This window comes from Ursus arctos, unplaced genomic scaffold (genome assembly GCF_023065955.2).
Source record: "Ursus arctos isolate Adak ecotype North America unplaced genomic scaffold, UrsArc2.0 scaffold_2, whole genome shotgun sequence".
Taxonomy (NCBI): Eukaryota; Metazoa; Chordata; class Mammalia; order Carnivora; family Ursidae; genus Ursus; species Ursus arctos.
The window spans coordinates 31,435,096-31,575,988 of NW_026622874.1; the positions used below are offsets into that span (position 1 = coordinate 31,435,096).

The 140,893-nt window shown below is 48.9% G+C and overlaps 3 protein-coding genes and 1 long non-coding RNA gene across 18 annotated transcripts; 1 reads left to right on the forward strand and 3 right to left on the reverse strand.

Annotated features, from left to right (window-relative positions):
• Window positions 1-9,037: 9,037 nt before the first annotated feature.
• Window positions 9,038-31,870, reverse strand: LOC123001588 (uncharacterized). 2 transcript variants are annotated; one of them, XR_006410627.3, is made up of 3 exons: window positions 31,716-31,868; window positions 20,900-21,050; window positions 9,038-15,410 (listed from the first exon to the last, which is right to left on the reverse strand). It is a non-coding gene; the product is annotated as an uncharacterized LOC123001588 (long non-coding RNA). The 2 variants fall into 2 exon arrangements; XR_008960259.1 differs by lacking the exon at window positions 9,038-15,410 and adding an exon at window positions 17,765-17,865 and having other exon boundaries at window positions 31,716-31,870.
• LAMB3 (laminin subunit beta 3) lies at window positions 25,906-98,944 on the forward strand. Of its 14 annotated transcripts, none has more exons than XM_057314760.1 (27): window positions 38,927-38,988; window positions 51,738-52,056; window positions 53,269-53,370; window positions 55,216-55,397; window positions 58,096-61,426; window positions 62,789-62,853; window positions 63,661-63,815; window positions 74,402-74,516; window positions 75,051-75,124; window positions 78,927-79,118; window positions 80,499-80,562; window positions 80,994-81,187; window positions 83,210-83,330; window positions 84,060-84,248; window positions 85,419-85,574; window positions 85,919-86,115; window positions 86,442-86,553; window positions 87,379-87,757; window positions 88,972-89,132; window positions 89,258-89,478; window positions 89,759-89,956; window positions 90,302-90,446; window positions 93,635-93,842; window positions 94,279-94,420; window positions 94,824-95,000; window positions 95,742-95,895; window positions 98,407-98,944. In XM_057314760.1, exons 6-27 carry the CDS (start codon window positions 62,826-62,828, stop codon window positions 98,541-98,543), a joined length of 3,519 nt encoding a protein of 1,172 aa, XP_057170743.1. In that variant the 5' UTR covers window positions 38,927-38,988; window positions 51,738-52,056; window positions 53,269-53,370; window positions 55,216-55,397; window positions 58,096-61,426; window positions 62,789-62,825; the 3' UTR covers window positions 98,544-98,944. The 14 variants fall into 14 exon arrangements, with proteins under 14 accessions (XP_057170745.1, XP_057170744.1, XP_057170743.1 ...); XM_057314764.1 differs by lacking the exon at window positions 38,927-38,988 and adding an exon at window positions 44,062-50,932 and having other exon boundaries at window positions 55,216-61,064; window positions 61,148-61,426; XM_057314765.1 differs by lacking the exon at window positions 38,927-38,988 and adding an exon at window positions 44,062-50,932 and having other exon boundaries at window positions 55,216-60,745; window positions 60,990-61,426.
• G0S2 (G0/G1 switch 2) lies at window positions 37,702-38,710 on the reverse strand. Its single transcript, XM_026509072.4, has 2 exons — window positions 38,556-38,710; window positions 37,702-38,400 (listed from the first exon to the last, which is right to left on the reverse strand). The coding sequence occupies exon 2, from the start codon at window positions 38,380-38,382 to the stop codon at window positions 38,071-38,073; it is 312 nt and encodes a 103-aa protein (XP_026364857.1). The 5' UTR covers window positions 38,383-38,400; window positions 38,556-38,710; the 3' UTR covers window positions 37,702-38,070.
• A 1,158-nt stretch (window positions 98,945-100,102) lies between the features above and the next one.
• On the reverse strand, window positions 100,103-129,787 carry CAMK1G (calcium/calmodulin dependent protein kinase IG). The gene is made up of 13 exons (XM_026509052.3): window positions 129,615-129,787; window positions 118,983-119,103; window positions 113,901-114,029; window positions 110,636-110,710; window positions 108,036-108,174; window positions 107,258-107,381; window positions 105,837-105,912; window positions 104,668-104,780; window positions 103,827-103,905; window positions 102,403-102,490; window positions 101,742-102,166; window positions 101,102-101,224; window positions 100,103-100,980 (listed from the first exon to the last, which is right to left on the reverse strand). The coding sequence occupies exons 2-12, from the start codon at window positions 119,072-119,074 to the stop codon at window positions 101,134-101,136; spliced, it is 1,431 nt and encodes a 476-aa protein (XP_026364837.1). The 5' UTR covers window positions 119,075-119,103; window positions 129,615-129,787; the 3' UTR covers window positions 100,103-100,980; window positions 101,102-101,133.
• Window positions 129,788-140,893: the final 11,106 nt, after the last annotated feature.

The following is a 140,893-nucleotide window of genomic DNA, read 5'->3' on the forward strand; positions in this document are numbered from 1 at the left end:
AGCTGAAGGCAAATGCTTAACCACCCAGGTGCCCTGAAATGTACTTCTTAAGTAAAAACACTTGAAAGTCAAAATTAGTCCTTGATCCATGGACTGCAGAATGGATGTTGTATTAGCAAGCATGAAAATAACATTAATCTAATTACACTCTCCATAAGATCCCCTTTGGTGACCAGGTGCATTGTCAATCAATAGTAATATTTTGAAAAAACAATTTTTTTTCTGAGCAGTAGGTTTCAACAGTGGACTTAAAATATTCTGTAAATGGATGTGCTGTCATCCAGGCTTTGCTGTTCTATCGCTAGATCACAGGCAGAGTAGATTTAGCATAATTCTTAAGGACCCCAGGATTTTCAGAATGGTACATGAGTATTGGCTTCAACTTAAAGTCACCAGCTGCGTTAGGCCTTAACAAGAGAGTTAGCTTATCCTTTGAAGCTTTGAAGCCAGGCGTTGACTTTTCCTCTCTAGCTGTGAAAGTCCTAGATGGCATCTTCTTCCAAAAGCAAGCTGTTTTGTCTAAATAGAAAACCTGTTGTTTAGGGGCGCCTGGGTGGCTCAGTCATTAAGCATCTGCCTTCATCTCAGGGCGTGATCCCGGAGTTCCAGGATCGAGCCCCGCATCAGGCTCCTCCTCTGGGAGCCTGCTTCTTCCTCTCCCACTCCGCCTGCTTGTGTTCCCTCTCTCGCTGGCTGTCTCTCTGTCAAAAAAAAAAGAAGAAAAAGAAAGAAAGAAAGAAAGAAAGAAAGAAAGAAAGAAAGAAAGAAAGAAAAGAAAAGAAAGAAAAAGAGAAAGAAAAAGAGAAAGAGAAAGAGAAAGAGAAAGAGAAAGAGAAAGAGAAAGAAAAAGAAAAAGAAAAAGAAAAAGAAAAAGAAAAAGAAAAAGAAAAAGAAAAAGAAAAAGAAAAAGAAAAAGAAAATCTGTTTTTTAGTGTAGCCACCTTCGGTGATGATCTTAGCTCGATCTTCTGGATAACTTGCTGCTTCACCTTGCAGTTTTAGGTTATGGAGACGGCTTCTGTCCTTAAACTTTAGGAACCAACCTCTGCTCCTGCCGCTTACTCACCTCTCAGCCTTCATAGAATTGAAGAGACTTAGGGCCTTGCTCTAGATCAGGCTTTGGTTTAAGGGAAGGTCATGGCTATTTGAACTTCTATCCAGACCACTCAAGGGTTCTTCATATCAGTAATAAGGCCCTTTCACTTCCTTATCATTTGGGCGTTTGCTAAATCAGCATTGTTAATTTCCTTTGAGAACTTTTCCCTTGAACTCACAACTGGGCCAGCTGGCACAGGAGCACTAGCTTTCAGCCTAGCTCGGCTCTCGGCACGCCTTCTTCACTCAGGTTAATCATTTTATCTAGCTTATGATTTAAAGTGAGAGATGTGTGCCTCTTCCCTTCACTGGAGCGCTTAGAAGCTTATAGGGTGATTAGTTGGCCTAATTTCAATGTTGTTGTGTCTCAGGGAATAGGGAGGCCTGAGGGGGAGGAGAGAGATGAGGGAATGGCCAGTTGGTGAGGAGTTGGAACACTGTTTATTGATTAATTTTGCCATCTTACGTGGGCACAGTTTGTGGAGCCCCAAAACAATTACAATAGTAACGTCAAAGATCACTGATCACAGACCGTAACAAAGATAATAATGAAAAAGTTTGAAATATTGTGAGAATTATCCAAGTATAACACAGAGACAAAAAGTGAGCAATGTTGTTGATAGACTTGCTTGATACAGGGTTGCTGTAAACCTTCAACTTATAAAAAACACAATATTTGCAAAGCACAATAAAGCAAAATGCCATAAAATGAAGTGCGCCTATATGTGGCTTTAACTATTGATATTGATGTATTAGAAATTGAGACCGGGGGGCGGGGGGGATCCTGGCTGGCTCAGTTGGTGGAGCATGCAACTCTTGATCTTGGGGTTGTGAGTTCAAGCCCCATGTTGGGTGTAGAGACTACTGAAAATTTTTTTTGAAAAAAATAAGTGGAGGTTCCTTTACAAGAAATTAGGACTGAGAATTTTTTTGAAGTAAGTTCTACGCCTAACATGGGGCTTGAACTCACGACCCTGAGATCAAGTGTTCTGTGCTCTACGGACTGAGCCAGCCAGTCATCCAAGACTGAGAACTTTTTTTCAACTCAAGAATATGTAAGTATACATGTATTATGCTTTGTATTATCACACATCCTGTAGCTTCTAGAAAACCCGTGAAAGAATAAGAAAAAAGGCAAATAATGTCTTAATGTGATTATGAAAATAATGGACCTTTTTACCCCCAAGAGGATCTCGGGGGTGCCACTTTGACCAGATTATGTAATAAACATCGATCCACAGTACGTTCATATCTTCATGCCTGCTTTTCTCATTAGCCTGTAAGCTCCTGGAGTATGGGGACTGGATCTTTTTATCTTTGTCTCTCTCCATCTCCCCCTAGCCCTGCTCCAAAATAGGCAATCAGTGAACTTTGCTGTTTTAGTGTTTCTGAGGTGCTGCAGCAATGAGAAAATTGCTATCTTTCTGCAGCCTTCTTAAATCCAGGGACATCACTGGGATTCAGCATTCCGGTTAGAACCTTCAGCCCCACTCCCTACTCCTCTTCTAGTGGTTCTCAACATAGTAAAAAAAATAAATAAGAAAGACAAAAGGAAATATGAATCTTTCACCTAGCAATTGTTTTGAGTCATATTTTCACTATTCAAGTAAAGTTCCTTTCACTGCCATGGCAACAAAGCTAGCTGTTCCCTCCACTCCTTCATGCAGGCCCTCCTTTGTAATGCATCAACCATGCACACTTTAGAGCAGGCTTTCAGTGAAATACCTAAACACAACCTGGCAGTCTTAAAAAATTCAGAGTGGGTCCCTCTCAGCTGGAGGTACATGTCCCAGCCCAGCCAGAAATTCTGATTTGATCATTCTCACCTGAATAAGTGGGTCAAGAAGCAACGAGGTGAGAAAAGCAGGACGTTGAATGGGAAAGGGACTATGAGGGATGGGCCAGATCAGATAGGACAAACAGTGGGTGGCAAAACTGTGAGGAAAGGCAGCCAAAGAGGAATTTCCATGCATTTGGCATAAGATGTGGGTCATGAAAGGTGCACCTGTCATTTCTGTGGGGCTTTTCGGGACTGTTTAGTAGCTTTGTTAAGTGGTCTCTTCTTTTTGGAAACTAATCTTACCAGGGGAAGAGTGGGAAGACCTCAGAGTAAAAGGTGGGTGAACCCTTTTGTTTTGGAGATTCTCCCTTCCCTGGGAAAACACCGCCAACATGCTGAGACAGGAAAGGATCTTAGCATATTAGAATGCATAAAATTCTCCCTTTCTCTACTTTTCCCACCCATCCCAATCCAGTTTCTCAGGTCTGATTTTTGAGGAACTCAGTCTGCACCATGGCTGCCAAAATCTGTTCTAGGCTATGGACACAACCACTACTTTATTATCTAATAACACAGGTTCCTCCGAAGTCCCTCCTTTCTTTTTCCTCTCCTGTATACCTAATGAAGTATGGGGGAGAAGTTCTTCGTCAATCCTTCTGCATGACCCCACTCCTAATGGACAGATTTTGCTCATCTTCTCTAACTAGTGTAATCTCAAGATTGGGAAAATGAACTAGAGATGGGCTAAACTGTGCTGTGTATGCTGTCCTGTCCTCACCTGTCACATATGGTCTGTGGCTGGGAGACTGTTGGGGCAGACTACCTAGAATCCATTTGTGTGGGAGAGTCAAGAGCCTCTTGGGAAAGAAAAGGTACCTGATGAGGCCGGGAGTGTGGTCTGATCCCTACCCCTCAGTGGGAGTGGGGCAGAGACAATTCTAAACATGCTGTAGTTGCAGTTTTTCAGGTTTTTCCTTTGGCCTAACTCCCATGGATTTGCATCTGAGCATGGAGAAGAGATAGGGCCCACCTACAGTAAGTGAAAAAGTTACTCCCTGGCAACTTTGGTAAAACACTGGTAACATGAGAGGAGCAGTGGGAGAGGCCCACACAGCTGAGGTGGCTGACTCCAGCAAGGCCACCACATGGCTCACACATTTGGTCTTTGGCCGATCTTGTGTATTTTCTTGGTCATTCAGTCCAGCTTTCAGGAAGCACATCAAGGTGGCATGGCAGCTTCAGCTGGGTGTGTTTCTTTAGGGTGCCCGTGCCTTCAACATTAGAGAGAAACCACATCCCTTCGGTGAGAAGCAGGTTTGCCAGATTAGCAAATAGAAATACAGGACACCCAGTTAAATTTGAATTGCAGAATACGTTTTTTAAGATATATATAGTCAACAAATATATCTGAACCATGGATATATATATAAACAGCAAGTACATTTTGGGGCTATGTATAATCTCAACTATTGTGTTAGGGAGGAAAACTTTTCCTATGCCTTTTAAGGTTCTTCTAGCTGATCTAAGAATCAAATTGACATAAGCAAGATTAACAGGAGAAAGTAAATAAAAAAGTTAAATAACATGTATGCCTCCTATATACATGGGAGAGACCCAGGAAAACTAACTTCCTGAAAAGGCTGATGCTACCCCTGAAATACCATCTCCAGCTAAAGACAAAAAATGTGGGTAGGGAGTCAGCTATGGGAAGTTACCAGGAAAAGCACAGTACTCAAGTGTAAGGTTGTTATTCAGATTTAAGTCCCTGCTTTCTCCATTGATAACGTTTTCTAGGGAATTAGAGTCACCTCCTTCCTCCTGATACTGAGGGATACACCCTTACAAATGGAGATTTTCCCCTTATACATGTAAATGTCTCTTACAAAAAGGTAACTTCTACTTGGTTTTCAGAGCTTCTCTTTTGCCTTCAATTTATTAAAAATAACCAACTTAGAATAATCAATGTGCCAAAAAGACATATCTTGGGGTGGTAAAATTTCCTACAACTGAGTGGGATATACTTATACTAAAACAGTATTCCTTGTTTATCTGAAATTCGGGTTTAACTGGGCATTCTGTGTTTTATCTGGCAATCCCAGAAGTGGCACAGAGCTCTGGGAACACTGGGAAACTGGGCCTTAGGTATTCACAAAACATTCTTGACCATGGCCATTGATAGCAGAGGTCAGACTGCCTCATCCACCTTCACACAATGAAACCCAGCAGCCTGGCCACAGACAGCCCCCAAAAGGGCCTTAAGTAGGAAGGAGGAAAAGGGACATGAATGCCATATGGTGGCTGAGGTGAGATTTCACCTGCTAACATTTATTTAGTACTTACTATGGGTCAGGTCCTACAAATGTAAAGCAAATAAAATGCTTTCTATGTCCAGGAAGAAGACAGACCAGGAAGTAAACAAAATGTATAAAGAGCTACTAGTGATATGATCAAAGTCTATGGTGGAGGCTGTGGAGGGCAGGAAGAATTTCCTCTGCTCTTCAAATTTGTTCTAGCTGGACTAATCATCGAATTGAGAAAAGACAGATTAATGGGAGAAAATCATGTTTAGTTTTGTACATATGGAGAATCCACACAGACATGGAATTTCAAAGACATTGAGGCAACATGAGGCTTATATGAGCTAAGGAGAGGGGTTAGGGGTCTGAGGGTACAAGGGATGGGGGGAAGCATTAACAGGAGGGTGAAAGGAGGTGTTTGAAAAACAGAGATTGCCCTATCATGCAGATAAGTTTTTTAGGTACAGAGGAATCTCCTCTATAGCTCTCTTCCTGGTATAAGCAGGCAGCTGGGGGGAGATAAAGAGCTTTTCCTGAATCTGCTGGCTTTTGACTGCTTTTAACTCAAAATAATGTTCACGCCAAAGTGGCCCATCTTGGGGCAGTCTGTAGTTCCCTCCTCTGAAACTTCCCTGGCATTTCACACATTAAAAGTTGAGCTGGTAGATTGTCTCTGCTCATTGAACCAGTCCTGCCAATAGGTCAGTTTAGTTAAACTCATTCCAGGAGATGGTATTTCAGGTGTGTCCTCAAAGTTAGGTCTATGGTTCAAGCACTGAGGTATTAAATAAGAGGCATTTCTATGGAAACAAAAGAAAAACAATGGTTAATGATTGGCTCAAGTTATAAGCCAGTTTCTGAGCTCTGAAGGGTAGACAATAGAGAAAATTTCTAGATGTCCAGCTTGAAGCATCTTCAGATAGTGTGAAAGCAGCCAGTGACAGATTTTTCTGGTTTGTGGTTTGAATGTCTTTGATGATATTTTTGCCCATGAAGATTGCCTATATGTGAGCTGTCATGGTGATTTCTCTGAGGTTTACATCAAATTGTTCATACTTAGTTTGCAGGGCTTCAGGAAAAAGGGCATTTTAGTTCTCAAATGAATCCAACTCAGTAAGTGAGAGAAAAATAAAAAACATTAGTTTGGAGGGTTGTAGCCAGGCATTGGAGGACACTAGAAGAAATCAGGATCTAGTCTAGAATCTAATATTTACTCAGGTCTGTTGTCGAAACCTATTTTTTCTCTATAATCACCGTCATTTCTACCGATATAGCCAAATTAATAATTTGTTTGCAAAATAAGTCTGGTTTCAAAAACAAGCAAGCAAACAAACAAAAAATACTTGGCCTGATTATTTACATAAGTGCAACAAGAATAGCAGTTGGCCATAGAGGCTTTTTAAAAACCTGCTTTGGGGCACCTGGCTGGCTCAGTTGGAAGACTGTGCAACTCTTGATCTCAGGGTCATGGGTTCAAGTCCCATGTGGGGTGTAGAGATTACTTAAATAAATAAAAAAAAATTAAAAACCTGCTTTGCTAAAAGTTTTCATAAGGTATATCTAGATTGAATTCTTAATAAACAGTCTTTTGAGGCCAGAGGCCTAGTCAAATACTTGCCATGAGATTTTGCCTGCAATACCTGTGGATTTGGGTTACTCTCTTCTTGAGGTTCCCAAAATGTCCTGAGGTTCCTATACCTGCCACGAAATGATTTTACTCACCACATAGGCTGCTGGGAACTCTGAAAGCAAGGTACCAGGCTAATATATCCAAGGGACTTTGTTGGCTCCATAAAGTCAGCCTTAGTTCCTTAAAGCAGTCTGGTCATATCTGAGTCTATGTATGTCTCCTTAAAATATGAAATTCTAGTCAAAGTCTTGGTAATACAACCAATGTTTCCAATTATATCTTGTTATAAGGAGAACAGTTTCTTATTGAACTTATGCAAATAAATATATTGCCATGAAAATATAAGAATACTCACTGAGGGTTTTTAAATTCTGGAGGGACAAGGTAGGGAGGAAAAGATAAATGTTTCAATTCTGCTTACAAATGTATAATTTATCACATTGATATAAGTCAGTCAGCTGAAGAAAAAGTTTCCTGAAATCTGGAAAACCACAACATTTAAAAATATCAGCAATGTTTTAAACAAAAAGTCATAAAAATGATAATCATCCTCTTCATGCAGTCCCAAGTTGTTAATTCTTTGAATCCAGTTTTTCCACTGGTTTTAGAAATTCTTACCTAGTTCAATTTTGTGATCTTAAGATGATCAGAAACCTGTACTCAGAGTTTTTTTCTCAGTGTCACTTAAGATAAAACACATTTGTAACAGCACTGAAGTAAAACAGTAACTGTAAATGACAAGACTTACAAGTGACCACAGTTAAAGATCTGATTAGACCTCATTGCAATGCAATTGACAAAGAAACTTGGTTATTTGTGACACACAACACTCCAAGGTAAGAACATACCAGGACATCAGATTTCTAAGAGTGTCGTACAATTTTTAGAACACTTAGTTTAATAAAATATCTGCATAAATATAACCCAATAGGGTTTACTATCCCTTATTTGACAATACTTCCCATGTAATTTAACATGCCAAATAAGCCTACTTCATTTAATTTCTCACAAAATCTTTGAAATGTTCCAGGAGTGCTCTGGAACACGTCAGTTAGAGTGTGGTCAAAAGATATCATTTTAGAATTTCCTTTTGGGATCATAAATTATTATGAAACAATTTTTAATTATGTATTTAACCAAATAGACAATAAAAGATTTCAAAGGCAAATACAGAAGGTTAAATCGTTGTAAGCAATATTTAACCTTTTAAATATTAAAACTCCGTTTCCTTAAGTAATCGGACTTGATAAATGTAGGAAATTATTTTGGCAAAACACAGAGTGCTTGTTTTCCAGGTAGATAAATTTAAAGGTGAAGAAAAACTTTTGTTTGCAACTTCTTATTAAGAGCAGACCAATAGTTCAAGAAAACTTTGTCCTTTTACCAAAGAGAGAGACAAAATTTTAATTTTGCCTCAGTGTATTTTTAATATTAAAACTCATTTACTTGCTTAAATTGACTCTAATCTTAGCCAGTACTAACCACACATAAAATTCCTTTCCAGATTCCTTTTCCATAAACCTTCTGCAACATTTTTGCATTCGGATTTTGTCCTAAGTTTTCCCTCCTTAAATAACCAGCCTCTATTTAGGACAAAATTACTCTCTTTTCCCTCAACAAAAATGTGTTCCCATTCCTCATGCTTCTTCTTCTTCTTCTTTTTTTAATCCCCAGACACACATCTTACTTTCCTTGCATACAAAATTATTTTCTTTATTATTTTCAGTAGCCTTAATTACATTTATTAAAATTTTTCTCTTAGAAACCGTAATTTCTAATGAAAACTAAGTAGTAAGCAATTTGTGAACTGTTACACCAGTATTCTTTAGGTTGGCAAATTTATAAATACATTTTATAATTTCCAGAAATGTGTGCTTTTTCATAGTACAACCATTCAATAAAGCACAAATCATGTTTACTAGCAGACCTGAATTTATCGTTAGTTTCTCTGTAATTAAACAAAAGTAAATAAACCAATGTTCAGTACTTAATGTTTCATTGTTTTATCTTGTTTGGAAATGATCTAGATATTCAACAAATTTAACAATGTATCATTTAACTTAGCAAAACTTTATAAAGTTTCAGGTTATGAAAGATTTTGGAAGCTATTTAAAAGTTTACCTACAAAGCTTTTATCTTATTTACATCTATTTAATTTACTTGTTCTTAATAATTGTGTTTAGATTACCCACAAAGCATCATGAGGCATTAGATAAAGTCAATGATTATTTGAAATTTTTTTTCTTTTGGCGAATTTTGCAACGGAGATATAGCATGAACATACTTGACTTTCAGTAAATATAGGCAGAATAAAAGTTTTACATTTAATGCTGATAACTCTAAATATATGTCTATTTTAATTAAACTAACAACTTCTATTAGCTTTTTAATACTGAATATTTTCCCGGATCATGTAAACAAGAAAAACATTTGGGTTAGTTTCTCTTCCTGAGTTTTAGAATGCCCAAGTTTTACAAATGCTTGACTTCAAACCAACTAAAAGAGCTCTTTAGCAAATTAATTTAAGCAATACCACCTGGAAGTAGAGAAAATGCCTCATATTTACAACATATATGGTCACACACTCAGATAGAAACAAAATCTTAGAGCTTTTATTTTTGCTAATATTTGTGAAGAGGACAGAAAGACCCAATTTTTAAATACCTCCCTCGATTTTTTTTTTCCCTGATGAAAAACTCTCTTTAAATTTGTATTTCAAAGAATGGCCCTTAGGTCCTAAGGAAGATGGGGGAAGGAGATTTACATCACAAAAGCACAGAATAAGTGTCCAAGTTCTCTCGGAGGTGGAGATTGGGAGCATATCTGCTTATTATCAGAGGTGCTGGAGTCTGACCACGAGAGCCATTTTAGCCGTTTTTATTATAAAAAGCCTTCCTCCCTCCCTTCTTTCCTTCAGCCTCAGGTGATGGTGGGCTGTATTTACCTTTCAAAGACATGATAATATTTATAATTTCAAGGGACAGAGAAATAAAAATGTTTTTTCCCCTCAAATTTCAGGGTAATTGCTATCAAAAATTTACCTTTTTTTTTTTTTAAGTACAGGGAATTTTGTTCTGATATTGTATTTATATCTACCAACATATTGAGAGGAATAGGTGAGTTTTGGGGATTAGTAAAAATGGGTGGGCTTTGACTTTTATTTTTAGAGTTGCATTTCTGGTTTTGAGAGATTTGTAAGACAAAGACAGTTGTTTCTAATTCTCCCAAAGAACTGGATTACAGCCTGAATATCAAGGGACTGGCCTGCTTTTTAAACTAAATTTGCTTCTTTATATCAGGGGGATTTTTAAGTAAAATGAGAATCAAAAGACCTATGCCTTTGTAAAGTCTGTATAAAGCATTTCAACAAAAGCCTCTTTTCTGGGTACACAATTAAACCTTGCTTCTATTAGTCCTAGAATATTAGCCTTTTGAGATCATTTGTAGGAGGGCCTCAGAGAAATTTTGGTTCTGTTTCCTCTGGGAAGGGAGGTTATGAATAGTCATCAACTAATTCCTCTCTAAATTTGTTAGGATTTTCTGGAGGGAAAAAAAAAGCCTTTGTAATTTAAAAGGTCTGCTGCTGTCCAGGCGAAAGAATTTTTCTCCAGTGAGAGATCGAGGACATACCTGTAAAGGACATGGCACAGGAATGCCTAAAGCTGGCAGATCCTGATTATAGAGCCCCGGGAGGTAGAAACAAAGCCAGCCTCACTGCCAGTCTTGGGTGCTTTTATTAAGTTAATTTCCTGGCATTCAGCATTTACATAAGCAACTTGCATACTTTGAACCTAGAGAATAGGCTGGATGCTCCCTGTGCACTTTGTAGGGAAAGGGAAGTTGAAACAGGCAGATTTTAGGAAAATTTGCATTGGATGTGGACATTTATTTTTGTCTTAAATCTAATTTCTATTCTTTTATCAAAGGAATCCCTAAGGCCAGCTGTTACACTAATAAGACAATTGAGAATTCTATAAAGAATATTTTTCTTTTAAATATAGCCAATTTAAAGGATCTGTCATCTGGCCATTGAGGAGTAGGGTCTATTAATAGCAACTCAAAGCTATAAGCCTTTTAATGGCTTAACCAAAGACACAAGAGGCATTCAAAGAAGGCATAGATGATGCAGCCCCCGTATCCGAAAGTTTACTCCCAAGATTAGTCTAAGCAAGAAAAGGTCTTCACTGCACAGGCAGTAAGGATGGTGTACTGAAAATGGTGTCTCTGGTCTCCCATGAAATCATAAGACACCTCCAGTCACAGACCGCTAATCTGTCATAAGCAATGAAGGTTGAGAAGACAAAGGTTCCTATGGTCTAGAACTTCTCATGAGGAACACCACTGAGAGGTCGCCAGGCCTAGGATGAAAGGTGGGGGAGAGAGAGAGTCAGAGTTAGATTCCCCCAGTCTTTTCGACTGGCCACCAAGGTGTACCCTGGTAAGTACACCCTCCAGATGATGGAGACCAAAGAGAATATTCTCATTGGTCACAAAGCCAAGCTCTTAGGACATAGAACAAGACAAAAGGAAAAATCTTATATGCACCTTAACAGCTTTAGTTAAAGCTTTGGGTCTCTTGTGATATGGAAATATTGGGGTTCAAGCAAATGGTCAAGAAAGAATTCTTGAGAATATCTTCAGTGCGAAAAGGTGGTTTTATTAAAGCACAGGGACTGGACCCATGCACAGAAAGAGCTGCACTGGGGTGGTGAGAAGTGGCCAATTGTGTACTTTTAAAATGGGGGGCGGGGTTAGGGACAGCACGAACCTCCAAGGTATTCTGGAAACAAGGTTTCCAGAACCCTGAGTGAACTAGCTATTGTTGGAAAGGTCATTTATTACTGTTTAGTAAAAACTCAGTCACAAGACCCTTCAGATGTATTTGAGTGGGCCATATGCTTGGAGGATGATTGCTAACATATATCTTGGGGGGTAGAGATAAAGTTTCCAAAGGAATTTCTATATGTTTAAAGTAGACTCACAGGATCCTGGGGGGGGGGGGGGGGCGGTGTCGGGGTAAGATTTCCAAAGTGTCAACATTGAGGCAGCTGAGCTCCCAGAGGAAGGTCGTCACTCTGCCTGTTTCAAGGACTTGTCAATGGGCTGTAAGTAGTAAGGAAATTTAAATTTTCTTTTGCCTTTGTTTCCCACATCATCCCCCCCGGAATAATTTTGACCCTTAAATCTTTGAGGTTGCTAAGGGTGGAAGGTGTTATCTTCTATAACTTCTTCCTGATGAATAGGGGTGTGGAGATGTCCCTACCTGTGGGTCAACACTGGTCAGTTGGGGGCATAATGTATAGGAGTTATGAAAGGCAGAGGTAGCTGAATTCAAGGGAGACCACATGTATGGATCTTCCGAAGTGGAAAGGAGCATCTGTTAGCTTGAGGTTATGGCAGTAAAGGAGTCTTGGCACCAGGTGGAGAGACATGGGAGAAAACAGCAAAACATAATTAGAATAACAAAAAGAAAAAAGAAGCCCCAATAAAAGCCCTTTGGTAGTTGACAAAAATCCTCTTCAGTCCAGGAGTTCAACCAATCATTTAAGGAAAGAGTGGGGTCGTTTAAAGTGCCAATTTGAATATTCATGTCATTAGAAACCCAGAAATGTTTTTGTGATAATCTGGAATGTATACCCAGCATTCTCTTTTTATGATAGCACAACTTCCACCTTGTGCAGCAGTTAAAACATCTAATGCTATTCTAGTTTGTAAAACTGCTTTACGCATTTGTGTTACTTCAGTATTTAATAGGGAAATGCTATTCTGAGTGTCATTTAGGGCTTTGACTATGTACTTATTAAGAGCTTCTGTGTGCCAAACGACATTCTCCAGTACCAAATAGGGAACAAAGATGGATGCTAGGTGGTCATACCAATGAGACACAGAACATCTCTGCCGTTGTTTTAAATTTGGAAGGTTGGCTGAGTTCGTAATGGTTTTAATAATGTTCCTATGCATCCAGGCAAAACCCAAGAGTACAGTGGCCTATCCAGCCTGGAGGAAGCCATGGCCACGAGACAGAGCCATATAGCCATTGGGTCCCATTAGGAGCCAGCCATCTAATTCTGGACCTCCTTGAATGGCAATCAGGATATCAAAGGCTATTTGGTTTTGGAGGGCCACCTTTCCAAAAGATTGTGGATGCCAGGCCCAATGTAAATAGTAATTTTTAAGGCCTGAGCTATTTGCTGAGTTATTTGTGCAATAAAAGATGGTCCATTGTCACTTTACAGGGACCGAGGGAGTCCAAATCTATGGACAATTTCTCTTAGCAAAGTTTTTGTCACCTCAGTGGTCTTTTCTGTTTTATAAGGAAAGGTCTCTATCCATCCAGTAAAGGTGTTTACATAAACAAGTACTTATAGGCTTTCCAAGGTGGCATTTGCATAAAATCTACTTGCCAGTCCTCTCCAGGATATGTCCTCCGCCTTTGGACTGGCCCTAAAAGAGGGCCTGGGCCAGTCGCACCCTCTGGATTTGCTTGTGCACAGACAACACGTGATTGCAGACCTGTTTAATGGTAGTGGTTAAGCTAATTCCATCACAGGTGTTTTTAACCATTTGTTCCAGGGCCTTCTTACCCAAATGGGTAGCCTGTTGTAAACCCTGTATTACCTTCCATCGGTTATTTGTGGGTATAAAGGTTAAGAAGCCAGTCCTGTGCATTTTGTGAATATCCTCGTTTCTGAGCTATGTGAACTTCTTGGTCTGAATAGACAGGAGTTATGGACTTTATTGGAGTTAAGACTGGTATTAAGACTTAATATTTGTTTATTTTGTACTGCCTGCTTGGCTGCACGGCCTGCCAAATTGTTGCCTTTAGATTCTAAGGTCATATCCTTTTGATGTCCTTTGAGGGGAATTACAGCTACCTCCTTAGGTAGGTGTATAGCCTCAAGAAGAGTCATAATTTCAGGCCCATATTTGATTGGGAAATTATGGCTTGATAATAATTCCCCTTCCTTCCAAATTGCTCCATGGGCCTGTAGGACTAGGAAGGCATATTTAGAGTTAGTATTTTTTTTTAAGATTTTACTTATTTATGTGACAGAGAGACAGCCAGCGAGAGAGGGAACACAAGCAGGGGGAGTGGGAGAGGAAGAAGCAGGCTTCTAGCAGAGGAGCCTGATGTGGGGCTCGATCCCAGAATGCTGGGATCACGCCCTGAGCCAAAGGCAGACACTTAACGACTATGCCGCCCAGGCGCCCCTAGAGTTAGTATAGATATTAATTTCGAGGCCCTTTGCTAATCGTAAAGCATGAGCAAGCATTATTAACGCTGCTTTTTGGGCAGACACATGTGCTGGGAGGGCTTTGGCCTCCACGGTCTGAATTAGACTGACTTATAGCATACCCAGCTTTTCTTTTCCCCTTTTCCATGAAACCACTGCCATCAGTAAATCAACTGTCACCTGCATGTTCAATAGGGGAATCTTTTAAATTTGGTCTGCTAGAATAAACAAGATCAATAATCTCTGAGCAGTCATGTTCTAACACGGAAATACGATGGTTGGGCCTGGGCATAAGAGTAGCTGACATGTTTTAAGTATTATTTCAGGTGTATCTAAGAGCATAGCCTGGTATTTAATGAGTCAGCCTCCTGTCATCCATTGGTGGCTTTTGGTCTCTAAGACACTGTGGACCTGATGTGGAGTCATCACTGTCAGGGACTGTCCCATAATAAGTTTTGAGGCTTCTTCCACCAGGAGGGCTGTTGTATGCTTGGCTAAAGCCTCTATTTGCAGTTTTATATCAATAGAGGTAGTTCCTAGGACAAGTATGGCCAAGGGATAAAACCATCAAGAAGCCCTCTTTGAGGTCTAGCCTTAACAATATCCTAATTAAGACAAATCACTGGCAAGTGGGAGAAGACTTGTCTCAGGAGATAAGGGCATCCCCAAGTGCATCATCCAATCCAGTCATAAGGAAAGTGGCATCATCCATTATCTCCCCAAGTTCATAGTTAACCCCATGGTGTGGGGTACACTGTGGCTTTTAGGGAATGATATTGTCATTCCAGCCATACAGAATTGGTCAAGTTGCTAGTTGAGTCATACAATTGTTGGGAATCAATCCCATTTTCCAGCTGTTCAAATAATCATATGCCCCTGAGGTCTTGTCATTATCCCCACAGAATAACAAGCATGAAGATTGTCTATACATGAGCTATTGTGGCAATTTCTCTGAAGTTTACCTCAAGTTGTCTAGCTTAGGCAAATAGCAATCAAAGACAATCAGAACTTCAATTTAACATCCACAAAGGTGTGTTATTGAAACATAATTCTTTCTCTCTATAATCACCCCTAATTCCAGAGATAGCCAAATCAAGACTAATTCGTTTGAAAAACAAGACCAATTTTAACAGACATGACCTAATTATTTACATAACAAGACTATTTACATAGCAAGAATAGCAATTGGCCATATAGATCATTCAAAATCGTCTTTGCTGGAACTTTTCATAAGGAATCTAGATTGAACTTTTAGTAGCCTCTCAAGGCCAGAAGCCAAGCCAAATAGTTGCCATTAAACATGCCTGCAATACCTGTAGATTTGGGTGAATTCCTCTTCTGGAGGTCCCCAAAGTGTCCTGAGATTCCTGCACCTGCCAGGAAGTGACATTCTTTACTCACCTGGTAAGGCTGCTGGGAACTCTGTAAGCAAGGTATCAGGCCAACATTTCTAAGGGGCTTTATGGCTCCAGGTTTCATAAAGTCAACCTCAATTTTTTAAAGCTGTCTAGTCATATCTGCGTCTATGCATGTCTCTCTCAAATATGACATTCCAGTTAAAGCCTTGGTAATAACCAATGTTTCCAATGGTGTCTGGTTACAAGGAGAACAGATTCTTATTGAACTTATGCAAATGACTATGATTGCCATGGAAGAAAGAATACTTACTGAGACTTTTTGAATTTCAGAGGATTCGGGTAGAGAGAAAAGTTAAATTCCTCAATGTGTTCACAAAGGAATATTATATCATATTTTTCTAAGTCATAGATATCTTAAGAGAAAGTTTCCTTAATCTGGAAGAACATTAGAGAATCAGCAATATTTTAAACAAGAATCACAAAAACTATAACCATATTTCTCAATTCATTTAGTCCTATGTTACTAATTCTTATTTAGTTTGAATGCAGGTTTTAGTTCTGGAAATTCTTACCCATTTCAGTTTTATGATCTTAAAGATATCGAATACCTGTATTTGTCCTAAAAGTCCTTTTTATGAATCTCCTTGAAGATGAAACATGTTTTATAAGAACATCAGAACACTTATAAATGACAAAAACTCAGATATGGACATTGTTAATGATGTGATATGAGAGTTCATTCTGATGCAATTGACAAGCAAATACAGTTATTTCTGCGACACAGAAAACTTCAATAATCAGAATATTGAGTGATGACCTCTACCAGAATGTAACATACCAAATAAACAAGCCTAATTAGTCTGAGACTTCATTTATGATTTAAATCTTGGGGAAGTTTTTAAAACCTTAAAAGTTTTAAAGCACATGCCTAAATAGGATTATAGACCATCAAAGACCTGATAAAGACAAAACATAGAAACTGGTTTTTCTGGACAGAGAGAAAACAACTTTGTTTACATTTTCTTATCAAGAGCAGACAAACAATCCAAGAAAACTTGTCTTTTTAACAGAGAGAAAGCAGAATTTCAATCTTACACCAGTGTATTTTTTAAAAGGATTTTATTTATTTGTTTGTTTCAGAGACAGAGAGAGAGAGAGAGAGCAAGCTTGAGAGTGTGGGGGAGGGGAAGGAGGAAAAGAGAATCCCAAGCAGACTCCACCCCTAGTGTGGAGTCTGACAGGGAACTCAATCCCACCACCCCAAGACCATGACCTGAGCTTAAACCAAGAGTCAGACGCTTAACCAACTTAGCCAGCTAGGTGCAGCGCCAGTGTATTTTAAAAATCCATTCATTTCAACTTTAGTCTGTCCTGACCACACTTAAAATTCCTTCCTAAAGATTTCCCTTCACAAACGTTCTACAACTTTCCTTTGCATTCAGATTTGTCCCAAATAATTTCTCTTAAACCAGTCTCAGGACAAAATTACCTTCTTTTACCATCAAAAAAAAAAATGTATCCCCATTCCTTACATCGTTCTTATACACACAGAGTTGCTTCCCTTATTTCCATCAGTCTTAATTACATTGAGCAGAATTTTAACTGTTAAACCTTAGTAACTAATTGTGAACCATTACACCAGAATTCTTTAGAGGGCAAATTTACAGATACATTTAAGAACAAAGCGGGCTTTCCAACAGACCCAAATATCCTTAGCTTCTCTGCAATAAGAAGTCAAAAGCAGATAAACTTTATGTTTAGTAATCAATGCCTTAGCACTTTCTCCCATTTGGAAAAGACCTAGATGTCCAATGAATTCAATCCCAATTGAACAAACAAAACTCTAAAGCTTCAGGTTACCAAAGATTTTGAACACTATTTTAACAATTACCCATGAAAACTTTGAGACAGACGAAATGAGCTATCTATTGTCTTAAGTCATGTTTTTGCTAACATACTGCAACAGAGAAAACATGAGCTTATTTGGCCTTTAGTAAACCTTAGTAGAATAAAAGTTTTATTTTTTTATTTTTATTTTTTTTAAAGATTTTATTTATTTATTCGACAGAGATAGAGACAGCCAGAGAGAGAGGGAACACAAGCAGGGGGAGTGGCAGAGGAAGAAGCAGGCTCATAGCAGAGGAGCCTGATGTGGGGCTCGATCCCATAACGCCGGGATCATGCCCTGAGCCAAAGGCAGAAGCTTAACCGCCGTGCCACCCAGGCACCCCAATAAAAGTTTTATACTTAATGCTGAAGACCTATCTTAAACCAACAGACATAAATTAGTTTAAATACCAAATTCTGTTCCACCCGGGTCCACTTAAAAGTTAATCAATTTTATCCCCACTGTCAATTTTTACCTGGGACACTGGTGGGGAAATCTGAAGTGGGCGGTGTTAAGTCCAAGGGGGTGCTCTTCGCTCCTTGACAGCGAGGGGAGGAGGAGGAGCCAATGATGCCAGAGGCACTGAGGATGATATAGGAACCAGTTATACAGGCCGTACCCAAGGTGCTGCAGAAATAGGAGGAGGAGGGGGAGGCGGAAGATGCCAGACGCTGCCAGAAGGCAGAGAAAGATCGTTCCCAGCTCTAAGCCTCATTAGCTGACAGACGAGCAGATGTCATGTTTTTAGTTTTTTCTTCCCCCCACCAAAGTGGAAATATCCAGTCCTTGTTGGGCTGGAGAAGTCAGGGCATTTCCCTGAAACAAAGGGAGTTTTGGCAGCTGCTTGGGAATATTCCTTAAAGTCCTCATCCTGAGGTAGACTAACCACAGTTGGCTCCAACTATAGCCATTAGCCCAGGAAATGAATGAGGGAGAAACCCTCACATCTATTAGGAGGAGGAACAGTGAGAGATGGTCAGTGTCCCCTTCATCAGGGATGGCCTGTTTTCTCCAGCAACCTGGGTTCTATCAGGAGGAGGCCTATTTAGATAATTATCATCCAAGATATCAGAAGGGAGTTTACTGACTTGGTTACTGACTAAACATGTTCTGGAAGAGGCTATTAGGTCCAGGTCCTGATTTAGAGCCATCAAGGCTTGGACCTAAGTTACCTCTGTCCATTTCCCTGTTTCCTGCAGAAGAGATCTAACTGATTGATCCTACTGAGGCCATGCACTGTTACAGGACATCAGTCCTTTCTTAAATTTTATAATCCAAATAGTTTCCAGTGGGCTCAAAAGCATTCTGAGGGAGAGTCCTTGGGAACTGAAGAAGAGAAAAGGTCCATTACCAAGAAAATCCCCACCTCCAGCTGGTATCCCACACAGGATATGTCAGAGGGTCCTGGTATCAAAGTGACCTGAGGCGTCCCTCAAGTGAGATAGCTATGATCACTGCCTTGAAGGCCCTGTAGGAAGGATGCTAGTGTCCCCCTGCTTCCCCATTGCATTCTAGACTGCAAAATGGGTGCCAGTGTATGGACCAAGATACCGTGCCTTGCCTTGCCATGAAGAACCCACCATTTTTAACCCATGGAAAACATTAGAAAAGTTTTACAAGGGGAAACTACCCAAATTTGTAATTTAAGTAGTTATTAGAGGACATTGATGTAAACCAGTAAAGATAGAAATCCATCATGGTCTAAGCGACACTCCAACACATGTAGACTTTTCCAGCCAGTTTCCCTAGGAAATGGTCCCTGTTTGGGTTTTAATTCAATCAGTTGCTGATTTTGGACAGCTCTGAGTGGAAGTCTCACAGCCTGAAGTGACTAGACCAGAGATGTGAAGGGGATCACATTAGACCATTGAGAAGGAACATCAAATGGGAGTCTTAAAGATCGGCAGCCATCCTGGTGACTTAGTTGGCTGTCCTGTGCCCAACACACACACAGCTTTGTATAAGGACAGGAATAAAGAGAGGGCATCAAGTTTCTGGGGCTTATTACCATTCCGACCATGGTACTAACTTTCAGCCAAAAGGCAGTCTTTCTCCTCCCCATAGAGTAGCCACAGACTAGAGGATTGCAGCATGAACAACTGACATGAAAGTATTCCAATAAGACTGTACTCCTTAAAAAGCCCTTGAAATGAAAGTAAAGGAAAAGAAGAGAATGTACTCACCAAGTTTGCACCGAAGCTCGGAGTCCAGATGAGAAGACTCGAGCCACATGTTTGGGCACCAAAATGATGTGGAAGTGTTGGGGTTCAGAGCAAATGGTCAAGAAAGAATTCTTGAGAATATCTTCAGTGCGAAAAGGTGGTTTTATTAAAGCACAGGGACTGGACCCATGCACAGAAAGAGCTGCACTGGGGTGGTGAGAAGTGGCCAATCGTATACTTTTAAATTGGGAGGGGGTTAGGGACAGCACAAACCTCCAAGGTATTTTGGAAACAAGGTTTCCAGGACCCTGAGTGAACTAGCTATTGTTGGAAAGGTCATTTATTACTGTTTAGTAAAAACTCAGTCATAAGACCCTTCAGATGTATTTGAGTGGGCCATATGCTTGGAGGATGATGGCTAACATATATCTTGGGGGATAGAGATAAATTTTCCAAAGGAATTTCTATATGTTTAAAGTAGACTCACAGGATCCTGGGGGGTGGGGAGGGTGTCAGGCTAAGATTTCCAAAGTGTCAACACTGAGGCAGCTGAGCTCCCAGAGGAAGGTCACTCTGCCTGTTTCAAGGACTTGTCAATGGGCTGTAAGTAGTAAGGAAATTTAATTTTTCTTTTTTTTTTTTTTTAAGATTTTATTTATGTATTTGACAGAGAGAGAGACAGCCAGCGAGAGAGGGAACACAAACAGGGGGAGTGGGAGAGGAAGAAGCAGGCTCCCAGCGGAGGAACCTGATGTGGGCTCGATCCCAGAACGCCAGGATCACGCCCGGAGCCAAAGGCAGGTGCTTAATGACTGAGCCACCCAGGCGCCCCGGAAATTTAATTTTTCTTTTGCCTTTGTTTCCCTTTCTTTTTTTTTTTTTTTTAAGATTTTATTTATTTATTTGTCAGAGAGAGAGAGAGCAAAGGCAGGGGGAGTGGCAGGCAGAGGGAGAAGCAGGCTCCCCACTGAGCAAGGAGCCTGATGTGGGACTCTATCACAGGACCCTGCGATCAGGACCTGAGCCGAAGGCAGGCACTTAACTGACTGAGCCACCCAGGCATCCCTGGCCTTTGCTTCCTGCATCATTTTGGAGCCACACTAATACCTAGGAGGTATGTGCCACAGGTTTGGGGACTGTGTGCTGTTTTACTGTGTAGTACATTGCAGGGAAGTTGGTGGGCAACCTAGGCTCAACCTAACACATTCCATGACAAAAGACACAACGGACACAGACAAAGAAAAACAAAGACCATCTCTGGAAAGAAATGGATCAGTAACCAAAGAGTAATCTAGCATATTTACCAGAGTTGCTAGACCCAAGGAACTAGTTCCACAAATATTTTCTCCTGCTAATCTAAATTTAGAAAGAGGGAAAAAGGACTCTCACCACTCTCACTCCACTGGACTCTGTGGATAGAGATACTGGGAGACTGACATGGTAAGAAATCTTACCTTCTGCCAGCTGTATGTCAGATGTCCCAGGATCTTTGAGCAGCAGCCGTGTCTGGGGCAAGCGGTATCCAGTGAGTTAAAGTATCCTGTTGACTACGTCAACTGCTGGGGAGGGAGAATTTCCTCTGCACTTCAAGGTCCTTGTGCTGGACTAAGAATCAAATCAACATGGGACAGATTAACAGGAGAAAATCAAATTTACTTTCAGACATACAGTGAATCCACATAGACATGAAATTCCAAAGACAGTGAGGCAACATGAGGCTTATAAGCTAAGGAGATGGGCAGGGGTCTGAGGATACAAAGGGAGAAAGACCATTAGCAGGAAGGTGAAAGGAGATGTTTGGAAAACAAAGATTGCCCTGTTATGCAGATAAGGTAAAGAGGAATCTCCTTTATAGCTCTCATCCTGGTATAAGCAGGCAGTTGGGGGGGAGATAAAGAGCTTTTCCTGAATCTGCTGGGTTTGGATTGCTTTTAACTCAAAATAATATTCATGCCAAGGTGGCCTATCTTGGATGGCTGCCTTTGGCCTCCCCAGGATGTAAAGAAGGAAATAGGCTGTCCCATGTGGGGGACGGGCAAGTAGGCAAGGCCTTAGAGGCAAGGTTAACCTTGATCCATTTTGAAACAAGAACAGGAATACTCCAGGCAAATGAGGAAGGGTAAGTGTGAGTGCTGAGTTGGGTTCCAGGAGTGTGTGTGGGAGAGGGGAGGGCTGGTTTGTAGAACATTCCAAGCAGAGGAAGCTGTGGGAGAACATAAAAGGAGGTGTGAAAGAGAAAGGCATGTTTGGGAAACTGCAAACAATTCCATATGGCAGGATCACTAAATTTAAGGGGTGAGGTTACATGGTTAGAAATCTGCCTAGAGAAGTAAGCAGGAATCTCATCTTTGAGGGCCTTGAATATCTACGGCTGGAATCTGTAGTTGTGGCCATTCACTTCCAGACTTGGAACCTCTGCACCCTGGGGTCCCCACCCCTATTCCAGAACTCTGCCTGTTTACTGGCCTTTTGTCTTCCCTCTTGCCTTGTGTCAAAGATTCTGGGTCCCCTGCACTCCTTGGGCTCATCAATCCAGCCTCCCTTCTTCCATCAACATTTCGCTCCTTCTGCATGCTATGCCAGAGCCTCTGGAGGTTTCTGGCCTTCTGGAGCTATGCTCAACAATGTTACTGGGCTCCCCTAAACTGCTAGATTTTTCTACCTTGACTTCTACTGGTTGGTTCTGTTTATATTTACCTGACTTCTCAGTAGCCTCTCTTTCTTGCCCCAAAGCATCTTCCCTAGGATTCTGTCCATTTATATTCTCTGGGCTTTCTTCCTTCTTCTCTGACTGCTTCTTCTCAGTGTTCTTTATAGGCTTCCCTTCTCTTTTGGATTCCTTGAACGTTGGAGTTGGCCTTGATTCTTTTCTCACTCTTTCTTCTCTCTCTTCCCTATGGGGTTTCCCTCACTCCAATGGCCCCAATTATTATCTTTGTGTCAATGAAACTTAAAAATCTCTATCTCCTGTGCAACATTGTCTCCTGTGTCAGGTGGCGTAACCAACTGCTTACTCAACCTTGTTCCTTTTTAATGCCTCCTAAACACCTCAAATTCAACGGCCTAAAACTGACCTGATTTTTTAAAAACAGCTTTTTTGAAGTATAATTAATATACCAGAAAATTATCTTGTGGTAAGTGTACAATTCAGCAGTTTTTAATAAATTTGCAAAGTTGGGAAACCATCACCACAAGAGAATTTTAGGACATTTCCCTCACCCCAGAAAGATCCCTCTTACCCATTTACAATTATTCCCTGTTGCCATCCCCAGCCCCAGGCAGCCAATAATCCACTTTCTGTCTTGCATATTAGTGGAGTTACATAACATGATCTTTTGTGTCTGACTTCTTTGACTTTAGCATAATGTTTTTGAGCTTCACCCATATCGTAGCATGTATCCATACTTGTTCCTTTTCATTACCAAATCATATTTCATTGTATGGATATACCATATTTTGTTTAACCATTTACCAATACACAGACATTTGGAATTTCCACTTTTTGGCTATTACGAACAGTGTTGCTATAAACATTGGTGTGGAAGGCTTTGTCTAGACATGTTTTTGTTTCTCTTGGGTATATAACCAGGAGTGCTTTGCTGGGTCATATGGAACATATATGTTTCACTTTTTAAGAAACTGCTAAACTGTTCTCCAATGACCTTGCTATTTTTATTCATCATCTCCTAGGGATTTCTTTCTTTCTTTCTTTCTTTCTTTCTTTCTTTCTTTCTTTCTTTCTTTCTTTCTCTTTCTTTCTTTCTTTCTTTCTTTCTTTCTTTTCTTTCTTTTTTCCTTCCTTCCTTCCTTCCTTCCTTCCTTCCTTCCTTCCTTCCTTCCTTCCTTCCTTCCATCCATCCTTCCTTCCTTCCTCTTTCTTTCTTTCTTTCTTTCTTTCTTTCTTTCTTTCTTTTCTTTCTTTTTTCCTTCCTTCCTTCCTTCCTTCCTTCCTTCCTTCCTTCCTTCCTTCCTTCCTCTTTCTTTCTTTCTTTCTTTCTTTCTTTCTTTCTTTCTTTCTTTCTTTCTTCTTTCAAGATTTTATTTTATTTATTTGACAGAGAGAGACAGCAAGAGAGGGAACACAAGCAAGGGGAGTGTGAGAGGGGAAAGCAGGCTTCCTGCTGAGCAGGGAACCCAACGCAGGGCTCCACCCCAGGACCCTGGGATCATGACCCGGACTGAAGGCAGACACCTAACAGCTGAGCCGCCCAGGCGCCCCCTCCTAGGGATTTCTATTTCAATTAATGGCTACACCATTCACCCAATGAATACTCCAGAAACTTGGAACTCTTTTTCTACTCCTCCTTCTCCATATCCCATTACTCATCAAGTCTAGTCAATTCTACTTCCCAAGTATCTCTAGACCAGTCTCCCAATCTTGGCCTTCACTATGACTGTCCTAACTCAGGCCACTGTTATTTTCTGCTTTAGGAATCTCCTCATTCTTCTGCCTATCTCACCTTCTCTAATCCATTCATTCAAAAAAAAAAAAAGGTTGTGAAACATTTGATGTGTGCAAAAAATATATGAACCATAAATAAAGTATAATAATAGAGTGAAAGCCTTATGGGCCTACCATCCAACATAACCATTGCTGACACTTGACCATTGCCAACACTGCAGATATGCCCTGTGGGCTCTACTCCATCCAATTCTTCTTCAGTGGTTCCCTATTGTTCTTAGGATAAAGTCCAAACTCACTATTTTAGGTTTGTAAGTTCTTCGTAAGTTTTGAAATCCTTTCCCAGGGACTACTTACCCACCCACCCCCATTCTTTTCCTTCAGATTCTTCCGTTCAGAATCACCCTCCCTGCTCTTCCTTGGACCAGGTGACACTGGGCATTTCTCTTATCACAGCTCCCATCACTTGGTATTCACAGTTGTTCATTTGCTGGTTTTTCCCAACACCTAGCTCTGGGACAGCAGAGGCCTGGTCTGTCTCTCCAGTGTATCTCCAGTGTTTAGCATGGTGCTTGGTTCTCAGAAAGCATTTTTTGAGTATTTAAAGGAAAGTGATTTGCATACATCCAGATAAAGATGTCTGGTAGGTATCTGGAGCTCAAGAGAAAGGTCTAGGCTAAAGATACAGATTTGGGAAAATTAAATCTTGTCAGTTAAAATCGAAACTGTAGGAGTAAATGAGATAGGGACCAGGATGAAGGGTACAAGGGGGGGATAGGACACTAACATTTATGGGTCAGGCAGAAGAGGAGAACCAGTGAAGGAGGGCAAGAAGGAGCAGGAAGCAGGATGACCTGAGAAAACAGGGAACCCAGGGCGGAGGAGGGGGTGTTGTCTCAATGAGAAGGGAGAGGTTATGGCCTTGAAGCTTTGTGAGGTCAAGGAGGATGATAAAGTGACAGGAATACATTGGGTCTTGCGTATAGGAGTCCCTGGAGACTGTGTCAGAGGGTTCTGAGGAGCTAAAGCCAGAAGAGAGTAAAGGGACACGAAGAAATGCAATGCTTAGTGTGAGCCTGGGGATACTTTTGAGGAGTTTGCGAAGTATGCAGATCTGAAGGAAGGTTCCAGTTGTTAGGATAGCAATGAGTTAAGCTTTCATTCAAATGTTTTTGAGCATTTTTTTTTCTGTGCGGGACACTGTGTTAGGCTGAGCATATGTTCAGCTTGTGGGAAAGATCCAAGAGTCCACAGACAGGTATGATTTACACGACTCTGGAAAAGGGGACTCCAGGACGTACCCTGAGGGTGGATATTGAACCCTTGTCTTCCACTTGCAAATTCAGTGAGCTCCTCAGCCTAAGGTGTTTCTTTCCTTTGGGTTTTGGGAGGCAGATGGGTGTGGCAGTCCCGTTCATCCATGTCTCTTGGGGGAGCGGAAGGAAGAAGGTGGGGAGAAAAACTCCTTAAGGTCTCCTTTTCCTCAGGCTTGACTACAATATGTACCTCTCACTGTCATTTCTGCTTTGTCCTGCTCCCTCCTGATCTTTGTATAGTCACACATGGAAGGCAAGAAAGTCTTTCCTGGGTTGGTTGAATTTTCCATTCTCTATCTGACCCGGAGGGTTCGGGAAGTTCGAGGGCTTGGAAACCGCCCCGGGGGAAAATGACCTCATAGGAATGGAATGAGTTTTTAGGTTTAGGATGCTAAGCGTTTTAACAAGCTTCTGCCAGCAGAGGGAGCCCCAGGGTTGGGAGAGAAAGATCCGACCGCAGGTTTAAAATGCGAAGGGGACTCGGTTTCTGACAATATTTTTAGCCGTCCAGAGGTATTTATGGGTTAAGTTCAGATGACACAGGGGATGAAAGAGGGAGGGAGGGAGGAAGATAGACTCATAATACACTGACATATACCCAGAAACAGTTACACACACACACACACACACACACACACACACACACACACATCACATATCCCGCCCCCTCACCCCTCCCTAGACGCACTCACAATTTCGGCTCCAGTCCAGTAGTTCCTGAACCTTTGCTGTGCAACTGAATCATCTGGGGGAACTAAGGGCAGATTTCCAGGCCCCCTCAAGGCCGGTGGAATCCGAACCGGCAAGGGCAGGACCTAGGCATCTGTATTTTTACAAAGCTCCCCAGGCGATTCTGAAGTGAATGTGGACAGACTGGTGAGCTGCTCTGGGTAATTAGGTAAATACTTTAACTATAGCTTGTTCGAGACTTAATTTAATGGCTCCAGGCATCAACATGTTGACTGTTAGCTAGAATGTGTTCCGGGGGAGACGGCTGTTAGGACTGAGCCATTTCTTTCTTATTTTCCTTTTTAATAATTTTTATGCTTATTAATATAATACAAGAGGAAGGCTTAAAAAGTCACATGGCACCAAACGGGTTATAATGAATAACAGCAATCCTTGTTCCTCCCTTCCCCGTGCCCTAGTCTCATTCAAAGGCAATCACTGGTTTAAATCTTATTTTTTTCCCCTCTGGGAATCAACTCCATATTTTTAAATAATATCCTTTTATTGCTGTTTCTTGATTTTGCAATTTTAGAAATTATGTATTTGATTACCTACTAAGGAACATTAGGACTTTGCTTTTTCTTACAATGCTCCCAGACGCTCATTTCCTTCCTTTTAGTTTCCTAATACCTAGCACATTTTTAATTAAATCAATAGTCGGTGTTTATATTATTATGACCAATTGTTTACAGCACAGCAGGATAATGTACCGTGATTGCATTTCTTTTCTTCTGCTCTCCCCTTCCCTCCCGGGAGTTAATAATCGCCTCATTTTTGTTTGCTTACTGAGTCATCCATATTCTCCAATTCCTCTGACAAGAGCTATACGACGCAGATAAATTGGTCAATTTCATGGGAGAATCTGATGTTTTTCTTTGGAGACATCCCTCCTTGGAGCCCCAGGTCGTTCTTTTTCAGTCTGGACTGGGAGCTTGATAGACTGTTATCTGGGACATTCCCTTTGCCATCCACCTGGGAACTCTTGGCTCAATTCCTTACGAATGGGAGGGAAATGTTTTTGACACCTTGGAGGCAGGTGTGATATTTCACATTAAACATCTTTATGTAGCATGAATCCATCAGACCCTGGCCAGGTAAACCCCAGTGAGGCAGCTCTGTCTGCTTGTTTTTAATTTATATTCCCCTTGACTCAGTTTGTCTGGGGTAAGGATTTCTAGACTGAAGGTGATTTTCTCTTGGAATTGGAAGACTCGGTGGTACTGCCTTTCAGTTTCTAGCACCAGTGTTGTTACGGAGAAGTCCAGTTGCTCTCTGGATTTCTAAGCCTTGTGAACTGTTTTTCTCTCTTTAGAACTTTGGGGATCCCTTTATTCTAGAGTTGTAACATTTCTAATAACGTTCTTTGCAGAGAGGTTTTTTTTTTTTTCATTCATTGTTTTGAGCACCCAGTGGATCTTTTCAATGTAGAAATTCAAATCTTTCATCATGGGAAAATTTGGAGAAATTATCTTTTTGATTAATGTATTCCCCTCCACCTTCTCTTGTTCTCTTCTTGGAATTCTTATTAGACGAGGTCAGAGATCCTGGACTGATCCTGTAGGTTTCTTATTGTTTTTGTCCTGTCTTTCATCTCTTTCCCTTTTTGTCCTACTTTCTGGAAAATTCTGTCAATTTAACTTCCAGTGCTTCATTTTAATTTTTAAATTTCTGGTTGTAGTTTTATTTTAAAAAGCTCTTTCTTGGGATGCCTGGGTGGCACAGTTGGTTAAAGTGTCCAGCTCTTGGTTTTTACTCAGGTTGTGATCTCAGGATTGTGGGATCACGCCCTGCATGGGGCTTCTCACTCAGCGTGGAGTCTGCTTGTGATTCTTACTCCCTCTCCCCTACCTCTCCCCTCCCACTCTCTCTAAAATAAATAAATCTTAAAAAAAAAAAAAAAAAGCTCTTTCTTGTTCTCTAGTATTTTTTTTTTTTTTTAAACAGTGGCTTCCCGATCTTTATTCATGGATGCACTGTCTTCCCTTATTTCTGGGGAGATTTTAATGTTGCCATGGCTGTTGTTGTTAGTGATTTCCTCTGCTCTCTGGATTACCTATGTTGGAGTCTCTGTCTTCAATGCCAGAGGCTTTCATTCCATGCTTAGTGATCCTTGGAGTCCATTCCTTGGCTGTTGGAAGCTTTGGGTGTAGGGCAGGGCTTGCCAATTGCTGGATTCTACTGTAGGATAATCCAGAGAGTGCTTGGCAGTTTCATTGAGGAACCCCCAAACGTCAGTGTCTGTGGTTTTCCTTGTTTTGGTTGGGCACTTTCTACAAGGAGGCATCTTCTTTTCTTCTGCCCTAGTGTAGGCTTGAGTAGGGTAAATGGAGAGGGGGGTAAGCTGAACTGTTCCTGGTCCGGGAGCTGAGCCAGGATGAGGGGCTGGGGAATCTCATCTTTCAGTGCTGAATCTTTGTCTAATCCTTCTGTTTCTAGCTCCATGCCTAACCCCACCCTGTGCTGTGCTGTGCCCGGTGTCCCTGAGCTTGGTGCCTCTTGGGCCAGTGTCCCCAGAAAATCAACTTTCCTTTTTCACCGGGGGGGGGGGGCAGGAGAGGGAGTCTGGAGTGTCTCCTATTCCCCCCTCCCCATGCTCTGGTCCCTGACACGCTCCTGTGCTCTTTGGCCTCTTGTGGGCTTCCCATCATGGGCCCTTTGGCTTCAGCAGTCTCCGCTTTGCTAAGTCACTTATCACTCATCCACCCACTTTTCATCTTCCAAAGGGTGTTGACATCTCTCATCTGCCGTTGTTTCTATTCCTGTTCTCTCTGTCCTTGTGGTTTATAGCATGTAAATTCTTCTACTGTGATCAGTGTATTTTGTCAGGAAGCAGAAGTTAATGTTTGTTCAACTGCCACGTTTATTTAATTAATTAATTTATTTAAAGATTTTATTTATTTATTTGACAGAGAGAGAGACAGCCAGCGAGAGAGGGAACACAAGCAGGGGGAGTGGGAGAGGAAGAAGCAGGCTTCCAGCAGAGGAGCCCGATGCGGGGCTCGATCCCAGGACCCTGGGATCACGTCCTGAGCTGAAGGCAGACACTTAACGACTGAGCCACCCAGGTGCCCCTCAACTGCCACGTTTAACCCTACACAACTCTTTTGAGTAGCTGGTCAGGCTTGATATGATGGGAAGCTTATAATAGTGACATCTTCTATTCCCCCCCCAAGTTATTTGAGAGTCAAGTGCATGGAAATGAGCAGTTTATTAAATCATTTTAATGGAAGAAAATGAGGGGAAATTTTCATTTGTTCATCCATTTTTCTCCCCAAACATTTATTGAGCACTAACATATGTCCAGACTGTGCTAGGTGCCAGAATATAAAACCTGATCAATATTTGGTATCTTCCTTTGAAGAAATTGTAGTTAATTATAAGGAAGGTAGGCCAGTAAATCCAAGCTCACAATAGCGTAATAATATGCTATCCCAGGGTTGTGCAAAGGGTGCTGTGGGAATACAGAGTAGGGTGTCCACGTCAGTCCAGGATGGTGGGAAAGGCTTCTGGGAGGTGGTGGCCCTGAAGCTAAGTTTTGAAGGAGAAATACAAGTTACGGAGATGAAGAAGATGGGAGAAGGGCATCCCAAACAGAGGGAGCTGCATGTGTTCAGGCAAGGAGTCTAGAAATAGCATGACATGTCAGAGGAACCTCAAGTAGATTGAAATGGCTGGAGCAAGGGTCCACGCTGGGGAGTGGCCCGAGTAAGAGTGTAATGGTCACTGAACTATAAATATCTACGTTAGCCCAGAGCATGATCCTGGGCCGACCGATGAGAGATGCAGAAATAATAATATCTATTCCTTCTGTTAATTTGAGCCAATTTTTAAAACGTTATTTGTAAAATGAGGATACTATGAAATTACATAAAGATATAAAGTATGCAAAATGCTGGCTCAGTGGCAGAAATTTAAAATATTCTAGTTGTCTGCAGACAAACCTGCCTTAAATCTTCCTACTCTCTCTCTCTCTAGTCACTTAACAGTTATAAAAGAGATTCTGGAAAAGCTTAACTATTAGGAAAATCTTTCCTGGGGCACCTGGGGGGCTCAGTCGTTAAGCGTCTGCCTTCGGCTCAGGGCGTGATCCCGGCGGTCTGGGGTCGAGCCCCACATCAGGCTTCTCCGCTAGGAGCCTGCTTCTTCCTCTCCCACTCCCCCTGCTTGTGTTCCCTCTCTCGCTGGCTGTCTCTATCTCTGTCAAATGAATAAATAAAATCTTAAAAAAAAAAAAAAAAAGAAAATCTTTCCCTCTTTCCATTTCTGCCAGGCAGGGATTACTTGAGCGTCTTTTAACTGAATATTTTTTTCGATCAGCAGATGCAGTGTTTATGAGTTCTTGGGTGTCTGGGGCAACTTCCTGTAAAGCCTGGTGGTTTTTTGCAGGGCCCTTAGGGGAGACCAAGAGAAATGAATTCCAGTTTCCTCTCCACCGCTAACATATATGTGACCTTGGACAAGGCCCTTTCCCAGTCTTGGCTCCAACCCCCTCACCCGGCAAACAAGAGGAATCAAATTAGGTTACCTTTAAGATTTATTCCAGCACAGAAATTAGATGCAGGGAGCTTTCAGCTGTACTGATACTAGTATAAAGAGCGAGGTAGGAGTTTTGGATTTTACTTTCATATCATCTATTTGTCATATCATATGATATTTTCATTTATCATGAAGAGCGAAAGGCAATGCCTTTCCAATCTTGGCAAGCAGGCAGAAGTGAGGTTCTTTCATCGCTCCTTACCTCTCCCACCCTCCCACCCTTTCAGCTTCTGACTGATTTACTCACACAAACCCCAAAGAGAAATGCTGGCACTAAAAAAAAGAAAAAACACACAAAACCCCCAAAAACTTCAAATGTGCCCTTCTGAATTGTTACACACTCCTGGAAAAGTTGGGGGAGCTGGGACTCTTAAAAGCCAACTGTTGTGAAAACACATCATCCTTGTGTAGAGTCGCTTTCCAAAGCACGAGTCCAGCTATCTTAATCCCTCCGAGTGGTACTGGATCGGCAAACGACGACCTTCTGGATGGTACTGTCTCTCGATGGCAAGTGAAGGTTTGGGTAAATGGTGGGGGTGGGGAATGGCATTTCCTGTTCCTGTCGGGTTTCTTTAACTGACCTAAAAGAAGCGCCTTTGAATTCTCCTTGAACAGGCCCTTTTAAGCCTCAGAGGGTCAGTATCCTGAGCAGTCAGGCTGGACTGGGGCTAAGGAAGAGATGAGCGGCACATGAAGAATTTTGATTGACAGCTTTCGGCCTCCCGTGGTCCATTGAACAAGACTACTTGCGATACAGTGAGCCTTGTTTGAGGCTCCAGGTTTCAATACTAATAATGTTGAAGGGGCTGATGACTGGCTGCAGCATGCAGATACCAGAGTTCCCAGCAATTCCCAAGATACAGCCTGGGGTTTGTGCACTGTCATCGGTTTAAAGCCAATTTTTAAAGAAATGCTTACGACCTGCAATCTTTGCACGATTTTAAAAGAACAGGCAGACCTTTTAAAACTATTTTTGCAACTTTTTGTTCCAACTTAACTTTCTCTCCCAAAATGATCAGAACGCTCCCGGTGCCAGTAACAGACGTCTTGTCCCATCTGCGTCTTATCATATCTTCCCTCCTACACATTGCAAATCTCATCGGGCATTTTTTTGTTTTTTTTTTTTTTTGACCAGCATTTGACATTGAAATCCCTCTTCAGCCCAGACCTCCAGTTTATTCCAGTAGATGCATTATTTCAATAGCGGTTTTCTGAGGACCTACTATGTACTAGGCCCCGACACATATGGTGATCTATTATATATAATATGATTTTTAAAAGCCTTACCTTGAGGTTTCAACCAAATTTGACTTCTTTTTATTGATCTCCTGTTTCCTTTTGCTTCTTTTCTCCCTTTTCCTCCTCCTCTGCCTTCCCTTCTGTTTCATCTCTCTCTTTCCCTGCGGTTTCCCACTCTTTGGGGAGGGGCAGGATTTCCTGCTCCGAAGTTGGTTGGTTTCTGGGAGGAGCCAGAAGACCTGCTTCGGGCCTGGAACCAGCTGGTCTGCCACCTGATACAAGAAGGTGAAACCCAGGCCAAGAAGAAGGGCCTTCTGCTAGGACGGAGCTTGTAGCCAGGAGGCACTGGGAGAGGAGCCCAAAGGGAAGCCAGAGTGGGCCACTGGGCCAGTCCTGGCCGGCAAGCCCGGGGGTCCAGGGCTCCTCAAGGGACAGAGCACCCCAGGGCTGGAAGGATTCAAAGTGGTCCTGGTTGCACTGGAGACTTAGCCATTACTGTTGTTAGCTCTACACAGGCCAGAGGCACAAAGGCAGAGCCCCTGTCCCACCCTCAGCAAAAGCTCGAGCTCAGATTCCTGGCTTTGCCTAAAAGGGAGATACTGAAACAAGAACTGGGTTTGAGCAGATTCTCCTGTCCTACCAGAAGAGACTTTAGGATCCAGTGTAGTCTGTGAGGCTTGGGTGTCTGCACATTTCTCAGTTATGAACTCCTCAGGGTGTCATCTAAGTGACCTGAACAATTCCGGTGATCACCCCAGCAGGAGCAGGGAGTAGACAGTGGAGGGGAAGACAGGAGCCTGCCACAAGATCCAGGTGGGGTAGGGGACCCACTAATTCCAGCCTGATTCACACCAATTAATGATGGAGGATCATACCTCAATTTAGAGGTCTCGTTCTTTTGGACTAAGGCACAGACAACAATGTGCCAGTACAAAATTCACTGTCTTTATCCATTTATTTATTCACGATTCAACAGATATTTAATGAGTGCCTACTTCATGCCAGGCACTAGGGTGGGAGCTGGGAATAGAGGGTTAGCTGAGCTAGCAAAGCCCCACCCTAGGGCACCAGGCTAGGGAGGGTGTAATTGACATGGTTGCATAGTCATGTCTGAGATTTGAGGACATAAATTTAGAGGAAGGACTGGAATTGTTGGGTGCTAATGTGTTACTTGGAACTGCATCACTGGACAGATTTTGGATAGTCATCTTTCTCTTTCTTAGTCAAATTGGGACATTGGTTCTTTTAACGATGTTTTTCCTTGCAATAACTAACCATAAGTATCCTTCTCTATAGGCTCCCAATTCTTAGAGGATAGACTTTTAAGTCTTGTTTTTCTTTCAGTGGACAGTTGTTTTACCTAGAGAACCATAAGTTCTATTGATTTCTAGCTTATTTACTTTCTAAGGCTCTCTGAAAATGCCTAGCCACAAGTGGACATTTGGGATTTCAATTATTTTTTTCTCATTAAATCCCCTAACATATATTTGAGCCCATTAAAAGAAAGAAAAAAAGAACTGAAAAAGACAAGTCTCCTTTACTTCAACTGTTGGATCTACTCCAGAATACTCTTTGAAAATTTCCTGACGTCTGTTTTCATTTTTATTTAATTTATAATTTTGAATCTTTGTCCAATGTCCCTTTAAAAGAAAGCCTTCTGAAATTGTCTTTTGTACTGTATTTTCTATTTTTTCTTGCTCTCTTAAGGCACTTTTTTCTTTCATTTTACGTGGCTGAATTATTTAAATTTTTCCTTTCTTCCCTGCTGCTTTTATATCTTTTTCTCCAGCTGCAGTACTAACAATTAATTGAACTACTTGGTACAGGTCTGTAGTCCAGAGCAGTAAGTACCTAATAAAATCCTGAATTATTTAACAAATGTCTACCCAACTTCTTTAGGTTTAGGAAAATCTTCAATTATAACTCTTAATATGGCACCAGAGAGGGCTTAAATTTAGCTCCTTTTTAAAAAAAAAATTCAATTTATTTAAATTGGAAAACGAAACAAACAAAATCCCTCAAAACAGTTCACCCTTCTCTAGGACTGCCCTCTGGTTTAGCAATGTTACAGTGTGATTGTTTTTTTTCCAGAGAAAATTCTGATGAAAGGATGGTTGTTTAGATTTCTGGAGTTCCTATTCTGGGGTTCCTCTTTAAATGAATTAATTTACTGGTTTTGACATGTCGAAGTTCCTCCATGATGGCCATTGTTGTTCTAACTCAAAGTTCTTGTCCTTTATCAAAGTAAGCACAAGAGTTAGGACTACAGTGCAGCTTTATAGGGGAAGCAGGAGTTCTTCTAAGAGGAAGTTTTGACATAGAAGAACCCAGGAAGACAAAAGAGGCTGTTTAGTAAGAGTGTGTGCCCGCAAATGGTATCTTTTGTGCCCTTTCGAAGCAAAGGTTGGGACAGGGCCATGCAATCTAATGACCTGACAATGTCTGACCCCGGAATACGGACTAACAGTGACCTTCTTTCACACGCTGACAAGACAGAGAGTGCCCTCATGAAAGTTTTGTAGGGGACCCAAAGCTAAGTTTGGCCAGTTGCCTTTTCCTGAATTGGGCACCAGTCTAGTGGATCTCCAGCTATGACCCCTTAGGTCAACTTGGATTGGATTAGTGATTTATTGGGCCGTTCCCTCTGAAACACTCCCTTATACATACATCAGAAAGAAGGTATTCCAGAACAAAACAAAAACACATAAGACAAGACTTTAAAATATAGACAAACAAAAGCAAAGGTGAAGTGAGAAGCAGTTTAATGACACAAATAGTTATCAAAAGGCATACCTCCAAAACAAAAGGTCTAATGAGCTATATGGGACCTATGTCTAATTACTCCGTGGTATACCTCCCAACCAAAATGTCCAATGACCTCGTACAAAGGCCTAGGTATAATTATTTACCAGCATGTACACCTGTCAACTAAAATACCTAATAACTTTGTACAAAGACTGATTTTATACAAAGACCTACTTGGTTACAAATCATAGAAGTGGCAAGAACCCAGCTGAAACCACTGGAGTTCAGATTGTCATTGGGACTGACTTAGCTGGCAGCAGATATGAAGGACAAATAGAGTTTGGGCACAACGAACCTAGTAAATGTACTTGTTGGTTTTTGGAAAACACAAAATTCAGAGATTGGCATACTTTCCCAGACTTAAGTGGGCTGACATCACCTGTAGAAGCATACTTATTTTTTGACTGCCTGGGACTCTGTATTTTTGGGGTATGTCAGTTTCTGGTTGGTTAACCCTCAGAAGTGAGGGTCTATCACTTGCTGGTTGGCTTGTAAGAATGTGTTAGCTGAGGCGAGTTGTCATTGATTGAGCCAATGGGTTTGAATTAGTTCTGGAGACCATGATCATAGAACAATCAAACTTGTCCTAAGAATGTGGCAACTTTTTAATATTCTCACAGTTGATACCAACTATATGCTTTCATTAAAACATATTACAAGTTGGAATCTGATATAATACAAAATTACATATTTATTTATATTAATAGATCAGAGTTTTGTAACAAACAAGGTGACTAATGAGTGTTTCAGGGTGACAAAATTTGAGAACCATTCGGTTAAGGTTATTTTCTAAGAGGCAAAAGCCTTTGTTAGATAAACTTAATCGGGAAATAGTTTATTTTGGAATTAAATTCATTATTATTATTTAAATTCTAGGTAGTTAACATATAAATTCATTATTTTTAATAGTCATTTAGCAGGAAGGAAAATATTTGTCAACATGCTGAGAAAAAGAACAAAAAGGCATTGGAAACAGAGAGAGGGTGTGTGTGTTGGGGGTGAAGGAAAGGGTTCAGAGAAGCAGGCTGGAATAGGAAATATATCCTCTATTTGGTGGTTGGACCAAATAGAATCCCAGCATCTTGTAAGTGGGTAGGACTTCAGCGGTCATAAGACCAATCTCCTTTCCAAGTTCAGAAATCTCCTCTCCAGTTTATTTCCAACTTCTGCTTGCATGCTTTTAGTAACGGGGAGTTTACTATACGTCACAAGGGAACTCCTTATGTTTACTCTGATTACTTCATGACCTAAGACCTGCTTCCTTGTACTTCTATTTGCGACTTTTGGTTCTGCATTTTCAAGCCACATAAAATAAGTCTATTTTATTAGGCTTTGTTGGATCAATATGGCAGCCTTTCAACTATTTGGAGGCAAGTATGTGACAGGATTGTATTGTAACTTCTCTATTCCTCTATTCAATTGTTCTGTATGTGACAGGGTTCCTGGATTTTTATATGCCCAAGTCCCTCTGATCTAAGTAGGCTATTGTTTGTCAAGGTTTCTCTTGATATATAACAACTGTCATTGACTGAAAGCTTACTGTTTGCCAGGTAACTGCTGTAAGTACTTTATGTGCATTGTCTCATTTAATTTGCAGAATTATCCCATGAGGGAGGCACTATTTTACAGATGGCGGAAGAACTTAACTAACCTGAGGTAGACAGTTTCTAAGTAACTTGTCCAAGGTCTTAAAGCCAGCAAATGAGTCAGAATGCAAACCCAAGCAAGTCCAGGAGATCTTTAACTTTTTTGATTTCCCACCTGCCAGATTGTAAAGTAACACAAAACTACCTCCTCCTCCCCTTTTCTGGACATTCCACTTCCACTGATGTTAGGGTTTTGTTTTTTAGTTTTTTTTTTTTTTAGCAGACCCTTGTTGGTTTATATTGAGCTTGTAATCAGTGGAAACACCTAGGTCTTCTTCACATGAACTGCTGCTACTAGAACAAGCCTTCATAATTCTGTGACCGTGCAACTGGATTTTTGGAACTAATTCGGTACTGTATCTTCTCTGTTCAGTTAGAGTTGGTTAGCTTCGGGCATGCTTCCAGCCTGGTGAGTCATTTTGAATCCTGACTCTACAATCTCAGCTCTGCCTCAGTAACGGAACTGATACGGATTCCTCCTGTCACGTCTCCTCAGTTGATGATAAAATTGCCAAACAGGATAGGGCCAAGGACCATTTTTGTCCCTGCGTGGGGAGAGGGGCTCCTGTTTGATAACAACCATAGTCTCTTGAGACCACCTCAAAACCTTGATTCTGATGGAGCAAACCGTTTTTCCTTCCTTTCCTTTAACCCAGGGCTTTTCCACCTCTGCCCTGTTGACATTTTGGACTGAAGAATGCTTTGTGGTGGGTGGGTGTTCCATGCATTATAAGCTGTCTAGCAGCATCCCTGGCTTCTACTCCCAAGCTGCTCGTAATAGTGCCCCTCTTCCCCTACCAGACATTTTCAAATGTCTCCTGGGGGGACAAAATTGCTCCTCCTTCGAGAATTGGTACTCCTATTCCATAAAGAGATTACTTGAGCATCAAGTATTTATTAAGAACCTATTATTTGGCCAGGACTTGATAATTTCTAAGAACACTAAAGAGGAAGAGGAAGACAAGGACCTTGATCACAAGAAGATTATACTGTACCCCTGGATGAAGAGGATTCAGATGGGTGATAACCTGTCTTTCTCCTTCTAACCTAGAGCTTCTTCCTATGATTTCAGTTAGGAGGAGGAAGGCTGGGTAGAGCTAGAGACCCAATTCAGCATTCTTGGCAGCTTGCTTTCTGTCTTCCTACTAGCTAGCTAGTTTTGTTTTCTTTCCTCTCTCGCTCACTCATTAAAATACAGTAAGGAAGAAAGAGGTGTCGGCCATAGGAGCCTCTGGTCAGGCGTGAGATGGCAAATGTTTTTTGCCCTAGAATTCATCAGTATTTGCTATTAGTGTATTGTAGCTCAGACGTTGATTTGTCTTCTCATCTTAAAATGCTAAGCCTGGTGGGACTTAATAAAACTTTCTCTTCTGCCACCCCTAACATGAAACAAAAACGAGTCCCCAGCATATTACAGGCATGTAATGTGGACATCAGAGTCCCTAACAGTGAAGCAAATGCTGCCAGAGGGTAAGGCAGCTGCTCTCCCCACAGTGCTCAGCTAAGACCCCCTTTGCCAGCATGTTCATCCTCTCTGCTGTCCACCCCAAGAAAACACGCCCCTCTGGAATCAGATACTGAGATATAGTACAAAACGAGTTTTATTTCAAAATGCAAAATTGTGGTCATTGTAATAACAACAACAATAATAATAATAATAATATAAAAAGCATTCCCGCCTTCCACCCTAGTGCAAAATACATGCACTCAGATCGCTCAAAGATACCTAATTTCGGACATGTCACCCTGCAATGCTGCACGGCAGCAACACTTAATCCCAAACTCCTTTTGGTGGATCCGTGTGGTAGTTCCGTTCTAGAAGTCAGTGGCTTCTCAGATCTAAGTCCAAACAGCACAGGACTCCTGCTCTCTCCCACTTGAGCCCGACCCTACACGCTCTCTTTCTCACACCCAGGCTCTCTCCCCTCTCCCTCTGCGGGCTCCCAGGGGTCTTAGGAGGCGTGCTGCCGGTTGGCGAGCGCCCGGCTGCAGGGGACGGCATCCTGCTGCTTGCTTTTCTCCGCCAGGGTCTGGGTCGCGAGGGCCTTCCGCTCTAGGGCGGCCTGCAGCTCGGCCACCGCGGCCTCCTCGTCCCGCAGGCGGCTGGCGGCCGTGAAGGGGCTGCACACAGTCTCCACCAGGCCGATGACCATGCCGAGGAAGGCCAGCACGCTGCCCAGCACGTACAGCTTCACCAGCTTCCGACTGGGCCTTTGGGCCATCAGCTCCTTGGCCAGCGGGATCAGCTCCTGCACTGTTTCCATCTCGGGGGCGGGGGTGACCTGCGGGAGGGGCGGGGCAGGAAAGGGGACCATTCAGCCGCGGAAGGATGGCTCCAGCCTGCCCAAGCGTCCCTCGCTCGGCTGTCCCGCAGGAAGGTGGGGGGGACCCCGCCCGGGGGACCCCGCCCCGCCGCGCTCTCCCCGGCCGGGCTCACCTCGGAGGCTCAGCGCGAGCAGGAGGCAGCGCGAGCCGGGGGCGGCGGCGCGGCGGCGGTCAGCGCGTGCGGGGGTCCGGCCGGCCTCTGCGTTCTCCTCCTCCTCGGCAGCCGCGGCTCTTCCGGGTGGAGACTCCGCAGCTGGCACCTTGGCGGTGCCCCGGGGCCGCTTATATCTTTCCTCCGAGACCCGCCTCCCGGGCTCCCTTGGCTCGGGGCCAGCGCCGCTAGCGCCAGATGAAGGAGGGGGAAGGAGGGGGGAAGGGGGGGGGAAGAGGGGAGAGGGGCGGGGAAGGACCAAGGTGGAGGCGGCCATGAGCTGTGCACGCCTGGGTCTTGTGAGCTGGGAGTCCCAGGCAGGGGAGACCGCGGCGGGGGTGCGGGGGGCGGGGCGGCCGGGACGCAGGAGGTCCCACTCCGGGTGCGCACGCAGGTGAGGACCCGGAGCCCTGGGAGGTATCGCGTACATTTCCCACGTGACTCTTCCTTAGTGGTGTGGGTGGTGGCACAGCTTTCCTTGCCCGGGGTGGCCCGTGAGGGACCCCTAAAGAGGACATCGCGGGGCGGGGGGCGGGTACTACCTACCCGGAAAATATTTAGTTTTTATTAAGGGTTGTTGTCTTCCCACAGGTGTGGGGTTCGGAGGGGAGAAGGCTAGGGGGAGAGATCCTGGTAAGGAGCCGAACCAGGTCTCCAGGCTCTGTCTGTGCTTGTGTTTCTTTCCGGCCGGACTGGTTCTATTCACAGGTGCTTGCACCGCTAGGGTCACTTGACAGATAGTTACTTAACTGAGGGTGCCCTTTTACGCAGGTGTGTGTGTGTGATGCCTCTCTGCGCTTGCCCCTGTTCGTATATGTACTTCTCTGTATCATTAAATCCAGATTATCCCCATTCCTACTTTGGGCTACGGGGCAGAGAAGATGGAAGGGGATTGTGGATAAATTTCTGCTGGTGTGGAATGCAAATAGTTCATGCTCTCAGTAACTACTTGCCACTTCCCTGGGTCTGGGGCTGCAACACCACTGTGCCAGCTCAGCTTATAGAAACGGGCAGAAGGGTGAGAGTAGAGGGTTTGGGTAAGAGCTAAAGAGAGAACTCTTGGGGGGCGCCTGGCTGGCTCAGTTGGAAGAGCATGTGGCTCTTGGTCTGTGGTCCTTAGTTCAAGCAGAGATTACTTAAGTAAGACTTAAAAAAAAAAGCACTCTTGGACGCAAGGGAGGAGAGGAGAGAAAGATACATTTTGGCTTGGATTAAACATCATCACCCTCTGGTAGAGGGTGTAATGATTTAGCTTTGGTTATCCATTCACCGGAGTTAGCCAGCTATAGGGGAGAACAGAGAGGCAAGTGGGCCAAAGGGCTGCCAGCAGTCAAGAGGGAGGAGGGGGAAATCAGACTGGCCAGAAAATTGTAAAGGTCAGTGATGCAATCTTGCAACGCCTCCTGTGGGGAGGGACAGGGACGGGCTGTTTCAAAGACCAAATGTTTGAGTCCTTTGGTGGGGGGGTGGTCTGCGGAGGCAATTTCCCAGACAATTCAATTAAAAAAGACAACCGTAACAACTACCCTTTGCCTTGGCTATTAGCATTTAAGGTAGTAAGATTTGTGTGTGCATGCAGATTGGGCAAGGTTAGTTAAGCAGCTTTTGTAAAATTCTGCCTTTTAGTCTGCACCAAAGCAGTCAAAGTGACACGGAGCCAACCAAATAGGGGTTATTCCTAGGGGATGGTGAACCCTGCTTATTGTTCTTTTAATGTTGTCAGACAGGAAATTTCTGCAACAAGGGACGAAGTTGAGATTAATACTGATCTTGGGTCGGTCTGTCCTTTTTCTTTTTCTTTTTTTTCTTTTTCTTTTCTTCATTCTTTCTTTTAAAAGATTTTATTTATTTATTTGACAGAGAGAGAGGACGTATAAGAAGGGGAGAGGGGCAGTGGGAGAGGGACAGCAGACTCCCCGCTGAGCAGGGAGCCTGATGGGGGGCTTGATCCCAGGACCCTGGGATCATGACCTGAACTGAAAGCAGACACTTAACGGACTGAGCCACCCAGGTGCCCCAGTCTTGGCATTTTCTTTGAATCTTCCTTAAAATTTTGGAGAAGTCTCTAATTACCTGGCAGAAATGATACGTGAGCCTTCTCAGGATTTGTGAGTGTGCCAAACACTGTGGCTTCTGGAAGAGTATATGATGTATACCTTACTATTGGGGCTTTCACCTGGTTCCTTTTCTGAAGGTGAGTCAGCCCAGCTTTGGTCGCAAAACTCCAAAATTGACCAGAAATCGACTCCATCGTAATCATTTCCGTTATTTCTGTAACTGAAAGAGGGAAACCACATGTCTTCGACTGTCAACAAACTGCAGTTTATCTGGGGTTCCCCTTTTTTGTGATTTACTGTGGTAGAGCACATTATTACCTGGATGAGTCCCCCTCTTTCCCTCTTTAATAATCTGACTTTGACCCCCAGAGCCCACCAGCTTGCTGGCCAGGGCTGGGCAGACAGAGCAGCAGGTGATATGAGTCGGTGCCAGTGCGTTTGGTGTTTCTGGTTTAGGTGGTAGCTGAGTAGGAGATGGTGGGAATAGAAGGCTAAGGATCAACTTCTGTTTAGGAATTTCTGATAATTCCTCTGTCTAGGTGGGGAAAGAGAACCCAACTTCTAGGGTAGAGGGTTACGTAGGGCTTGGGAAACTAAGCATGTGCTTCAGTAGTGCTGATGTCACTTTAGAGGTGGAAAGCCTTGTGTTGCATCATGAGGGCCAGACCAGCTGTAGGGTGATCAGCCATTTCAGTGTGTCTAGGGCTGAGGGGTTTCCCCGAGTGCAGGACTTACAGGGCTGAAACTGGGACAGCTCTGGGCTAACTGGGATAGTTGGTCACCCTACCCTTGAGTCTATCCTAACATTTATTTTTTTTAATTTTTATTTCTTTTAAAGATTTTATTTATTTATTTGACAGAGAGAGAGACAGCCAGCGAGAGAGGGAACACAAGCAGGGGGAGTGGGAGAGGAAGAAGCAGGCTCCCAGCGGAGGAGCCCGATGTGGGGCTCGATCCCAGAACTCCGGGATCACACCCTGAGCTGAAGGTAGACGCTTAACGACTGAGCCACCCAGACGCTCCTATCCTAACATTTAATTGTGCCATTTCTAGGACGGTAGGAAAGGCCAGTTTAAAGTTTATTTTGCTTTTCAAATCCCTTTCTCCCAAACATTAAAGTTAAGCACCCAGAGCCGTCTGCAGAGGAAACAATCACAAAGGGGTGGCAGGTGGTCCTAGGGGTGAGTGCAGAAGAGAGAGCTGTCCCCACAACTGTGCCTTGGGGATTGAAGGAACGGGACAGAGGCCTTTTGGATGATTGGTTGTATATGAGCCTCACTTAGTAGTAGTAGTATTTTGGTACCAGCTCCTTGCTACCTGCCAAGTCCCTGCCCACCCCTAGTATTATAGGAGGCTGGAGGGAGGGGATCATGCATCATAGGGGATAGGATAAAATCATGTAAATCTTAAAACTCCATTTCTTCCCCAGTCCTGGAGTTACTTTCATTTCATGTACACTAGCTTTGCAGAGCTTTCTTATCTCTCAAATATCAATGCGTGATTTTTGATTCTAACCTTTGTCTAACCTTTGTCTTCCTCTAGTTTTGAAGACTAGAGTTCTAGAGTCTAGACATTTTTTTTTCTTTTATTTATTTATTTGACAGAAAGACAGCCAGTGAGAGAGGGAGCACAGGCAGGGGGAGTGGGAGAGGAAGAAGCAGGCTCCCTGCGGAGGAGCCCGATGTGGGGCTCGATCCCATAACGCCAGGACCACGCCCTGAGCCGAAGGCAGACGCTTAACTGCTGTGCCACCCAGGCGCCCCTTTTCTTTTCTTTTTTTTAAGTAGGCTCTTGTGTCTAGCAGGGAGCTTGAATTCACGACCCCAAGATCAAGAGTTGCACACTCTACCAACTGAGCCAGCCAGGAGTCCCATTGTTTTTGTTTTTCGACAGTTTTCTTTTCTCTTTTCTCCTTCTCCTCCTTCTCCTCCTGCTCTTCCTCCTTTTCCTCCTCCTCCTCCTTCTTCTCTTCCTCCTCCTTCTTCTTTTCCTCCTTCTCCTCCTCCTCCTTCTTTTGCCTTTAGTCCTCTCCTCTGTAATCTGTCTCAAACACTACCACCAAATAAATCTTCCTAAAATTTTTATTCTTAATTGCCTGCTTAAAGCCTGGGTCATTTCTTATTGCCTACATGGACTCCTGGGTTCTGCATATTGGATTTACTTGATTGATATTCTTGGAATCTGAGACTTCTGTGATCTGCTTTTCCCACTCATCTAACTTTAGATTTCATTTTTCTCCATTTGCTCCGCAGATGGGTTTCTCACGGCTCGAGAAACAGTCCATTCTCATTGTGGCTGCCTCACCTTTGCTCATAATCTTCTTCCTACCTGAAATGCTCTTCTCTTTCTACTGTGTCTTCCTTTTTTCAGTTCGTGTGCTCCAAGAATCCAGCAGCACACCCTGATCTCCCCTTTCTGTGAATTTCAGCCACCCCTGTGGCTCGTCCTGCGCAGGTTGGCACTGTGTTGTGTACTGTTTTACAGCTCTCTCATTGTTCCTTGTGGGCTTGCCCTGTCTCCGTGGAACACCAGATCTTTGTACCTTTCATGGTGCTAACGTATAATAGGGGCTTAATCAATAAGAGTTACATTGACCTGAAAGTCAGTATTGAGCTAGAGATTGCAAAATGATCAGATTCTCTTGGGAGGTTATTTTAGGCACAGTGGCTTGTCCTTGGCACAGAGCCTTGGGGTTAAGATTGCCCAAGACCTGGCAGCTCGGCTTAGTTCCTTCCACTCTGGCTTCCTCACCTTTCACTTGCACTCCCAACTTAGTGTCTGACATTGCAGCGATTGGCTTCCTCTAGGGCACTCCTCCAGCCTGCTCCTGGGACCCCAGGGCCTTGACAAATCCAACTGGTGAACCCCTCGTAGACAGTGTGCTTTAGTCCCTCATGGCTTCTGGCCAAGCAGAGCCACTATCTGCTGGACCACACAGGATGTGCTGGGGGCAGCAACACCCAACTGCTCACCTCCCACTTGTGAACCACGCTACTCTGCTCTGTAAGTTTGAATCTGTAAGTACAGGGAATTTTCCCCAAGCTCAAATGCCACTTAGACTTAAGAGTATAGGCCTCTGGAGTCGAACAGACTTGGGTTCGTTCAAGACCTGGCTCCTCTTACCAGGGTCTGACCTTGGACAAGTGACTTAACTTCTCTAGTCTCATTTCCTCATCTGTAAAGGGAGGGTGGTGATCACACCTGTTAAATGAGGTGTGGTGAAGCCCGTATGAGCCGGAGCACTGGGAGAGGCTTAGCAGTTGGGCAGGAATGGAAGCAGTCAATACCTGTTATTGATTCAGTCATTATTCTGTTGTCTTTGCCCCCTGCTCAGGTCAGCAGTTCCTGTGGTCCTTTAGCCCGGTGCAGGTCATTCACATTCCCTAGGTGGCATATAGGCAGCGGTAAGGTCCAAAAACGTTTGTTGAAGATGGCCGTGTATCTGATAACTGTGTTAGGCATAGTTATAGAAAGCAGAACACGACATTGTTTTTGCCCTCATGAGGCTCGCAGTCAAGAAGAGGACTCAGACATTAAGTTATTACAATATACTGGGATAAGCACAATAATAGAAATACATACCAGGTGAACAAATGGGCTAGAATGAGAAATGTATTGACTGATTCAGTTTGGGGAGGAGATGGTCAAGGAAGGCCTAAGAGTGGATGATGCCTGAGCAGCTGAGAGTTTTAAAGAATGGATGATGTTCACCAGGTGACTCTGGGAGGAAGTGGGGGTTCAGGGTTAGGGGAGGCCTGGAGTGAGAGAGGGCTGCATGTAAAAAGGATGGTATGCATGAGAATACGTTGCATGGTCCAAGAGAAGTTAGGCAAGATTGGCATCGGATCATAAAGGATGAGTTTTGGGAAATGGCAGGAAATGAGTAGAAAGTAGTAGGCAGGAGCCATAATGAACAATTACCTAAATGGTTGCCAACGTATGTGATGTCTTGGAACTATTGACTACTCCCTCCTTCTAGGAAGACATTCTCCTTGGCTTCCATGTTATCATATTCTAATTTTCCTCCTATTCTATTCTGGACACTCCTCAGTTTTTTGTTTGTTTGTTTGTTTTGGTTTTTTTTTCCTTCTCACTTTTGCCTTTAAAAAAAAATTTTTTTTTTAAGTAGACTCCATTTCCAGCATGGATCCCAATGAGGGGATTGAACTCATGACCCTGAGATCAAGACCTGAGCTGAGATTAAGAGTGGGACACTTGGGGCACCTGGGTGGCTCAGTCGTTAAGCGTCTGCCTTTGGCTCAGGTCATGATCCCAGGGTCCTGGGATGGAGTCCCCACATCAGGCTCCCTGCTCAATGGGAAGCCTGCTTCTCCCTCTCCTCCTCCCCCTGCTGGTGTTCCCTCTCTCACTGTGTCTCTGTCTGTCAAATAAATAAATAAAATCTTTTAAAAAAATAGTCGGACACTTAACTGAGCCACCCAGGTTCCTTACCCTTTTGCCTTTTATATGACCTCTAAATATCAGCAGTTCTCAGGACTCAGTCCTGGACCTCTTTTTAAACTTTACATACTCTCTTTAGGTGATTTAGTTTACTTGTGAGGCTTCCATTATGCCTCTGTGCAGATGACATACACGTCTGAGCCCTAGACATCCATATCTTCCTGCCAAGGCTACATCTTGACTTGGATATCTTGCAGCTATCAAACTTTCTGTGTCTGAAGCCAAAGTCAATGTTTCCACCCCCAAACCTTGTACCACCATCTTGCTTCATCTAGTCTTACCATCTGTCTGGTAGCCCAGGTCCTAAGCCTGGGAGCCATCCTTTTCTCTTCTTTCTCTGTCACCTGTCATGTACGACCACCAAGACTTGTGATTTTGCCTCTTAAATATCTCCTGGCTTTATTTATTTTCGATCCCCCTTGCCACCCTCCTAGTCTAAGCCCTCATCACCTCACCTGGACTGTTGCTGTGGTCTTATAACTGGTCTCTCTGTCTTGGGTCTTGACCTATCCAATCCAATCCAATCAATCTAATTCAATCCAATGTAAACTTAAAAGAAAAAAACAGACCTTATCATGTCACTCTTCTCTTTAAAACCTTTCAGTGGGGGGCACCTGGATGGCTGAGTTAGTTAAGTGTCTGCCTTCAGCTCAGGTCATGCTCCCAGCATCCTGGGATTGAGTCCCGCATCAGGCTCTCTGCTCAGCGGCGAGTCTGCTTCTCCCTCTCCCTCTGCTGCTCCCCCTGCTTGTGCTCTCTCTCTCTCCCTCTCTCTCTCTCTCTCTCTCTCAAATAAATAAATAAATAAAATCTTAAAAACAAAACCCTTCAGTGGATCCCCATGTTGCCCTTTGGATCATGGCCTGGATTCTTAGCATGGTGTATAAGTTCACCCGTGATCTTTTCCTTGTCTGTTTTTCCAGTTCACCGTATATCCCTCAACCCCTGCTCTCTAGGTGCCAGCCACACTGTTTGGTTCTTTCACAACTTCAGATCCTTCCTCGTGTTGTTCTCTCCACCTCAAACACTTTGATCATTTCCCTCATCTTATGGACTCGTGCTCATCCTTCAAGTGTCATTGTCCACTCACTGCCTTAGGGAGGCCTTCCTTGACGCTTAGGTGAGGGAAGCTCCCTGTGCTGCACATTCCCATCGCCATCTTACTTTCCCTTTCACGACTCCATTGTGTGTCTCCATTGCCAGACTGTAAGCTCTGTGAGGGTGGGAACGATCTCTGTCTTGTTCAGTGTTCTCAGAGCTAGCACAAAGCATTGTCTATTGAGTTATTTAATCATAGCTATCAGTTTGTCTTGTATTGCATTGATTATCCTCTAGGCAGTGGGAAAAATTGATGTCTTTCAGGCAGCAGAACAGTTCAATAAGGTTGGCGTTTTAAGTAGCTCACTATTGGCAGAGTGAAGAATGCACGAGTGGAGCAAGACTAGAGGCAATGAGTAGGATATTGTTAGAGTAATTTGGGCAGTGAGGGTCTGGGCTAAGACAGAAGTAATGGGGATAGAGGAAGACAGATTTGAGTGATGCACTGTAGGTAAAACTGGAAGGCTTAGTGCTGTAGAAGAGAAAAGGTGTCAGAGATGACTCCCAGGTTTGGAGAAGGAAGAAGGAGCACATTTGGGGAAGAAGAGAATGGGTACCATTTTGGGTATAATGAGTTTGGACTGTTTATGAGACGTGCTGGCAAAGGTGGTTGTTAGCAGTTGTATAGGAATCAGGAATCTGGAGCTCTGGAGAGAGATTGGGTTGTAAGTTGAGGATTTGAGAAGTTTCAGTGAGTTGGGGGTGGCCGAGATCTTGGGAATGGGGGAGATAACCCATGAGGGAATAGAGAGAGGAGAAAAGGATGGAAATAAGGGGGCTGAGAAAACACTAATGCTTGCCTGAGACTGGTGGTGAAGGAGAGCGATAGGTCTAATTGCCTAAGTCAGCTTGCAGAGTAGTTTGGTTCTAAGAGTATTAATCACAAAGTCTGATTTTCTTCCTTCACATCCAGAATCTAGGCCAAGAGCCCTCTTGGAATAAAGGACTCATTTCTAATGTAATAGGCAGAATTTTAAGATGGCCCCTGATGTACAAGCCCTATAAAGCCCCCAGGATTTGCGAACATGATGGGATTGTCACTCTCATGATTAGGCTATATTATATGGACAGCTGATTTAATAAAATTAAAAATTCAGTTCTTCAGTCACTTGAACTACATTTCAAGCACTCAACAACCACAAGTAGTTAGTGGCTACCATATTGGACAGTGCAGATAAAGAACATTTCCATGATTGCAGAAAGTTCGATAGCAGAGCACTGGGTCTCAATCCATGGAACTGTAGGAAACATCTGGGAAGTGGTTCTCCATTCTGGCTATAGATGCTGCCTGAATTCTTTGTTCCTCTTCAAAACTAAAACGGTTTATTAACGGTTGCCTACAATTACTGTATCCATTTCTTTATCAGCCATTCACTTTTGCCCACTTCCATCTGGCTTCCATTACCACACCCCCACCAAAAGCTAATGGGATATTTATTGAATGAATTAGATTTTATCATTCAACAGATAATAACTCTTCCTTCCTTCTAAAAACACCTTTTCTCTGTGCTTCAGGGACACTGCACTCTCCTGCTGAAGAACAGGAGAACACTGCACCCTCTGCTCTTCATTGTACCACCTTAGTTTCTTCTTCCCAGATTTCCTTTGTTACACCTTTCTCTTCTATCAGTCAGTGGTTCTCAACCTTGAACACACATTCGAATCACTGGGGAGCTTTTAAAGTTTCTGAAGGCCGGGCCAGATCAATTAAATCAGAAATTTCTCCAAGTGGGACCTAAAGATCAGTAATGTTTAAAGTTCTAAAGGTGATTCTTTTGTGCAGTCAAGGTAGTGAATTGCTGCTCTTAATGTTGGGGGTATTGTAGGGTCTTACCATGATCCCTCTTCTCCAGCTACATTATTTCCCTAGGTCAGTGGTTCTCAGTCCTGACTCCACTTTAGAATCATCCTGGGAGCTTTTAAAAGCCGTCATTGCCGGGGAGTTCCCCAAGATGGATCGACTCTAAATTCCTGAGGGTGATTCTAGTATCTCCTGGGGCTGGAGTAAGACTTTAGAGGTCCTAAGCCCTGAAAAGATTGAGTTTTCCACCCTGCCCATATAAATCAAAATAACAACAATATTAAATCTTAAAATATAGATAGGGGGGATGTACAGCCTTCTAATTTTGCCTAAGGTGTTTACTTCCATATCTTAAAAAAATAATTAGATACAAAAATTTTGATACCTCTACTTTGCTGGCAACTTAAATATGTGTTTAGCCTGCCTTAGGAAGTCCGAATTTCAACCCAAGGTCACCTCCTTGGAGCGACTTCTCTTATCTATCTTTTTTTTTTTTTAAAGATTTTTAAAAAATTTATTTGATGGAGATCACGCGTGAGGGAGCACAAGCAAAGGGAACGGCAGAGGGAGAGGGAGAAGCAGACTCCCTGCTGAGCAGGGAGCCCAATGCAGGGCTCAATCCCACGACCCTGGGATCATGACCTGAGCCAAAGGCAGACGCTTAGCTGACTGAGCGACCCAGGCGCCCCTTATCCATCATTTCTAAAGTGGCACTCCCAACAGCCTGCGATCCTCATCTATTATATCATCCCCTTAAAAAACATTTCATACAAAGTGTTGGAAATTGTAATTGTTAGATTTAGTTTTTGGTTTACTTGTTTATTGTTTGTCTCCTCCACGATGTCAGGGTCTTGTCTTTTTTGCTGCTATCTTTTGTCTCCCCATCTAGCACAATGGCTTGTACAAAATAAGTGTTCAATAAATATTTCCAGAATGAATGAATGAATGCACACTGATGTATGGCAAATGGCAGTGAGTAGATGAATCCCAAGGCAGATAGGCCACCTTGGGTTGTCACCGTGTACAATGCTGTCTTCTGGGGTGGGATGGGAGAAGTGAGTTCATGAAGGGAGATCCTTGTTTCCAGCAACCTGGTCAAGGCTTGGAGCAGCAGGTACATGCCATGATGTCGGATGGATGCCAGCAAGTATTTATTTTTAGGTTGTAATTTCCCTGTGTCACCTCCAAATTTTCAGTAAAATTTCTTAAATTCAACAGCTGTGTGTTTCGTTCCTTGTGTTCATGTTTGGGGTCAAAATAGGCTGGTGAGATGCTTAAAAGAGCTAGGAGTGTTTGAAGGCAAATAGCAACTAGAATGAATTTGAATTATCCGCTACCATCTCCCTAGAGTTGTCAGCATTATGGTTATTTGGATAGTAGACAAAAGGGTGATTTGGAGAGCTAAGAAGTTGAGGTCACTCTGGTTACATAATTAATAAGTTATTTGGTAATTATGTGTTCAGTGGCTGTGTCCCATGAGACAATAGTCTCCCTCTGGACAGTGATTCTGTCTGACTTGTTTACTCCTGGTCACTGGATGCCTGGCTGGGTGGGTGCTCAGTAAATATTTGTTTTGCAAATGAATGGTTCTGGATGTTTTTGTGTTTCTGAGTCAAAAGTCAGAAGGGTCTGCTGACATTTGATGCGGAGGACTGGAAGAAAAGCCCAGGCTCTGAGGATGAGAACCGCATAGAAGCTGGGGGGAGAGGGGTGTTCTGTACAGACTGGTTTGTTGGGAGGATTCAGATCCAAGCTCAGACCCCCAGGACGGCTGGAGGGATAACAGGACACTGTTGATCCCTAGTCAGTGGACTTAGAGAAACAAGTATTCTGAGACCCCACTGGGTTGTGGGAAGGGGTATCTTAATGTCTTAGGCTTGGTGCTCATTGGCCCAGGGTTGGGATAGGCCTAAGATGACTGGTGGGACACACTATCTTAGGTGGCCCAAGAGCAGGCAGGGATTGACAGACCTTTGGCTATACATGTTCCTGGATTCTCTGAGGGTGACAAAGAACCCTTAAACGTGTTGAGGAGTTCTTTTGTCCTAAGACCCTCTCTCCATTTGTGCCCTCCTCTCCCCTGGCCCCACTTGATCCCTTGCATCCCCTCTGCGGGTTTTAAAAGCTGGGTCTTGTATGCTCTGAGTGCCTAGGTCCATAGCCTGAACGCAGAAGTATTTTAGTTCCCCAAGCCAAAAATACTGCCATTTTGATTCCTGGCCTTTTTTTCCCCAAGGACCAGCCATGGTGGATGGAATAGGAAGCCTAAGCTTGGGGGCGTATTGATCAGTGGATTGACTCACCATGAATTTTCCCAGGTTCCAGTTCTCAGGAGAAAAAACTGCTTATTTTTCTGGATGATTTTTCTCTGCATGTTGTCTTGACAGAGAGTTATGCAGTAATATTCATGGCATCATGTTTTTCAGCACTTTTTGTTAGGTTTCCCCTTGCCCCGTGGATCCGTACTAATAAATCAGTAATTGTTTATTGAGCATCTGCTATGTGCAAACACTGGGTTATGCACTCATCAGGGGATAAAAAGAATGGCTAAGGGTTGTTCCTGTTCTCCAGGAGTTTACAATCCAGGTTTAGGGACAAATTACGAAATAACTAAAAGTTAAGTAACCGTAAATACGTAAATTTGACATAGAAGGGATTTACAAACAAAACAGAATTGATTGGTACTAAAATTGTATAAGGTCTGTTGCTGGGATTTGAGGAGAATTTATGGAGAATACCAAAGAAGTCATCACTGATCCAGGACCCTGATCTGAGTCTTGGATTTAGAACTTATCCAAGTGTGCAAGAGGTGGAGACATCAGTGTAGATGAGCAGAGCTGGATGAACTGAGCCTAAGTGTGGTCAAGGGAACGGAATGGCTGGATCAGAGCACCATGTGAAGGGCGGCTGTGTGAGATAAGGTCAAATGTGCAGCTTTTTGGGGCACCTGGGTGGCTCAGTCATTAAGCGTCTGCCTTCGGCTCGGGGTGTGGTCCCAGGGTCCCGGGATCAAGCCCCACATCGGGCTCCCTGCTCCACTGGGAGCCTGCTTCTTCCTCTCCCACTCCCCCTGCTTGTGTTCCCTCTCTCACTGGCTGTCTCTCTCTGTGTCAAATAAATAAATAAAATCTTAAAAAAAATGTGTAGCTTTTTAAGCAGGACCCTGAGAGCCTAGCCTGGCTGTGGACTTGGAATCTTAACCAGGAGATGATGGAAAGCGTACAGGTCAAAGTGCATACCAAGTCCAAGGCAGCAAGCGAAGCACTAGGCCAATGCTAACAGGGTGAAACGTACCTTGGAAGAAGTGCAAAGGCTTGTGTGTGCATCAATGTGTGTGTGCGTGTGTGTGTGTGTGCGCGCGCGCATGCGTGTGTGCGTGTGCACGTGCGTGGGGACACCTCTTAAGAAGAGCACAAATTCAAGATGAGGGACGAATGCTATTTTAACAGTATTTGACTTGAAACAGCTAGAAGGGTTAATAGACCTCTCAGCTCAGTATGGGTCCTTGGTGTGATCCGGCTGGGATCTGGCTGGGAAAAGCCTCCTGCAGCTCAGGCTTCAGCAGCAGGAATCAAGTCTCCAGAACCAGAGTGGTACTGGTGTGCTATTTTCTTTCCCCAAGTCCTTGAAGAGGATGACTTTGATAAGATGGCCAATATTCATACAGGGGCTTCCTGAGTTCTCTCCTGTGGGAGAGTCTTATTCTCATGTGCTCTTTCCATTCAGGTTTCCCTAGGACCCGGAGCCCACTTGACTTTCTCAGACCACTGCACATCCTCGTGCAGAGTTTACTGAGCTGCCCGAGGTGACACGTTCCAACCTTGTCTGGGAAGAAAAGTATCGATGTACAACCAGCTGAGCAAGCATTTGTCCGGGATGAAATGCTGTTCTGAGACGTGGAACTTCTAGAGCTAAAACAAGGAGAATCCTGGAAAACTACAGTGGTTGGTCACCCTACAACATTCCAGAACCTTCTCCTTGAAGATTCGCCCCCACACCCAGTGGTTTTTCTCTTAGAAACTGGAGCAGGACGCCGGTCTCATAGGTATTTATCTTCTCAGTACAACTTGCAGAGATCTCATGGTCTGTGTTTCTAAGGTTTTCCAAGGGGTCAAGCTTGTGAAGTTTTAAGTTTTGCAAATCTGACATATTCACTAAGGCCATTTTTCCTATCCGTTTCCTTGCGGTGGCATAGTCTATAAACTGTCCCATGTGATGTTCCCTTTTTGTGAGAAAGATTCCCTTAATCTTGGAAGGACCAGATATTGTAATGGAAAGAAAGTGGATTTTTGGAAGCTTAAAGCTCTTCTGGTGGATTCTGGTTTCACCATATACTAGTTGTGGTAGTCAGTGCAATGTGTTCACCACGTTCTACTGTGTTTTCCTCTTCTGGACACATAGGAAGATCCCTTAGGCGCCCTCTGAACGGTTCTGGCCAATAGGTTGTAAGCCGAGTGACTGTGTCACTTTAGAGCTGAAGCACGGAATATGAGAGAGCTTCTCCATGCTCCTCTGTCCTTGCTGTCATGACCGTGAAGGCCACGTGGCCTTGTTGGTGCGGCTACAAGACGGCAGAAGTCCCTGAGTGCCTGTAGAACAGAGGACCTCTCCCCTCACCATCGTCTCCCATCTTACTTTGTGTGAGCAACAGACGAATGTTTGTTGTGTTACAGCTGCTGAGATTTTGTGCTTAGTTTATCACTGGCAATGAAAAACGCCAGTTCTGCGTCTTCCTCTCCTTGGGTTACCCTAATAAAATAGCATGAATTGGGTGGCTTAAGCAACAGACATTTATTTCTCACGGTTCTAGGAGAGGAGAAGGCCAAGGCCAACTGGTGCTCGTGAGAGCTGGCTTCCTGGAGTCAGACAGGTGGCTCTTTGTTCTCTGTGGAGGCAGAGCCTTGGTGTCCCCTCCTCTTCTTATAAGGGCACTAATCCCATTAGGGGGACTCCACCCGGATGACCTCATCTAGACCTAAGTACCTCCCAAAGCCTAATACCTAATACCTAATACCATCACATTGGGGTTAGGGTTTCAACATATGAATGGGTGGGAGAAGCATATTCAGTTCCTAACACCTTGTAATCTTGTCAAGCTACCTAATAATGCTGATGCTTTAAAAAAGGGAAGTAATATCTCCTTCAAAGAGCCATCTTAAAGAGCTAAATAAATGAGATACTGTAGATGTGGTGTTTAGAATGGTTCCTCATGCATACCAAGAGCAGAAAAACATTTTGTTCCCTTTTGTTCTTTTAGGAAAATATGCAGATGTTTCTTTCTGGAGTAATACTTAACCAAAGGAGTAAATACAACGTCTCCTGTCCAGGGAAGCATACACAGAGTCTCCAGAAGATGCAGGTAGGCCCATCTCTGTACTGTTGTTTGTCTCTTGATCTTTCCCCTGGAGTGGTCTTTGATCAAGGAACCTGTGCCCACAACAGGCCACCATGGTGTCAGACATTGGACACCAGGACCTCCCCACCCCTTCACTTCTAAACATCATATTTTAGGAAAATTGTTGACAGGTGGGGGAACTTCTAGAGGAAGGTGAGCAGGTTAGGAAAAGCCTGGAAGCCATGGGGGTGGGTGAACAGCCTACTACAAGTAAGGTTGCCAGGTTTAGCAAATAAAAATATGAGAAGCCCAGTAACATTAGAATTTCAGATAAACAGTGGATCCCATTTTAGTAGATAAGTTGCGCCATGCAATCTTTTTATCTGAGATTCAGATTTCACTGGGATCCCTGTATTTTATCTGGCAGTGCTGGCCACAAGGATTGTGGAGGACAGTGCACACACATCACACAGAGACGCCACATCGCACTTGGGAGCACAAATGTGTATTTATACTTGGCTCCCGGGAGCTGCTGGGTATGCAGATTTCTGAGTGAGCAAGGGGGAAGGAAGTTCAGAATTAGGTGTGTTATTCTGGGAGAACTGCATGGGAAAGGCAAATTTGGGTGAGGGTGGGAGTTTTTGGTTATCCTCACTTCTTCCTTCCCCTCAAAATATCGATAGATGAGAACAGGCTCTTTTGATTTGCCCTAAGACATACGAGCGGGAAGATAAGGTGCTGGTAATTACTTAGTACTTTTTCTACCTTCCCTCTCTTTTGGCTTGTCCTTCCTTACACATTTATTAGTACATACATTTATTGAGGAACTATGCTAAGGGCTTTCTTGACAGAAGAAATCGAATAGCCCCAAGAAGCCATATTTCTTAAGAAGGGGAAACCGTGTCTTACAAAACCGACAGTAGTTTAGACAACTTCTAGTGAACTCCGGGGCAGTCTGTGGTTTTAGTGGAAGGGGTGCGGGGCACAGGAGGGAGCAAAGAGGATGGATTAATAACTTGTGGAGGAACAAAAATTACCATCCTTACCCCAATACTTGTAACTTTATGTTTACTGATTATTCTAGCAAAATATGCTCATTGTGGAAGATGAGAGCATGCAGAGGAATAGAAAGAGACGGGAAATGTTAGTGTGTTGAATATTTTCTCCCTGGCTTCTCTCTGAGTATTAGTTTTCTTTAGAGTTAAGTAGATTTTATATACATTTATTTTCTAATCACCCCTTCAGTATCCCATAAACATGTCCCTCTTTATTGGTATTAAATCTGTTATCAATATTTTAGGTCAGAAGGGTGTCAGGATTTGTTTTTTTTTTTTTTTTAAGATTTTATTTATTTATTTGACAGAGACAGATAGCGAGAGAGGGAACACAAGCAGGGGGAGTGGGAGTGGGAGAGGCAGGCTTCCTGCTGAGCAGGGAGCCTGATCCGGGGCTCGATCCCAGGACCCTGGGATCATGACCTGAGCTGAAGGCAGACGCTTAACGACTGAGCCACCCAGGCGCCCCAGAAGGGGGTCAGTTTTGACTCATGTTTTCAGGGGAAGGAATGAGGTTGGATAAAGACTCATCACCCTTGTCTGCTAGGATATGGACCAGATATAGATCAGTGTAAGCAAGGCCCCAGGGAAAGTGTAGGTGGCTTTTATCTAGAGCCCTCAGACTTGCTGGGCAAGTTAAAAACAAGACTTCTGTCCAGATTCGCTTAGACTCCTATTCTTATCAGGTGTTGTACTCTGGTTTTACTGAATCTTGATGACCATAAAATAATAGGTCTGTTTTGCTTACGCCTGTTCCTCTGCCCTCTGTTTGTAAACACTCCCCACCCCCTACCCTCTGTCCTTCCCTGTCCAGGAATGCAGGAAGCATCACCCTGCTCTCGGGAGCTTAGCTTTGTTGGCCCCCAGAGCGTCCCCTCATCCCTTCTGGTCCAGATCATGGTTCCCGAGGAGTTTGCAGCCCTTAAGGAAGAGAGCGGAATGCACAAAGCATTCTTGGGTTGGGACCTGGGGCCTCCGTGGACGGCTCGCTGCCCGGTAAGTGAGCTATGCAATGTCTGGATGGGAGTGATATTTGTGTTTTGATAAGAACTGCAGATTCTGCTGATCATTGTCCTTGACACCTGCGTGTGATGCACACGTGGGTACAGACACCCTTTATGGAGGACACACCTGGGCGGGCCAGAAGTTTGCATTGTTTCCTTTATCTTTATAAGGATCCATGAGGTAGATGGCTAATGTCCCCACTGGAGGCAAGTAGCTTTGGTTGTCCAGAGGCACCCAGCTGGTGGGTGCAGAACCAAGAACTTCACCTTCACCCCTCTCACTCTGAGGTCCAGGCTTTAACTAACGCTGTCCATCTTGGAGAGCAGAACATTTTGGAGCTGGAGGGGGCTTCAAAGAAGATTTAAAAACATTGAATGTCCCAGCCGCTCTATAAGCCAATTGAATTTTTGAGTGGGGCCTGGCTTAAGTATATGATTTTGTAAGCTCTGTAAGTAATTCTGGGGGGCAGCCTGGATTAAGAACGAGTAAAATCCAACACCTTTATTTATAAATGATGAAAATGTAACCCAGCGATGAGCTTGCCCTAATTTACACTTTTATTGAGTAGCAGAGCTGGAGCTAGGTCTAGGATTTCCAAGATGTTCAAGTCCATACATGGACCCTGTGTGGCCACAAGCACTGCTGGGAGGTGATGATTAAAAGCCTTGAGTTGGGGTTGATTCTAGACATGAAGCCAGATACACCCATGCTCCCTTCCCCCTCAGACCACAAGGTGCTCATTTCCCCAGACTCCATCAACAAACGCCAGTTTGAACATTTGGATATTTCGTTTGTCGTTCTACTGGCCCTTTCAGGGATCATATTTAGAGTTCTAAAGTCCTGTTTGGCAGCCCTCTGCTAGCTTGGGGAGCAGATCTCCTGGTGCAAATGCCCATGACCCTCGCAGCCATTCCTCTGTGTCTTCCCCAAATGCTTCTGGCCTGCCATGTGGCTGCATGTTGCCCCCTTCAGGCATATCTCTCTCTCCTCTCAGGCTGGGCCATGGCCACTTGGCCAGCTTCACAGAGCATCTCTGTGGCCAAAGGTCTCAGAGGTTGAACTTAGGTTTTGAGAACCTAATGCCCTGAGGGCAGAGATAGAGGCGGCCGGGAGTAGAGGAGGGTGCATGACCATGAGCTGACTTGTCTGCAGGAGGAAGGTCAGGAATCTGGGAGGGCAGTAAAGGTGGTAAAAATGCCAGCGTATTCTTCCCTCTTCTCTGGGAAGCCAGCCAACAATGGGCCAACCATGGGCCAGCGTTCTCCTCCAGCAAGCTGCAGGCTACACTGGGCTGCACCCTCAGGAGGGAAGGGGTGGGGCATTTGGGGGTGTACCATGGGAGGTAAAACAGAAGGAGCTGAGGCTCCTGAGGTGACCCGGGAGCCTGACCTCGGGAGGGGATTCCCCTTCCTGTGGCGAGGCGGAAGTTGTGTCATCCTGCCATAGACGCTTTGTTTGATCTTGTTAGGTCACTGTGATGCTTGTCCGGCTACCTTCTCTTTCCCTTCCTTATAAGGTGTTCCGTCCTCAGCCAGAGCAGCTCCCGGTCAGCATGGCGGGAACACACTGCCTGTAGGTGCCCGAGCCTCTCAGGTGGGGGATCTGGGGGCGAGCCCCTTCCCCATCTCTGCCCACACAAGAGAGGCTGTCGATTTGAAAAACAAACAAGGAGGCAAGGACTGGTGTGCGTTCCGGATGTTTCTACAGCATCGCTGTCTCCCCAGGGGTCCCCAGCTGACACCAGTCCTCCAAGAGTTGAAGCAGGAGCTCAAAGCGGCCTCGTCAGGGATTGGGCCTTGGTTAGGTTTGGGGAACAGGAAGTTCAGAGTCGGGTGGATTCCGGTTAAAGATTAGCGAAGGCAAAGAAAGGGCCTTGAGGCAGCGTTAGAATCTAAGTGATGGTTAAAAATATGAGTGCTGGAGCAGACTGGTCTGGGTCCAAATGACCTCTTCCTCGCTGGACCCAAGTTGCCGAACATGTGCCTCATTGTCTTCATCTGCAAAGTAAGGATAATTCAGTGTCTTCCCCCCCCCCCCCCCCGAGATGTAGTGAGTATAGAATGAGTTAATACATCCAAAGGGTTTAGAACGGTGCCTGGCACACTCCCCGGAGCGCCTGGTGACATGTTAGCTGTAGTTACTTTAGGCTGACTGCCTGATTCTCCCCAGACCTCGGGCCCAAGCTAATGTGTGCCTTCGTCCAGTGGGTGAGGAGGGGTGGGTGGGGCGAGAGAGAAGGGCACCGAGTGGAGTCACCCCATGATGGGCCGGCCAGGCTCCGGTTCTGCCGGCCTCTGCCCGACGCTAGGTTCCTGTCTATGCTCAGTAACACAACAGACTCGCTTTCTTCCTCTGGTTTTTGGAGAGGAGCATGGAGGGGGGACCGGTGTCTGGGCTTCTGAGCTGTTGTGCACGTGTGGAGGGCCACGCCAGCTTGAGTCAGGTGGCGAATCCCCAGGGATGTTCCTGGAGCCTACCCCATCCCGCAGACGAGGACTCAGATGTGACTCACTCAGTCTGGGCCTGAGTCACCGGTGGCCCTTCCTCTACCACCTGCGGTTCGACATGCGCAGCCTGGACCAGGCTCTCATCCTCCTTCACCTCTTCCCTCCATTCCTCTCTCCTTCTCTCCTTTCCTTGTTCTCTATCCCTTGATCCCCCATTGATCAGATCCTGGTGTCCCTGACAGATGGATAACGGAGATGGGGGCTTCTAATGCCTCCCCCACACCCTGTCAGACATTGCTGGGAAGGACCGAGAAGTGCACAGGATACTGCCCACATCGGCCTGGTGGCATCGCCGTGATCTGAGGGTCGGTGCCTCCCAAAGAGTCCTGTCTCTGCAGCTGAGCGCTGCCGGAATTTCCGCTCTTAGCCGTCGTTCTGGTGACCGAACAGCCGGGCTGTCCCCTCTGAGAATGCAAGCGCACCCACAGTGCATGGGGACCCCTTAAACTACATCGGTTATTTACCCTTCAGGGTGAACCTCTTCGCTACACAGAGAGTGAGCATCTACTGTGCCAAGCACTGTTCTCGGCACTTGGAAAACAGTAGTGGACAAAAAGTGGACAAAAATCTCTACCTCCTTGGACCTGATATTCTGATGGGAGGAGTCAGAAAATAAACATGATAAATAGATATATAGTTGGTTTGAGGTGGTAAGTCTTACCAACCACAGAGACCCAGTCTACCCATAATGAGGGGAGGTGGCCTTGGGAATGGGATGGGGCGGGGAAGTTGGTTGTCATTTTAAATATGGTGGTCACCATTGAGAAAGCAGCATTTGAACAGAGACTTGAAAGAGGTAAGACAGTTAGCCTCGGAGACGCCTAGGGGAACGGTGTTCTGGTGTTCTGGGCCAGAGAGAGCACCTGGGGCCAGAGCCCGAGGGCAGAAGCAGTGACTTGGGGGCCCCGCACCTGGTGTTTGGGTCATGCAGGGCCTCACAGACTCTCTCTGAGGGCTTTGGCTTTGACCCTGACCGTAACGGGGAGCTGGTGCAGGGTTCCGAACAGGGGCATGACATGACCTGTTGTGTGGGGTCTACTGCAGGACCAGCTGGAGGCTATCACAGAAGTCCGGGGAAGAGAGGCTCGGGGCAAGAGGGTGGGCGTTGCCTTTGGAAGGGGAACTACCGTTTCCTGATAGCATGATGCGGGTGCAAGAGAAACGGGAGTCAAGGAACGCTTGGCCAGCCGCTTCCCTGAGCGCAAGTTCTGATGAGCCAGGTCTGCTGCTGAGGCCGAGGGCCGCAGAATAGGATGATGGGAAGCAGGGCAAGAGGGGACCCACAGGGTGACTGGGGCACAGTAGTGATGCCCCTACCTGCCCTTTAGCCCTGGCCAGGTCCTAACCTTGTCTCGGGTTCTGTTTTAGGCTTCTTGTCTCTGAACAAATTGGATTCTGAAGTTCAAAGCCTGAGCCTGGGGCCCTGCCATGGGGGTGGGGGGGATGTCTAGATTCCCCCCCCCCCCTCATAGTGCTTAGTGTCGCTGAGGAGTGAGGCTGACTGGGCTGCCCTTGGGGTCTGCAGAAATGATGTCCTGGACTGGGCCCGGAGTGTGTAGGGCCCAAACAGAGCAATTGCCACTTTCCTCTGTGAAGCCAAACCACTGCTGGGACCTGCCCCAGCCTGTGAAGTCTGAGACTCTAAAGGCTTATTTACCTGGGCTCCCGGCCTCCTAAGAGAGGAGAAGGAGGGGGATTTGAAGGGCTCCAGCCACTCAGTGTGCGGCCTACCACACACCGCCCCGCCTCGTCTGAGGATCTGGGATTGCGACACCGGCTCCTTCTGCTGGTTAACTATTAATGAGTTCTTTGTCACATCCTCTTTCCTGGTGGTAGGCAGCGGAGGGGGCAGTTCCAGGAGGGTGAAGGCTTCCTGGAAGCCTTGAGTTCAGGGAGCTGGAGAAGTGGAAACAGACAGGCAGGTGGGCTCCAAACCCCGAGGTGGGGGTGGGGGGAGCAGCAGTGCTGTTTCTCTGGAGGACGTGCTGGGGGTCTCTCTGGGTACTTGTTGCAGCGGCTGGCCCATGGACAGAAGCTGCTCCTGCTGACTCGGGCTGGCGGAGTCCTGGAATTCTTACAGGGGTCTAGACACTAACATTAGCGGAGTATCTGTTACGCGTGTAAACAACTGAACGCCCATTTGCTAATTACAAGACTTCCCCCGCCCATCTAAACTTATTGGACTAAGAACTGAAGGGTTAGAAGTGCCCGGTTTAATCCACATTTTCCCCTGTAAGGGTTCTCAAACCAACTTCTTGGACTTAACCCTCAAACTGTAGAGAACTTTCTATAGTTCTCTATAGAGAACTGTTCGGGGGCCACTGACAGCCTGGACTGGGTAGATAGGAGTCTCCTTTAAATAGACACTTCGAGGCAATGGTTTTCCAAAACAATGCCCCGCAGGCTCTCCTGCACTGCAGGGCCAAGGTCCAGACTGGGTGACCTTCCACTCTCTCTAAAAGCCCCCTGACCCTCACCTGGGGGACGAGTGTCCTCTGAGACCAGCCTCTCGGTCTAGGCCTGTTACTGCCGTATCCAGTGGCCCTCAGGCAGAATTGCACCCAGAAACCCACACAGGAAGCTGTTCTCGGGCCAGGTGGGGGGCGGGCGAGGAAGCTGGTCTAGTTATGCTTCAGGTCAGGTCTGTTTGCTGGCCCTCCAGGCTGGCATTCCTGCCCGGGAAGGGAGGGGCTAGGAGACCAGCCCTTAGGAAGCTGGGGGCATGACTCACAGGTAGTTACCTGTCCTAGGGCTCCCTGCCAACCTGCAGAGCAATCCAGAGGGGAGGCCTTTCGAGTTTATTCCTGTTTATTCCTCTTAAGCTTTCCTTGGGTGAGTTGCGCTTTGACCCCTCCCTGAGGAACCTAAAGCTCCTGCAAATCATCCCCCCCCCCCCCGCCCCCACTCCAAGCAGGGATTTTCCACTTTTTTAGTTTTCCCTTGGGAGGGGGTCTGGTGCTTTCCAGGGTCCTGGATGTTTGGGTCTTTTCACCTTGTAGCCCAGTGACAGGTCTGGGCAATAACACCCTACAGACAAGCCCTGATCTTTGTGTCCTCTGCGTGGTCTTCTGTCCAGGGCTGTCCAGGACACAAGATGAAGCTGACCCCTGTGGGCCTTGGAGAAGTGCCAGGTGCAGTGCCTGTCACAAATGTGAGTGCCCTTCCCTGCCGCCTGGGGCTTTCTGTTTGCAGCGGCTCCCTTCACCACCAGCCCCGCCCCGCCCGCCCCCACAGGCACCTACAGGCAGCTGGGGACTGATGAGCTTGCTCTGAGGCCTCTGAGACCGACCCACCTGCCCAGTCCTGTCCTGGGGGGTGGGGGTGCAGTGACGGCAGATGGGCGTGCCAGCCGCCAGATTCCTGAGACCCGCCCTGCAGTGGATGACGCCCAGGCGAGGAGTCTCCAGAGGTGAGGCCGTTCTTTAAAAACTGGGAGCCAGGAGAGGAGACCCCACATTCAAGGGGTGCTCTTGGAGGCCATCTGGAGAAAGCAGAGCAGCAGCACGGAGCGAGGTATGTTACCTGCCTTCCCCTGCCCGATGGGGGCCAGGCGTGGGAGCAGGGCTGTCAGTGTCCCTGGGCGTCTGGGGCCTCGCTGCAGGGCCTGATTCATTCCTTGTTCAGGGAGGTCACTGGAGCAGGCGCGCTCACCTGCAAAGGCTAGGTTAAATGTCTGCCATTGTTTGAGTTGCTTTTTCACATCTGCTAAGTGTCTCAGTGACTTAGAAGAAAGCAGCTTCAGATCCGGACTGAGCACAAAGAGAAGTGTAAAGTGTGGGCTGGCCCAGCTAGAGCTCTTCCAAGGGCCACTCCGATGCCTGCTTGTGGGGGATTCCAACCCCGGGGGCGGGAGGGCAGATAGCACTGGATGAAAACCAAAAAGTGGGTCTCCCTCTTGGGCCGTGATTAGCTGTGCAACCTCAGGCCACCTGTCTCTTCCCTGGGGCCCCTGACTCTTCTGGGAGGGGGTTGGAAGGCATGGTTTCCAGGCATTTGCATGTGTGATGTAAAGACACCAGGAGCCCCAGCCCCTCCCTGCTCCTGCCTTTTCTACCCCCCTCAGTCTGTGGCTGTCATTGGGGCAGAGCATGCGTCCAAACCAAGGCAGAGGTGGGCACTGCATGATCAGGGGTGGGGGCATGCCTCTGCAGGGTTGGCCTGCCTGCCTCCTGGAGGGACCCTTCCAGGATCCAGCCTCAGCCTCCAGAAGCCCTGCTGTGGGGCTGTCCTCCTGCACAGCCCCAGGCCCTAAAGGGAGACATTTTGAGTTGTTTCCAGTTCAGATGAAATCCTCACTCCCTTTTTAAATTCTGCCAGGCTTCCCTGTCTCCCCATCGTATCCCAGCGACCTGCTTAGCTCAGAGCTGTGGTCACCACAGCCTCACCCTCAGGGAGTCCTGGGTGGTATTGGAGACTATGCCAGGCGCAGAGAGGCCTCGCCTCCAGGCCCTCGGACACTTTGACCCACTCACCTTTGGGCCTGCAGACGGGGCCCAGCCCTGAGAAAGGCCGGTTCTGTTTCTTGGGGCAGCAGCAAGGCCTCGGACTTTGCTATAACTCCTCCCCTGCAAAGGGCCAGCTCTTTTCTGCTCCCCGCATTGTCTTTATGACTGTGTGAGCAGGGAAGGGCCTACCCTCTTTCCCTCCCATCTCAGAGCGGGGAAGATGAAGTCTGGGAGGGGATGGCATTTTCCCAGGGTACACTGTGAGTCACATGCCAGCTGGGACAGGGGTCCAGGGGTCTGGTATTTTCCAAGCTTTTGGCTACAAATGTACCTGCTGCTTAGAGGCACCCTAGGTCAGGACCCTGAGTAAAGGGCGCTGGTGCGCCTTAGGGTTTGCATTGTTTTCTCCAGGCTACTTTGCCCTCCCTAGGTGCGGTAATCTCAGGGGATTCCCCCACTGGCTGAAGATGAGGCCACTCCTTCTCCTGTGCTTTGGTAAGAATCCCTTCCCATCCTTCCAGGCCCTGGTCTATAGCAGGGAGGGGACAGCCATGGGTGGGAGGATAGTGTACCAAAGTGTGAGCATCATCTGTCACCCTGTCGTCCTTCAGCTTGGAACACTTGCCTCCTGGGGCACCCATGGGGTTTCTCTGCTCCTTTGGGCCTTTGGGAAAGACGATTCCCTGCCTCTCTAGAGAGGCTCCCAAGTGTCTTCTTAGTCCTACCTGGGGTGGCTCATGGTTCCCCAAGTGCCCTGCCCAGCTAATTGCCCAGCCTTTCACTCTCTCGCTGGTTCCAGAGCCATCATGGCTGGGTTTTACAGTGGACTGCAGCCAGGCACTCATGAAGTGTGGCTGAGTCCACTTTGCAGATAAAGGAACAGAAAGCACGCCGGCATCTCCCAGTCTTGCACAAATGGTGAGCTGCCAGCCCTGCTCTGGCTGCCGGCAGAGGCCAGCCTGCAAGTGAAGGGATTGAGGAGTGTGTCCTGGTGGCTGAGCCTGTGCCTGTAACTTGATTCTAAAAAGCCACAGATGGAGGCCACATTTCAGGATCATCCCAGGGTTTCTGATGGCCAGCATTTCTCCTTCTTTCCTTTTTAAATTACGGGTTGCAGAACACGAAATCCACTTTTTTTACCTAACAACATCAGGATTCCAGTCCTTACCTCCACCACCGGTGGGAGCATGTGTGAGGGAAGGGGTCCAGTCTTGGTGATTTACGCTTCCCTGGGGGAACACTGGGGTGGCCTGGTGGGCTCTCCTCTGTCTAGGCTATTCCCCAGCACCCCTGTGATTTCAGTCTGGCCCGGCCTCCTGTGTGCCCAGCAAGCCTGCTCCCGTGGGGCCTGCTATCCACCTGTTGGGGACCTGCTCATCGGGAGGACCCGGTTTCTCCGAGCTTCATCCACCTGCGGACTGACCAAGCCTGAGACCTACTGCACCCAGTATGGCGAGGTAGGTCCTAGCACCAGGGCCTCCAGGACTGGAGAAGACGGGGTGCGGTGGGGTGGGTGAGCCTGCCTGCTGTTCACAGAATGCCTAGAGTGTCTTTGGGATAGCCGCAGCTCCGTGCACTGTGGAGGGTGCAAGAAAAGCCTAAGGCCAGATCTCTGCCTCTAAAGAATTTTCTCCTTCACTGGGTGAGAGAAAACATCCTCAGAATTAGCTGAATGGCCCTCTTCTCCCTTCTGCTTGATAAAGCTGGCGTCTTTCCTCAGTCCTCAGGCAGGGGCAGGACACTTTTTCAAGTCTTGGGAACAGACAATCAGATAACTGTTGATCCATTCGAATGAAGAGTCTAACGTGTTGTCTGTGGTGGGCAAGGTCAAGGCTGAGGGAGCATAGGTGGTGGGATGTGTGCACTGGGTAGTGTTCTTGCCATGGGATGAACTGAGTGGGGCCATGGTCACCGTTTGCCACCATCTCTTTGGCCAGTGTTGGGAAATGAGTGTAAGCAGAGCTAGCGGGAGAATGTTGGATTGTGGGCTGGAGTTGACCTATGTTTTGCAGTTGCCATGTATGAAGAGCCAACTTACTTACCTCTCAGCCTCGTTGGTCCCCTCAAGCAAGTGGGAAACATCCCAACTGCTGTTAGAGGACATAAATCAACAGGATAGACGAGGAAGTGATGAGGCCAGTGAGGGGGTTCAGCGACTCAGCTGATAAGTAAGAGCGTGAGCTGAACAATCCAGAAATTTAAACACTTTGACTTACGTCGGTTAACAGTCCCCGTTTAGTCAACTGAGTTCTTCAAAGGGCTGTTGTGATTTTTCTTCTACATGTCTTTGGACCTTTTTTGGAGGAACGTTGGCTTCTTTTCTTTTCTCTTTAACAAGGTGGGGGTCGTTCTTGGTGTCTCGTGTTTACCAAAGTTGAAACCACTTAGTATTTCCTTGTTTCTGACTGCATGTCTCATTTGGCCATTTTTCTGCCCTGAAACCAAAGGTTTGGACAAAGGAATGTGTGAGAGAGGAGTTTTCCCTGAGTCTTCTAGACTTTTCAGAAAAAGAGAGAGAAATACGAAGAGAAAGGGAGTGAGAGAGATTGACTGCCATGAAGGAGACTTGGGTCCTCCATGGTGTCCTCTTTCCGGACTGTCCTTGTCTTTGGGATGATGGAGGTAGCATCCGATACGGCCTCTGGGCCCCACTGCCCTTCTAGACTCCAGTGTTCCGTTGGCTACTTTCAATGGCAGGTGGTACTGAGTAGTGGCTTTGGGGGTGCTGAGCAGAGACGGCTCTGGTTTCTGCGTCTCACCCAGTTGGATGTGGGAAAGCCAGTTTGACAGTGTTGGGTAAGACGGCCAGCATAAGGCCAGGACTCCCTGTGGGCCCAGATTACTCCACAAGCATCAGGGGACCTGGCGGTAGTGAGCTTTCTAGGCAATGGAATGGTTTTTGCTGCTCCCTTCCCACATGCCCTCAAAATCTGGTGTCACTGAGCCATGTCTAAAAATTTCAGGGAGACTTCTGCTGACTTCCTTCCCTGAGCTGGCCTGCCTGCTGGGAGGGGAAGAAAGGAGAAATACAGAGCTCCTGTGCTGGGATGTCCCCTCGGCCCCAGCCCTGTCTGGACAGCCTCTGTCCCCCAAAGCCTTGGGCTTTTGGCTTCACCTTGGCCTGCCCTCTGCCTCTCTCAGATGCTGCAGGCCGCCACCTCCCTTCCCTGCTCGTTTGCAGCCCCCTGAGAACAGACTGGTGCTTGCAAAAGCGAAGTCTAGACTTTTGCAACCCTGGGGATGGATAAATTTCAGCCTTTTGCTGTTGTGAAAGTTGAAACACATGGGCTTTTTTTTCCCTTTCCTTTTCTGTAAGGGGGAAGAGAGCCCTGCAGCCTCTTTTTGAGAGTAGACGATGGGGCATCTTGAATGCAGTGTGTAGTCCCAGGTCTGCCACTAACTTGTGGTGTGATCTTGGGCAAGCTATTACCCCTCTCTAAGCCTTAACCTTCCTCTTCCGTGAGTGAGTGTTAGATGAAAGGGTCTTGAGGTTTGCTCCTGGCCCCAACTTTCTTTGGGAATGAGCTGACGGCTGAGAGCCAGGTTCTGTCCGCCTGCCTTCCCCCTCTCCCTTGTTCCATTGCCCTTTCTCTCTCTCTTACCTGCCTAACGTCCTAGAGGCTCCTGGTTGACAGCAAGGAAGACACACGCAAAGGCACGGAGTCCCTTCTAGGGCTCCGTGCAGATGCTCCCTGAACCCTCGCCGGGTAGCATGGTAGCCATGTGATGAAAATTAGGAATCGGTATTTTAACTCTGCCAACTTCCAATTTCAGTTTTTAAGTTTAGTGTATTCTGTTACCAAATGCTACAGAGAACAGCTCTAATTTATGAGGCACGTGTTATGTGTTCCAGACATCATACGAAGAGTTTTACAGAAACGATCTCAATTAATTTTCACTATGCTTCCGTGGGGGCGCTTGTTACCTCTGTGTGTGGTTGGGAGGGTTTGGGTGTGTGCTGGGACCCAGACTGCAAAGGGAAACACACAGGTGTCGAGTTTTCTGAGGAGTTAGAGGTGGGGGGCATACCGGGCAGCCCCAGCTGGAGATGAGGCGTCACACGGAGCTGCATTCCTGTGCCTGCCTCTGTCTCCTCTCCCCTTCACCCCTTCCTCCCAGCTCCTGCCCTCATAGACACACCTTCCTTAGGGTGAAGCTTCTGGTTAGTGCCTCTGTGCTATTTCTGTGACATGGTGAGCCCTGAGCCAAGCACAGCCGCCTCCGGCACCTGCCGTCTGCCCCCTGATGTGGCGTGAGTGCGAGTGCGCTGAAGATTTACGACTCTTGGACACTCTGCACCGCTCTTTCCCCTGCTCTGAACCCTGGTGGGACTCTGTGGAATGGGAGTTGCAGCAGCAGTGGGGACTCCTTCCAGCTCCAAAATTGTCTCTCCCGGCTCTTGGTCTCAGAATGTGGCTCCTGTTCGCTTGCCACCTCTTTTGCCTGATTTGGTCTCAGTGGCTAAATCCTATCAGCCTCGACGACTGCTTCTGTGGTTTTGGTGTCCATACTGCAGCCCTTGCAATGGACATAGGACTTGGCCAGCTTTGCCTTGCGATATCCCACCCCCACCTTTGCCCTTCATAGGTCTGCCTGCCTTAATTTCCCTTTCACTATCCAAGTTTGGACCCAGGCTGCTCTTTACCAAAATGGCCCTGTCTCCTTGTTCTCCTTCTTTTATTTCCTAACTAACCTCTGGGTAGACTCACTATTCCCTAAAGCTCAAGGCATGTCTGTGTTGCCCCCTTATCCTTGTTCTCTTCTATGCCTTCTCTGAGCGTCAGCTCCTTATTTGAAAAATGAGAGTAACAACAGCACCCAGCCCAACGAGTGGTTGTGAGGACTGTATAAAGGATTGAGCCAAGTGACCACGGCTGGTGTCTGCAAGACACTAAATGTTCCCTCCCCTCTCCCCGTACACACCCGCCTCGTGGCACCTGTGTGTGCTTGCACAAGTCACCCCAGCTGTGAATCGCACTCCTGAGTATTTCTTCCCTGATTAGGACACCCCCTCGCATACTTATCGAAATCAACCGATCCTTGGGCCAGCCCACTCTGCTCCCAAGGTGGCCTCTGTGAGTCTGGTCTGCAGTGGACTGTTGGAGAATCTGGAGGCAATCACCGTTAGCGAAGTTGCCCTGCCAGGGGGTGGGGACCTGGTTCTGATCCTGGCTCTGAGACTTTGATGAGGGATGTGACCTTGCTAGCTCCTGGGTTCTCTCTAGACCGCCATTTCTCCATTTATGGATGAAGGAGTTGGGTTAGTCGGCCTTTGTGTTTGCTCAGTCCTAGCATCACTGCCTGCTTCTCGGAGATGGCTGGGCTGTGTGTGACCCCATGGGTTCATCATGGTCTCTCCCAGGCGGGGGCTTCTCTGCTGGCCGGGGCTGAGCTGTGTCCTTCCGGTCATCTCTGGGCTGCTTGAAGTGCCCCATGAACCAGTGCGTTTTCCCTGGAAGCTTTCCAGCCCTGATTTCTGCTCCTGACGATGTCTCCTCCAATGTTGTGTCTGCTTCCCTAAATGCTTTATTTATCTCCCACTCCCTCCCTTTCTGGGGGAAAACTTAATTACCCAGCTGCCTTAATAACAGTTTTACACAGTGCCTTCCTCAGGTTAATTAGCTGTGTAAACCCAACAGCTATCATTTTTATCTCTTGGAAACAAGCTGAAGAGCAGTAACCAGTTGATATCCCCTCCACCCCAAGACACACACACACACGCACACACTTGCACACATGCGTGTCAGTGCACCCCCGTGCACATACCCCAACAACCACTGCCTTTCTTGGACAATTGTCTGTTTTCTGGACCTTTGACATGGCTCATATCTAGGCAGAGGATGTGTTCATATATATCCTGAGCTCCTTACCCTCTGCCCACAGAGTACGTTGAGACTGCCTCTGACCAAAACGTCTGCCGTCCTGTTTCCCAGAACTTCTCAGCAGTTCTGAGACTTCCAAAGCTCCTGCCACTGGGGATCCACTCTTTGGGATGAAGCATTGTTGCCTTCCTTGTTTGAAATACAGACACTCTTGGGAAAGGCACCATATCAGTCTATCATCCACCGTTCTATCTCAGCCAGGGTTTGCTTATCAGAAAATTATCTGTGGCTTTTGTAATGGGTTCCAAGAAAGTAAAGGCCAGGATGGGTAAGTTTTGAGGGTTAGAAGGCCATGGATAGGGACATTGAGGGAAAGTGTTACCATCAGAAGGAAGCAGAACTTGGGTTGGTGGCATGTGAGATTCTTGGGTACTGGTTGTTATGGGCTGGGGAGTACAGCTCGTGGGGCTAGAAGGATAGAAGCAGGGGGAAAGATGTAATGGGAAGGCCTAGACAAACCTGATGGCCTCAGACTTTGCTGGCCTGGTCCCTCGCCCCTTGCTTTTGGGGTTCAGGTCCCTAGAAGTCTCAGCAACATTTTGCAGACCTACTTTGCTTCTTTGTCCTCAGGGGCTGTAGGAACCATTGTCACTGGCAGAGCCTGCAAAGTTCCAGACAGGCAAAGCAATTCTCTGCACTCAGGTCTAGGGAAATACCTCTGTTTCTGGAGAGGTCCAGGCTGGGGCTGAGGCTGTCCTTCCCAGGGAAGAAGGGAGGGAGCATCCTGACAACCAACTCTGGTCCCTGCCAGTGGCTGCCAAGTGACCACTGTGTCCCTTGAATTAGAACAGGGCTAGAAGATTTAGGGGAAGACACCCTGGGGCAGAAATCCCTGCTTTATCTCTTCCCAGCTTTATGGACTTGGACACATTTCTTAACTTCTCTAAGACTTGCTTTCCTATCTGTCGAATGAGTATACCCACCATTTAATGTAAAATACTGACCTCAGAGATTTTGGAAGGATGAGGTGAGATAATATATGCACAGTGCTCAGGAGAGAGCCCCGTGCCGTGTAATTTCTGGGTGTGTGGTACACAGCGTCTCTAATCAGCCTCAGAGTCAGTCTACTGAATTCGGTTTGGACGGCGAGAGGGCAGTGTTGAGTTAAGGCTTTGGTGAAGGTGTTACTTCATGACAAGCGAGAAGATGAAGCTGAAAGTGCCTTATACCACTGGGGCTTTCCTCCTCAGCACCATGGCAGAACCTGACCTGACCTTTACCGGCAATATCCGCTGACCTAGAAAGGCTGAGGCTTGTGGATCCCAGTGGGGTCTAATGGGGGCCTTGCTGCTCCTTCTGCCCGCTTAGCTGAGAGGAGTATTTCTCCAGTACGGCGTCTGGTTAGTGTCTTTTATTTTTTCCTTCCTTCCTTTGCATTCTTGTTCGGAGTGTTGTAAACTTCTGAGCAGATAAGCTGGAGTAGGGGAGATTCTCATAGCGTGTGAGCGCAAGAAGGAGCCTCCTTATCTTATTCCATGCCTGCATAGTACCACCGAGGAAGCTCAAGGAGAGAGAAGGCTTTTTCTTGCAGGCAGCTGGAGTGTTTTTGTCCTGGCTTCCTTTCTTTAGGCCCTGGCTGGCAGCCATGACCCTGATGCTATCTCCTTAGATAGACTCAGGCAGCCTGTGGCTTGCTCTTGGGCGGGAGCCGGGCCCCGAAAACCAGAGGCTATTCTCCTGCTTCCCCTCGAATGAGCTCTGTGCTCTGCAAAGACGCAGAGCTTTGATTTGCATTTACCTTCGTTTTCCCACCTATTTCCACCGCGATGCAGGCTCCTGCTGGCTCTTGCTCGCTCCTTGGCCCTCCCCCTAGCTCTCTGGGAGGGTTTGTCTTCCGGCCAGACTGCTGAGCTTCTAGAAAGCTCCAGGATAAGGGAAGAGGCCCAGCCTTTCCAGATGGAGAGCAAGTAGGAGCCAAACTGGCTGGAGGCCTGACAGGCTGAATTGATAATAATGCTGCGTCTCTGAGGTAGGGCAGCCAGGAGGACGTTGGCCAGTTGACCCCAGAGAGGGGAGCTGCTGCAGCTGAGAGCTCCACCTCTGGGAGTGCCGGAGTCACGTAGCACACAGGAGGGGAAGAGCCTTGCGATGAGAAGCACGCACATGCATTTATACACATACTCACATAGGCATACAAGAATACATAGAAAGGGAAACTGAGGCTCAGAGGGAAAGAGAAAGTTAGCAGCTTGTCTTCACGTGGGCTTCTGCCCCAAGCTGCTCTATTTCAGGTCTCCATCCAGCTGGCTGGTTGACAAGCAGAGCCACTTAAAATACCTATCCTGAGTCTGTTGGCTTAGCCTGTCTCTAAGGATTGCAATAAATCCCCCCTTTAGCTATGTTTCTATGATAAGCAGCACGTAGGTTTGAAGCCCACGAGGGCATCTGATCTTCCATCAGTGCCTGCACACGTGGAGGGAAGGTGGGGCGAGCATGGGGCACCCCTAGGCTCACTAGGAAGCCTGAGCCAGGAGGCAGGGTAAAAAGCCCATGCTGAACACCCCGGACGTTTTTTAGTTTGCTTTATTTTATAATAATGTCTATTTTCCTGAGTAAAAAAGCGAATATATATCCAAGGTATTAAAGTTTAAAATTATTAAAGAGGAACAAATAAGGAAAAACCTTCCCTATCATCCTATTACCCAGAAATATTGGGGTAAGCTGCGTGGGGTGGCCATTTTTGTAGGTCAGATTGGCTGAATATCAGCCATTTCATATGGTTCAACCTAATCTATTGGTGTATTCCAAACACTTCCTATTCCTTTAAATTTATGTATTTGAGATCATGACGTAGACATGTTTATGCCCAACTTTTGTTATTCATAAAACATTATAATGTCATCATTTTCCCCCAAGTAATTAAAATGAGCAGTCTTTTTAATAGTTACATAATATTTCATCCTTTGGGGACCATCAAGGTCATTTCCAGTTCCAGGTTGAGCTGTTCTAGCTCTGGTGCCCCAGGCCTGAGGAAAGAAAGAGCCTTGTTTCTGGCGCTGTCTTGGCCAGGGATCAGGCTGGGATCAGGTCCCAGCAGAGCTGGGGAGAGAGCTCTGGTGACAGGCAGCCGGAAGGCAGCTGGCCCTTGTCTCTCTGCGGGACATGTGCTGAGTGCAGACAAAGGCTGGGCAGTGGAAAAGTTTGCCCCCGAGAGGCTGTGCAGAGTGGGGAGAAGGGCACGCTCACTGCCAGGGACCAAAATAGGATTCTGGAAGAGAGTCAGATTCCAGCAAAAGGCTTCTCTTGCCCAGAAAGGATTATTTTAAGTGCTCAGGTATTTATTTCAGCCACTGACACATCTACAGTTTCTGTGTTAACTGAGCTGGGTCAGCCTGAGAAGCCAGCTTTCTTCCCAAAGTGCTCTCTCCACCTTAGGCTTCCTCGTGGTCAGCGGCAGGGTCAGGCCAAGTCCTTTGAGTGAGACTGAGATTGTCACCCTTTACCATGCTTCCCATGATGTCTGTGCACCCACCTGGTTTCCTAGCAGAAGGAAGAGGATGACACAGAGGGAGGGGGAGAGAGGGAGAGGGAAAGAGGGAGAGAGGAGGGGAAGGTGTTAAGGAACCCTCTCTAGTGTTGGTGCTGGGGCCGACACGGGCTGTCGGTCAGTAGAAAAGTCACTAGCCTTTTTGAGCCTCATCTTTCACATACATAAAATGGGAATAATATTCCTTACCACGTAGGGCTGTTGTGAGGCTTCAATAGGTTTTCATATTCAAACTCCTAGCACAGTGCCTGGCCCATGGTGGGCTCTCTGTCACATAATTTTGCTATTTTATCACCTCCATCCCCCATCCGTCCTTTTAAACTCCGTGGCTGCAGGAAGAGAATGTCTAGTGATAATGAAAATGTTAGCTCTTACTGAGTATTTACTCTTCATTCAGTAAGTATGAAGGGCCTACTGTGTGCAAGGCACTTTTCTGAGCACTAGGGATTCAGGAAAGGAAGCCCTCGTAGAATATACATTTATAGCAGACAGTAAACATAATATAAGCAAATAAACAGACAATAAATGCACACTATTTCAAGTGGAGATACGTACTATGAAGAAAACTGGAGCAGGGCAAGTGGGGAGGGAGGGGCAGTGAGCGGGGAGGGGGAAGGGAGGCACCGGGGGCTCGATACAGGGCACAGGTGCTAGCCATTATTTGAACATTAAATGTCATACAATTATTGTTTAATAAAGCACTTTTGGACCTGATGAGGAGACCTCCAAGCCCCAGGAAGGGTGACAATTCTCTTACTTTGGAGGTGAGAGCTGGAAAGCTGGGTGGGTAGCAGAGGCTCAGAGGGCCAGGACTCCTGGCTCCCCTTCTGCTTCAGCACTGCCAGGCTTTGTCAGCCGTGGAGGGGGAAGATGGGTGTTGGGCAAGAAGTTTCCATAACCCCAGGCTCAGGCTCAGCATATTAACTCAATCCCTTTGGGACTGACCTGTCAGGTTAACCAGTTCCACAGACACTGCCCATACTAAGACATCAGCCTTACTGGCTTGTCACCTTCCCTGGACAGGGCAGAGGTTCAGGAGGTGGAAGGCCTTGGAGAAGCCAAAGCTTTCCCCTGGTTCTGGTGAGTGGAGGCCTTCGGGGAAAGCAGAGGCATGGGGTGTTTGGAGATACAGTTGTCCCCACCCAGAGGAGCATCAGGCCAGTGAGTTTCTTGTCCAAGCTTCTACTTGTGGGTGATTATGGAGCCCTCTGAACAGTGTTCTTTACGCTAGGCACAAGGTCTGGTACCATGGTAACTCAGAGAAAACAGAATTTATTTGTGTTGCATGGAGAAGTTGGGGCAAGGTCATGCTGTGTGTGTGTGTGTGTGTGTGTGTGTGTGTGTGTGTGTGTGTGCGCGCACACACATATAAACTAGGAGAACAAGGGCCATGTACTCTGGCCCTGTTCTTTTGCTTGGTGATCTCTGCCTGCTGTGGAGCCCATGGGGTTCAGTTCTCTCTCTTATCTCACTCCAGGGCATGGGCAGGCCAGGGAAGGTGTAGTTTTGGGGAGAGCTCCCCAGCGAGGCTGTTTCCTTTTTGACTGCCTACTCTAAACTCGATCTTCATGTGGGATCTCTTGCTCTTAGCCCCAGGGCTGCAGATTTCCTCTGTCTTATGCATTCCTGGCCCTGGGACCACCTAACCACAAAGCTCCGTTTGGTTGGGGACCCTCAGATTCTTTCCTGTGGTTAGGGAATGCCATACCTGGAAAGGGTCCTCAAGTCCCAGACGTCGGTGCTGGAAGGCCTTTGAGATCATCCAAATGTTACTGTAATGTTGGCTTCCTGAAGACAGGCTCTTTGTTTTGTTCACTATCATACTCCAGATCCAGAGCAGGGTCTAGCACATAGTACACACTCAATAAATATTTGTTGAATGATTGAATGAATGGTTCGATTCCAACCTCCACTCAATCTGCAGAGGAGAAAACTGAGCCTAGAAAATGGGGGAACAGAGCTAGGACTGGAACCCAAAGTCCTTTGCTGTGTTCCCTCTCCTTGATGCTCAGAAACTCAGTTTTCCCTGGATCTGCCAGCATTAGGTGAAATGAGATATAAAACTAACTTATACCCAGCACATGGAAGGTACGCAATTAAAGTGAGTTCCTCATCTTTTCTTCTTTTTGCTCTTGATATTCTCTTCAGATTTCTCTGTTTTTTTTTAAAGATTTAATTAATTTATTTATTTATGTATTTATCTAGAGAGTAAGCAGGGGGAGGGGCAGAGGGAGAAGGAAAACGAGACTTCCAGTCAGACTCTGTGCTGAGTGTGGAGCTGGATGTGGGGCTTGATCTCACAACCCTGAGATCACAACCTGAGCCAAAACCAAGAGTCAGACGCTTAACCGACTGAGCCACCCAGGCACCCGTCAAGTTTCTCTTTGAGGCAATGTTCTGTACCATTGTTTTTCTGCCACCTCACAGCTCTTTCCTGGCAATAATGCCTATCCACTGGTCACTTACCTGTACGTTGGGAGGAACACAAAAGAATTACATTCAAAGATGACCGATAGCCTTGTTTTAAGAGGCTAATCTGTCTGAGGGTATTAATGAAACCAGTGGATCCCTAAGGGTAGGATTTCCATGGAGGGAAAGTTCTAGGCTATCAGGATGCAGGGGGAATCCTCTCTGGACCTCACCCACGAGGCTCTGTCCTCTCCCTGTCCCACAGTGGCAGATGAAATGCTGCAAGTGTGACTCTAGGTTGCCTCACAATTACAACAGTCACCGAGTGGAGAATGTGGTTTCATCCTCAGGCCCCATGCGCTGGTGGCAGTCACAGAATGGTAAGCTCCGGCCATCTCCAGGGGCCTAAACTTGTGGGAGGTCCCAGAGGGTGGGGGTGGTTGGAAGGTGCCCGGGAGCCCTTTTGGATGTCCCTGGCATTTCTTATGGTGGTGGGACATGTGTGGTTGACAGACCTTCTGCCTCTATATTTGAGGTCTCTCAGATGCTGTAGGTAGAAGAATCTGCTAGAAGTTAAGGAAAGGTTAAGAAGAGCGAAGAATGCCTTTATTTTACCCCACTTAGTTACAATGAGCTCGTTGAAGGACTTGAACTTGTAGAGCAGACATGTTGAAATCCTTCAGCGTGTTAGGGTCATCAGGAGATGATGGGAAGGAAATTTGGCAAAGGACAGATGGGATCTTGAGTAGGAAGTATAGGGAGAAGCATGTTCGTACCATTCCTCTCCAAGAGGAAAATCAGAGGATCAAGCTTAGTGTGTCTGACTTTCCAGAGCTAATAGAGTCCAGAGCCTCCTTCAGGGCTAGAAAGGTAGAATTTCTCTGGTCTAAAGTTTCTACTTTTTGTCTTTCCAGATGTGAACCCCGTCTCTCTGCAGTTAGACCTGGGCAAGAGGTTCCAGCTTCGAGACATCATGATGGATTTTAAGGTGTGCTTCCTGGGGATGGCAGGAGTAGGAGAGGGGGACCCTGGGCCATGTGGGCTTGGGCTTATGGGGAGCACAGTGGCTTTGTCTCCCCAGGCTTGGGGTGATGGCAGCACATGGTAGGTGGGCTCTACTTCCCCAGGCTAAGGTGACACTTACCCTGGGTCTGTATCATGGTGACAGCAGAGGCCCACTCCTGGGAACACAGTGGCACCTCCAGGCCCCCTGTCCTGGCCATGCAGGGGTTATATCCGCTTCCTCTTTGTATCCCCCATCCTCAACCCATCTAATTAATTCAGCTCTGCCAAGTACCAGTTCATTGGGTCTGGTCAGTTATTATACAGCTGTGTATTCTTGGTATGTTTAATAATTGTGATGATGAGATTGAATTTAACAAACAGCCAATAACTGGCCCATCCTTATGAAAGATGTGCTTTCAGAGCAGCCCCCTTGGTGCGCCATGTATCATTCACTGCTGTTATTTCTCAGAGTACTTTTGGATTCTGCTTTTAGACTAGTCTCCCGAGATACTCCTTTGGGCAGGAACATTTTTGTTCATTTGTCACAGGTCTTTTTTTTTTTTTTTTCCAGAGAAGTTTTGATTTTATTCTTTCTACAGAAATAGTCAAATAATTAAGGATGAAGCTTGGTTAATAAGATTAGATGATCACGAAGGGTGATATCATTTTCAGGCGCTAAAATGAGCTGTGAATAAAAAGCAATAGGATCTAATTTCTTCCTTAACTCAGAAAGTTAGCTCTGACATCCTCTCTTCAAGAAAAGGTCAAAAGTATTTTGAGAAATGGCAGTATCATTTGAATAAATGCCCAGTCTCTAAAGGTGACAACTTTGAAGGGCAACGTCCATCTGGATGGATATTGTTAGTACATTGCTTGTTCATTACTCACTCATTCATTTACTCGTCCATTCTTGCTACGCACATACTGAACACTGGTTGTATGTTAGGTTTGGGGCCAGATGTTAGGGATCGAAAGATGAATGAAGCTAAATCGTGGTTCTCACATTGCTCTAGTGTCTGTCGGGAAGACAGGGACTGACGCTGAGGAGGTAGGACGTGTGCTCTGATATTGGTAGGAAATGGTGCTGGGAACACAGAGGGGTGTCCAGCTTGGTCTGTCTTTGGGGGTGTGAGTCACAGAATGCCCAGAAAAGGTGAACCTTTGTAGACCACTCATAGCCAGGCAAAGGGCAAAGTTCATTCTTGGGCCAAGAGAACCAACCCTAAAGTGCAGAGGCCTGGAGGCAAGAGGCAAGAAGGTATGTAACTGGGGAGGGGCCAACGGAATGCATATATAGGGTCTGGAGGGGAAAGTGTGTATGTGGTGGTGAGAAGTAGGGACGTGGAAGTCTACAAGCTGGTGAGAGATGAGTTTGCAGACATAAATGGGGAGGAGGGAAGTAGACTAAAGCTTCATCCATTCATTCAACAAATGACTAAGTGCCTCCTTTGTGCTCGATGTTGAGGGTGCAACTTGAACAAGACAGATGGGGGCCTATGGTTTACTGTAGTGGGTCTCAATTAGGGGATATTTGGCAGTTTCTGGAGACATTCTTGGTTGTCACGACTATGGGTATGCGACTGACATCTCACATGTAGAGTCAGGGAGGCTGCTAATCGTCTTCTGATGATCGGGACGGCCCACGCAAGGCATTAGCCAGCTCCGAATAGTAACAGAGCCAAAGGCTGGGAAACCGTGGTCTAGGGGGAGTGGAATCAAAAGCAGCAAGCCCACAAATAAATGATTGGAAATTGTGGTGACATTTATGAAGGAAACAAACAAAATGCTGGAATGAGGTAAGGTGGGCAGAGTGTGGGCAGAAGAATGTGCGCTAGATAGGTACGAAAAATCTCCGGAGGAGGTGACATTTAAGCTGAGAACAAAAAATGAGAAGGAGCCCACCAGGGGGAAGAACATTCAGGCAGAAGAAACAAGCTGAACAAAGGCTCTGAGGAAGGACTGAGCATGGTGCAGCTGAGGGCTTGCTTGGAAAGATGGAGGTGCACAGGACACCAGGTGAGCTGAGGACACAGGTCCACATGGCACAGGACCTGGCCAGGAGTTCAGACTCATTCAAGAAGCGCAGGCAGAGAACTTGAATAGACCTCTCTCCGAAGAAGACACACAGATGGCCAGCAGGCCAGTGCAAAGATGCTCAACGCCATGAATCCTCAGAAAAATGCAGATCAAAACTGCGCTGATACATGACCTCAGGCTTGTTAGAAGGGCTGTGATCCAAGACGCACGCTGCACGTGCTGGCGAGGATGTGGAGAAAAAGGACCCCTTGGGCACCGTTGGTGGGAATGTAAACTGGTGTAGCCCCCCGTGAAAATAATATGGAGGTTCCTCCACAGACTGAAAACAGAGCTACCCTATGATCTGACAATTCCACCTGGGTGTATATCAGAAGGAAATGAAATCCCTGTCTCGAGGAGATATCTCTACATTCGTGTTCATTGCAGCATTATTCGCAGTAGCCCGAGACATGGGAAGAAGCTAAGTATCCATCAGCAGACAAACAGAATGTAATCCCTGTCCATGTATCTATCCGTGATGGGATATTCAACTATAAAAAAGAAGGGAATCCTGGCTTTGGAGACAACATAGGTGGACTTTGAGGGTATTCTGCTAAGTGAAATAAGTCAGACAAAGAAAGACAAACACCACGTGTTCTCACTTATATGTGGGATCTAAAAAAGCTGAACCCATACAGATAGACACTAGAATGGTGGTTGGCAGGGTCTGGGGGCGGGGGATGGGGAGATATTAGTCAAAGGGCACGAACTTCCGGCTGTAAGATGATGAAGTTCTGGAAATCTAGTGTACAGCACGGTGACTGCACTGAACACCGTATTATATTCCTGAAAGTGGTTAAGAGTATAAATCTTACAAGTTACCCCCCCACACACAAAATGGAAATTATGGGAGGGGATGGATGTGACACTATGACAACAATTATTTTGCAGTATGTACGTGTGTCAAATCGTCACATTGTACATCTTACATGTATTACATGTCAATACTATCTCAGTAAAGCTGGAAAAAAATAGTGGGAAGCTATTCTAGGGGCGACACAGTCCATTTTGTGCGTGGTGGTGGGTGGAACCAAGGTGACAGTGAACAACGGGAAATCAGGTGCCATCTTCTAGAGAGGTGAGGGGGATGGGCCCTGAAGCTGCAGACAGGGCCTGGTGTGGGGTCTGTTTGGAGGCTGGGTTTCTGGACCTGTAGTCTGAGGGTGTGGTCCAAGCTGGGAGCCCTCAGCATGAAGACAGCATTGAGAGCCCCGAGAACCGGGTGAAAGTGCAGGGGGAGGAAGGACACGTCATGCTGAGAGACTTGCATTCCATCTTTAGCTAATGCAGGTCGTGGAGGGGGCTCGAGCAGGAGTGACGAGGTCAGGTAGTCATCTAGGAAGGCCTCTCCAGTGAAGTGGAGAGAGAGGTTGGGAGGGCCCGGACATTTGGCTGTGGGATAATTTTCTGGCCTGACCGCCTGGGTTGAGCTAGGGATCCCATTCTTCTAGAGTATAGATCACCTTTCTCTTGGTTTCCACAGTTCCCCTGGGGAAGATCTGACAGGGCCAGTGTTTGTCAGGAGGACCCGGATGCCCCGAAGCCCACTTGCTCCCTCTCGTGCCCCTTCTCCCTCCCTCACTGTAATTCTTTCGGGGGAACCACCTGTGCACCCTTAGGAGCCTGTTTCGATGATTGTGTCTCTCTGGTGTCCCCTTCCCATCAGTCAGTCCATCCGCAAGACCCCCGTGCTGTCTGTGTCCCCGCAGGGGCCCATGCCCGCTGGGATGCTGATTGAGCGCTCCTCGGACTTCGGCAACACCTGGCAGGTGTACCAGTACCTGGCTGCCGACTGCACCTCCGCCTTCCCCCGGGTCCACCAGGGCCAGCCTCAGAGCTGGCAGGATGTTCGGTGCCAGTCCCTGCCCCAGAGGCCCAACGGGCGCCTGGATGGGGGGAAGGTAGGTAGAGGGGAACTCCGAAAAGTAGGCTCAGGGTTGTGTGTTGGGGGGCGGTCCCTGGCGTCACGTTGCTCACATAGTCCTCCAGCCTCTGGAGAAGAGATGGCCCCTGGGTGTGCCTCGCTGTCTTTCCTGCTCCCTAGCTGCTTTCAGAATATTTGCTGTTTGTCCCCTTTGCTACTCAGGAGGAATATTTCAAAAACACGTTGAGGGCACTGCATAACCCAGCCCCGCCCTCTTCTTTAGCCACCGCCCCCGGCTCCTTGGCACGTGCCCATGGTGGAAAGGGTAAAATCCACTCTGCTTCTGTGCGAGGACTTTGAGATGGTTATTTTAGATTCAAGTGAGCAAATGACACAAATTGAATCCCATCTCTGATTTCACCTTGATAGGGTTGAACACAAGAATGAGCTTTCTCAGTTTAATCCCTCCACCTGGCCCTTGGGGAAATTCAGGTACAAGCCACAGCTGCAGGTCACCGGCACTTACACCCTGAGCGAGAAACCGAGAAACCGAGAACCTGCCTCTAGAAACAGCTCAGAACTCTCGCCCTGACTCCTCCCACCTGGGCTGGGATTCTTGCATTTCTTTCGTAACTGCCTTTCCCCTCCCCGCCACTTGAGGGAGGCTGCGGGTTCTGTCCTGCCTTCTCTGGCTCAGGCTCCCTCCCTGTGGCTCCCCTAGGCACCCAGTGCTCAGCGAGCTGCCCTCCCTGTGGGCGGTGCCTCTTTCCTTCGCAGTTACAGTCCAGCCCACATCCATGTTAATTAGCCACACTCCCTAGACACCAGATCAGAACACAGGACTTTTTCCTGACCCGTGGAGGGCTGTCATGAAAGCTCTGGGACATTCAGGTGAAGTTCCATAGAATGAGTTGTTTTTATGAAAAAGGAAAAGCATCGTGGAAATGGGGGTTGTCTAGAGGGTGGTGGTGACCACCTCCATGAATCCTTGGGTCCTGGACCTTCTCATTCATCCAAGGTGTTTGGAAAATTAGTTTTCCCTAAACCCTCATGTGCACATTCTGCATCTTACCATTATTTTTGACCCAAGGAAATCAGGAAATTCTTGGGGTATCTGTATTTCCAAGTAGAGAGAAGTTGCCGGTACACACACACACACACACACACACACAAGAAGTTGCCGGTACACACACACACACACACACACACACACACACACATTTAGGGCCCAGTGATCATTTCATTCCGTCAGGTGGTTGGCAGCCCTCACATCCATGGTCTGCTCAAGGCTCCCGGTGAGAAGGACCTTTGAGCAGTGTGACAGGGATGGGGCTTAGGTGGGAAGGGAGACTTCCTCTGAGCGTGGGGTACCCCATTTACCTCTTCCCGAGGCCTTCCCTTCCCTCTTTCTCTGTAGGTTCAACTTAACATTATGGATTTAGCATCTGGGATTCCGGCCACTCAAAGTCAAAAAATTCAAGGTCAGTGTGGTTACTCCTCTTGCTTGTGGTGGAACTATGGGTGGGAAGCGAAACTTGGAACTTGGGACTTGAAATGGTTGGTTGGTTGGAACTTGGGTCACAGAAATTCCCTGGTCTTTCATATTTCTGTCCACGTGGTTGGGTTTAATACTCACCCTGCTTGTTCCATTGGGCTGGGTGGTAGACTCAGGAGGCCTGAGGTGGAGGGCAGGGGTCTTCTCTGCCTTGGGAGGGTTGAGGGCTGAGGAGGATGGCTCCTGATATAACCAACCTTAGGAAGGCAGGGAAGATGGGGTGGTGAGATCAGAATTCCTTTCCTTATTCATCCAGCCAGAGGAGACTCGATTTTGCATCTAACTTCCTTTTTTTTTTTTTTTTTTTTACTTTCCCTTCCCCAACCCCCTCCCTCCTCGTTGCTTGCCCCCTCTCAGAGCTGGCGGCAATCACAAACTTGAGAGTTAACTTCACCAGGCTGGCCCCTGTGCCCCAGAGAGGCTACTACCCCCCCAGTGCCTACTACGCCGTGTCCCAGCTGCGTCTGCAAGGCAGCTGCTTCTGCCACGGCCACGCCGACCGCTGCACCCCGCAGCCCGGAGCCTCGGCCGGCCCCTCCGCCACCGTGCAGGTGACAGCCCCGGGTGGGAAGGGCTGAGGGGAGAGCAAGACCAAAGCAGACGAAGGCCATTCCTGGGGCTCCTATAAAACGAGGACTTGGGTCTTTTAAGATTTTAGCAATGGTGGAAAAGAGTCTAAGTGATGATTCTTTCAGAGATCAGAATTTTGTAGCACTTCCTTAATTAAGCCTGCCTTCTGGCTTGTGAGGGTTTGATTTTCAGTCACCTGTAAGCGCATCTGTGGGTCTTGAAGGAGCTTAAGGCAATGCAGCTCAACCCTGGCTACATGTTATAATTTCCTGGGGATCTTAAAAAAAAAAAGTGCCCAGACCTCCTTCCTCAGATATTCCAGTTTTATTATTGGTTTTTAAAGCTTCCAGGGGATTCTCAGCACTGCCAGGGTGGAGAGGCACTGGTTTGGGGACTCTAGAGTCCCATCTGGTGGCGAGGTCAGGGGCAGGGTGAGAGAACAGAGCGCTGAGTCAGATGCATCGGGGATGGGAGGGGGAACTTCAGCTTCACCAGGAGCCCTGGGGGTTTTGCTGGGAAACCACATGTGAGAACCATCAGTAAAGGAGAGAGAACTTTGGGCTCCGAGGCAGAAGAAGCTGTCATTTCGCTTTTCTGGGGCTTCTTTTCTTCTGTTCACATAGGGAGCTCATTTACCCTGGCGGTAGACGGGCACAGGGCAGTCGTGTAAAACGGCCTGCAAGGGAAACACAGGTGAAGTGAGCCCTGGGCAGCTTCGTCCTTCCCATGGCTGGGCCAGCCCCTGCCAGGGCTGCAGAGGAGGCCAGAGGGAGACCGGCTCCAGGAATGTGTCATGTATTAGGGCCTAGAGACGAACACAGGCCGAATCGGACTGCTGACGGATGAGGAATACAATGTGCTGGGAGATGGAGAGGAGGGATAGGGCACGCCCAGCCCCAGGGGCTCCCGCATCTGGCCGCACCCCCCAATCACCACTTTAAAAAGTACCAATGTCTGGCCCTTGTCCCTGAGGTTTGGATGGAACTGGGCCTGGCAATGGTATTTTTTTTTTAAAAGCTTCCCACGTGACTCTGGCGTTGCATCCAGGATTGAGATCCAGGGAGACCCGATGAAGAAGGTGTCATTCTAGCTGGCAGGATCTTACTGGTGAGGGGAGAGAGGAGGGAATTCCAGGCAGAAAGAAAAACATCAGCGAAGGCCAAGAGGTGGGGAAAAACAGGGCTGTGCAGGACACAGCTGGAGGTTCAGCTTGGCTGTGCTGTTCCGAGTGGGAAACGAAGATGGGGCCAGTGCCATCCGAGTCTTTAATGCCAGGCGAAGGGTGTCAGGCTTAATGCAGAAGACAGTGAGCACACAGTAGCTATTCTGTTTTTATATCTTAATGAGTCTAGTAACGATTGATCATAGTGGTCCCATTAGCCAAACAGCCGCAGTCAAAGATTGTTGGAATATAAACTCCAGAGGGCCCACAAAGTTCTAGAATCGTAGTTTGCCAATAAGGGTGTCTGGGCACCTTCCAGGTGCTGCTTTGAACTGGGGATCGTGGGGATGTCCAAGGGCAAGGAGTGAGTTTTTATTTATTTATTTATTTATTTATTTATTTATTTATTTATTTATTTAAGATGTATTTATTTGAGAGTGAGAGAGTACACGGGGCGGGGAGGGGCAGGGGGAGAGGGAGAGAGAGTCCCAAGCAGGCTCCACTTGGAGCGCAGAGCCCGATGTGGGGCTTGATCAGGACCTGAGCCCAAACCAAGAGTCAGATGCTCAGCCGACTGCGCCATCCAGGTCCCCAGGAATGAGCTTTAAAAAGCCTAGTTAGAGTAGAAGGGCCCGTGCGCGCACACGCACACACAAACCCACAACAGCACACAAGCAGGCAGCTGGGAGTGTCTCTGGAGCTGAGTGAAAGCTGGAAGATGTGGGGTCTGAGCTGGACCCTGAGCGGTGGGGGGTGGGGGGGAGGGGAGGGGAAAGGGCAGGTCCATCGCGGGGACGTTCCTTTGATGATTATTCCTGATAACAGGTGGCCCCTTTTCCAGGTCCACGATGTCTGCGTCTGCCAGCACAACACTGCTGGCCCCAACTGTGAACGCTGTGCACCCTTCTACAGCAATCGGCCCTGGAGACCCGCAGATGACCAGGACCCACACGAATGCCAGCGTAGGGTCCTGGACTCACCGTCTCCCCTGTAGTGGCTGGGTGGGGTGCTGGCCTCTCTGGGCCTCAATGATCTCACCTGGACACAGGGCGAATCTATTCTTTATTATTTAAATCTAATCTTGATCGCACCCCGGTAATATAAGCTTTCCTTACTCTGTGGGGATGGAGGGATTTTGTGTTGCAACCACCCTCTGCCTCCCCAAACCTTCTTCTCACCCAGGCCCAAAGGTCCAATGCCACATGGACTTCATGGTATCCCCAGATCCACTTTCTTCTGTCCCCTCCACTTACGTTGTCCTGTCTAGGCCATACCTGGTTTCCTACTTCAGAGGGCCCCCTGGAGTCAGGGCCTTTGTCTGCCCAAGTGGGAGAAACAAGGGTCTCCAGCCCAGAGAGAGGCAGTGACCCAGCAGGAGATCCGTGGTGGCAATGGGGGAGCGTTGGGATGGACCATCAAAGGGCTCCCTTTTTGGCCCCACACAGATGTTATTCTTGGGTTAGTCCCCATACTGGGGGGTAGTAGGCCTGAATTCTTACTCTAGTCTGCTTTCTTACTGGCCATATAACCTTAAATGACTTAGACAAGCCTCCCTGGGCCTCAGTTTCCCCATTTCCTAGACCTGAACTTCTTGGAGAGTTGTAAGAGATGTCAGTGCATTGGTGTGGAACGTGCTTTGTGGACGGAAGTGGGGCTGGTCTACGGTCAGCCCTGGGAATCTCCATTTTCAGGGTGTGACTGCAACGGGCACTCAGAGAGCTGTCACTTCGACCCAGCTGTGTTTGCTGCGAGCCAGGGGACAAACGGAGGCGTGTGTGACAACTGCCAGGACCACACTGAGGGCAAGAACTGTGAGCGGTGTCAGCTGCACTATTTCCGCAACCGGCGTCCCGGCGCTCCCATTCAGGAGACCTGTATCCGTGAGTAGGGACCCTGGGGGCCAGTGTGTCATCTGCCCACACTCACCGCAGCGTATGTGTCCCTGAGGACACTCGACCCTCAGGAAGCACGAAGCCTTGGTTGTTTGTCAGGACTTGTGGGCAGTTGTTTTAATATAGCTGTGGATTTCTAAGCAAATCGCTTAACCCCTCTGGACCATCAATCAATCAGTCAATCGATAATTATGTGGCTCTTATTTTGGACATAGGAGAGACAAAAGTAAATATAAGAGACAGTTCCTGCTGTCAGGAAACACAGACACTTGTTTGGCAATGTAAACCACACGAGAAAAAGGCACCCTAAGCCCTTCGTCCGTGTTTGTGTTATTGCCTTTATCATGTGGTCATGTGGTTTGCTCTGTGTTTTTCGATCTCTGCCGGTATTGAGAACTCCTCCATGGCAGGGATTATGTCCTATATCCTCAGGCCCTAGCGCCATGACAGGCACATAGCTGATGCCGAAGAAATGTTTCCTGAAGGAACATCTGCATGGAACAGCCAGGAGGGACTGAGCGTGTCCACAAGCCCAGTGCGTTCGCACAGGAGAGAGCAGATGGACGGGAGCAATCTGAATCAGGCGGGGTTAATCATGAAGGACTTTTTAGATGGAGAAAGACTCTGCATTTTGAAAGGCCTGCAAGAGGTCTGGGTGTGGGGGTGGGAGAAAGCTGGTTCACTTACTGGTGCTATTATTTGTATAGGGAAAGAGAAAGACAAGTTGACCTCTGTTTCCTACAGTTACTGGCTGTGTGACCTTGAGTGTGTTCCCACCTTTCCGGGTTGTCATGAGGATTACATAAGGCAACAGGCAAGCGTGCCCAGCTCAGTGCTTGGCGCATAGCAGTTGTTTGGGAAATAATGACCACAAAAACCTCTGTAGTACTTAACATGTGCCAAACACTGTTCTGTCTGCTTTTCATTGACTCATTTATTCCTCAGAGGAAATCTATGAGAGTTGTATCATTACACCCATTTTACAGGTGAGGAAACTGAGGCACAGAGGGGTTAAGTCACCTGACCAAGGTTGTAAGGTTATAAGCTAGTAAGTGGTGGAGTAAAGATCTGAACCGGGCAGTCTGGCTTCTACAATCTGCTCTTCGCTTTCTGCCTTTCCTTGTTATGTTTACTGTGGTGGTTGCTTTTGTCTCTCAGCCTGCGAGTGTGATCCCGATGGGGCAGTGCCGGGGGTTCCCTGTGACCCGGTGACTGGGCAGTGCGTGTGCAAGGAGCACGTGCAGGGGGAGCGCTGTGACCTGTGCAAGCCAGGATTTACGGGACTCACCTATGCCAACCCACAGGGCTGCCACCGTGAGTAGGGGGACCCAGCCTGGGACAGCATGGGGAAGATGGCGTGGTCTCCCAGGCTCCTGACTTACCTCGGGGCTGTGTGCTGTGCCCTGGGCCTCCAGCAGGTGGCAGCACAAGCCTGGGTTAGAAGGTGGCACTGAGTCAGCGGGGGGGGGGGGGGGGGGGGGGGGGGGGAGCTGTCAGGTGCTGGGCAGGAAAGCGCCCTGGCCTTGTGAGTCAGCCAGGTTATCTGGAAAGAATGACCCTGCCTGGTTCTTCTCCCAGGCTGGACCCTCTCCCTGATGTGTGTCCTCTAGGGGTGTGCTTTCGTTGTCTTGCGAGCTCAGTAACCCTCCCTCCTGCAGGCTGTGACTGCAGCCTCCTGGGGTCTCGTCGGGACATGCCGTGCGATGAGGAGAGTGGGCAGTGCCTGTGTCTGCCCCACGTGGTGGGCCCCAAATGTGACCAGTGCGCTCCCTACTACTGGAAGCTGGCTAGCGGTCGGGGCTGTGAGCCGTGTGCCTGTGACCCTCACAACTCCCTCGGCCCCCAGTGCAACCAGGTATAGGAGGCGGTGGCCCCCTGGGTCCCTCCGTAGGAAAGGGGGCCTGCGCACCAGCCTCTGTCTCCCCTCCACGCTGCCCAAAGTCAGACTGTACCCATTCTCCCTCCCTGTGTGGCTCGGAGCCTTCTACGGGGCCATTCGGGGCTTCGACTTCTGAGCTCGGCTCTGAATGGGAGCCCTTGTTTCGGGGAGCACACCTGCTCTGCAGGCCGTCAGCGCGTCCTGGACCCTGTGTGCTGACCGGGGATCTGGGACGCAGGCCCCGATGCCAGGGCACGGCCGGGCCTGCGAGGCAGGTGCCCTCACGGTACTCTCCCCCGCAGTTCACAGGGCAGTGCCCCTGTCGAGAAGGGTTTAGTGGCCTGACGTGCAGCGCCGCAGCCATACGCCAGTGTCCCGACCGGACGTACGGAGATGCAGGCACGACATGCCGTGGTGGGTGCTTCACTGAGCGGGGGGATGCAGGGGCACGGGGGGCGAGCGCTCGGGTGGGCAGTTGGTAGAGGGCGCGCGGGAGGGTCTGTGGTGCGGGAAGACGTCCCGTATTGGGACGTGTGGGGTGGGCCCTGGCAGCCCCGTGAGCACGCATGTTCCCCTCAACTGCGCCAGCCGTCGGCTTAGCTTCTCAGCCCCAGGGCTGCCGGATGTCAGGCCGTCCCCCTGTGCCTGTGCCCGGGACCGGAGGGTTGCTTCGCTGCCCGTTTCCCTGAGACAGCATGTCCCAGAAGCCATCTCCAGGGCAGGGAGGGGGAGGAGCTTCTTCCTTGATGGAGAAAGTGCATCCTGAGGGGAAAGGTGTGATTCCCCAGAGTCCGTTTGACAGGTAGCCACAGAGCATGGGCCCCGGAGCGTGCAGACCCAGGTCTGGTCTCAGTGTGGCCTCTGTCTTACTGAGTGGCTGGGGCCAGTCACTGCCCCCAGGACCTCTGTTTCCTGAGGGCACACTGCACTTAGTATCTCTGTGCCTGTTGCCTGTCTACACGCGTGGGAAAATGAGGGTGGCTAACTCTGTCACAGAGTGACTGTGTGTGCAGGCAGGTGTCTAACTTAGGGCAGCGCCTGTTGCCTGGCACACAGTAGGTGCTAAGTAAGGGCTTGCTTTCGTTGCGGCCATTGCTGTGATTCTACTCTGGCCTTGACCACCTACTGTTCCAAGCCCTGTAGATGGGCCCTGAGGTCAGACCTTGCTTCAGGCCCTCCCCACCACATGCCTTTAGCTTCCTGACCCCCAACCCTGACCATCGTCTTTACCTGCCTTAGCCTGTGACTGTGACTTCCGGGGAACCGAGGGCCCAGGCTGTGACAAGGCCTCGGGCCGCTGCCTCTGCCGCCCTGGCTTGACCGGACCCCGCTGTGACCAGTGCCAACGAGGTTACTGTGACCGCTACCCAGTGTGCGTGGCCTGCCACCCTTGCTTCCAGATCTACGATGCCGATCTCCGGGGGCAGTCCCTGCGCCTCGGCAGCCTCCGAAATGCCACCACCAGCCTACGGCCGGGTCTGAGCCTGGACGATCCCGGCCTCGCCTCCCGGATTGCCAATGCAAAGAGCAAGATGGAGCAGATCCAAGCAATCCTCTCCCGTCCCTCGGTCACCGAGCAGGAGGTATCCCAGGTGGCCAATGCCATTTTCTCCATCAGGTAAACTTGCCTTTCCCTGCCGGGCACCGGGAAGAATTACGTCACGCGGTTTCACAGAAGTGGCACACGCTGGTCCTTCCCTCCACTCGCACAGCCCTTTACAGCTTACAGAGCATTTTCACACGCGCTCTCTCTTTGAACTATCATAGCAGTCCGGTGAGGTTGGTGTGGTGGGTGTCATTACTTCCGTTTTGCAGGTGGGGAAACAGGCACAGATAGATAGGTGATGTGACAGAGTCACGCGGCCACTGAGGGGCAGGGCGGGGACTCGGAGCACAGGCAGGAGCCCCAGTGTTCTTTCAAGTGCCCAGCACTGCCTGTGGGAGAGAGTCACCTCTGCATTAGTCACCCTGGTACAGGGCATCCGCGAGGCAGGGGCTCTAAAAATAACTTGTATTTGCCTTTGGAATGGGAGCGGCCCCACCCACACCTCCTTCTTACCAGCAGAAGCGCTTTCTTAGGAAGGTTTGGTTCTGGAAGTTTCTATAATTAGTTTGCATTCCCCAAGCGCTAGCTGACTTTTCGGTGCCCAGAGTCATTCAGGTATGTGACTGACCTAAGTCTCAGAATTGAGTAGCGAGTCTATGGGTATTTGGGAGGCTGAAAACGCAGGCACGGAAGGGTGTTCCATGGAAGGACGTTCCATGCCAGAGCAAAGCCTGTAGGTGAAGAATGCAAAGCCCGCAGGAGGGACTTGGTGGCTGGTAGACCAGCAAAGGGGGTGGGGAGAGAGGAATCTCTGAAAGCTGAATGGTTGCAGGCCGGGGCTGGTGGATCCTGACCCGCTTTGGGTGGAGACGACCAGTGGGAGGCAGCCATGGGTGCTCGTGGGGAGGTGTGGGCTGCGGAGGAGAGACCTGGGAGCCTGGTGAGCAGGCGGTGCAGGTGGTAAAGCTGGCGTTGGCCTGCAGCGAGCCAGGGGGGGAGGGGGCAGGGTGATGCTCCTCGTGGAAGCCAGCTCTGGGGAGGGGCAGCAGGCCCAGGACTGTAGAGTCGCACCAGCGATCTGCCTGCTGAGGGACGGAGGGAGCGTGTGGCGGCTCTCTGAGCCTTTGTCCCCCAGAATCCTCCTTGGCCTGTGGGGTCTGCATTCTGCGGCCTTTGCTGAAGACCTCTCTTTTTCCTGACTCGGAGAGGTTTCTCCGAGGGGCTAGCAGGTTCTGGGGAGGCGGCCCCTCTCCCATATTTTAGTGAAAGCTCTTCTCCCATCTCAGGCAGACCCTCCAGGGCCTGCAGCCTGATCTGCCCTTAGAGGAGGAGCCCTCGTCCCTCTCGGAAAACCTGAAGAATCTGGACAGAATCTTCAATCGCCTCCTCGTTCTGTATCAGAGCAAGAAGGAACAGTTTGAAAGGATAAGCGGTGCGAATCCTTTAGGTGAGGAGGGCTGCTCAGACAGCGGCACACAAGGCCGCGCCACACCGCGGCTCCGCACCTGCTGGCCCTCCATCTCCAGGCCTCCAGGGCCAGGGCGGCTCAGTTCCCTTCTTGTCTTCCCCCAGGGGCCTTCCGGGTGCTGACCGCAGCCTACCAGCGGTCCTCCCAGGCTGCTCAGCAGATGGCCGACGGCTCTCGCCTGCTCTTGCAGCTCAGGAACAGCCGGAGAGAGGCAGAGAGGCTGGAGGGTCAGCTGGGAGGAGGGGCCGGAGTCAGCAGTCCCCAGCTGGCGGCCCTGAGGCTGGAGATGGCTTCCTTGCCTGATCTGACACCCACCATCAACAAGGTGACTCATGGCATGGAACCCCACTTCCTGGATCCCCCTGCCCCAGTTTGTCACTCGCCAGCTGCTGCTGGGTTTCCTCCTAGGGCCGTGTGAACCTGCCCTGCCCCCCCACCCATCCTGATCTTTGGCCCCTCACGGTGTGCTCAGTGGTTGCCAAGGAAACAAGTTTCTGGTGCCTGGTTGCCATGGAGATGTCTGGCTGTTTGTTCCCTGGGTGTGGGATGGGAGTGGTTGTCGAAGAGCCTTGGGTACCCTCTTTGACGCCTCCTTCTGTCCACAGCTCTGCGGGGGCTCCAGGCAGACAGCCTGTACCCCAGGAGCGTGCCCTGGAGAGCTGTGTCCCCGAGACAATGGCACGGCATGTGGCCCTCACTGCAGAGGTGCCCTCCCCAGGGCGGGTGGGGCCTTCCGGATGGCGGGGCAGGTGGCCCAGCAGCTGCAGGGTTTCGATGCCCAGCTCCAGCAGACCCGGCAGATGGTAGGTCCAGCCGGGGGGGGGGGGGGGCGGGGATGGGCCCACGTAGGGAAAGGCTAAGGGGGTAGAGTCCGTAGGGCAAGTCCGTGTTTATTTTACAAGTCAGGAGACAAAAGCCCAGAGAGGTTAAGTAACTTGTCTGAGGCCCCACAGCAAGTGAGAGGGCGAGTGTGGGGCTAGTGTTTTGGGCTTTACCTGACTCCATATCATTTCTTCCAGAGCCAAAACAGGTTAGCTACCAATGTTTCCCAGGTAGATCTTGGGTAGTGGTGTCCACAGAATCCCTGAGGGCTGCTGAGAGGCCCTCTTGGGGCCTGGACCACTGCTGACTGTAGCGTGTGCTGGCAGATCAAGGCCGCCTCGAAGGCCGCCTCGAAGGTGCAGTCAGATGCCCAGCGCCTGGAGACCCAGGTGAGCGCCAGCCGCTCCCAGATGGAGGAAGACGTCAGGCGCATGCGGCTCTTCATCCAGCAGGTGCGGGACTTCCTGTCAGGTGAGCCTGGCCCTTACTCCCCTTTGACCTGATATTTGGACTCCTGCCTGGCACTAGCCCCTCCGTTCCCTCCATCAGCTAGCTGCCTCCTCCCCTCATCTCCAGGCCACTGGGGCCAGGTGTCCACCGCTTACCTGGATGGCTGCCGCAGCCCTTCAGGTGTTCTCAATCCTCCCCTCCTTCCCCGCTATGGTTCACTTTCACCAGAGCAACCTCCATCCGCTTTGAAACATGCGTAAGTGGGTTCACATTCCTCTCGTGTTCCAGATCCCTCCCTGGCTCTCCCTCACTCTCAGAGTTATTGTGGCCTCTGCTCCCCTCCGGGAGCCCAGTTCTTACCTGCCTCAGAGACTTGGACGTGCTCTTTCTCTGCCTGGAATGCTCGTTCCAAGGCTGCCGATTTTATCCCTCATGGTCTCCGTTGAAATATCATCTCCCCAGAGGGGTCTTTGCTGACCACCCCATCTGGCCTCCCCCTCCCCTTCACCCCCCAGCATCTGACCTTCATTGCCTGACCTTCATCACACTGTTCCAAGCCTGTGGTGGTTGAATTCATTTGTCTACAGGTGTATTGTTAGTCTGTCCCCTAGACTCTAAAGTCCAGGAGGAAAGGGATGGCTCTCTGTCTTGTTTGCTGTGTCCTTGGCACCCAGCGTAAGGCCAGACACAGAAAAGCATCCAGTCTGGGATGAAGGGATAAATGAACCAGATCCCCTCTCTTGCCACCCTGGGAGTAGAAAGATCCCTGGACAGGACTCAGGAACCCGTGACTTCGGGCAGGTTGCTTTTCTCTTTGCCTCACGTTTCGCTTCTGCAAACTGGGCTGGTAGTATTTCATGTTCCTTCCGGGGACCTAGTAATTGATGTAAAGTTTGTTTTGAAAAATTGAAGTTGCCTCAGGAATATGAGCTGATATTATTAGATTTTTGGTCCCTGCCAGGGAATTTGCTTGGCCGGGAGCCCAGTTCCTAGGAGCCGAGGGCTTGGTGTGACAACAGGGCTCTTCCTGCTACTATCGAGGTGCCTTTGCTCCCAACAGGCTCCACCCCCTCCTGAGTGTGGAGGGCAGGTTGGAGACGGGCAGGGAGGATCTCTGGCAGCCATGGCTTGCCTGAGGCCAGGCTGGGGTCAGCCTCCTGGCAAGCCCCAGAATGGGGGAGAGTGGATGCAGGGAGATGGTGCTCCAGAAACCAGGATGAAGGGCAGGCCAAGGTTTGGGGCTTGGACTCGCAGATAAGGAAATCCTCCCCCAAGCAGAGCCTGGTGAGGCTGGATGGCATCAGCCTTGACCAGGAGGTGGGAGGAAGGTTAGGAAGTCTCTGGGGTGCAGCCTGGGCTCACATGAACAGGCAGGAAGTCGCTGGGCTGGGGCATCCCTTTTGTCCTCTAAATTATGCGTGTGTCTCAGGTCAAGTCCTCTGATGGGACCAGGGGCAGGGAGAAGGAGCAGGGTCTGAGAGAGGCCTGACCCCTGCGAAGGGCCCAGGACAGTTCTGATAGTCTCCATGGCAGTGGGTTTTGGTCTCCAGAGTACTGTGCGGGGGGCACGGGTGCCAACTAGCTGCTGCTGTGTGCGGGGTGAGTGTGGGGGCGTGCGTGGGAGGCCTGTGGGGGAAGGAGGACACGTGGTCTTCCAGGTCTTCAGACGGAATTCACAAAAATCATAGCTCAGGCTCATTGAGTCCTCACTAAGTGTCCTGCACTGTTCCGAGTGCTTCACAGGGATTACACGGGTTAGTCCTGATTGCCCACCGCTTTGCAGAGGAGAGCTCCAGGCACAGGGAGGTTCAGTAGCCTGCCTAAGGGCATCCAGCTTGGAGGGAATACGGGTAGGATTCTTCTCATTCTGTCGTCCACACTCTAGATGGACACACACACATGGTTTTGCTAATGTTTTTCCTCTCTCTGGATTGCTCCCCTGCCCTACCTCTCCAGACCTGGCTACGTTTACTCCCCCTCTAAGCATCCTCTAGATGGCCCACTCTCCAGGAACCCCCCACCGCCCTCCATCCCATCGGGCTGTCTGAGCACCCTGTGCTCACCCTCGGCACTCAGGCTGGCCCTCCTTGGTTATGTGCCTGTCTGTCCCACTAGGTTTCGAGCTCCGTGAGGACAGGGACTGAGTCTGCTTTGATTTTCAGTCTCAGTTCCCCATGTGCTGGCCCCAAGTCCCAGGACAAACCATCTGGATGGTCAGGTGCCCCCTCCCCTACCACATCAGTCCCTGGGCTCTGTAAAAGTGAAAGGGAGAGATAGGGAGGAGATGCCACTTCTGTACTTCCGACCTAGCTCTCTGACCCGGCGTTGGTTTGTAAAATTCTTGCCGACTGGTTGTTTCATTTCGTCCTTTCAGGTTAAGGATCATTATTTCCATTTCATGGATCTGGAAAGTAAGCTTAGAGGAGTCATTCGGCTTGTCCCAGTTTGCTTGAAGAGTAGAGGGGAGACCTGGGTCTGGAGGTCTTTGAATCTTTCATCTGCTCTGCAAACACCAAGTGCCTCCGAGGACCAGGCACTGTGGCAGGAGCCGGGGATATGACACCCAGTCCCGTCACAGGGCTTCTAGTGGGGTAACAGACAGAAAACAGACAGATACATGAGTCAAGGGTTCGGCATATGGGAGGCAATAAATGCTAGGGAGAAAGAGAAAGCAGAGAAGGAGAGTAAGGGGTGTTGGCACAGGGGGGAGTTTGCGATTCTAGATCGTGTGGCTGGGGTTGGTCTCTCTGAAAAGGTGACATTGGAGCAAAGACCTGATGATCTTTCTCTGCCTTTGTGGAAACGAGCACGCTGGCCCTGGGGAGGGGTGTGGGGAAGGGGTCTTCCTGCCAAGGAAGCAGTTCCAGCTCCTGGCCGCTCTCCCCAGTGTAGGGCTGATTATGTTTGCGCTGCCAGCATTGTTCAGTCCCAGCTGTCTGGCACTGCCTCCTTCTCTCCAGCCCGCAGTTTCCTGTGGCACCAGACACTTAGCTGCCACAGCTGTGCCCACAGTCATCCTCCCCGCTACGTTCCCGGAAGTTCTGAGAACGGGCACCTGAGCGTCCCCACGAGGGTGCGGCGGCCCCTTGGGCAGCTGGGGGCAGGGATGCCACGCCGGTGCTGCCCATGGAGCTGCTCACCTCGGAGAGACCTCTGATCTTTGGGGAGGTGGCGAGGCTCCCCCGGTCTGATGGACGGCTGTCTTCCAGGCTCTGACACCGATGCGGCCACCATCCAGGAGGTCAGCGAGGCCGTGCTGGCCCTGTGGCTGCCCACAGACTCGGCCACGGTCCTGCGGAAGATGAACGAGATCCAGGCCATTGCTGCCAGGCTACCCAACGTGGACCTGGTGCTGTCTCAGACCAAGAAAGACATTGCTCGGGCTCAGAGGCTCCAGATGGAGGCCGAGCAGGCCAGGTATGGCCCAGGGCCCCGAGCCTGTGTGTCTCCCTGCGTGGGACTGGGCTGCTGTTTTGCTCCCCGACTCCTTTGGTTGCTGGAAGAGGGTAAAGAATCTGTACATGTCAGAGGGGTGCAGAGGGCTGGGGGACAGGAGGGCTGCTTACCATGGTGGGGGGGGGGGTGTGTGAAGTGAGAAACAGCGTCCAGGGTGAACTTTCCTCGGCGTGACCCTGTCTTCTGTATTGGTGACACCGAAGGGTGTCTCAGACATAACGCTCACACTCCTCACGTCTGCTCGGTGGGGTCCTGGGGTGGAAAAGCTACTGCGTTAATGCTCCCTTTTTAGTCTTGGCTGGAAGGATACTCTCTTGAACCAGTTGGTGAGTGGAGCCGTGCATCTCTTCATTCACTGGTCACTCATTCTCTCTTGTCTCCCCTCCCCCTGCCGCAGGAGCCGGGCTCACGCCGTGGAGGGCCAGGTGGAGGACGTGGTGGGGAACCTTCGGCAGGGCGCGGTGGCGCTGCAGGAAGCCCAGGACACCATGCAAGGCACCAGCCGATCCCTCCGGCTTATCCAGGAGAGGGTTGCTGAGGTGAGATGGTGTGGCTTCCTTCTGCCGCATTTGGGAATGAACAGATAGATTCAGGTACAAGATACAGAAGATGCCAGAAAATGACCTGGAAGGGAACCTAAAGACGGAGGGCTATGAGCTCTGGGCCTGGCTTTGAGCCCTTGGTTTTCTGGTTGCGTGGCTGGGTGCACAAAGCCAGGGGTGGGTTCTGGGCTGCTTTGGAGGGGGGTGGAGGGGTGGGGATCAGGTGAGCTGGAGAGGGAGGGGGACTGGATGCCAGGGGACAGATAGATAGGGGATCAACAGGGGGACAATAGTGTATCCTGCTTGGAGAGAGTTTTCGCTGCCTGATGAGCTGGGCAGGAGAAGGATGAGGCCCCTGGTTAGGAGACCCACCACAATCCAGGTCTCTTTCCCCACCAAGGTTCAGCAGGTCCTGGGGCCGGCGGAAGGACTGGTGGCCGGAATGACCTTGCAGCTGGGTGACTTCCGGGCGCGGATGGAGGAGCTCAGCCGCAGGGCGAGGCAGCAGCAGGAGCAGGCAGCGTCGGCCCGGCAGCTCACAGAGAGCGCTGAGCAGCGAGCGCTGAGCGCCCAGGAGGTGAGAGCGGGTGGAGGTCATCCTCGGCAGCACCAGCCAGGGTGCTGAGCAGGAGAGGACTCAAAAGCAAGTGGAACATGTTACTGTAGAGTCATCAGAAAGGGCTTCAGGACTCACCCTGACCTGGGCTGGCATCTGGACTTCACTTCAGGCCACCTCTGGGGAGCTGGTTCAGGGATATTGCAGATGATCGAATCCAGTCTGTCTCTGCTTACAGATGGAGGGGAACTTTGTCCAGGCCCAAAGCTCACCTGTAAAGCAGGGGTCCCTTGACATCCAATCCAGAGCTTGTCTCCCCGTCCTGGCTACCCAGCCCAGAGAGGCAGTTTTGACTTAGCCTCACCTGGGCCCCGTCATTGTCAGAATTATGTCAGAGAGGCGATCCGAGAGCCATCGTCTGGGTCTCCAGTGTCCCAGGAACGTCGGCATTCATGGTTGGTCCCAGTACAGTGGCCAGGCTGCCAAGTATACTGCTAAGTGACAACTAAGTGCCTGGTACTGTGTGGGGAGTTAGGTGGGAAAGGACAGGAGCCACTGGTGGAGGGAGGGACATAACGGAAGAAGCGTAAGATAGATTGGGGCCTAGGGGTTTTCATAGGCCACAGCTACCGACTGGGGAGTGTCAGGAAGCTCTCATCCCTGTGTGTGGATTTGGATGATATCGGGGGCTTTAGCCAAAGGTCTTTAGGACTTTGGATGATGCTGATACTGGTGGCACTGAGACCGTTTCACCTTTTTCAGGGATTCGAGAGAATAAAGCAAAAATATGCTGAGTTGAAGGACCAGTTGGGTAGGAGCCCCATGCTGGGGGTTCAGGGCAGCCGGATCCTGAGCGTCAAGACGGAGGCAGAGGAGCTGTTTGGGGAGACCATGGAGATGATGGACAGGATGAAAGGTGAGGGGACGGTCCTGGGGCTTGGAATCATGGGCATCCCAGGAGGCTGGTCCCAACCCAGGGCTTCTGAGGCCCGCCATTGTCAGAGCTGGCAGTGTGAAGGGGGCGAGACCAGCAGGGCTTTCCGAAGCACCCAGAAAGTATGAGGCACAGTGATGGGGCTGTGGGGAATGCAGAGATGCTCGTAAGACTTGTCCTGCCCTTAAGAGCTTGCAATCCAGATGGGGCCATTTTTCTGGTCACCTGCAAGATGCATGAAACTATTTAACAGCACAAGAGGGTCTGTGATAGGAGCCCACATAATGAGCTAAACATTATGCGGATAAACATTCCTTTCAGAGAGAAATGCTCCGTGAAGGCAATGTTCAGAAAAGATAAGATTTGACATAGTCCTGGGGGAGGCTGTGGGGAAAATCAGGGACATGAAGACAGGGTGGGTGGGAAGCAACAGGACATGTTCTGGGGATGGGAGCAGGAGCACCCACCAGGAGAGGAGGGGTGATGAGGATCAGAACGGGTGGGAGAGAAGCAGCATGGGGTCAGTGTGGCCGGGTCCAGGTGGCTGGCCTCCATGCCAGCATGAGAAGGATAGGCTCAGCCCTGGAGACAGTAGAGAACCGTCCAAAGGTTTTGAATATGGCACAGACAAAAAAATAGTTTTCAAAAGGGTTCTGAGGTTCTTCAGATGGGAGAATAGGGATTTCCAGGAACTGGGCTCAATGTCTAAGATGTGATGATGGGGCCCTGCGCTGGTGTGCCCAGTGAATGCCACAAACAGAATTTCTCCGAATTTCAGAGAAAACAGACAAGAATCTGGCGAGGCAGGTAGACAGCATGGGGAAGGTTGGGCTGGTGAGTTGACAATGGGTAGATCGAAAGCTGTGGCCAGCCGTCCCTGAAGGGTGAGTTGCTGAGCTGGACGGAGTTGCTGAGGGGCTGGGTTATCGTGCGCCCTGCCCTTGTCCGTCAGTGTTTTACACGAAGGTAAAGACTTTGTTTATCAGATCTGTGGGCAGCAGGTCGTTAATACTCTGGGTAACAGAACCACTTATTCTCAGGCCATTGCAGAAGGCTAAAAGGATGGGCTGAAACTAGTAGGGCAAAATTAAAAAGAAGTATTATCTTCTGGTCTTATTTGGGCCCAAACTCACAAGTACAGCTCAGGTGAGGCCTGGCTTCTCAATGGCTAATGGACCTGAGAACACTTTGTAACTGCTAAAATGATAAAACATTTCCTAACTGGTGAGGGATAAGCAGCTGTGAATTGTTAGTCACTTGAAAAAAACCCAGGGGTTTCGAGTGATTGTAAGCTGCACGGAAGTCAGCAGTGTCTTGCTACCGCCGAACGACTAAAGTACAGAGCGTGCAACGTAAGGGGAGTAATGGTTCAGGGATATTAAAAATCTTTAGTAACTGATGTGTCATACATCTACGAACCAGAAAAGGCTCGGGTTGTAGCAATGGAACAGGCATTTACCTGTCTGCAGGAGCTTACCTTTCATTGCAGGATTTTGGGGAAGATATGCATGGGGGGCGGGGAGGGATCCTGGGGTGGGGGAGACCAGGAAACACAACAGCAGCTGCTAAAATTTCAGTATTTGATCGACCCACAGGCCCATACGGGTGCCCAGTGGCTGAGTGTCAGCCCAGTAACACCGCTGTTCCACTCTGCTGGTGGGCTCTCACCTGCGGATGGCGTTCAGCAGTGTCTACCACGTGCTCAGAAGGGAGACGGACAGGCCTGCACGGATCCCAGGGAGGGCGACCAGGGTTGGGAGGTAGAGAAGGCTCAGTAATTTTATCAGGTGACGAATGGGTGAAGGAACTAGGGAGATTTAATCGAGAAGGTGTGGCCTCGGACATTTGAAAGACTTCCATGTGGGAGACGGAGCAAATATATTCGCACACCCCTAGGAGGCGGGCCTGAGACAACTGGGTGGCAGCAGCAGTGGTCAGATTCTGGCTTCACAAGAGAACTTTTAACAGCTAGAGCTGCCTAAAGTCGGAGCCATGTGAGGCAGCGTACTCCCTCCTCATTTCTAGAAGAGCTGGGGGCCAGCTCTCGTGAGCGTGGGTGACAGGAGGGATAGGCTGGACTAGGTCACTTTGGAGTCGTCCACATCCTCCAGTGGACTGGAGCGGGGAGACTAGATTTATCCGGAGGTAACTGGAGGAGGGAGAGTGAGGAGGAATTCTGGTCCCGCAGCCGGCTCTTTGGCCATGGTGCCCGCTGGAGGATCCCCGGTGGGTTGGCAGCTGAGTCCAGTAGCCGGTGGTTTCCCTCATCAGTCTGGGACACCTGAGAGTGGAGCCGGAGGGGCTTCCTGGGTCTGGTTTCTCCAAGAGTGTGGTAGGGGTGCAGAGCCAGGAGGCCGGAGAGGGCTGCCTCCCTGTCCAGGCTCCCCCGCAGCTGATTTCTCCCCCAAGCGCTGCCTCCAGGTTGTGGGAGGAGAAGGAAGGGTGGGGAGTCTTTGGGTCTCTCACCAGCTCCTCCTCCTCCCCTTGCCTCAGACATGGAGTCAGAGCTGCTTCGGGGGAGCCAGGCCATCAAGCTCCGCTCGGCAGACCTGACGGGGCTGGAGAAGCACGTGGAGCGGATCCGCGACCACATCAACGAGCGAGTGCTCTACTACGCCACCTGTAAGTGACGTGCCAGCTGCGGCCCCCCGCCTCACTCCTCGGCCCTCTTTCCTGTTGGAGGACGGACTGGCTTGGAGTACTTTCCGGCTCCAGGAGACTTTCCTGCAGCCTAAAAGCACAGCCCAGACCACCCCTGGTGCACAGCTGTTAAGATTATTCTGGGCTGCAGCTGAGCCCGAGCTGATGGGAAACCACGTTGGAGAGACAGAGAGGGTGGAGGCGGGCCGTGCGTGTCCTTAGGACGGGGAGCTCTCGAGTGGAGGTACACTCGGCTGGCCAATGTCCTGGCCCTTCATCTTCCATGGAGGCTGAACCTGGGTGAACACACAGACTTACCAAAAAATGATGTACCGATGAAAAGCCCAATAAAAATCTTTGGAAAGAAGTCTAGAGGTTGAAAGAGAGAAAATGGTCTGTCTTCTCTTTAAGTACACCTTTGTCACTTGTTCCTGTCTCCTACCTGGGATTCCTGGGGGCTCCTGCCCAAGCCCAAGCCTGGTGGTGCCTGAAGCATAGGCTGCCCCACCCCCACTTGGCTCAGTACAGCTTGCTTGTCACCCAAACTCAGGGGGACTGGCCCCTTTGTCCCGGGAGCCAACGGATCCCATCCTTGAGAGACCAGATGATTTTCGTCTCTGGGCAGTGATCCAGTCGCTCATTCGCAGGTGAGGAAACAGAAATCCAGAGAAGGGAGGTATCGTGTCCAAATTCCCACAGGTCCAGGGGTGGAATCTGTGTCTCTTGGGATCTCAAAGAGAAGTTGCAAATGGGTGTGCATTTGTGCGTGTGGCAGATGTGGAAATGGCGTGAACATTTGTGTGCTAACCATGGCCCATGAGATGTGCTAGGCATTTTTAAAATTAAAAACAAATTTTTTCAAAGATTGTATTTATTTGACTGAGAGAGAGAGAGAGACAGAGAAACAGTATAAGCAGGAAGGAGGGGCAGAGGCAGAAGGAGAAGCAGGCTCCCCCCTGAGCAGGGAGCCCGATGCAGGCCTCGATCCCAGGACCCTGGCATCATGACCTGAGCTGAAGGCAGACGCTTCACTGACTGAGCCACCCAGGCGCCCCGTGCTAGGCATTTTACCTACATTTTCTTGGCCATTATTAATCACGGTAATGATCTGTTGAGCACGGTGCTGGAGACATCGTCTGCGTTATCTCACGGTGCAGGTGCTGCTGCTGTTCCCATTTGACAAGCGAGGAAGCCAAGGCACAGAAGGCCGTGTTACTGCCCCAAGGTCAGATGGGGCAGGGCAGAGGGCAGGGCAGAAAGGGCTTTGAATTCATCATCATCTAAAATAGCGGTTAGGAGGACGGATGCCGGAGCCTGACTGCTTGGGCTCCCACAGAGCCTGCCCCGGGAGCTGTTGTGAGGAGTAAATGAGTCAACAGATGGAACTCGTGCCACTTAGTACCTGGCGCAGGCTGTGCTCTCCGTCTGCGTCAGCCACTACCCTGCCAGGTTCCTGCTGACCCCCAGGCCCCAGCACACTCTCCGCTCCACACAGGCTCAGAAGTCCCAGAGCCACGTCTGACTCTAAGAACCACCAAATGAAGCCTCCTAGAGAAAAATATGTCCATTTTATTGAGCACAACACCAAACGTGAAGCTGGAGGGGGCAGGGGTACAAGAAAACGAGGGAGGGACAAGAATAATGCCTCTGATTTTCCGGGAGAGAAAGAAGAGCAGAAGCAGGATGAGAATTACCAGCTGAAATGAAAACGGTCAACTTCCAATTTTTACTTCATCGGGTGTGGGTGAGGCATCTGGCCAGGGTAAGAATTCCCTACAGTCCCTAATCGCGGATTGCCGTCTTCTTCATCTGGAAGGCTGTGGTACTGCTTTCGGCCTGGGGCAGGAGGGCAGTGTTTCAGAAGTGTACTGGGCCGGTTGGAGCTAGTCATGGAGTCAAGGATTGGGACTTGAGAGCCACAGGCCGACCACGGAGCCGCGTGTCATTCATGCAGACGGGCAGGCGACTACATTAATGAGCCCGTTCTGGCCGCGGGGATGAAGGCCTCAAGGCAGGAGCGTGTGCTGAGCGGGAGTCTGGGTCAATGCTCCATATGGCTTTGCTCGGAGAAGGGGACACAGCCTGGCCAGCCCAGGAAGCTTCACCACAAACGACACAGCCCCGGGCGACAGCTACCTAGGTCACTGCACAGAGCCACGGCACGTGGGGTGTGGGGGCACACAGCAGGCAGGTCAGGGAGACCTGGTAGCGGGTGGGCGCTGCTCCTCCTGCCCGCAGCTTCAACGAGGCCTCCGCGCCTTGGGGGCTCGCTCCTGGGCCTTCTGGGAGGGTCTGCCCCAGGCGGCGGCAGCCTGCTGCTTCTCCCCGGCAGCCACTCCTGCCAGGCCCTGCTCCGCCCGCTCCGCCTTCCTCCCGCTGCAGGGTGGACGCCAGGTTGGGAAGGCAGAGAAGAGTTGCACGTCTCTCCTGCACAGGAAAGGGGTTCAGGGTCGGGGGGGGCGCCCTCAGACCCGTTCATTCAGACTCTGGGATGGGGCTGGTTCTCGCCGAGCCCCCTGCCCTGGCCCTCCCGCTTCTGTCGCCTCACCTGAAAATCGACACAGGCGTGGGCTCCAGGGATCACATGATGAGACACACTCCAGTCTGGCCCGCCCGGCAGTGGGAACCGCCACCCGCTTTCACTGGCACCATGACCTCTGATTTGTAGTTCCTGGAAAGCACGCGAGGCAGGGGGTTGTGAGGTGTTTAAGGAAGGGGGAAGAGCTGGGGGAGCTCTCCCTGCCTGTGGCCTCCACTCGGCCCTCCTTCCATCGGGTTCCGAAAGTCCAAGCCCTTTGCTGAAAGCACGAAGATGACAACGAAGCCCCGCTTTTGCCCCCAAAACACAATGGTTCTGGAAACTCAAGAAATCTAGTGCCCACCAACTGACACGGACTCAGTTTCCGCAGGCATTTGGAATTCCTGTTGCCTCACTACACTTGTACGTAGCGCTGTGAGGTGGGCTGGGCAGGCCAGTGTGATCTTACAGACGAGCAAACCAGAAACAGAGACGTCGACTCCTCTGTCCAGGGCCACACAGCAGTGGCAGGGACAGGACTGGAGGCCTTCCCCTTGCCCCCTGACCCGGAGCTCCTCCCACCCTGCAGGGCTGTCTCCCTTCGGCCAGTTTCTTTCAGCCCGGTTGCCTGAGCAGGGCGAGGCCTCCGTCTTTGGCTGAAGATACTTACTGTTTCTTGTTGGCTTTTTTGAGGAGCGTGGGCTCGGAGCAGCGGGAGGACCTCCCCTTGCTGCCGACGCTCAGGCAGCTGGAGCAGCAGCCGCAGGGCCCGGCGGCCAGGGGCGCGTGCTGCGCGGGCACCAGGCTGCTGCTGACGCGGAGAGAGCCGGTGACCAGGCAGTTGAGGGACCGGCCCCCGGGGGCAGCGGGCCGGGGGCCGTGCTGGCAGGGCAGGCGCGTCAGGGCGGGAAGGGCGGCGCTCTGGTCCTGGGCGGGGGCCTGGGTGACGGTGATCTCCGAGCAGCCGGGTCTCGAGGCTTCGGAGGCCGCAGTGCTGGGGGGCCTGTTCTCCACCTCCGGGCGGAGGCCGGGGCTGTGCATGTTCATGTGCAGCTTCCTCATGTGGTGGACCACCGCGGCCGCGTTGAAGGCTTGCTGAGGGGGCACCACAGCCGCCTCTGAGCCTCCCCATTCTCGGACGGCCACGGGGCTCCAGCTTTCCCATCGCCCCGTGGCCTCCGGAAACCCGTGCGCCCGCGTCTCATCTCAGAGACGGTCCAGGGAGGTCCAGCGTCTACCGGGAAGCCCCGGGAAGCCCCCATGCCGGCCCTGCCCCAGCTCAGCTCCAGGGCCCAGAACAGCCCGCCCACCTCCCCCGAAGGGCCACTTACCCTCCACTTGCTCTTGGCAAAGTTCTTCTGGATCTGGAGACTGACTGATGGGTAGATGTCCCGGTGGAGGGCTGTGTTTCCGTCAATCCTGTGGGTGTAGAAGGGACGCCTGGCTCGAGGGGGGCTGTGGGAACTCAGCCAGGGGGTGGCCGGGGGGCCGTGCATGCCGGTCCACATTAAGCTGAGGGGAGTGCTCAGAAGAAGGGTGGCCCACGGCAGGAACGGGCTGGAACCAGGGCTCCCCTCTCCCCCTGGGCAGGTCATTACGGGGCCCATGCTTTGGCAAAACCACAGACTTGCTTTATGCAAGGGTGGGCAAACGATGACCTGTGGGCCAAATCTACCCATTGCCTGTTTTTGTAACTAGGTCTCACTGGGACCTCATTCAAGTAGGAGCTATGGCTGCTTCCATGCTACAAGGGCAGACTGAGTAGTTGCCGTATAGACGGTATGGCCAGCTAAGCCTAAAATACTTCTTTTCTGGTTTCTGACAGAAAAGGCTTTCCAGCCTCTGTGTCAAAGGGCGCTTAGGTTGTCACTATCCTTTAGCTCAAAACTTTCCTCAGAACGCGCCTCTTCCTGGAAGCCTTCCTCAGTGAGGCCACCCGACACAGGCTGCCCTCTTCTTGGTCATCCATCTCTAAGTGTTCCTCAGATACTTGCCCTATGCACAGTACTTTCTAGGTACTAGGGGCACAGAGAAGTAACGGATGTGACCCTGATCCCCTGGGGCTGGTTCCAGTGTGGCCGTGGAGCCTTGTTCCACGCCATGAACTTGAGTAATTCATGGTAAGCTGTGTCACTGCTGAAGAGAGGTAAGGAGGTGTACCTGGCCTGCAGGACCCAGGGCTTCAGGACAGGGCAGAAACGACATACAAGGCAAGAGGCAGGACATTCTAGGTGGTGAAAATGGTGTGAGCCAACGTGTAGGTTGGAAAGAGCTTGGGATAGGGGGTAGGGGAGGGCAAGAAGAGAAATACAGCTTTGAGGCCTTTCTGGAACACAGAGAGTGTGTTGGGACTTCGGGGAAATCCAGGCGGAGGTAAAGGGTCAGGCCGGGTTAGGGATATATTCACCATCAACAGTGAAGTGATGCTCTAAAGGGCGGGGCAGAGCTGCCTAGTGCGGGGGGCCTCTGGAGCAGCTAGTACTGAGTCCTGACTGCACCCGAGTACCGATCACAGTGCCTGGCTGCGTCTGTCTCCCGCCCTTGACTCAGTGACAGCTGCCGCTCGTGGGTCAGAGCCCACCGCATTAAATGCTGTCTGCATCTCTTGGACCCGATAAACCGTGCTCCTCGCGTGCTGCACGAGTAAGGAGCTCAGGGCACGCAAACTGTGGGGAAACACCACGTGGATGAGGCGTCGAGGTATTTGGGGAACCGCACAAGGCTAGGGTCCAGAGCCCACCCCATCCTCACTCACCAGGGGTGCCTCAAGGCCTTCTCACAGGTGTACCGTTCATTCGGGTCCTTCTCCAGCAGGTGGCAAATAAAATCCTTGGCTAAGGGGAGCAATCAGAGACACAACTAAGGACCAGATTTCATGACTGATGGAAATTCACTTCCGGGCTGGTGGGCGGCAGTGACTGCATCTTTAGCTAATCTTCCAAAGAGGCAATTTTAAGAGCCTTAAAAGAGAAAAAAAAAAAAAAATCCAAACCACCTAACAACAACCCACCATAACCACCAAAGAGAGGCTCTACGTGGCCTCACCCACACAACACTGCAGATACAGCTCCTATCACGAGGCCCCAACGTGCGTGCCCGCCACGGGTCTACACGTTTACACCATTCAGGGGCCAGCAGCCCCACGTGGGCACATGTGAGTGGTGCCCCGGCCCACCTCTGATCTCCACTTAACGGACCCAACGACGACTGCCTTCTCTCTCACACACGGACATCGCATGCTCTCAGTCTGGGTATATAATAAAGGCAAAACTTGGCCTTGGTTTTGCCACTCGTGCCTAGAACCCTCCCTTGTGCCTGGCTCTGCCCTCCTGGCCCCTCATCTAAACTACCTCCCTGCTTTTCCCAGGCATGCTGTGGTTCTGTCTCCAGGAAAACAAAAGCATGAACCTTAGATGCGAATAATTTATTTGGCCTTTGAGCCAGATGAAGATTTCTCCACTTTCCTTGGCAGCCTGTTCTATAAGATTCCCCGGGGACGTTCAAGAGCCAGGACTGTCATCCGTTGTTAAGCTCTTTTGTCTTGGCAGCCTCTGCCTTGAGCCTGTTATCTTGTCCTTCACACCTGCTAGCCTTACCTGACTCAGAAATGTCATCCCAAAATGGAGACTCAAATTCATAGTAGCCTTCCTTGATCTTCTCGAAAAGCTTAGACTCTGTTTCTTCATAGAAGGGGGGATACCCACACAACCTGCAGTGAAACAGGAAGGAGTTAATGCTGCTAAAAACCCGTCTCCCTCGGCCAACCTCTCCCTTTGCTCGGCCTCCACTGCAGACGCAGGCAGGAAATAGGACCCCCAACCAGCAGTAGGAACAGGACATGGATCTGCCTGATTCTCGAATGATGCAGGCCCCATCAAGTGTTTATGCAGGAGCCAAAGCTTGGAACAGGCAACTCTGGAAGGCCTCTTTGTGCATTATTCCCCCCAAACCTTCACTCCCCCTCCTATATCTCCCTGATCCTTGGGGATATATAAAATACTTTTAAGAGAGATGATAGATTGTCTGCTTGAATGTACTTTTCATGAGGGAATATACGTTTTGTGATTTTTAGGCTATTTTTGTTCTTTATTCTTTAGCACCTAAACCAGTGATTAGCACAGAATAGACTGTCAATGAATATTTGTTGAGTCCACGAATGAATGAGAGTAGTTATTCAACATAAGCTTAGTAAATAAAGAACTGAGTCCCTACTAAGGGATAAATAAGTTATTTTCCTAAAAGCAGAGTCTGCTATGGGTGGGGAGGGATGGTGGGGAAGGGGTGATGAGCAGGTTTGGAAAGGAGAGGCCAAGTATATGTGGACAGGAGCTATGACCAGGTTCATTCAGGCCATCATTATGTCTGGGGCGGACTTGCCAGGAGAGAAATCTTAGATGTGAACACTGTGTCCACTTGGCTTCCAAGCTTGGCTTGGCCTCTCCTTTCTTCACTGCTCATTCCATAGAGCAGGACTCAACACAGTTATAGAGAGGAAATGGGGGTGGGGGTGCAGGAAGAGAAAGTACCATATGGCTGAATAGTGGGTTCACACTGAGCTCTGTTTTAATAATCTGGTGGAGACCAGGACAGAAACCTTTGGAGCCGTGTGCATGGTAAGTGTGTGTGTGTATGTGTGCGTGCACATGTGTACACGCACACGCTTTGCAGGTGGATGTTGCTCGAGGAGCTAAGAGGGGAGGGGAGAAAAAGCATGAGCAGGTTCTGAGATTTCCCAGGAACTGAGCCAATGCCAGCTTCTACTCACAATATGTAAGTGATGACGCCAATGGACCAGCAATCCACCGCCTTGCTGTAGGGTTTCTGGGCCAATACTTCCGGAGCTGCAGCAAACCAAAGGTAGAGTCAGGGCTGGGACAAGAAGAGAAGGCTGAGGGGTGACGGTCAAAGGTCAGGAAAAGGCTTAGAGAAGCAGACTGACTTCTACCCCTGGGATGGTAGTGTTTCTGTAAGAATGAAAATTCTTACTGTGGCTCTCCCATCAGACTGAATCTTCCTCCATCAGCCTGGAAGGTCCCCATGACAGGGCCTTTAACTCTTACATCAGACTGGGGATCTCTAGGGCTACATCTCCCCCATCAGACTGAGTAGTGTCTGAAGGCAGGTCTGTGTCTCCCCACGCAGATAGGGTATCCCAGGGCCGGGGCTGTGTGTCTCTATTCACATGGGGACACATGAGAAGTATGGGCAGTCTCTCTCCCACTAGACTGGGATCTGCCTGAGAGAAGAGACAGAGCCTTCCACATTAAATGAGGGCTCTTAGAGGGCACGTGATAACTGTCCCATCATTTCAGGTACCTTCTGCTGTATCAGATTGAGAGTTCCATGAGAAAATGAACCATGTCTTCCTCTGCTAGGACTTTAGAGATGTACCGTCTGTATTTATCCCAGATTCTAGGGCTTTGTACTCAGTGGGACTCAATACCTATTGACTGACCTCTCTTTGAGGGTGAGAGCACATATTTCCTCTATTAAGTTAGAGGTCTCCTTCCTGTGTCCCATCCTCAACCAGGTGTTGAGTGGCTAAGGGAGAAGGCACAGGAAGGGATGCTCTGAGTACTGGCTTTCTCTCCATGGATCTCAGGAATGCTTTCACCTGGTAACTTGCCTACTTTTACTTTTTTGGGACTTTCAAAGCCTCCTGTTTAGGCAGGAGACCCCACCTCTACCAGTTTCCTAGGATGTTTCTTTGGGAATAGATTTGGAGGGCATGCCTGAGTTCCTCAGCTTCAAACTCAACACTATGCTTACAGGATTCCAACAACTGGGGCATTGAGGTCTCCTCCGGAAGTGGGAGAAAGGAAAAGGGGCGCCTAGTGTCAACCCCTCAGCAATCTAACCAACTCTGGTTTTATGATCTTGTCTCTGCCCCTCGTCTAGCCAGAAACACAAAGGCAGGGAGTCTGTCTGCAAAAATGAGAGCCAAGGATAGGCAGGGGCTGTAGGAAGGGCTCAGGGGTGGGCTGTCTCTAAAGATGTAGGGTTTGGGATTAGGAGGGGGTAGTTCCAGAGATACATAGATCTACCCTAAACCTCATAGTGAATGCTCTACTTGGATTGCCCCTGAAGTTGAACCCTGTCTCCTCATAATCACCCCTTTCTGTTAAATGATATCCATGAGGTTGAACACAGCCAACTGGTCAACCTTCCTCCTCCTCCCAGACTCACCCACGTAGCCTGGGGTCCCACAGGCAGTGGACATGACTCCGCTCTGTTCCATCTTGGACAGACCAAAGTCTGTGATCATGATCTTGGAATTTTCTTCAGGGGTTAGGTACAGCAGGTTTTCAGGCTGTGGGAGAAGAGCGATATCATGCAGTGTAGGATATAATCATCTGAAATACATATTTCTTTTCCTCCCCTGATACAGAGTTTCTAAGGAAGCTGCGCTCTGGGCTCCTGACTTCAAGGTCAGGCTCATCTCCCCCAGTTTTTCCCTCCTTCCTCCTACCTGCAATCCCCCACTCCATACCCGAGCACCCTGGATTTCGCTTTGGCCCTCATGTTGCTCAGCTTTAGAGCCTCTGATGTACTCCCCCCCCACCCGCCATCTCCAACTACCCTAAGACTGTTTTTTGAGGGAACCAAACCATGGTTAATTGTCTCTGATCTCTCTAAAGTCTAGTACATGTCTGATGCAATGTTGACCCCCCAATAAGTATTTCTTACATTTGATTTTGACTATAGCTAGGTTCAAGAAACATGTGGATTATCTTGGTATCCTAATAGGGTGAGGCCTGATGAAAAGTTCAGGAAAAGGCTGAGATGAAAATTAGCAATGATTGTTCAGTCATTTAAGCTTTGTTTAAGGCATCTGAGGGCAGAAGGGACCTTAGGAGTCTATTGGTCCAACCCTCTCATTTTACACAGCTGAGGCTGCCCATGACCCAGGCAGCTTCCTAAAGGGTCATTCTCTGTTTCCCACTGAGGGCTCCCACTTTGGCACCTTTAAGTCTCTGTGGACGATGCCATTCTCGTGGAGGTATTTCACTGCTGACAAGACCTGCTGGATCACCAGGCTGGCATCCTTCTCTGTGTAGACACCCCGCTCCAGGATCCGGTCAAAGAGTTCCCCGCCAGAAACACTGTGGGCATAGGGGCAAGCGTAGGAATCCAGGTCTTATTTCAGGTCAAAGGGACATAAGTGTGTTTGCTCTGTCACCATGAAGACACGGCTGTGGCGGAACAGGCAGGTGCCCATGGCCTGGGCAGGGAGGGCTACTTCAGTCTGAGAATACCTCCTTTGGGGGCTGGTATGACATCACGGGGGAGTCATTTCTTTGGGCCAACCATTGCCTTCTCCCTGGACCCTTCCTTAAAATGCAAAATGCTCTGGGTTAGAGTCAAGCAAGAAGCCAATAATCCCTTTGTGGGCACATTCTTAGCTGCCTACTTTCCTGGCCTAGGACCCAGGGAGTCATGATGAAAAGGAGAGGTGACACTGAAATCAGGTCAAGGCAGGAAAGAAAAGGCGTACAAATGAGATCAATTGTGCTTGCGTCAGGATTTCTTTCCTCCTTGTGGAAAGCTGGGCTACCTAAAGCCGGAATCATGGGTGGAGCCGTAGCGGTGTTTGGAGACTTCAGTCGTATGGTATCTTAGGATTCAGGGGCTTTAAGATCCAGTCTGTCCCCTGTCTCTTGAACGCCATCTACCCTACTTTTGCCAAGACGTTCTGTAGTCCATACTGGAACACTGCAGAGGGAGACCACTCACTACCTCCTAAGACAGCTTTATCTTTCACCACCCTCTCTATATTTCTCTAGATTACGATGGAACCCACTCTCTGCAGTTTCTACCAGCAGACACTATTTCCACCCACTGGGGCCACGCAGAGCAAGAATACCATCCTTTCCCACGAATCGCTTCCAGTACGTGAGGGCGGTGAGGTGCTCAGCTGAGGCCCTCTCGGGGGTAAACATTCCAGCCCACGTCAACCACGAACCAGGGCTTCCAATTCTGTCACAGTCCTAGCCCCCTTCTCACTGCTCCAGGACACTGGACCTGGACATGCACATGTGATAGGGCCACTCGGTAATGAGGAAGGAGAATTTCTCTACTCAAAATGCACACCACCCTACTCCTTTCGCTTCTGTCCTAAAGCTCTGGGCTCTGCCACAGGAGCTAGAGGCCCAAGAGGAAGACAGTCTCTACGCACAACTAGGAATTCCTGACTTGGGAGCGGCCTGGGTCCTAGAGCTGGCGCTCTCGTAGGCTTTGCACCTCTTCAGTGCCATCTAACTCTACCTGCTTCCCTCCCCCCCTTCGCTGTCTGAATGCGCGCTAATCCTGTTGAATTGGCCTCATTAAGGCACCACATGGTCCCTGCTCATTTGTTAGTGCTGTTCTGTCTCCCTCTGCCCCAACCTCACTCCCTTGACCACCTGCTCCCTCTATTCCCTGTGCCTCAGGTGAGCCGAGGAGTTAATAGGCTGCTCAGGCCTGAGTTAGCTCATTCAAGTATCTGAGGAATCAGCCTGTCAGTCAAAAATATTGCCTCTGGCTACAGAGATTGCAGAGCGTGTGTGTGTGTGTGTGTGTGTGTGTGTGTGTGTGTGTGTGTGTGTGTGCTTTATAAATAGAAGTTTCTCTGAGTCCAAGGCTGAGCCCTCAGGAGCACCGACCAATGCCTACAGCATTCGCTCTCAGGCAGCACTCCTATTTATATATGACAATGATGTGGAGACTTTTCCAGTGAGGTGCCATTTCTGTCCCACAGATGGGCACACACGATCACAGCCTGTTTTTAACTTTGGATGGCTCTCTTTTGAGAAAGTCTTTTTTTTTAAATATCAAATTGAAATCTATGTACCTGTGGTTTCTAATCCCACAGTCACTTTACCCAGGAGTGGCATGAAGACATTTATTTTTCCTTCTTTTTTTAAAGATTTATTTATTGATTTGAGAGCCAGCAAGCAAGCGCATGAGCGAGCAGGGGGAGGGGCAGAGGAGAGACTCCCTGCTGAGCACGGAGTCTGATGAGGGGCCCTGATCCCAGGACCCCGAGATCATGACCTGAGCCAAAATTAAGTCATCTGCTCAGCCGATTGAGCCACCCAGGCGCCCCATTAAGACATTTAGTATTCAGTTTGGTGGATACAGACAGACTGGCCAAAATGGACTCGAGCCAGAACCCAGAAGGGTTCTGGAGGTCACCTCCCATGCCAGGCATTATCCCTTCAACTATGGGGTTGTGGGAAGGTCCAGAAAGTCTGAGGGGAGTGGCTGGGGCAGCAGGGGAAGATGGGTGGGTTGGAGCCACAGCTATTCGCTGACTTGTAGAAAATATTTTAAAAACTGGTAAGGCTGTACTGGAACAGACCATCTCAATAATCAGTCCTAGATGTACCCCTCAGTCCACACAGAATATGTTTGTGACCAGAAGCATCCTTAGCCTGAGAGAACTCGCGGCATGTGAAGGCCTCTTCAGCTAATTTTTGATCTTATCTTTTGAATCACCATACTCCCCTCACCACCGAGCAGCCTCCTTTAGGCCTCCCAGGCCCCCGAGACATCTGTGGAGGAAGTGGGTCACCTTTCACTTACAGCTGCATGACCAGGTAGTAGTGAGTGGTGCTCTCATAGATGTCCTCTAGGGTCACGATGTTTTCGTGCTTGATCCTGGGGAAGAGTAAGGCTCATGGTGAGTGGTATGTGGCTTAGGTAGTTCAGACAAAGAATAGACACCTTGTCCACCAGACTTTTATTTCTGTTAGAGACTTCTGATGACAATATTTAGGAAGAGCAGATCCTTGTGAAGCCTTCCTAATAAATAAGCAGTCACAAAGAATTCCTACAGAAAAGATCCCAGGGTGGTATTCAATCCATATTTTTTTTTAAAGATTTTATTTATTTATTTGACAGAGAGAGAGACAGCCAGCGAGGGAGGGAACACAAGCAGGGCGAGTGGGAGAGGAAGAAGCAGGCTCCCAGCAGAGCAGGAAGCCCAATGCGGGGCTCGATCCCAGGACCCCGGGATCACTCCCTGAGCCAAAGGCAGATGCTTAATGACCGAGCCACCCAGGTGCCCCTCAATCCATATTTTTGAACGGATAATTGATCATCCTGCCTTCAGGGAACCACCATTTTGCCACCCCTCCAGAAATCTCTTTAGACTTTACCAAAAGAGAAAGTTAAAAGAACTGAAGAAGGCTAAGGAACACCCCAAACTTTTATTTTAGAGATTATTTTACAAAATGGGTATCCAGATCTCCTTCAGAAATATCCTTGAAGAAAGTGGACTGTATCAGAAGAGAATCAGGTTAGCTAAGCCTCCTGATGGGTAACCATGGAAGGAGCACTGCAAGATTATTATTCCAGAGTATCGGGAGGAGCAAGGAAGGTGCTGATTTCTGGGGTCCGTTCTGTGGGACGTCTTGGATCAGTAATTCTCAACCAGGGGCTCTTTTGTCCCTCAGGAGACACCTGGCAATATCTAGAGACATTTTCATTGTTGTGACTGGCAAGGGGGGAGGAGCTACTGGCATCTAGTGGGTAGAGGCAGGAATGCTGGTAAACACCCTACGATGCACACAGAACAGCCCCCCAACCCAATAAAGAATTATCTTGTCTGATATGTCAATAGCATTGTGTTCGGGAAAATTTGCTCTAGATTACTGGGATTACTCAGGGGCCAAGGTGAGCAGAATGATCATATTAAGTGGGGGGCTTGGCTTCCTAGGCAGCAATTCTATGCATGCCTGTCCAGGAGGAACATTTCTAGGCAGTTTAACTCATGGTCGTGCAGCGTAAGGATTAAGAACTTGGACTCTAAGTCACTTGGGCTTGAGTGTGGATCTGGCTGAGGTACTTGTGAATTGGGTGACTTTGGCTGACTTTCTCAAATCTTCTAAATCCCACTGTTTGGTTTGTAAAGTACATCTCTCTCATAGGGTTATATCAGAATTAAAAGAGATAAAGCACGTAAAATGCTTAGTACAGTGCCTGGGGAAGAGCAAACACATAATAAATAGTAGCTATCATGTTCAAGTTTAATTTCTAAAAATATAGACCTGTTACAGTGGTTATGAGATGGATTCCACCACACTCACGGGCTGACAATGCTAACATCAATTTATCGATGGTTCATTTACAGAACAAATATTGACTGAGCATCTATGCTCTTAGGGACTGATGATATAATGCAATGGTAAGAAAGACCACCATAGTCCTTGCTCTCAATGAGTCCGCAGCCTATCTCTGCTCTGATCTCTGTGGAGCCCAAACTGGTATCTCCAGCATCCTCCATGTATTGATTGGGGGAAACATAGATTCAATATGTTCCAGCAAATTTCTTTCTACTTCCTCCAAGCTTACACATCCTTTCGGTTCTCTATCCCAAGCAATGATATTACTATCCACTGAATTGCTCAATCTTAGCATCAGTTTTTAAAAAGATTTATTTATTTATTTGAGAGAGAGAGTGAGCAGGGGTGGGAGGGGCAGAGGGAGAGGGACAGGGAAGCTCAAGCAGACTCCATGCTGAGCACAGAGCCCGACATAGGGCTCGATCCCACAACCCATGAGATCATGACCTGCCGAAATCAAGAGTCAGACGCTTAACCAACTGAGCCACTGAGGCACCCCTCCGCATCATTTTTAATACTTTTCTCTTTTGTACTCCTACTGGCCTACCTGAACCCAGTCACCTCTCTCTTGAATCCAGTCTTCCTGCTGCCACATGATCCTGCTTTGTATCCTCATTCCTTGTTGAGCTTATTGAGAAAGTCTTAGAATTGATCTCCTACCCTCTAGGCTGGCATCAAATCCGTCTTCCACTATCCTTAAGAGGGATGGCTCTAAAATATAAGTCTGATCATGTGATCCCTTCCCTAAAATCCTTTGATAACTTTTATTTGCCCACAGAATAAAGTCAGCGCTCTTTACCACGGTATCCAAGACCCTTCAACATCAGGTCTCTTCTGATTCCGTCTCCTGTCCCTGGATGGTTCTTACTCTAAGCTCAGGGGCTCCCAGCACTCATTCTTCCCTAACATCCTTTGCACTTTCACAATTCTGTGTTCAAGTTTATGTTACTCTCAGCCTGAATTCCCTTTCTGTATTGCCTCTCCTGTCTCCATCAAATTCTACTCACCCATCGAGGTCCTTCTTCTTTGAAAATGTACCCAATACCCCATTCTCATAAAAACACCCATGTAGGCGAAATGAATCTGTCTTCTCTAGAGTTCGCCCGCTGCTACCATTGGCTCATGTTCAGTGGGATTAGAATTTGTTATGGCCCCCTCTGTCTCTGCCCAGAAAATGTGAGCTCCTGAGGGTCAGGAATTTTGTCAGCCTTAGTCTTGTGTCCCTGATGCCTAACATACTTTCGGCACACCGTGGGGTGCCACAAGGCTTTATTATATGGGTTCTGCTATTACCATTTGGCGGTTTGTTAGTGTGGCCTCCATCATGATGGCTGCGTGCTGAACCTACATTTGGTTCGGTACAATTCAGGCTAATTTCCAAATCTTATTCTGCTTCCTCAATTGCTGATTCTTCCTGGTATTGGCCCTCCACTGATTTTTGTGCCTTTGAGCTAATTACTCTCTGGTCTACGTGCACAAACCAGGTCTGCTACCAGTTGGTTTGCTAGTCAATTTGCTGTACCCCTCCCCCACCAAAAAAAAAAATCAGCCAAGACACCTGTCTGGCTAAACTTAGCTGACTGAGCAAATGGACCCAACAATGTGATCAAAGGGAGCCATGCCTTTGGGTGTGGAAATCCAGCGTCAGTCCTTCCCGAAGGAAATTTGTGAAGGAAATGTTGTGATCCCACAGTCGTACCCGGCCAACCCTAAGACCCACTCACTTTTTCAACACGGCAATCTCATTCTCCAGACTGCTGTCCCGGAAGGCAGGTGACTTCTTGATGCACTTCAGGGCGAAGAGCTTCCCAGTCACCCTCTGCTTCACCAGGAAAACTTCTGAAAAAGCTCCTCTAAAGAGAAGACACCAAGAGATACAAATTAGTACTGGCTGGCTAGAGAGCACCGTTGGACGCAAAACCAAGGGGTAGATGAAGGAAGGTGTGGCTGGTACTTAGTTTCCCTTGTTACCGTGGGAACTGAAGAGCTGTATTGAGGGCAAAGTCTATCTGACAAGCCCTGTGTCCTTTCCTTCGAGAAGGAAAAGATTCTACTACAGACTCAGAGACTAGCTGGGTGCTATTTCCTGATTCTATAATTTGGGAAGGACTCCCAGGGACTCTGCTTTGGTTTTGGAGAGATTTCCATTTGGCCGACCCGTTAAAGAGGGGCCGCTGCTTTACAATTTACTCTGCTTCTTCCAGCACGGTGGAGTGTGGCACCCTGGAACGGCAGTTGGAGGTAGCACTGGGGACAGGGCCCAGGTAGTGATGGAAACAAAACTCCAATCTCCGTGTTCGATGGTGATAATGACCCTGAACCAATTATCAGAGGCTAAGGGGGCTGAACACCCTCTCATTCAGTAGGATCTGTGAGAACCAAAGACAGGACCTAGCAGCTCCAGGCGGGTTTTCTGAAGATGGAGAGGAGGGAGTCCAGTGGAAACACAGGGTAGGTTCCAAATTACAGCCTTCTTGTTTTTAAAAGGGACCTCTGGAGCCCAGGCTATTAGAGCTGTAGTTAGCTAGCCGTGGATGCTGGAGCCCAGGTGCCCATGTGAGAACCTCAGCTTTTTGTGTGACGAGTCATCTCACTGCTATAAACCCAGTTTCTTTATCTGAAAAGTGGGAGTGTCAATAGTAGCTGATGCATAGGGTTGTTTAGAAGATTAAATGAATTAACATATGTAATGTGCTTAAAAGCATTGCTGAATCTGTTAAACCACATGTGTCAGACACTATTATTGTTATTACTATTATTATTTGAATACCATTAGTGAGGACACATGGTAGTGACAAGAGGCGATAGACCGTAAGGGAGGAAACAGCTGAGCCATCCTCTCCCCTGCCATGTGGGGATTCTAGAATGGAGGCCCAAGAGCAGTCGAGCTTGAGTAAGGTCTTTGAGAGTCTGCGTTAGAAAATCCTTGGTGTGGGGCGCCTGGGGGGCTCAGATGGTGAAGCGTGTGCCTTTGGCTCAGGTCATGATCCCGGGATCCTGGGATCCCGTCCTGCATCAGGCTCCCTGGTCAGTGGGGAGCCTGCTTCTCCCTCTGCCTCTGCCTCTCTCTCTCTCTGTCTCTCATGGATAAATAAATAAAATCTTAGAAAGAAAGAACGAGAGAAAATACTTGGTGTTTCCTGGTCTGAGCTTCCTGTTTCCCCAGCTTCACTCTGAGTTAGTCAGGGCCTCCAGAGCTTGCTCTATTCGGTCATTCACTCCTTCGCTCATCCCGTCAATCAAGATTTACTGAGCACCTGCTGAGTCAGGCACTGGAGATAAAAAGGTAAATGTCTCTGCTCTTAAGAGGCCTGTAGACAAGTGAAGAACACAGACAAATGAGCCATTAACAGGGGTCTGAGACATGTTATTAGGCATTCGGTGGGTGCATGTTCAGCTGAAGGCACCTCTCTGTGCTGGTCACCCGGATGCGTATCAGTCCGGCTTCGTGTCCGCTGTGTGAGATGGATACGTACGGAGAAGCAGGGGCTATTATGAGACCGCAGACGATGAACACTTAAGACAGGGTCTCTGCTCTGGTCCACAACTCCAGCAGATGCCATTCACCTCGGAACCATTGTACATCTTCATACAGTAATTATTACGGTTTTTCCCCCAGCAGACAGCTGGCTGGAAAAAAGGGCACTTTTTTTCTAATGTGTACAATGCGGTTGCTCGGGGTAGCTAAGAAGCTCGTAATTCCTGGCCTTTGGACTTCAGAGCACCCTGAACTCAGTTTTAAGGGATGAATGGGAGGTAGCCCAGTGAAAAATTGGAAGTGATGTCTCAGGTGGGGGTGGGAGGGGAGTCTAAGGGATAGCGTGGAGGCGCAAGACGGCGGGTAGGGATGGGGCTACCGGGGTCCAGCACCATTTGTGAAGTGTGAGACAGGGAGTAAGGGGAGATGAATATGCAGGAGTACCCTGTCCTCTGCCCGCGCACGTATGGTAAATGCTCCAGAAACGTGTGATGGACGGTTGGATGGAAGGCTGGAAGGCTGGATGTGTGAGAAGTTTGGCCTGGGATTAGCTGTGCGTTCTACTCATCTCCAGATCCCTCTTTCCCTATTGTGAAAGGAGAGTGGAGAACCACACAGCCTTCAAGATTCCTGCCGGCTGTGACCCTCTAGGACCCACTTTTAGAGTCCCCCCCCTTTCACCTGTGCATACAGGTGGCCCCCTGATTTCCAAGCTGACATCCACCTGGGGTCCTCTTGTGGAATGAGATCAAATTGAGACCTTCCTGGGGCTGCCATTTCCATGGCAGCGGGTGTAAATGGCGCCTCCTGGAGTTGTGCGGTGTTGTGGCAATTCAAAATGGTGCTCCTGCCCTTCTGTCGCAGGCTGCTTTGTATAGTGTGTGTGTGTGTGTGTGTGTGTGTGTGTGTGTGTGTGTGTGGCGTGTGTGGCGGGGCAGGGGAGAGCGATCACGAGACCTAATCGTACCATCACTCAGACCGGGGAGCAGAGGGAGCAGAGAGCTAGTTTTGAGCAGCTAAGGGGCTGGGGTCGGAAGGCAAGACAAGCAGAGCACTGGAGCCAGGAGTGTTTCGCTGCAGTAGAACCTGGTCTGCCTTTCCTGCTCTGACTAGCTCTCCCCTCCTGCCGGGAGACGGGGGAGGCGAGGGAGGTCCAAGGAGAAAAGCCTCTTCCTGCGCAGTGAAAGGAAGAGGCCTGGGACCTGGGTGACATGCTCCCTGCTACGGACTAGCTTTGCCCAGTGTTCCTACAGCTACCTTAGCGCCCTGGAACTGTGGTGACCTCGGGGCAGATTTATTACAAGCCTTCTGTTCTGCTGGGTTGCTTCAGAGGAGCTGAGGACTACAGAAAAGAAGCCTTAGTCTTGAGGTTCTGGTGCACTGTGCCCAGAGGAGTCTGCTCTGCCCCCCAGCACCTCACTGTGGGAACTACACGGGGTCTGCAGCCTGGGGCTGCCTGTCCCCCTCCTGGGCACGACAGGGGTGCCCACTCTCTAGCTTTTGTTCAGCCCCAACTGCGACAACAGCTGTGACTTGCCCCCTGTCTGGTCCCCCCAGTTCCCCAAATCAGTGCAGGGCTGGGTAGGTTAGAGCCACTGAAAGCACATAAAATACAGATTCCTGGCTGCTCGGTCCTAGCTCCCCAAATCCCAGTGCAGTAGGTCTGGGACCAGGAATCTGTATTAAAAAAAAAACAAACCAAAAAACAAAAACAAAACTACCTGGGCTAAAATGCTACTAGGGAATTTTTAACTCTCTTGAGTGTGGCAAGGCCATTGTGCATATAGAAGAAAATGCCTTTATTTTTAGGAGATGCAGACAAAAGGATTCCAAGATGACATGTCATGATGTTTGTAACTGTTTACAAATTGTTCAGGGAAGTCAGTGTGTGTGATGTATGTATGTATGTAAAACAAATACAGTGAAATGTTAACAATTGTTGAATTGAGGTGGCGTGTATATTGGCTGTTCACTGTACTATTTTTTCACTTACTTTTTAAAATTTAGATATTTTCGCAGTTGAAAGTTAGAGGGCGACGCTCCCCCAGTGACTCTGATGTTCCTCTACGTTTAGACCTCTGTGGCCAAGCTCCACGAGAGCAGTATGTGTCTGTCTTCTGACAGTCCCACAGCACACGTCCGAGCAGACCGTGAATAAGCACCTGGCAAACCGGGGCATCCTCCCTCCCTCCTTGAGTTTTGGAATTCTTAGCAAATCATTTCTGATTCACGCATGAGTCTTGTCCCTCTCTCCTGCCAAAAACCCCCTCTCTAACCACCCCCGTCTTGGCAAAGGTCCTTGATGGAGGGCCAATGTTCTGATGGCCAGCACCAGCGCCGAGATCTTCCTGTGTGCTCGGAGCCCGACACTTGCCTGGGCAGGGAGAGCTCGGGATCCTCGTCTTGGGGCCAGGCCTGGTTCCTCTGAGTCTACAGTGAGAGTGAGGGCAGCTGTCATTGCCCGAGGTCACAGCCTCCTAGCCAAGGCGGAGGGAGCTAAACTTAGCCCAGAGTTGGCTAAAGGGCAAGCTTGCTTGAATGGACAGCCTACTAACTGCCCCTCACTTCCTGGGGCCCAATTAGCCCAGACTAATTAGCTGGCCAGCTGGGGTCCCGAGGCTATGGAGCCGGTGGCCTGGAGCCGTTGGCAGCCTGCATCAGAGCCTGCGCCCTCCCGGAGGAGAGGCAGGACCGAGCGGACAGTCAGCTCCAGACAGGCTGTCTCTGTTCCTCCAGCCGTGTAATCGTTGTCAAGGGGCAGGCGCAGACACTCCAGAGGCTGGTAGGAGTTTGGACTACGGCGTGACTTTATTTTTCCAACACGGCACTTAAATATAGAGAGGATGGTGGTGGGGACCTGACTCTGGCGTGTGTACCCATCAGTATTCTGGGCCCCAGAAGCCCCTTCTCCTCTGTCTACATCAGACAGTGGGGTGGGCTGACCTGTTCACAGCCGGGGGGGAAATGAAGAAGCTGGAGGAGGCCCAGGAAGGTTCTAGGGCACTGAGTCTCCGCAAGTGCTCTGGAATGCCTCTTTCCTGCTGCTAGGGCAAGAAGCCACAAGTTGTCCCAGATCTAGAGGCCGGGTCCCTGGGGGTGGGCCAGGCGTAGAGCCTAGGGAAAGGGCTGGTATTCCCTGTGGGCCCCAGTGTACGAAACCAAGGTACCTTCCTCTACTCTACCTCCCTAGTCCCTTCAAGCTGCTGAGATGATGTCCCAGCTGCCTTAGTCCCAGCTTGTCAGCTGCTGGCCCAGAACAACTCTTCCCAGGGGCCCCCCCACCCTACAAGCAGCCCTGCCACCCCCATCTCTCAGCCCCAGGACTCACGATCCCAGCACTTCCATGAAGATGAAGGTTTTCCGGATGTTGGTGGTCTGTTTCTTCCAGGAGCTGCAGTCATCTTCTTCCTTTCGACCCATCGCCTCCAGAGTTGAAGCTTTGGGGGATGCTTTGAAGAAGGGGAGAAAGGGTCTGATCAGCTAATGTCTCAGACAGGATGAGAACACATTGAAAAAAGAATCAAAAACACTCACATCTTTCACATGGTAACTAGAACAAAGGATTAGGAGCAAAACCTGGATAATGGGCAAAAATAAGACCGTTCTCTCCACTTGCTATTTAAAATTACTACCACAGGGGCCCCTGGGTGGCTCAGTAGGTTAAGCATCTGCGTTCAACTCAGGTCATGATCTCGGGGTCCTGGGATGGAGTCTCGTGTTGTCCCCCCACCCGGCACCGTGTGTGCTGGCTCTCTATCTCAAAAAAAAAAAAAAAAAAGTCTAAAATTACTGTAACAAATGTGTTGTGTGTCTACTGCCTGCCTATTGTACTTGCCACACACGCTCCGGGAGTCGAGAGTCTGGTAGTGCAAAGTCCACTTTGTACATATGTATTTAAGGGCAATAACACACACGTGTGGATTAATACGCAAATATCCACCTTGCAGGGGGGGTGTCTGAGCTGAGCTGAGGCGTTCCCTGCGTTTCCATGTGACGGTCAAGGTACTGATTCAAACCGCAGAGTCAGCCCGACATCCCTTCTGTTACCATGTGTTGTATCCGTTCTCCCCCCTCCCCAGTCATGCTTCCTCCTACCTCGCTCCTACCTGTTCCGGGCTAAGTGAGAGACTGTTGGATGAACGAGCACTGTTTCCTCCCAAACTCCCACAGCATTAGTACAGTGCTGGAGAAATAGTTATTCATTAAAATCTGAATCGAACCTTGTCCTATCTTTGTATCGGGGTTCCGGAATTGCCATGTTCATTCACCCGAGTCAGCCCCTATCACGCACCAGGTGCCGGCTACGTGCGGATGATGGTCCTGTCCTCCTGGGCCCGGCAGGCTCCAGGGGGCGAGCAACGAGCCAGTCAAGTACCACGCACGCAGTGACAAAGTGTGGGGAAACCGTGAAAGAATAAACCTAAGCTTGTAAGAGGGACAAAAGGAGATGGTCATCTTTTGATAAAGTCACGGGTAGGCCCTAGAGCAGGTCATATTTAAGCTGAGAGTAGAAGAAGTTCGTGAAGGAGCCTGCCAAGCACAGAGTGTGTGTGAGGGAGCATTTTGGCAGAAGGAGTAAAAGACCGGAGGTCAACATGGGGGCAGGGCAGGAACAGAGCCTGAAGGGACAGAAGGGACAGTGTGGCGGGAGCTGGGTGAACTCTGCATGACTCGGGGCGGTGAATGGGCAGGGGAAGGCAGGCAGGGGACAGACCATATAAGGCCTTAGAGACTGCTGGACGCTGGATTTTCTTCTATGTGAAACTGCAAGACACTGAAGGATTTTTAGCAGAGAAATGACACCACTGAAGTTTCAGAGCTCACTCCAGCTGCTCTGCAGAGAACGGGGAGGGGGGAGTAAGAATTGATACATGGAAAACGGGTAGGGGACAGAAGTCCAGGAGAAAATGATGGTGGCTTGGATCATGGCGGTAGTGAGGGCGAGAGGGGGAGGACTCCAGATACATTCCGGGGTTCTGATTATGTACAATACCAGGTGATGTGCCCACGGAGCGGGGAGAGGGGTCTAGGCTGGCTGTCAGTGTTTCTGGTAGGAGTGTCGGGGGGACGGTGCCCTCAGTGAGGCAGTGAATACTTGAGAGAAACAAGTTCTTGGGGGTGGTTGGGTGGTTTGGGGGGAATCTCTGTCCCTCTGGGCACTCTCTGCCCTAGGCCTCTACTACTGGTGGATACTGAGTATCTGGGAAGGGTGGGGGAACACCATTTCTGCCAACACCCTTTCCCCCATTCTCCTTGGGCCTGAGAAGTAGGAAAATATGTCCAAAGGCTGTATCTGTTAGGCAATGCCTCTCCTTCCCCATTTAAAAAAATGCCTGTAGAGTCCATGGAGTCTTCTAGAGGAAGTTTGTGCCTCCACAGTTTAGCATCGGGTAAAGAGCGGAGGTTTGGAGGCCAACCTGAGTTCAAATTCTGACGCTGCTAGTTACCACCTGAATGGCCTTAGGCAAGTTACTGACCTCTTTGAGTCTATTAACTCATCTGTCAAATGGGGACAGAGCCCGCTATGGTCATGGGGCAGGTTAAATGAAATAGTGAACGTAGAGACTTAGCACCTTGTCTCATGTATGCTAAACAGTTGTGATAGAGATAATATTTGGGGGGTACTAAATTGATGTAATCTCCATCTGGAGGACTCATGTCATAAAACAAGTTCTAAGGTATAGAGGGAAACCGCTTCTGCATTCAGACATGAGTGTGAGGCTTAAGCCCCCGTGAATAAGAGGAACATGGCGTGAGTGAGGGCCTTGCTGGAGAGGAACAGGTGTTAACAGACTGACAGTTTTGGTCCGAGTGGATCCTGGGAAGGAGACGGGGGAGATGGGTGTACACATCTTTGCTTTCACCCATCCAGGAATGGGGGAGATTGGTGACACATATGGGTGGGCTTCTCAGGACCCTGCTGGGGGGGAAGCCATAAGCGTGGGAGGGACTCTGACTGCAGCACATTTAACAGGGCGGGAAGTAATCATGGGGCAGGCCTAGAGGGAGAAGGTGAGTGACCCGCAGGATTCCAGAAGTTCCTCAGGGCCTGTGGGGGGCTGGAAACAGCTTGCTCCAGAACATGACAGCCAACTGTGTTGAACGGTCTCTGTGTTGAGTGGTCTCGTGTTGTCAGCTTGAAACTGACCACAGCGGGAGTACTGACACCACGGACGCAGGCAAATGCTACAATCAGGGCTTCTCCCCCACTCACCCCCTACCTTCAAGAACCAGTCCTTAAACATTTATCATCTCGCTTCTGCCCGGGGCCCTGATGAGGGGACACAGAGCTGCTAGAGGGCCTGTCCCCTGGGGTGCAGAAGAAGAGACAGCTCTGATCAGGGCTTCTCAGGTGGAAGCAAGCGGCTGGGAGCCGGGCCTTTAGTGCAGGGTGTCAGCAGGATGCCCCGCAGGCCGGATGGGACGAGTCACACCTGAGAGGTCAGCATCATCCTCTGGTGAGCTCCCAGACAATCGGGATCTGAGGTCCCTCAGGAATCTGAGGCCGCCGTCTCCCAACTACAACCAAGTCAAGTAAGCACCTTATACCATAAAATACCCCCTTGAAGTAGAGCAAGAGGGGAAGCCATTTCAAGGCTGTGTGTTTCCTGGAAGAAACTGACTTAGCTAAATGAGATGCCGCGGAACCTGAGACGCTATAATGAACAAGTTCAAATTCAAAGTTTCCCACTTCCCTTTTTGCTGCCTGGTGACGGTGGGAGTTCACGAGAAAGGTTTTATAGGAAACAAAGCAGCTACATTTTCTTTGTTCACTTCAGTATCGTGTGCAAACTTGCAGCCTCGCTGTGTACCAATCGGTGGCTGGTATTATGAAAAACGCATGTGAGAAACGTTATGAATTCCTTAGCATTCGGTACGTTCCAATGCAGATCTGGTGGTTTGCGCTTGTATCTTCAGGCCCGTTCGTGGAATTTGCTCCTCTGGGAGGCTGGCAGCCCAGAGGGACACAGCAGTTCAGCCACTGGGCACAGGAGGACTCGTCAGCAATTCAGGGGTGGCCTGACCCTTGATTCGGAGGGCATGGTCCACAAGGCAGAGACAAATGAACCCTGACTGGCAGACTGCTTTGGAGAAGATGAAATATTAGAATCGAGGGCTATCTTTAGCCAGATACCGTTCTGCAGATTCTTAGCCCCAGATCTGGCAGCTTCTACTTATCAGAGTGGTTGGCATCTGGGCTTGGACCAAGTGCTTCTTAGCGCATACACTGCAGCTGGAAGTCTTAAAGAATGTACGGGCTGGGGGCATGGGGGTGGACATTAAAAGGAGTCAAATCAACAGGGTCAGTCTTTGTCCCACTGTCTCTCCCACTCTGTCTCTCTCCCCTCTACAGACCAGCAGGGCTGCCCCTGTGGCTTTTCCAGGTTAAGGACCCAATCAAGAATCTTCTTTCCAGCTCAGGGACCATCAGCGGGGTGTTCATCACTCCCCCTGCTGGAGCCCCATGGAATGACGGCCTGCTCTCCGGGAGGCACGACCACCTCATTAGCAGATCGGTACTCAGTGTTCTTTCTCCCCATCTCTCTTAAATAGCTTAAAAACATAGTATTCTTAGCTAAGCTAGGCTATAAGAAAACATCTTTCCCGCCCACCCCTCCTCCCATACACTCAATCCTAACAATTTAGCTCTATCTTCAGAGCAATGTGGAGAACCCGGGGCCTGGATCTGAAACCCCCAGTCACTCCTGCTCCTCCCTGACCTCAGTGAGGTCCCCAGGCCCTGCGCCCAGCACGGTGGAGATCTAACCATGGGCTCTCAGAGGGGCGGCCCACAGTCTTTCTGTAACCCACTTCTTTCCGTTGAAGTCCTCCCCCTTCCCCCTGACTCCTATAATCTACGTTCTTTCAGAGGAAAAGAAAACACATTCTGAGAAGCTTGCAGCCCAGAGATTGCTGTCATTTGTTCCCAAAATACTCCCACCTCTCTCTTTCCGGCAGCCACTTCCCCTGGGCTTCAAAGTTCGGGAAGAGCCGAGTTACTGCTGATCTCCTAGGGGTAGCTCGGGAGACACCGTGGGTGTTGGCATCCGTGACCTCCACTTCCCAACAGGGCAAAACCCTCGAGGATATTCTGCAGAAATGACTCCCGGCCAAGGAAATGACCTTATTCAGGGGGCATCTTTGAGTTGTGGAGATAACACTCCTTCATTCCCCACTGGACTAAATGTGGTTATTTCGCAAATGACTGTGCACGTTGCTCATTGCTCGGGGCCAAAGCCCTTCAGAGGTCAGTTGTAGATCGATGGTGGATGTGTGAGCCTCGCTCCCCTGACTGTGAGAGCTGCAGGCACCCCGTGTTACTCCCCGGCAATCCCTCGTCCTCGTGCCTAGTTCTGAGCCCGGCATACACTGAGGGTCCTGCCCTCCTGTGTTCAATGATTCAGTGAGGAGGAGAGCCCAGGGGCGAGGGCGGGTTGATCAGAGAGCTGAATTTAAAATAGGTACAGGGTGGGAGAATGGATTCTTTACCTTGCTCTAGAGAGGGACCTCTAGCAAGAAGACCTGTATCCTGGGAAGGGAAGACCTTGGGGCCTCCTCTCTAAAGATCTCAAGGTCAGGCTCTGTTTAGAACACCGCAACAGCACCGGGCAGAATGGCCGCAGAGAGCCCAACCGCCTGGGCTCCACCGCCAACAGCGCTCCTCAGGGCCTGGGCCCGGTTCTTGGTCAGCAGGACTTCCCTGGGACACTCGAAGAAGCCTTCCCCGACCATTCCATCCGGAGTCAGTCCCTCCACCCACCCAAAGGTACTCTATCATGTGAGCCCGCTCCTTGCTTCCGTACGACCTGTGACGATCTGAAATTCTCTTGCTTATTTGTTTGAGGTCGTGACCTCAGGAGAAAGTAACTCCAGGTGGACCAAACCTTGCCCGTCCCCTTGTCTCCCTTGGCCTAGTGCAGCGCCTGGCTCCGAGGCAGTACTCAGTCATAGATTTCGGGGTGGTCTTCCTGCTCTGTTGGGGGACAGTTCCACAGCTGGGGAGGAGACTGGAGAGGGAAAAGTTCTTTCTAAAGGGCAGGCCATGCAGCCCTGGGGCGGATGCCACCTCTGAGCGCCGCCCTTTCTGTGCTTCTGGGGACAGACTGTGTGACCCGCAGCGGCATCCAGCCTGGCTCCTTATGAGGTGCTGCTGAGAGATGCTTGGCCCGTGAGCCCAGGACGCAGGTGCCCTCCCCATGCTTCTTCCATGGAGGATCCCTGTCATTCTGTCCTTCCCAGGCTCCACCTGGTGACAGGGGCAGCACCAGCAAGAGACAGAACTCTAAGGCAGAGAAGGATTACCTTCAATGGCCTCCTCACTGCCATCACCATTCCCCAAAGATGCCAGGTCACCTCATGACCTCACGCTGCCCTGGAACCTCTCTCTGGCCCCTCACTCCGCCCACCCTACTCTACAGAGCCTCCTTATGAAAACTTTCCTCTGCGGAGTCCCAGCTGCTCTGAGATGCTTATTAAATGAATCAGCTGGACTAACAGTTTAAAAGTCACCCCTCCTGATAATACATTCCAAAGTCTTGGGCGCACCATGTTTTAATCCAGCCATTCCATTCCATTCCATTCCATTCCATTCCATTCCATTCCATTCAATGCAATGCAATTCAGTGTGTGTTTCCCAAACCCACAGCAGGGTTCCTAAACTGGACAGGAACAACCCAGAGGAGATGGTGAGAAGGAGAAAATCTTGGAATACCACCTCTGCAGCCTTCAACCCACAGATAATGGCTCTCGACCTTACCCATAGCCACAGTGCCTTTGTTAATGCTCTCACTTGGCGCTTGTGGGCAAGCAGGTATAAATCACTCCGGGCGCAGTGAGCAGGCCTCCGAGCCTTGCTGAGGGACCTCAACAGAACCAGCCCACCCTAAGATTGCTTTATGATCAGCTTCCAGGGTTTTCCATTTCTTGGGAGTGTGACTCAGAAAGGCTTGTGGGTCTTGGGAGGGACGTTATCAGTTGGATCATCTTTCATAAGAATGCTCTCTGCCTCTAGGCTGGGGCTCACGGAGTCATGGCAATATACAAATCACTTGGTTATAAGGGGCTAAAAGGCTAACACTGGGATGTTTTGTTGCCCTGACCTCCAGCTTCCTGGACTTTGGCCCACATTGGACTCTGCGTCATCCTTTGGATTGAGAGGGACATTAGAAAGAGCTCAAACTCTCATTCTGGTTTTGATTTGGTACCGAGGAGCTGTGCAGCTCCAGGCAGATCCCTGTACATCTCTGGGCTTCCACATTTCTCCTTAGTGAAAAGAGGAGATTGGAATAGATTAAGGTGCCTTGAAGTTTGTTTTTCAGACTATGAGTCCCAGAAGACTCTCCGTGTGCAAAGTGGATTTGCTGTTCCTTCTTAGAGATTCACGATCCACATGAGCTTATTAAAGACACTTGGGTAACGCTGTTTAACTGGGCATCTCCCAAACTTACTGGCTTGTGAAACTCTTTCCTTGTGTAACACCTACTAGCATCCCAGAGCCTACTTGGGAAAACAGGGAGACTGGCCATCTCTGACACTCGGTGATTCTCCATGTGTTTGAGCAACATAGAAATTTCCAGCAACCTGCTGCCCTCAGTCACAGCACCGCTCTCCTCATGGTGTCAGAGGCATGTAGCTGGGCCTGTGTGAGCTGTCATGACCCATTCCCAGCTCATGGGCTGTAGCCCAAGCCCAGGCCCTGGATCTTAAAGCCTCCTGGAGACTTCTGGCTGGACAGAGCCTCCAAGGAATATGGACTCCCTCCCCAGCACCCCCACTAGGCCAGCGTCTCAAAGGCCAACCCCGCATGCCAGTTTCTGTTCACAACATCACTGAAGAAGGACGTTCTACCAACGCTTCCTGCTGTTTATTTCAGGCTCAAACCCACATTTAAGTTGAAGCAAATCCCTCCTGCTGCAGTGACAAGCCAGAATTCACATGTTGCTGAAAACTTATTGTGTGCTTCTTATAACAGAAATGAAGAAAAGCCTTTAGGGCTTCATTTAGTGGCTGAGGGGTCAACACAAAGAGTCCCTGGAGAGAGCAGGGTGTGCCACAGATTCCTGATGTGCTCTTAACCCCAGGGGGCCTCAGTGTCCTCCTCTGCTGAATGGGAATAAGGATCCCTGCTCTATTCCCCACCCCACCCCCCCGCATTCCTGGGGCATCAGGGGGCACAGAATCACTCTGCAACCACTATCATGCTATGCAGTGGGTCCACATTCCAGGCACATGATTAAATAAACACCAGGCACTGGGGAGGAAGAGAGGGAAACAAATAAGACTTTAAATAGATGTGAACACGCAACAGGAGACGTGAAGCCACTGTCCCCTAACCCGTCTCAGCTCCTAAGTACGCCTCACAGTGTGCGCCTCTCATCTCACTGTGATTTTAAAATGTTTAAAACTATCTAATTCTTCATACACCACGGTCTTGAAATGCAAACCGACTGCTTCATCTGGTACTGACCCCAGAGGAGAGAGCTCTGCCGCCACACTGGGAAACACTGCCCGCCCCGGGTTTCTTCATGGGCATCATGCTGGTCTCCCTGGGGCATCCTCCTAAGGAGTTTTCAAGGGTAATAGTGTTGACTGCGTGCCTGCCACACGCGGCCCTTAAGCCGGACCGTGCAAGCGGTGCCTCCTTTGTGCAGGTGCTGGGCTCCTTACTCAAAGTGCCCGGCCAGGCACGCTTCTCCCGGGGAGGGGTGCAGAAGGCGGGCTGCGCGCAAGATGGCTTTGACGGGAAGCCCTGCGTGACCAGCCCTGACTCCCCGGGGACGCGGGCCTGCCGGCGCGCGTGCACCGGCTTGCGCCCCCGCCCTCCAGGCGGTGACCGCGGGGACGCGCCTGCGGTTGTAGCGGCGCGCGCGGGTGGCCGCTCCCGTCTCATTCATGCTGCAGCTCATCCACCTGCCGGCCCCGCACCGCACGCGCATGCGAGTTAGTTATTTCTGGCCGTGAGCGCGCTTGTAAGCGAGGGGGAGGGAGCCCGGCGCCGCTCTCCGCGGCCCGCGGCCATCTCTCCCGTCCCGTCCCGTCCCGTCCGGCCCCACGTGCTCCCAGGCCTCGCGGGGTGCGGGCTGAGCGCTGGGCGCGGCACCTTGCCGGGCACTTCACCTGCATCACCTCCCCTCGTGCCTCACTGCCGCCTTTGGGGGAGGTCGGTGTCATGAAGCCCATTTCACAGCTGCGGTACTGATGGGTAGAAATGTTAAGAAAAATGCCCCAAATCAGATAGTAAATGGCAGAGCCGGACTGAGAACCCCAGTCTATCGGAGCCACCACAAAACCTGTTGCCTCTCTCCTGGAGGCGATTATCCGATTTCGCTTACCTTGCCTCATCCTTAGGATGCTTTCATGCAACCCCAGCACCTGACCGAGTCCCCCCGGAACACGTGACTTGGATGCTCTGAGAAAGACACCGAGGCCAGGCCGTCTACTGCCTCTCCTGGCCCCAGCTCAAAACCTTCTGTCACTCAGACTTCAGGCTTCTTTCCCAAAGTTTTGCTCCGTCTTTCTCAAGAGTGCTCTTAATACACACCCGCAGCCCCCCATCCCCCTCAACACACTGTAGCTATCTGTAGTATCATGGAAAGGTCACTGATGATGTAAGAAATTCTGGGTTCAAATGCTACTAGATAGCACCGATATCCAGCTTTGCAGCCCTAGGCAAGCCTCTCTTGAGTCTCAGTGGTCTCTCATCCATGCAAAGGGAGAAATACCATTCGCCCCACCAGCTCGGTGGGCTTGTCCTAAAGATAACTGATTAAAGGCACATTATAAACTGTAAAGTGTGCTCCCCAGATCAAGTATTACTAAGCACTTTGTGTTATGGCCTATTGGATCTCATCTTTGGTCCTGGTTAAGCCTGGGTCAAAAGCATTGCCAGGGGCCGGGCTGTTTCCAGCCTCTGCTCTGGGAAAGATCATCTCTTTCCTTCCCCAGGAGAAACCTGCTTGACTCTTTGACCCTTCTCAGAGATTTTCCTCATGATCCATTTAGCCGGCTCCAGAGCGAGCCACTGGCCAGCCATGCACTACAGCCAGACCAGCACGAGCCCTGGCAGCTGCCTCCTCCGGGAGCCTCGGGGTTAATGCTTGTGCGTCAAAGTTACGTGGAGAGAAGGGGCCACAGTGCAGATGGGGGTGGTGGAGAATCCAGACCTCCTTTTAACATCTTTACCTGCCAGCCCAACTGGGGAAGTTTAAAGACAGAAGGGAGCCGGATGCACCCCTGGGGAAGGTGAAGGAGGCGGTCTTGTGACCGACAGCAATGAGTTCTGCATCCTAACGCAGCCCAGGCGGGACGTGGAGCTGGAGCCTGTCCATGGACCCTGTCCATGGACCCTGCCGGGAGGGACTGAGGCTGGTCCGCTCTCCTGGGGCTTGCAGAGCCACAGGCTGTTTACCAACTGCCTTTTTGCCCACTGGCTCTCTTACTGCTCCCAACAACCCCCGCAGGTAGGCAGAAGGGCACTGCTCCTTGCCAGATGGGGTCAGAGAGGTTAAGAGATGAAGGATAGGCAGGAGGCAGGGGTGTGGGCCTGCTGAGGTACCGGCACTCTGTAGCTGGACAGCCCCTCCCAGCCCCGGAGCCCTGAGGATTGCCCCTAGAATGCAGCCTGCGGGCAGGCATTGCAGGAGGGACATATCCTGATATTTTGCTCCCCTTTCCCTGCTCAGAAGTGCAAACATTTCCCACTCACGCCAACCCTGAAGTGACGGCAGATGGCTCTGCATGGAGATGCCACCTGGGCCCCCATTCAGACTTATTTTCCAAGGCGGCTACAACTTACCCTTGATAGCACAAGAGTCAGGCAAGACAGGAAATGGGGCTGAAATGAGTAAAATACCCAAGCTGCTTGCAAAAGTGGCTCTTCACACACATTTCTAGGTGCTGCCTGCCTCCCACTAAGCCAGGAAACCTCCCCAAACCAAGAAAAGAATCAGACTCATCTTACCCGGAGACTCGGAGGAATGGTGCTTCTGGTGCCCCTACTCCAGCTCCTACAGGTCTGTGAGGATTAGCTGCTCAAGCGCCTTAACAATAACCCGAATTAAAGGGGAGGAATGCAGGGGTTTTCTTTCCCAGGACCGTAACCAGGCAGTCTTAAAGGGGAGGAAAAGTAGCTATGGTGGCTGGCATCTCCTGCCTTTTCTCTGCTGTGCCTTCCCTCCCTCCGAGCAGCATTGAGTCTGATCCAGAAAATTGCTTTTGGAAAGGGCCCTTTTATGCCTTGTGTGTGTGTGTGTGTGTGTGTGTGTGTGTGTAATTGTGTTTGCACTGATGTGTGTAATGGAAAGAGAGGGAGGAAGAATAAAAAGCAAAAATAAAGCTTTATACTACAAGTTTCCATTGGCCTGAATGGGGTGGTAACAGAAAATCTGAGAAGCTTTTTAGGACTGCCTGCCTCAGTTTCTCTTTTAACCACTCAGTTGCTGGAGTGTGTTGTTTACAAACGCCTTCCCGGGGAATAGGATATCTACATTGGTTGAAAAGTAGGGATTGAAGACGCCTCCGTGTCTAGTTTACTCTTATAGAATGGGAAGAGAAGCAGGGGGACCCTCTGTTGGGTAGTTCCTCCCCTCATCTCTGCTATGTCTCCTCCCCCTGTTTCTAGAAGCATAGCATCCTGATTCCAAAATCTACCATCCTCTTTTCAGTCCTCACCCATTAGACCTGAGGAGATGACTCCCCTTCTTCTGGAAACTCCTGCTCACTCTGCTCCCCTATACTCACCTCTCCATCCTGCCCTTGGGCTGTTCCTTCAGTGTAGGTTCCTTGAACTTCTGTCTTCTGCCCCTTGCTGTCTCTTTCCCTCCTCTTTCCTTAATCTCAACATCCACGCACAGGGTCTGTTACCCTCATCATGTGAATGTCCCAAATCAACACCCCTGTCTGGATTGTCGACCTTAACCTTACCATCCACACATCCACTTCCATCCACAAACAATCCTGAACATGTAATAGCTTCCTTCAAACCACTCTTCTCCCATATCCCCAGCTAGGCTGCAGAGCTACCGTCTTCCCAAACACTCCAGTTAGAGAGCCAGGCACTTTTCTTTGGTTGTGTTGTCTCTTTCATTGCCTTCCAAATCCAATCAGCTGTTATGCACTTTCAGCTGTTTCCTTGAGTTAGCTTTTATATTGTGCCTTTTCAATTTTTAAAGAATCATTTGTGTCTTTTGAATAAATAGCACATTCACATGGGCCAGAAATCAGAACCAGATGGGAAGACATACACTGAAGTGTCTCACCCCACTCTCACCCACCTGCACTTCTCCTCCATCCCCTCCCCCCCCGCCCTGCCCTCTATATGTGGCCACTCTTATTAGCTTCTTGTGTACCCCTCCAGTATTGCCTGTGGATGCAAGGAAAAGAATAGGTATAGATACATAGATAGATATAGCTATCGATCAATATATATGGATATTCCCTGCCATCCTTTTTTACACAAAAGGCAGTCAGTAAATGCTGCCTCTTCTATAGTTTCATCTCTACAATTTAATTCAGGCCTCCTTCTCCTCTCTCTGATACTATTGTGATAGTCTGGGCTCTAATTGGTCCCTGGGTGAGGTGGTCCATTGGGATAGCTAAAAGCAGCTCTGGAGAAGTCTTCTAGGTTAGACTCCTGGATGACTGGAGGTGTGGCCTTGGACAAGTGACTTAACTTCTTTGTGCCTCATTTTCCCCATCTGTGAAATGGGATAATTCCTGAACTTATTTCATACACCAGCAGGGTGGAGTGAGACCAATGACTAGCATATGGTAGGCAGTCAATATTACAGTTTTTTTTCCCCTCCAATCCAGCTTCCGTTCTTGCTAGAATTATCTCAATAAAACATATGGATTGCTTTCACCTCAAAAAAAGATCTATTACCCACAGAATAAAGGCCAAACACCTTAGCCAATCATTGGAGGCATTCCAGGATCTGGCACAAAACTATCCCCTCTCCCCTGAACCCCTTCACTGGGACTCCACTGGAACCGACACTCCAGCCATACCATACGACACTGATTCCTAACACGCCACTTTTCTCAAAGTTCCTGACCTTCACTTGTGCTGGCCTGCCAATACAGAATGCCCTTTCCTCATTCTCTGCCTGGGGAAATGCCACAGCTCTGAAAAATCCTCATCAAATACTATCTCATCCATGAACCTTCCATGATTTCCCGACTTCCTCACAACTAGTCACTCCTTCCTCCACGCCGTTCCCAAAACTCTTTGTCTACAGCTCTCCTTGGTTCTTTATCTTTTTCTGTCTTGAATTTTAGCCTGTGTTTCCACTGCTTAGATTCCCTGGGTCCAGCATCCCTGACTAGCAGTCACCCTCCTCCTGTTTGAACACTAGAACTGGGGAGTTTATCGCAGCCTGAGACAGTCAAGTGGTGGCCACAGCATCAACATGTGTTAGAAAGTTTATCTCCATAGGGAGCTGAACGCCGCCAGCACACACGTACGTGCACTCGTTTCTTAAATGTTTATCAACACTGACTGCGTACTAGGTACTGGGGACACAAAACCAGACGCAGACTCTACAGTCATAGAACTGCTGTCCAAGCCCATAAATCAGCCAAGTCTATGATCTGTAACGTGCTCTGATACAAGTTTGAATTGGACAAGGAGCTGCCGGTCAGCACCAGCCCCCTGGAACCCTCCCCCGCCCCTGCCCCTTTCCTTCCATCCACCTGCACCGTGCTGGCCTTGGTGAGCCACTGAGCCAGGGATGACTTCTCGGCTGTGGAAACAGAAATAAATTCCATGTTGGGTGCTACTGGAGAAAGTGTTACCTTTATGCTGAGTTCAAAGGCAGATGCCCTCACAGGTACTGATCAGGCCATATGCTGGACATCGGGGGTGGGGGGCAGGGGCAGAGCGTCCATTGCTGGAGCAGTAGCACAGGTGACTAGGGAAGTGGGCGGGCATTTGGGAATGTGTCCTGGGGAGGTGGAACGAGCTTTTGGCACGAGAACACAAGCTCACGTGTGCATAAACACCCGCATGCGCGCTTGTGCTTTGAGGCACGCATGCGCACTTGTGCGTATACGCACGCAATGCGCGCATTCACAATTGCGTGTGGGGTTTTGCCTGGTTCGGATTTTTAATGGCCTTATTGCTATGATTTCTCCAATCAGCAAGTCAATCGAATATGTATTCAACGTCAACTATGTGCCCAGTAGAGGACGCAAGACACAGAAAGCAAGCGGAGATGAATCAATAGATCAGGTACTAATAACCCACATCGTCCCCAGAGATGGGGCTGTGGCAGGAAAGCTGTGGGTTGGAGGCATCAGAAAAAGTTTCATGGAAGTCAGCCTGGGCCTTCAGGGTGATCTAGGACCAGATTTAGGAGGTGGGTGAGGTGGGTTTAGGGGAAACACAGAGGCTGGGATAGCTAAGATGCATGCGGGAGGAGAGGAGGCGGCCCTGCCGTGAGGTGGGGGACAGGGCTGGCCCAGCGGGGTTTGGAGCAGCCTGGCTGAGGGCGTTGGACTGGGCTGTGAAGGCAGGAGAGGCGCTGCGGGTTCTCCTGCAGCGGTGTTTGTGGGAAAGCAACGGCGGAGTGCCTAATGAGGGGAGAAGTTAGAGACTACAACGTCAGCAGGGAGGCTCTGCTGACAGAGACCTCAGGGGATGAAGGTCTGAAGTAAGGGGGTACAGGAGAGGAGAAGGAAGGCCCATGCCCATCAGGGAGCATCCTTCTCTCACCTAAAGTCACCTGTGCATCCAAGCCTGTCACAGGTGAGGTTGGCAAAGGGAGAGGTGGCCAGGTGTACTCACTGGGTGCTCACCTCCACCGCTCCCATGTGGTCATGCCTACCCCCAACTGGACAAAATAAGGGGTCCTCTTATGGTTTGGGATAAGGAGGAGACAAGGGAGGTGTGCTCATGAGAACAAAACAGTCTTTCTCTTTCGAAGAGCGCTGGTCTGCATTGTCTTTTATGTTTGATTAGATCTCTAGATTGAGCTTTTTGGAGAGCCACCTGACGATAATGAGGTGCCAAGGTGGAAAAAGGGAGGGAGAGTGTTGTCTGTGCATCCATCCATCCATCCATCCATCCTTCCATCCATAAAACAAGTATTTATGAAGCACTACTCTGTTTGGGGCAATAGGCTAGGCTCTAAACATAGAGTAATAAATAAGATAAACACAGTTTCTTCCTGAATGAGTCTTGCATTCTAGCTGTGAAGTCAGATTTTAAACAAATATGGATAATTACAATTGTGATAAGTACTATGAATAGTTTAGGGCACCGTGTGTTAGGGGACCTTAGGCAGCCCTGAGAAAGTGACTTTCAAACTGGCATCAGAAGCAAGAAGAACTAGCTACGTGAAAAGTTAAAGAAACACAAGAACAGAATATGTAAAGACCCTGGGGTAGAAAGGAGCCATACCTATTGGAGAGACAGAAGTGCGTTGTCACTGGGCAGTAAGACCAAGAGGGAGAGAAGTCCTGAATTCAGCTGGTGGAGCAGGTAAAGAAACAAATCGTGCAAGGCCTTGAAAGTATGATAAGCTGGGCCACCAATGAACAAACACCACTTATTTCATAACACACTTCCAATTGGAAGTTGGATAAGAGAGAATGGAACAGGCACAGAAAGTGGGTGCGAGAGGGAGGAAATGGAAATTATAGGACAGTAGAGATAGGCGGGCACACAGGCATGAATCAGTGTAATACTTGCTACTTTAGTGTTTATTTGTTTTAAAAATAAGACACCAGATTTCTAGTACTTCCAGGAATAGACACCACTACGTCTTAGTCTACATTGTTCCTGCAGCCTGCAGTGTGCTCATCTTTTGGTTTGAGCAGGACCTTTAAGAAGTGTCCTCCCCTGATCACTCTTCCCTGGGTCCACCGGCAAAATGGATGACCCTCTCTGTTCTCCCAGCACTCATTTCTGCAACAGCACGCCCCCTGCTCCCCTGGCTGGAAATTGGTCTGCCACACGTCAAGGTTGACCATTAGTGATGAGCTCTCTAAGCTTAGAAACCATGCTTCCGTGACCTCTATGCTCTCACATCACCTGGCAGAAAGCATGCTCCCCAGATGTCTGAAAAATCGAAGGGCAGAATAAAACCTAAAAGAAAAGTTTTCTGCTGCGTCCTGAGTTTGACACTCTTCGTAGCAGGAGGAGGAGTTCAGTGCATCGGTAATGGGTTTACCATGGGCTGCCCCTGCACACGTGCAGGATCCAAAAGAATATATTAAACAGTCATTTCTTCTGATTTGTGCTGCAGCTTCCGGTTTCTTTAGAGGGTGCGGAGCATTGGGTGGCAGGGATGGGCTAGTCAGTCAGGACCCCTGGCTCCTTCCTCATGACCCCTCCACCTAGGGAGGAAATTATCAGCTCATTCCACCTGGATCTCTTTGGTCTCCTCTTTCCCATAGCTCCTTCATCCTATATACCCTGTCCTTAGTTCTTTCTGTCCTTCTCTTCAGCCCCTGTCAAGGTTCAGCAAACATTCAGCTGTATCTAGCTCTACCCTGGGGGTGGGGGGGGGTGGCCTTGGATCGTGCAGGTGGGATGTCTACAAGGTGAGTAAGTTTTCACCCACTCCCCTCCCCATGTGTTTGCTAGGTGTCTCTGTGCTAAAGAATCTATCGCCTCCAGTGCCTTGAGTCGCATTCCCAAATGAACACAGCCTTGGTATGTGCCATGTTCCAGGAATAAATAGGGTATAGGACAAAGCCCATCACCCTGGGCTTCAGATTTTTGGCTGATGACCTCATCAGTTCCCATGTGAGAACCTGGTTCTGGTCCCTGGCAGAGATTGTAGAACCTTTCTCTTCTGCGTCCATCATTATTTGCATGTATTTCTCTATCCACAGCTGGCGGAATCAGTCATGACTCTCCATGGTCACCAGCATGTGACCTTGAAAGACAGTAGGGGCGGGAGGGGGTCAAGTGCAGTGAGTGGGTAGTCATGAGTATCACTTGCCTCATCCAAACTTTTATCAAGGCTACTTACAAAGTACCTGATTGTCCAATTTGATTTTAATTTCCTTTTTCTGTTTCTTCCTAAGCCTCCACGGAATAAACAAATAACAAAAGAAATGGAGTACAAAGGGAAATTATGATGTGAGAATTTCACTAAAGAATTTAGCCCACTTTACTCTATTCTAGTACTAAGGCATTGACATTGGCCCCAAACTGGGGTCTGGGGAATCTAGCATATGTTTCCACAGTATCTTTATTAGCCAAGCAGCCTGGCTTAAGTCTAGACCTCAAGGATCTTCCTCTTCTTATCTATCAAATTGGGCTAATGATGTCAGTCTACCCCAAGAGTCTGTCTACTCTCAATGACACATGTCAGGAAAGGACTGTATGAAACATGAAAAGTAAGGTTGCATTCATTCCTTTTTGAAAATCACATGTCTAGCTCCAGGTCCTGCCCCCACATTGGGCAGAGTTAGAATGCAGCAGGATTGCTCTTGGCCTCACCTCTGGAGAGATGGGAATCAGGGCTCCTTCACTCCCAAGAGCAAGCTGCTACTGCCCTCTAGTGACAGCATTCTGCCCAGACCTGGTCCCTGTGTCCACCCCACAGGCTAATGGCGGAAACCGGGTATTTTTCTTGGCAGGACCCTTTCTGACCAGCCTTTTCTCAAAAAAAAGCCTTGCCTCATACTTCTCCATGTTCTTGCTTTGGGTGGTGATTTCTGCTCTTTTCTATAAGAACTGACAGGTGTTTTTCAGGCGTCTACTATGTGGGGATGGGCAGTGTGCCAACTTTGAGGTGACACATCTTCCCTCCTCCTACCTCCTTCTGCTGCCCAGTCTCCCTTAGGAGGGGGACATCTCAGACCAGTCATCCGCAGGATGTCATCCTTCTGGAAACATTCCAGGGATGATGACTGAGCCTCCTTCTCCCTCTTCCAGTGGAAAGGACCCAGTGGGACTAAGGACACTACCTACTAATCTCCTCTGTCCTCGTGGTGCTCGGCACAGAGCAGGCATTCTGGAAGGATTTGCCTATTGAAGAATTTGTCTACTGAATAAATCGTTGACCTTCAGAAGTGACTCCTGGATGGATCCTGAAATTCTATAATACGTAAGCATCTTTGAGAGCTACAGTGAAGAGGCTAGGAGTCAAACACGAAAGCAGACCTGGGATTGAATTTTGGGTGCTCTATTACTCATGGTGTGATCCTAGGCAAGTTTCTCAACATTTCTGAACCTGTTTCTCATGTGACAAATGGGCATAAAGGAATACTTTCCTCTACAAGAGGGTCATGAGAATTAAATGAGAAAATGCATATGGAGTGTTTGGAAAATGATAAGCATTCAGGAAGAGGACCTTTTGGGCACATGACTCAGTCTGAGACACTGCAGAGACCCATATGAGAGGAAGGCAGCCCAGGAGAGCAGGGGGAAGGCGGCGTGCTTAGCCAAGGAAGAGGCAGTGTCTGCATCAATGGGCCGGTGTGAGCACATGTGTGTGCACCCCTGTAAACCAGGTGTCTGGGACAAAGGATTTCCACGTACAGTGAGGTCTCGGCTTAAGAGCCTTGGGTGTAGAGGTGACAGGTCCTCTCCCCTCTTGGGGGAACTGTCTCTTCCAGGAAGAGGAATAGTCCTGAGCCCTCCAGTATCCAGGGAAGTCCAATGTACGCGCTAGTTATGGACTTGGTCATAAGTGGGGAGGCAGAGAAAGACAAAACCTTTCCTTAATAACGGGAGGGTGACAACCAGCACTCTTAGACAGCTGGGATGCTAGGACCTGGGAGCTAGACAGCATTCTGGGGACATATCCACCCCCAGTGTCCCTGGGGAAAGTAGCAACGAGAAAATCCCTTTTCTTCCTCTCCCTACACACTAAGGGCAGGTGAACCTCTTCTCCCCCCTTCCCAGCCCCCGCCCCAGTCCAGGCTTTCAGAGGGAGGAGGGCTTCTGAGGCTGCCAGCAGCATCACTGCTTAGATGTTCTCATCCGCTGTTGTTCCTGGGATGGAACATTTAAATAATAGAACTGATGATAAGTAAAATTTAGCAGAGATGATTTGCTTCTGAGGAAAGAAACGTCGCTTGATTTAGACACCAGATCTCTTGTTTGACTGTTCTCAGCTCTGTGGTCTGAATTTGACCTTCAGAATGGATTGACAGAACCTTGTGGAGGGAGAGAATACAGGCACGGTGTCTCCAGGGCAAGGTCTATGGGCTGAGAACAAGGGCCTGGCTCCGGCTCTGTGTGGTGCGTTGGGAACAGACACAATACACTCCAACCCCAAGGCTACGTCCTGCACGCCTACTGGAGGCGAGTCCACAGCGTGGGGACGGGGGCAGGCTGCTATTGATACCCAGCATAAGGCAATCATCTTGATCTCAGCATTCAGCATTTCTGCCTCCGCCCCAGCTGGTGGGAGGAAGCAGAGAGAAAGTGATCTGCCTAGGCTTTCCCAAACCTTGGAGAAAGCAACCACACTGAGAGATTACAAAGAGGACAAGGGTTTTTCTACTTGCAGTGGTGGCAAGGCCCGTGGACTCGGTAGCACTAGAGAAGTATTGATTGATCCTGAGGTCTAGAGGACCTGAATTATTCTACTAAAAGGGTCATGTTTGGGGGCCAGGCCTGTAAGATGGGGTATGGGGGAAAGAAGGGGAAGACATTTCTTCCATTCTTCTGGACTAGGGAATCGTAGATTCCAGGAACAGAAGAAAAGATCAGCATTCAAGGCAGATGCCATTCGTTTTACCACCCTAGGAAGCTTGGGAAGTATCAGCCTTTGAAACCAAGCCAGGCCAGTCATTTTGGACATTTCTCTGTAAGGTGAAGTTGGCCTTATCATGACCTGGAACCCAGATGAGAATGGAAGGATTAGGGGCCTAGGTGGGGCTCAGTATCTGGAGAGGTGGCCATGGGCGATGGCTGGGGTAGCAGCAAATTGTCACATCCCAAAGTACCCACAAGAAGTCATGGGGGCATCGCAAGTGTGCAGAGACCCCTGCAGTGGACGTCTAGGAGAAGCCAGCGTTCTGAGGTGGTCATGTCACGTGGGTTTGCATGGGCTCCCTGCTCGGCCTGGAGTCCCGTCTTGTTTTCTGCTGAGAAGCTTAGAAGCCAGGCTTCTAGAACAGCTCACATTTGACCTCCCCTGTGAAATCCTCCGTGCCAGAATAACTCTTTCCACAGTATTTGGCAGTACCTTATTCATTCTTCCATTATATGCAATATTTGTAATTACGACATTAATTTATTTCATGAAATTTGGGGCCCTTAGAGTAGATACTGTCTTTAAGTGCCTAGCATATAGCAGCTAGTAATTTATTAATTCAGTCAACAAGTAGGAATTAGGATTCGGGAAAGCAGGCTGAGAGACAGCATGAGGTGAGATCCGGGGGGAGGTACCAGGGCGAGACTCCAAACCCGGGTTGGGGTGGAAACAAAAGCAAGAAAGCGCCCTTGCCCCAGGGGACTTGAGCACTGGACAGGGTTGTCATGCAGGATCCCAGCACAGGAATCCAGGTGGGAAATGGGGTTCAGGGAGGAGCCTTGGTTGCATGAATAGTCCGGGACTCCGTCCGAGCGCTTGGCACGGATCGCCAGCCCAGCAGAGCTGCAGTGGCCACCGGCAGGCTGGACTCGTTCAAGGGCAGATGTGAAACAGCCACCGAGGCCCTGCAGAAATCCTTGGGGCAAGTCGGAGAAGGCTTTAGGAATGGTGGGATTGGGGGCTGGGGTGGAAGAGACACAGCCATTTGGGTTATTACTCAGTAAGGTTTCTAAGCTGTGCTGATACGCGAGGAAGCTGAAGAAATTAGGTCTCAAATCGAATGAATGAATGATTTCTTCTTCTCTTTGAGCCCTGGGCATTGGCACCCCCATCGGCCCGACAGATGGGATGGTGGTTGGAGGAGCGCCTACCTTCCTGTTACGGGTTGAATTGTGTCCCCTCGAATTCATGTGTAGAGCGCCCAGAGTGTGATCTTACTTGGAAGTAGGGTCATTGAGCTGTAATTCGTGAAGGTGAAGTCACTAGGTGGGCTCTAATCAGTAGCACTGGTGTCCTTATAAAAAAGTGAAATTTGGGTACCGATTTATACACAGGGAGTACACCACGTGAAGACAAAGGTCGAGATTGGGGCGGTGCTTCTACAAGCCAAGGAATACTAAAGCTTGCTGGCAAACCAGCAGAAACTGGAAGAGAAACCTGGAACACGTTCTTCCTCAGAGCTCCCAGGAGGAACGAACTCGACCCCAACACCTTGATCTTGGACTTGCAGCTTCCAGAGCTGGGAGACAGTACACTTTTGTTGTTTAAGCCACTGGTTTGGGTATTTTTGTTACAGCAACCCTAGCAAACTCACACACCTCCATAGGGATGGGTAGGAGTGAAGGCCGGGGGTGGGAACCAGGACAGGGCAGCGGTGAGGAAGCATCCGGCTTAGCCTGCCTCCCTTGCACACGGGCTGGAGTGAGAGCCACAGAATTCCCCAAGACTGCCTTCGCTGCCCCCTCGAGATGTGCATTTGCTGATGGTGTGAAACCCTCAATCCTGTTTCTGCACTTCCAGTCCGGAGTCAGAGCCCAGGCGGGGCCCTCCAGGAGCTGTGGATGCAACACGCTTTCCATGGCAGAATTAGCTGAGAAGTGAGTTGTTACTACCTGTTTTTCAAAGCACAATTTCCATTGCTGGTCCATCTGACAGGTACTCTCGCAAGAACAGAAAGAGACATTTCCGTGCCTTTATCCACCTGGGTGACTGGGTCAGAAAGAAGTGCTTCAGTCGCTACTTGGTAGAACTATGCCTTGGTAATGCTAAGCACACCCCTGAGCAGGTTGGAGAACCTTCACCATACAGATCTTCAATGCAGAATACTTATTTGAGCACTCAGTTTATTCCCAATCATCCGTCTCCTTGGTCAGATTCCTGGCTGCAGACCTGGGTTTGAACTGTCATAAGAAAATGTGAATGTTGAGTGAATGGGTGTGCGTGTGCGTGTACGTGTGTGTGTGTGAGAAAGAGAGACAGAGACAGAAACAAAGAGACAGAGATGGATGGAAATAACTGACCACGAATCTTTGGTAGCTGTCTAAACAAAATAGCTAGTATTTTCAGATTTCCTTGAAAACTGTTGTGTTTCAAAATCACTGCCAAAGAGATTTTGAACTTCAGAAAAACAGGAAATGAGAGGATTGTAAACCCCAGGGAAGAAATCTGACATTTTGAGGCCAAAGACTGACTCCGTTTGATGCACTAACAAGGACCATTAAGTATCCTGTGTTTTGTTAAA

Coding starts and splice junctions, on each gene's coding strand:
- G0S2 (XM_026509072.4), bottom strand. CDS start 38,382: ATGGAAACAGTGCAGGAGCTGATCCCGCTGGCCAAGGAGCTGATGGCC.
- LAMB3 (XM_048224861.2), top strand. CDS start 62,596: ATGGCATTTTCCCAGGGTACACT. Junction 81,188..83,209: donor GCCCCTCCGCCACCGTGCAG/GTGACAGCCCCG, acceptor CCCCTTTTCCAG/GTCCACGATGTCTGCGTCTG. Junction 85,575..85,918: donor CAACCCACAGGGCTGCCACC/GTGAGTAGGGGG, acceptor TCCCTCCTGCAG/GCTGTGACTGCAGCCTCCTG.
- CAMK1G (XM_026509052.3), bottom strand. CDS start 119,074: ATGGGTCGAAAGGAAGAAGATGACTGCAGCTCCTGGAAGAAACAGACC. Junction 104,781..105,836: donor GGCGTCATCACTTACATATT/GTGAGTAGAAGC, acceptor GTTTCACTGCAG/GTTGTGTGGGTATCCCCCCT. Junction 103,906..104,667: donor GGATGACATTTCTGAGTCAG/GTAAGGCTAGCA, acceptor TGCTCCCCTTAG/CCAAGGATTTTATTTGCCAC.